The following is a 129,694-nucleotide window of genomic DNA, read 5'->3' as shown; positions in this document are numbered from 1 at the left end:
TCTATATGCATCCGAAGAAGTGGGCTGTAGTCCACGAAAGCTTATGCTCTAATAAATTTGTTAGTCTCTAAGGTGCCACAAGTACTCCTGTTCTTCTTTTTGCGGATACAGACTAACACGGCTGCTACTCTGAAACCTGTTATTACTGTTTAGTTTATCAATTTGTTGCAAAACCTCCTCTAATGACACCTCAATTTGGGACAGTTCCTCAGCTCTGTCAACCAAAAAGAATAGCTAAGGTTTGGGAATCAAACTGGCAACAAAAGTCAAACAGAAGAGTGTGGCAGATCGGAAATCAGCAAGACCTAAATAACAGAGGCTGTCAGACTAGGGGTGGAACCATTCTAACGTGTCCCGGAAACTCTCATCTATGTACCTCTCTGTCTCCCTTAGCTTCTCCAGCTCAGCAACCCTGGTCTCCAAAGTCCGTATATGGTTTCTGAGGAATGCATACATACACCACCAGCTCATAGGTCAGGTAATTATACATGCTGCATTGGGTGCAATAAACTGAGTAGCTCCCACTCTGTTGCTGGACTTCTGCCTGCATTCTCTTTTTACTCCCGAAGCTTGTTCCCTTGATGGTGTTTTATTTATCAAGCGGTGTTTTGACTTTTAAGTGCAAAGAATGTTACGTGTATCTTGTCCCTGCTCACACTCCCCCCAGTTAACTCCCTCGCCATACTCCCCCGTTAGCCGTTGTCTATGACGGGATGGTGCTGAGGGCACAGGACTGAGACAGCACAGCCACTGCAGACACACAGGCCCATGGGTGCTCTTGCTTCCTCCCTTGAGTGATATTGACAGCCATGGAAGGGGTACAGTGCAAGCTTCCTGGATGCAGTGCTAGCTCCTGCATGGAACAGGGTAATTCAGCCTCTGGGTTACCAGATGTAACTACACTCTGCAAACCAGCGCTACTATCCCTACATCAATCACACACCGCTAGAAACGGGATCTTACTCTTACCAAACACAGGCCTTCTCCCACTAGCTAAAAGGAAACTCCCTTAGCTAGCTATGGTAGCAGCCACTAGAGATCAACATTCAGAAACAAAAGGCCAATACACTACTCTGAAACCACAAATAAAGGGGACAATTAGTGATTAGAGCTGCGAGAAATTCAGAATTTACATCCTGCAGGAAATTCCAACAGTTGTTTTCATCCCATATCAGGATACAAAGTTGAAATTTTGAATTTTATTGCAAAATAGAAATTAATTTTGACATTTTTGATCCAAACAAAAATGTCAACATTCCCAAACTGAAGTGTTTTATTTCAATATGTTGAACTGTCCTGAAATACTTCAATATCCAATATTCAACTGCATTTTCCCATGTGCCTTGCCTTATGATAGCTTCCATTTTATCAGATTAGCCAGGCTCCCTCGATGGACTCTATCTCCCATTATACATCCATAATCATCTGACTCCTATGATGCACCACATAGCTCAACTGAGGAAAATCCATGTTGCACTATGGGAGATGTAGTCCTCCAGGAAGCTCAGCCCATAAAAGAGAACAGAGCTTGCACTACAATTCCCATAAGGCAATGTGATCTAAGGGAAAACCAGTTTAATGTTCTGTTGAAGTGATTCAAAATAAAATGTTCCATGTCCATTTTTTTTAAATGAACTATTCCGATTTTGGCCAAACCCAACATAAATTAAATATTTCATTTGTATTTTCCTGACAGAAAATGTAAAATTTGCAGCAAAAATTTTTATTATGCAGAAACTGCATTTTCAGTTGGAAAAATCATTGTAATGGAAAATTCCTGGCCAGCTGTATCAGTGATGGCCTCAAGGAAGTGGGCGCAAACCCATTCCCCTGTAACTCCACAAATTATGCTTGCAGCCAGTAATGACGTGGCTGGATTGGAGCCATTGAGCTGGGAGTTAAAGGATCCTTTCCCCATCACTGAACTGCAGAGACCCACATCTTGCCCCTTGTACTTATCTGCTTTCAGAGGCCCCAGAACGTGCAGTGAGTCACTGGTGCAAAGAAGAATGTCCTGATTCAGGAGTTGTTTTCAGGCCACCACTCAAACCCGATCTTCTGGCTGAAGGGCCATTTCAGTGACTGCAGCCCTCCCCAGCACCTGAACGGTCTCATTATCAAGCGATGAGCAAGAGCAGCTAGTGAGCAGAGGGCATGTGATGGAGGGTCTCTCGGACAGCCTGGACTGGCCCTTTGGCTAATGTAATGAGCACCAAGCACAGACACTTGGATAAAAGCCTCAGCAGAGATACTGTTCCAGCTCCTCAGTGATGACCCATTCAGTGGCTAAGTCGGGTGGTTTATGCAGGCAGCAGTCACCTTGGCTGGTGAGCACCAGGAGGGGCCCTGAGTGGCCACAGAGCTCCTGCTGGACCAGCACGCAGTGGTTTGCTCTTTGTGGGTCAAACAAATAAGATGGGGGCAGTGCCCGTAAACAGGACAGCAAGAGGAAAGGCCACTGGTTGCAATGCCAGCAGGAGCAACAGCAGCAGTCGAACCCAGGCAGGAGACAGAATCACAGCTGCTGCAGAGACAGGGGCCTTACACCATAGGCAGGACAGCAGTAGCAGAGCAGGGGGACAGAGCTGCAGTCAGGGCCTGAGCAGAGGATGCATTCATAGCCGGAGCAGCAGGAAACACTTAACCACTTGGGTAGCACTGACATAACCTAGAACAGAACCCATCCACAGCCCATCCCATGACAGAAAAACACTTCACCTGTACCCAGACCATCGCTTCTCTTTGAGCAAGAGCACAGCTTTTGGAAAGAGAGCTCCCAGACGTTAAGGATCACCGCAGTAAGTTTTCCCAATGGTTGAAGATGCTGAGGTCCAGCATGTTCCCTCCCATGGCAAACAAGCACAGATCACACATTCTGTCATTCACGGGTCACGCCAAGAAGCTCATGTTGGGCTGTATCACGCTGCCGCAGGGGAAGAGGGCCAAGGGCAGACCTTAGCCAGCTGGGCAACCCAGAGGGAGAGAGTCTATTTGGAGCAATAGGGGCTCTCTTGGCTCGGGGGAGGATGGCAGGGTGGGGCAGTGTCAGGGGCAGGGTCAATGATTGATAATCAAAGCCCGGGCAGAAGAGCTAGATTGACCAATAGGCGGTGAGATGCCATCCCCAGGAGTGCTGGGAAAGGGGAAAAGCCATTTTGGGGGTCTAGTGCCAGTCACAGAAAGAGCAGGGCTGGCTGTGAGGAGCTGAGGAGTCCCAGGCCTGCATACAGGCAGGGTCCCTGAGAACTGGCCTCAGGATGCCTGTCAGCAGCTTGGCCCTGTCTCTGGGTATGTCTACACTACAGGATTACTCCGAATTTACAGAACTCGATTTTTGGCTACCGATTGTATAAAGTCGAGTGCATGAGGCCACACTAAGTACATTAATTTGGCGGGGTGCATCCATGTACCGAGGCTAGATTAGACTTTCGGAGCGTTGCACTGTGGGTACCTATCCCGTAGTTCCCACAGTCTCCCCCGCCCACTGGAATTCTGGGTTGAGATCCCAATGCCTGATTGGTCAAAAAATATTGTCGCTGGTGGTTCTGGGTACAGCCTTACCCCTCCCTCCGTGAAAGCAACGGCAGACAACCGTTTCACGCCTTTTCTTCCTGAGTGAACTGTGCAGACGCCCTACCACAGCAAGCATGGAGCCCACTCAACTCAAGACAGCAGTCATGATCATTGTAAACACCTCGCGCATTATCGTGCAGTTTATGCTGAACCAGGACCTGAAAAACCAGGCTACGGCAGCGCGGCGACGAGAGTGATGAGGACATGGACACAGAATTCTCTCAAACCGTGGGCCCCAGCGCTTTGGAGATCATGCTCTTAATGGGGCAGGTTCTAGTCGTGGAACACCGATTCTGGGCCCGGGAAACAAGCACAGACTGGTGGGACCGCATAGTGTTGCAGGTCTGGGATGATTCCCAGTGGCTGCGTAACTTTCACATGTGTAAGGTCACTTTCATGGAACTTTGTGACTTGCTTTTCTCTGCCCTGAAGTGCCAGAATACCAAGATGAGAGCAGCCCTCACAGTTGGGAAGCGAGTGGCGATAGCCCTGTGGAAGTTGCAACACCAGACAGCTACCGGTCAGTCGGGAATCAATTTGGAGTGGGCAAATCTACTGTGGGGGCTGCTGTGATGCAAGTAGCCAAAGCAATTGCTGAGGTGCTGCTACGAAAGGTAGTGACTCTGGGAAATGTGCAGGTCATAGTGGATGGCTTTGCTGCAATGGGGTTCCCTAACTGTTGTGGGGTGATAGATGGAACCCATATCCTTATCTTGGCACCGGAGCACCAGGGTACCCAGTACGTAAACTGCAAGGGGTACTTTTCAATAGTGCTGCAAGCACTGGTGGATCACAAGGGACGTTTCACCAACATCAATGTGGGCTGGCCGGGAAGTGTTCATGACGCTCGCGTCTTCAGGAACACTACTCTGTTTAAACCGCTGCAGCAAGGGATTTACTTCCCAGACCAGCGCGGAGAGTTTGTTGGGAAAACTTCTCTGCAGCCGGGAGGCGTTAGCCCTGCAGCTCCTAGGAAAACCAGTCACCACGGGGCGGGTGCTTCTCTGATGTTAGGAGCGTGTCTTGGCGCTGGGGTAGGTGATTAGAGTTGGGGGGTTTAGTAGAGTTATTGCAGTCTTCACCCAGAGCCCTGCACCCCTTTGGGGGTGAGGGGAAATCCTGGGTCCAGCAGCAGCCTGACTCCTGCATGGAGAGGATGGCTCTCGGCAGTGATCATCAGTCCCCTGCAGTGCTGAGGGGTCCAGAGCCATCTCTGAACCTGAGGGTCACTCACAGCGTGGTGAGTCACCATCCGTCAGTTAGACGGTCGGGAGACCCCCCCCGACTCCCTTCACTGTGTTCTCAGGCCAGGCTTTGGGGATTTTATTCCCTGCTTCCTATTAAACCTGTTGAAGGACTGACTACCCATCCTGCATGTGAGTTCTGGGGGCTGTGCTGAACCCCATCAGCCAAGCTGCCTTGCTGCTATGTAACCATCGGGCAGGCTACAGTTCACTTCATTGCCCTTCTCCAGGGTCTAAACAAACCCCAACTCCTGTAGAAAGCAGCTGGAGACCCAGAGTTCAGTCTCTCAGGATTTTAAGCAAGGATGCACAGGATCAACCTTTGCACATTGAAGTCCCAAAAGAAATGGATTTAATTAAACAACTTTATAAAAATTTTGTGATAAATCGAATTTTACAGCATAACATGGCTATTTTATAATCCAGACATTATATTCACTTATACATAAACATAAATAAAGAAAACACATTCAAATCTGAACGGTTCAGTCCCCACAGAAACACAGCGAGAGGAAATGGAGAATTCCCAAAAGCTTAGGTTTTGTTCACCTAGGTCTCACTTAGAGTCTTTGATCACCAAATCTAGACAGTTTGCTGAGTCTAAAACAAAATCTTCCCTCCACTTGCTTGTAGGACTCTTCAGCTGGAATCCAGTCTGACTCTTCGTCTGTTGAAATCACTGCTAGCCAGCCAGCGAACTGATTAACCAACCACGCTGTTACGTGTCTAAATGTAAAGAAAACCCTGTTACAAGAAAATACAAAACTGAGAATAGCAAAACAGAAATGGCTGTTTCCCCATTACTGCATTTAAAGAACAGTTGGTGACAGACTAGTTCTGACAATGTAACTAGAGCAATTTGGCTAAAATCAAACAACATTCAAAGCTTACAATTAAAATAGACGTGATTTTCCCCTCCCAAGTGCCCTGGCTGTGATCAGCATTGCCCAGGCTTCCCTGGTAGCGGGTTACCAATAGCACTAACCTGCTGCAAAATGCTTCAGACAACCTGCTTTCTGCTGCTGGGCTCAGCTTTCCAATTCACCGAGGGCACATGGCCCCCTGCAAAGCAGCTGCCCTGACTACTCGCCCTCAGGGCGTCTGACCCCCAGCAACAGGGAACCTACTGGAGCAGACCCCAAACTGCCACACCCAATTTCAAAAACTTTGGGATGTGCAGTGCTTAATCTGCCTAGCAACAATGACCCAGACACAACTCATTCTTATCTCCCGCCATGGGCGGTGGTGCAAGTAGAAATTATTTCTTGCTGATACTGCACTTATGGGAGGGACACAAAGGGGGCACGTGACCTGCCATGTGACTTCTCCCCACCCCAACCCCAGCCCCCACGCTCTACGCATCCCTTGCGACACCCCCCTTTGTATATACAAACATGAACATGCTCAACAACTCACTTCCCCCAAAATATATACTATTCAGTCTGTTTACATGGAATATGGGAGTTGGATGAGGAGCTATTTCAGCATACGTATGACTTATTAAAAGACAAATTTTAAGTAGAACTGTATCCTAAACTGCTTTATGGTATTGTACCCAAACATTGCATTTCAATGGGGTATTCAACTTCCTTTATAAGAACAGAACAGACTCCTGAAACTCTTTCCAGTCCACAAAAGTGGTACATTCTCATGCAACTAGCCCCATTGTCATCAATGGGATTGATCAAATGATTGCAGGTTTACAGGTTTAGGTACCAAGTTTGTAAATTGTTCTGGATAAAACTGATAATGCCTGAGCTGTCAGATCAGAAGGAGCATCATTCAAGTAAAGGCGGGCAGATGTGTGATAAGTCTTAGCTCCATTGCTAAGATGAGGGACATATTTTCAGCAAAGTTCGTGGCAGATTCCTGAGGCAGCTGGTTTAAGGCCGTCAGTGTCTGGCATTATAATCTTCACTTCTAGTTCTCTCTCCCACAAAGCTGGAAAATGAGGCATTTGTTTTCATTGTTTTGCTGCTCCAGTTTGCTAATTCCAGTTAACAAAATGCATGTTAGACTAGTTTGGCTGCAACTTTATATTGGGGAATATATGTGATTCCTGTCAGGCTGCAGAACTGGGCTGACATCAGAATCCAAACATCCTCTGGTCCGTGCAAGCAGAGGCATTCCTCTAATGATTTGGACTTGATGTGATGCAGTATGGATGTCATGGATAATTCAAACAAATGGGGGGAAACAGAATCAAAAACACTGTTTCAACACCTTCCATCCCCACCCCCACCCCCACCCCCACCCCTCCCCTCTTGAGGACGCTCGACCAAACAGCATAATATATGTGCTAGCAAACTTAAACAAAGCCCCAAGTCTTTCCTGTAATCTGTACCCACTAAAATTCTCTTGCCGGTACTGTGTACTGGTGGGTACTGCCTTACTTGTACCCCTGTCCATGGGTCTCTTAAAAAGCTAGCTCCCTATTAGGCACATGGGTTACAGCTAGAGAAGCGATCATTGTCACAGGTCATCAAGGGCATAGGCACCATAGGTGCTCCAGGGCTAGAGCGTTCACGGTGACCATGCTAGGGGAAGGACTGAGAGGGGTGAAGGCACCGCCAAATCAATTCCTATCAGAAGAAAATCAGGAAGTTACACCCTGTGATGCTGCAGGCGGGATCCAGAGGAACCCGACCTGTCTATCAAAGTCCATCAGGAGATTGGCGTTAAAGAAGGTCATCAGGTGGAAAGGGGCGCTACACAGATGAGGTGCATGGATGATCTGAGACAGCTGGTGCTCTGTGGAAGCTATGCCATGATGACATTGCTCAATCACATTTCTATAGCACACGTCACCATAGAGTCTAGGCACTGGGTGTTGATGAGTCTTGAACTGTCTCATCTTCTCATTTCAAGCATCATGTTCGTATCAAGTCTCAACTGCTGCCCACTCTCACCCCTGGGCTACAATGGATGCTCCCCAGTTCTACTGACAGCGTGTTTCCAAGATCATTCGCAGGTGGCGCCTCTGTTATTTCTCTGGGTTTGTGTTTGTGACTCGCCGGTTGCAGGTTAGAGCTGGGTTCATTAGTGGGTTTCATTAGCGTGGTCGTCTCACCCTACTGGAGCATGCTGCCCAGATAGCGCAGTCATGCACACAACGTAAGAGCCTGTTAAATAAGAACAGCTCTCAACCCATCCCCTGCGGCACCCACTCGACACCTCCCACACCTGTCTGCTCTGTTTATCATCATCACCTTTTCTTCATGTCCTTCACCAAGTGGCGAATCTGCAATGTTCCCATTTGAATTCATTTCTCAGTTAGGTGTTAGGTGTTTGGGAGATTAAGTATCGAATGCATTACTCAAATCTAAATATATCACATCTGCTGCATCCGCCTCAGCCACAGATTTTTTAAAGCTATTCTTAAAAAAGCCATCAATCCTTCTGGCAAGATGTGTCCCTATAAACCTGCATTGCTTTCTGCTTAGACTTCCATTACCCGCTAGATAGGCAGCAATTTTGCTAGGAATAAACGGTAGACGTAGGCACATGGACTTGCAGAAATCAATTTTGTTTGAAAACGGATACTACATTTCCTTTCTTCCAGTCTCCCTGGCCTTCCATTGCTGTCCATGATCTTACCAACCCAACTGTTAGTGGTTCAGTATGGTGGTTTGCTAATTCCTTGAATAGCCTAACTTCAGTAACTCAGCCAGAGGTTGGGTCTATTATAGGAGTGAGAGGGTGAGCTTCTGTGGCTTGTAAGGTGCAGGAGGTCAGACTAGATGATCACAATGGTCCCGTCTGACAAAGTCTATGAGTCTAATGTAACAAAGTGGCCCATAAAGGACCGGGAGGCCAGGGGTTAGCCAGCCCTGTTGAATCAGTCCTGCCTGTGCCATAATCAGCTGCCTCCATGGTTGGCTTGGACTTTTGTTGACCATTCAGAGTGACCCAGCCAGGGGACTGAGCCACAGGAATCCCCAGGAGAGACAGAAAATCCTAATGAGGGGGAATGGAGGCAGGGAGTGCCTGCAGTACCACACTCAGGCAACAGGGCATGCTATGGGGCAGGCAGCCCTGTGACACATCGGAAGCAGGGCATCTCAGCTGGATGATTCATATGTTTAGATCTGATTTTCCAAGTATTCCCTTACCCACGCTTTATCACTAAGGGTACATCTCAAATTTATTAGGGTCTCCATGGATGCACAAATCTTTTGTTGGTAAGAGTTCATACAATCAGGGCCACGTATAATAATCTGCTGTCTGTTCCAGGCTAATTAATTAAACAGCTTTGTCGAACTGAATGTCACGAAATAGAGGCATGCTATAGGATCGTCCTTCACTGCTAACGATGCAAACTCCCAGCTCTTTAGGAGGAGGGTCTGAGCCTGCAGACCTAGAATGGGTCAGTGGGTCCAATAATGCAACAACCTATGCAATTTGAAGCACTTGGAGTAGAGGAAGGTGATCAGGAACAGTCGACCTGGATTCAGCAAGGGCAAGTAATGCCTGACTCACCTGATTGCCTTCTATGATGAGGCTCTGTGGATATGGGGAAAGTGGTGCATGTGATATATCTTGACTTTAGCAAAGCTTTTGATATAGTCTCCAACTTGCCAGCAAGTTAAAAAAGTATGGATTGGATAAATGGACTATAAGGTGGATAGAAAGCTGGCTAGATTGTCGGACTCAAAGGGTAGTGATCAACGGCTCGATATCTAGTTGGCAGTCGATATCAACTAGTCTCCTGGGGCCGGTTTTGTTCAATATCTTCATTAATGATCTGGATGATAGGATGGATTTACACCCTCAGCAAATACGCAGGGGGGAAAGGTAGACACTAAGCTGGGGGGAAAGGAGAGTAGGGATAGGGTCCAGAGTGACCTAGACAAATTAGAGGATTGGGGATTTGATAGTAGCCTTCAACTACCTGAAGGGGGGTTCCAAAGAGGATGGAACTTGGCTGTTCTCAGTGGTACCAGATGACAGAACAAAGAGCAATGGTCCCAAATTGCAGTGGGGGAGGTCCAGGTTGGATATTATGAAAAACTATTTCACTAGGAGGGTGCTGAAGCCCTGGAATGGGTTACCTAGGGAGGTGGTGGAATCTCCATCATTGGAGGTTTTTGAGGCCCGGCTTGACAAAGCCCTGGCTGGGATGATTTAGTGGGTGTTGGTCTTGCTTTGAGCAGGGTGTTGGGCCAGATGACCTCCTGAGGTCTCTCCCAAATCTAATTTTCTATGATTCTATTAACTTGCCTCTTAATGGTGAAAAATTTCCATCAAAACGTTTTTATATATAATAGAAACTTTAATGCAAAATTTTCCATTTTCATTGAACACTTTTGGGTTTCCTGCTCCCCACCTTCCTCCCAGACTTTGTACCTCCCTCCTCTCTTCATCTCCTGCTTCCACTCCTAGCCATGTATCTCCCACGCTTCACCTACACCCCACTGCCCATCCCAGAGGCACCCTCTTCCAAGCCCCTCTCTCTCTCTGTCTGTTGGAAATGGTGTTGATTTAACGTTGCTTCCATAGCCTATAGGCTCCTTGGGGCCGAAGCGGCGGTTGGAAGTGCTGGGTAAATGCATGTGACGCGATAATTGTTCTTGAATTATAACAATCTATCCAGCTCTGTGAGTCACTCCTGCAGGGACATCGGGCAGCCAGTATGCAGGCATCTGTCGGAGAAAAACACAGTTCTCACTCTCTGTTTGGGTGCAGCAAAGTCAGATACTTTATTCTCAAGCAATTGCATAGAGAGAGAGTGCACTAGGACACAGGGTTCCCCCTCCTAGGCAGGTCTCTCTACAGGTAAACAATTAAAGCAAGTATTTATATCTTTTGTTACATACAATAATGAGCAACAGTTGCATTTTGTTTATACATAGGTCATCCTATCTTATTTTTCATATCTATTTACACTCTAGTCTACATTCCATATTTATCTACACAAGGTCGCAACAACTTCTCACACAAGTCTTTCCCATTCGCCTCATACAATCCTTCTTCTACAACTCTCGCATTATTAGGTTTACAGTTAGCCTGACTCTTGGATGTTCACACTGAAATCCCTTTCAAATCCCTCTCAGTGCTTTCTCTACTTCCACACCTACCCCTTTTGTACTTCTAGTACAACAAAGCTTCTCAAACTTCTATTTGCATTAAGCCTTGGATTTCAGATTCTACATCAGATGCGTCACCCTTAGGGGTTTTGATTGTATGCAGTGACAATGCATCATTAGCATGGACATGAAAGGTATTACTATTATCACGTCCTTTACAACAACAATAACATAATCCTAAACCAAATAACAATAAAAACAGTAACATTCTCACAGTAATAGTATGATGGGGTTGTACAGTTTTAGTCACAAAGCACAATACATCATACTTAGTACATAAAGTAGACACTCTATAAGCTGTACGAAAGGCATTCTTTTCAACTTGATATATATTTTGAAGCATGTGAATTTGCCCTTGTACTTCAGAGATTCTTTGAACCTCTGGTAACAGTGAAAGCAAATTTTGAAACCGATCAGGTACTAAACTAATCCAATTAAAGGGTATCTGGAAACTAAGGGCTACTTGTAAAACTCTATCCGCAGGCCAGTAAATAATATGATTGCCTGAAGCAGTAGTGAGATTAAAATGTATATCTCACAATGTGGCTTTAACATACACACAGCTAGCATTAGCTTGAAAAGGTAGGTGTCCTGTCAGGGTAGTTCCTTTTCCCTTACCCTCCCAGCAAACATTGTCATGAACAATGACAACTTCCCCTGGCTTCAGTTTACGTATACACTGAAGCTGTGGAGGTTCTAATGGCCAAAATGTCCATTAACTCCCTATTCCCCATCCAAATGTTGGGTGTTATTCCAGGAGCACTAACAACAAATCGGCTAGGCATACCAGGTGGTCTAATCTCCCAGATACCACGGTGAATAATCCAGCCCCACATGCATCCTCCCCATGGACCCGGCAGGGTTCGGTATGTGGGAGCCCATACCCCTCCTACCGGCCCATATGCTTGGGAGGAGCACTGTGAGTATATACAACTCCATCCTGAAAAATCTCCATAGCCACAAATCAGATGGCATTTTGGAGGTATCTGTAAGGGCAGTAGGCTATGCCTCATGCTCGAGATCACTCAGAATGGCCATCAGCTGGTCATTCAGGAACTCTGTAATTCTGAACATGCCTAATCCCACTGCACTACCTTCCCAGCCTCAGTGATCTTCAATACCATCTCTGTCAACAGCTCCTGGTTATTAACTAAGGGTAGAAATAACATGTAATTCACCAACTCCAGCTTGCACCTGAGTCAGCTGTGCTCCAGAAATAAGACCAGTGGCCTTTTCTAGTTGCCCCAATTTTTCATCATGTTCTTGGCTCTTAACAATATTCCAAATAGCTGCTACACTATTGGCCCCATCCCATAGGGATCCAGTCAAGTCCCTCTTCTTTCTAGAGGAAATAACCCAGGCTCTCTGTTGTGCTAATCTAATGGCAGCTCCCTGTGAACAATTTGGGTATGTAGAGGTGATCTGGAAACTGGAAACTGTAAATCTGACAGTCCCTAGGGTTATATTAATCACAGTCCATCAACAACGTAACACATCGCTCTTTGGTGTAGTACTATACCACATCTTTTGGTTGTACACCTTTATATACTTCCGGGAGGCATTAATATTAATGGCATAAGAGGGGAGGTATATTGCAATACAGTACAGGTTACATTATCAGTCACTGGAATCATTTCAATACAGGTAAAATTTCTGGTGGCAGAACAAACTCTTTGGGTATTTGTTTAATTAAGGCACAAGCTATATTGGCTTTCCCAGGTTTTCATACACAGGCTAAAAATCCCTCTAGCCTGGGACCATCATTTCCCACAGTTCAGTCCTCGCCTCTCACATGTTTCCAGGTGTGTTGTTGTAGGAAGAGTGAGGTACCAGCATGATGTCATTGGCCCCCTTTTATATCTTCTTCACACTCACTGGAAAGCTCTTTTGCTGTGACCTGGATCAAACAGTTCCCATTGTGTAGTGCTATCTCTGAGAGGTTTCTCTTGTACACAGTTCCTGGGATAATCCTTGTGCTTGTGTGCCTTTCCTCAATAAGCCATTAACATTGTTTGGCCTTTTTACTGTTGTACTTGAAAGTCTGCTTGTGGGTGTTTTCAACCTCCCAACGTTTCAGTAACACATACCTAGCACATACCCAAGGGTATGTCCAGACTACCCGCCGTATCAGCGGGTAGCGATAAATTTATCGGGGATTGATACCGAACACGCTGCCGTCGACTCTGGAACTCCACCGGAGGGAGCGGCGGTAGCGGAGTCGACGGGGGAGCCGCGACCGTCGACCCCGCGCCATGAGGACGGGAGGTAAGTCCGAATAAGATATGTCGACTTCAGCCATGGTATTCCCCCCCAGTGTAGACCAGGCCCAGGACTGCACTGGTGGCAGGATTGTCGGAGGCGCTGAAACATAGTGAAATTGAGCAGAGCCTAGATTCGGTGGGAATACTGAGGAGGCTGAAGGTCCACACTTGAATTTACAGCTGCGTAGTGGGGGGCATGGGAGCGCTATGTGCAGTCTCCAAGGAAGCTGGTGCCCAAAGAAGTGAAAGTGGGAGATACTCCTGGAAAATCCTGGGGCCAGAACAGCCCTCTGCCAGGGCATCCATGTCACTCAAGGAGGAGCCATCAGAGCAGATACTGCAGACTCTGCTGGTGGATGAGAAGCGCCACAAAAGGAGTTAATCTCAGCATTGAGAGGTGCTCCAACACCTGCAGCAACAGCCTGGTTGAGTGGAGCAGAGTGCTCAGGAACACCTTGAAAGTTGCACTGAGGCCTGTGTCTGAAAGTGCCCCCTACGAGCGATTCTGCTGTTTCGGCCCATCGGCAGCAGCACAGAAAGATGGGACTAGAGACCTACAGAGGGGTTGGATGCTTTGTGACCTATCCACTACTGTGTAGTGAGTTTCCCTCCGTGGTTGCAGCTGCATGTCCCATGTGCGTGAGCCCCCAGCGTGGGTCGCCAGACTGAGGCTTGCGGAGCTCACACTAGTGCACTAAAATAGCTGTGTAAATGGTGCAGCTCGTGCTCTGAGGCCTAGGAGCAGGTGGGTGTGATGGGTTGGATCATAGAAACCCCTTTGTGACGCCACCTGATGTGCCTGTACTACCTCTGAGCTCGTTTTCCCTGCCAGCTTGGGACTTCAGTACCTTGCCTTGTTTGAGACAGACACACTTGCCTGCTGCAAACACAGAGCCAAGTCTGAACCAGGTCTCCCACAAGCTTCAGGCTAAACTGAAAACAACTTAAGTACTCAATGGGGTCCAACCCCCCCAAAAAAATCCATCTTACCCTGTATAAAGTTTATATATGCATAGCTGTTTGCCCCTTCCTCCCCTCCCCCCAGGTATTAATACTTACTCTGGGTTAATTAATAAGTAAAAAGAGATTTTATTAAATATAAAAAGTGGTTCCAAGTAATAATAGACAGAACAAAGTAAATTACCAAACAAAATAACATAAAACACGCAAGTCTAAGCCTAATACAGTAGGAAACTAAATGCAGGTAAATCTTACCCTTAGAGATGTTCCAATAAGCTTCTTTGACAGATTAGCCTCCTTCTAGTCTGGGTCCAGCAATCACTCACATCCCTGTAGTTACTGTCCTTTGTTCCAGTTTCTTTCAGGCATCTCTTTGAGGTGGAGAGGCTATCTCTTGAGCCAGCTGAAAACAAAATGGAGGGGGTCTTCCAGGGGCTTTTTTGCCTCCCTCTTGTGGGTGGAAATCCCTCTCTCCCACTGTGTAGAATTACGGCTACAAGATGGAGTTTCGGAGTCACATGGGCAAGTCACATGTCCATGCATGACTCGGTTCTTTACAGGCCATCACCATGTTAGTTCAAATGTTCACAGGAAACATTCCTCAGCTGTGGATTGGCGTCTATCAAGGTCCATTGATGGCCAAGTACTCCAAATTACTTGAATAATCCCTTCACACTATGTTGACCAAATCTGCCTTAGGTACTTTCTACAGCAAACACTTTAAATACAAGCATAGAGCCAATGATTATAACTTCAGATCTAAAAATGATACATGCAAAGGATGAATACATTCAGTAGAACATAACCTTTGCAGAGATATGTTACATGGCCTATGTAACATAGAACATATTCCAGTTATGTCTTATTTACATTCATAAACATATTTCCCTAAAGTGTCATAGGGTGCAATATCACAGTGGGCTTCTAGGCCAAAGCGCTCCAGCCCAAGACGCAACTTCAATGCGCTGTTGGCATAGCTGTTAGCATAGTACTGTGAGCAGTAGTCTGTCGACGTGGGCTGGGAGGCTTGCTGCCACAGGCTGGGTAGACATACATTGCCAGATTAACTGGGAAAAGGCAAGGAGCACAGTTAACCTCTCTCCCCATCTCCACTTCATCCAGAATGAGAATGGCCTTTCCTTTGGTTAGCTTATATCACTTGGGAAGGGGCTGGATAGAGCTCCTCTTACACCAGAACCAGAGTGTCCACACACGGTTATAACTCAATGACTGTTCTGGTTTCTCTACACTAGTCTAACTGTGGGGAAGCAACTTGCCCAAGATCAGAGGGAGAGCCAAGAACAGAGCCCAGACAATCCTTCCACTGAGATCAAGAGTTGCTAGCGAGGCAAGGTTACAGGGCTGCTCTCTGCTCTGAGGAGCTCAGACAGGATCTCTCTCTTTCTTGGCCTTTGGTTCCCTGAGCTGTTGGGCCCTGCCTGTCCCCCAGGAGCCTGGAGGACTTTCAGCAGCAGTCTGAGGCCTGACCCCTTCCAACACTCATTTTGACTGCACTCCTCAAAGGCCCCCATTGTGCTAGCCTCAAGCACCCCTTGCTAGCTTCACCTTTGGAGTCTGCTGTTTCCCTGAGGCCTCTAGGGCAGGTCTCAGGGGTAGTTCTTTATGGCTAGTAGCCACATTTCTAGCCATGCTGCTCTCTTAGATTCAGCCACAGTCGAGTGCAAATCCCCATGTCAGTGTGTAACACCCTCCTTCCACCACCATGGCTTGTCAGTGCTAACCAAACCCTCGGTCCTTCCACATCATAACACAGGCCTCAACCTCTGAGCTGAGGGAGCTCTTCTCTGATAGGTAGCTCCCCCCTATGGGGAGGCAGAAAGCTATTTAGCCAGTGTGCCAAACTTCTCCAGTCAGGGGATGCTCACCCAGGGTCTGACAGCCAAAGGAGCCCACATCCCTGCCCGGGTCACCACTCTGCTAGCGCAGCTGGTAGACATGGCTGTTGGGGCTAAAGGTCCTGGGTTCTGTCCACAATGGAGGTGTTACCAGAGTCCTAGGGGGTTGTGCTGAGGTCACTTAGGGTGACTTGCAAAGAACGGGGCAGAGAATCCCCAAAGCTGGTGGATATTCCAATACTTAGGTTTACCAAACCAGCACAAAACAGCTTCTATTTACTGGTTGCCCAGAAGCCAACAACACAGTTCCCTTAAAGCAATCCAGCCTTGGGCTTCCACCGAGAAACCCAAGTCAAATATGATGAGGATTCCAGAAAATCTTATTTACCATATAAGAAAGTTCTGCCAATCCCAAAGGATCGGGCACATTACCTCCCAGGCTAATGAATTTTCTAGATCTTACCCAAATACACGCTTACAGCCAATTCTTATTAACTAAACAAAAATTTATTAGAAAAGAAAAGAGAGAGAATATTGGTTAAAAGATCAGTATACATACAGACATGAGTACAGTTCTGAGATCAGATTCATAGTAGGGCTTTGTAGTTGCAAAGCGCTTTTTCAGAATTGGTCCATAGGTTCCAATGCCCCTATTCAGGGTTATCCAGATTAAAACTGGAGCTCTCAGCCTTATGGCTTAGGCTTCCCCTGCATGAAGCAGCCAGCAGATTTGAGATAAAAGGATCCAGAACCAAGGGGGTTTTAGACAGTTCCAGGCCGTCTCTTGACAGGTCAGAGGCCTTAGGTGAACGATAGACAATCATGGAGACTTTGAAGTAGACCCATTTCCTACACATCACCGGTAATGAGCTACACAGGTTACCATAAGGCAATTGCCCGTTTTCCACCATTCTCAGGTGACTTGCTAAACATTTCAAAGAGAGATGAATACAGTGATATCACTACATTTACAGTTCATTTAAAGGTTATTTCCTTTTGATCTCTGAATTAACAGAATATAGCATAGACAGGGACTGTTAACCTCTAACAATATATATATGTAACCACCAAAACCACAAACATTATCTACCAATATGTTCCTAAAGGTTGAATCTGGGTCAAGTAGCCTGCAAGCTGCTTAACCCGTTCTAGCCATGCGTCACACTTTGTATAAGATTTGTTGCAATTATATAACAGTGGTAGCAACAATGATTTGTATGGTGATATTTTAATCAAATAATGTCACAGGAGGCCATTCCAAGTATGCCCTAAGGTTATAGTGAACTGTTGAAAATCACTAGTACTTACACAGAGCAGCTGCCAAGCACTTATCCATCACATCTGGATTATGGTCCTGTGGGCTTGCAGTCTGGGACCCCGAAAGTCCAGGGGATGGCATAACTGTTTGATTTTACCAATTTGCTACTTTCTCTTCAGTTGCAAACTTGGCCAGCCATGGGACTCTGTTCCCTCTGCTGCTGTCTTGGCCCCTGGAGCACCATAAAAGGTGCAGCATCACATAACTAATGAGGTTAAGCGCCCTCCCCCCATCCCCCGGCCTTCTTTCCAACCTCCTACGTCTATAGTTAAATGTGACATGCTGGTACCAAGGAACCAGTGCAGCACACCCATGGTCCTAGCTCCTAATAACATCTCTCCTTTCTCTCACTCATTTATTCCTTAGCATGGCCCTGACCTGATAAGGGATGATGTCAGAAATTCAAAGCTAGCTAAATAATGTGATGGAGATGGTCTCACAGTACCACCTAGCGAAGGGTCTCTTACACAGGGACACGCTTGAATATACAGGGCTGCATATCCTGCAGCTCAAGCGCACTGATCGGGATATCGAGGTTAGGGGGGCAAGCAGATCCCCAGCTCACCCGATAACTAGCCTTGCTGGCACCCTAAAGACCCTAACTGTAAGCTGGGTCTACTCCCTGCATTTCCTTGGCTCTGCTCTCACATCAAGGCTCTCTGCAGCCCAGGGAGACAGATTTCTCAGCTTGACCTGGGGACACAGCAATCACCTATTTTTAAACAGTGCCATTTCCCCTGACAAGCAACCTCTCGCATTTAGGTTCTTTCAATACTCTCCCTCACTTAGCAGGCCAGTCTGTAAATATGTCACAATCCTGCTGAAGCTGACCAATAAGGGCTGAGTTATTTGCTCTTTCATCTCGTTTTCTGCCGTCAGCAAATCTAGACACACTCGTACTTTAATTCAATTGTCTGAGTAATATACAAGGATAAAACATGCCCGGCTAGCTGCTGCTGGCAGCTGACTTGGAGTGCGAGGGTTACTCCAGGAACTGTAAATCTCCCTGTCTTCTGGCTGCTCCTGCATTTCCTTAGAATGTGTGTTTTCTGTACGGCTCTGTCTGCTTGCCACTGCCACTCTGTCTTTAAATATCTCTGGGAAGTTTTGATACCTACAGATAAACGGAGCAGATACAGCAGCTAGGAAGAGGAAAGAACGAAAGAACGGATCACTAGCTCTGTAATGGAAAGCTACACTATATTATATGGTCAGCCACTAGCTGACACTGTGTGTAATACGTTACTTAAACTAATCTCAGCCATACCTGGTAGAGTATTAAAGGATCTTAGATTAACATACGTGGTGTATATAAGCAAAACACAACAGGTGAAGCCAGTAAGTATGTATATAACCAGTCCATATCTGGTACAGGGACATGAAGTGGTGTCAAGAGGAACAAAGCAACAAAGATTGGAGGATCTCATCAGCATACCACTCTTCAATGCCCCATAGAACTTCAGTTCTGACAACCCTTACAGTGGACAAACTTCCCAACTACAGCTATTTAGGTATCTTCCATAAGTTATGCTATGGGGAAGCAAGCAGAGCATATCTTTAAATCCTTTGACTTCACTGAAGACAATCACAAATCTGACTATGAAAGGGGTTCTGGCAATGTCTGATGCATACTTTATACCTCAGCTTATGAAAAAGCAGATTTCCACAGGCTGACTATCCCCTTACTTCATAATGTGGAAACTGAGTTACAAAAATCAAAGCAGATTGGCATAATCGAGAAAAGCCAACAACACGGTGTTCCCCATCGGTACCAGGTATACAGAAATATGAATCTGTGTGGATCTTAAAAGACTTAATGAAGCAGTTGTGAGCAAAAAAGCTAAACTCCCAACACTGGACGACTTCCTCCCCAAAGTGAAAGGAATTACAGTATTGTCCAAACTGGCTGCCTCGAGCAGATACGGGCAAATTCCTTTAGCCAAATAAAGTGCTAAACTGAGTACAGTTATCACGCCCTTTAGGAGATTTTGCTTTCGTAGATTACCGTTTGAATTATCAGTGCACCTGAAATTTTCCAAAGAAAGATGACAGAACCGTTAATGAACACAAGTGGAGTACAACTTTTCATGGACGATATTCTGATATATGGTTCCTCAATGGAAGACACACCGAAACCCTCAGCAAAGTCCTAAGCCTAATAAATCAACCTGCACTGAATCTAAACAAGGAAAAATGTGTTTCCCCCTTTCCCAAATCGAGTGTTTGGGACAGACAATAAACAAAGATGGAATCAGTCCTAGCCCTGATAAAGTAAAAGCAATTCAAGAACTGAATGCACCAGCTAATGTACCAGAATTCAGGTGTATACTGGGGATGGTAAATTACCTTGGTCGATACCTACAAGACCTTTCTACAGTGACAATACCACAGAATGAACTGTTGGCTATGCGGGGAGGGCAAACCAAGAAATTGCCTTCAAAAAAGTAAAAGAAATTTATCACATCAGCTCCAATTCTCAAGTATTACGATATGAACAAAGCCCCAGTGGTCAGTGTGAACGCAAGTGGCTCTGGCCTAGGTGGTGTACTGTTACAACAACATGGCTCGGAATAGAACCCAGCAGAAAAACGATATGCACAGATTGAAAAGGAGTGCCTGGCAAGCACTTTTATTAAGCCCTGGGTGTACGGACTTTGTTTATGTTATTGCTTCATTCGAAGAAAGAATGGGGACTGACAAACAGCTGTGTCACAGAAGGCAGTAGAGCAGAAACTTTCTGGGTTATGGTATTGAACTTTATTTTGCGATTTGAGGTATCCCTATTCAGAAATGACCCTGTGACTTGGGTGTTGTTATCCTAAGAGAGTGTTGGAGAAGCATCTCTGAGGAGTCCTAAAAGGGGGAAACTGAGGGGAGAGGGCTGTCTTCAGGGCCACCTCACACCATGGGGGGGCATGAGGTGGCGCTGTCACCCATAGATAACATCGTCAAAGCAGCTGAAGTGGCTGCTGAGAGGAGTTATAGTAAAACACTTTCTCCTTAACTGACCCTGTGGCTGGCTGTAAAGTTGCAAGTTGGAAGCTTTTGACAGTTTCTACATCTACAACTACTTGTGTGGGGAACAAATATTTGATCAACGGTTCTTCATGCTAGCAGACAATCATAGAACAAGATCCAATGGCTGGAAGTTGAAGCTAGACGAATCCAGACGGGAAATAAGGCATACATTTTTAACAGGAAAGGTAACGTTAAACTCTGGAACAATTTACTAAGGGTCACGGTGGATTCTCCATCACTGGAAATATTTAAATCAAACCAAGAGCACCAGAAATGATTGATTTTGACAAAGAATTTACACACCCAGAACGTGACATCGAAAAATCTTGAATGACAAGCAAATAAGAAAAAAACGCAGTAAAAAGGGTAAAACTTGGGAAAGCTGCCTGTGAAGATCAAGGTCCGCGGGGAAATGTTGAAAGCTTGTGATGATGAGACCACTGATAAAACCAGTGAACTTTTCAACATAGTAGTGCAGCAGGAAAGGCCTCCAGAACAATGGAAAACAGCATGATAGTCAAAATGCCAAAGAAAAATGAGCTAAGTGACTACAATAACTGGTGAGGTGTTACCCTCCTCTCAGAGATATACAAGGTCTTCTGCAGTATCATTTTAAGCAGAATAAATCAAGCAGTTGAAGCAAAAGAAAGGAAAGAGAAGGCTGTATATCAACCCAGAAGATCATGTCTCAACCAGATTTTTCACCCTAAGAACAATCATAGAAGAGAGAATCGAATAGCAAAAAAACACCCTTCATAAATGTCATAAACTTCCAGAAAGCACAAATACAGCTTTCAGCAGATGAGGCATTTATTTATATCAACATTAGTTACACAGTGTTATGATGGTGGGTGGAATGGGATGCCGGCAGAATGAATATTCATGGCATTGTTTCATAGCCCACAGCCAGGAAGCAAAACTCTATTGGGAATGGCTTGTAAGTAACCAATTGGTTTTTGCTTTTTTCCTGAATACAATAAAATGTTATCCCAATTCCCCAATATGTTCCCTGCCCGTCTCTGCCCCATGCATATTATTTGGTCCATGGGAACATATGCCAAGACTCTCCAGCGTGGGAGTTCTGTCACCCCACAACTCCAGGGGCAATCGGGGTGTTGGGGTTACTAGGCCTGCCTAAGCCAGAGTTCTTCCATGTTTAACTCTGATCGACCTTAACAGCCAAGGGCAGGAATTGGAATGTGTAAACAGCTAGTTAGCAATTACGACCTTGTTCATTTCAGGCACCAAACAATAATGATGAGGTTGGCATGTTTCTAGCTGGGGAAGGGGTAATAAACTAAGGGTAAACAGGACCAAATAACTGTTTAGAGAGAAGTTACTAACAAGCTAGATTTATAGCCCTAGAATGATTTAGTTGCTTAAATGTATAAACATGCCTTCGGTAGAGAGGGGAGGGGGAGTAGAGGAGGGGTGGTAGAGAGGGGGAGAGAGGGGGGGGCTTAGTTGTAAAATGCATAAAGAAGAGAGAAACTGTTTTTGCTGGTGTGCTCGATTTGAGACTTGCCTGTCTCCTTGCACCACTTTGAGATCTCAAATAAACTTTGATTGTTTCTCCACCCCGGTATGTTTATTGGCGTGAAGCACTCCGGGCAACGAACCTCACTGTTACTGATCTCGGGCCCCTGTGCCGGCAACAGGGGGCAGCTGTGGGGCCTCAGAACCTCTGCGGATCAAGACACTTTCATTAAAAGGCCTAAAGGTGGATGCTGGTGCCGCATTTTAAATCTCCATGCTCAGAACATTGGCCCTAGTTGCTCCCGCAGAAGCACCTTGCTAAGAGAGGAAACAGATGCTGATATTTCTTTGCCCACAGTTAGTCTGATTTCACAGTCTTCTTCTTTTTGTGTGGCTGACTCCAGCCCTTGCACTGGGCTGGCAGCAGGAAGCCACCATGATGTGTGTTGTTTATCTGGCTGCAAGATCCAGGTAATTCATGGGCACAGAGTTCACAGGCCACACAGGGTCATTTATCACCAAAGGCAACTCACACCCGGGCAGGTGCCCAAGAAAGCCTTGAGGTGCCATAAACCGTGTTCTCATCCATCACACTCTGCGCCTCGGCAGCTTTGCCTCATGCCCAAGTCAGTGGGGCCAGTTTGGTCAGAGGCATGTAAGGCACCTACTGTATTGATCTTGTTGACACCCGAAATGTTTCCATTCGTCTTTGGGAAGCTGGACTCTGAGGCTCCCACCAGACAGATGCACTCCTGCCCCTCCCAGCTTGCCTACGGGGGAGGAGAGCGGGTGGACACGGAAACAAGCTGTGCCAGTGTGATGCAAATGTAAGGGGACTGTTGCCCCCTTACTAACATTTAGTGGGGGGGGGGTTGGTTGCTAGCTCCCAGCACTGAAAGGGGAAGGGTCGATGGGAAATCAGGAGCCTGAGACTGACAGTCCCCAGGAACAATGGGGAGAGGCCAATGCTCCAGATCAGCCTGATTGACAGGGTGGGCAGCTAATCAGGGAGTCAGGAGGCCAGGGGGGTCCCGTCCTCTGTGTGAACTGGAATGGCCTGGGTCAGACAGAGTGGGGCCGAGCTAAGGAAAGAGCAGGGGCCCGAGCTGAGCTGCTGGGAGCAGAGCTGCAGCCCCAAAGCCAGAGAGGCCAGAAAAGCAGCCCAGGGGGCTGGAGGCAGAGCAGCATCAGGGATGAGGCCGAGTGGGGCTGGGGCTGGAGCTGGGGCTGGAGCAGTCCGGGGCTGGAGCAGTCTGGGGCTGAGTGCGGTGAGCAGCTGGGGAGAGCGAGGGGGACCCTGGGCAGTGGGCCCAGCGCAGGGAGACACCTCAGCCAAGAGGCTCTGCAGGCCAGACTTGGAGGGGGATCGTAACCCTGTCAGGGTGGGGGCAACGCTGGGAAAAAGGGTCCTGCCACCTAGAGCCTGAGAGCGTGTGGCCACCGCCCGAGCAAGTGTCCAACCCGCAGCGTCTGTGCAGCACAGCCAGGGCCTGAGAAGGAGCCTGGGATCTACAAGGAACAGACTGTGACCTGCCCTGACATTCCAGAGACACTGTTTGTGATGTTCCCAGCCACAGAGCAGGGTGATGTGTTTTCCTTTAACCTTTCCCATTTTTCCTTATTCTTTTTTTAAATTAATTGTTAATTAAACAACTTGTATTTGCTTTAAATTGTATGAAATGATCAGTGAGTCAGGGAGATGTCCAGTGCAATGAGAGTACCCCGGAGTGGGGACACCCTAGCCCCTGTCCTGGGTGACCACAGCAGGGTTGGGGGTCGAGCCCCCCAGGAATCCTGGGCCCAGCCTTGTCGGGGTTTACGAGGACTCTGCCAGACAGGAGAGTGGAAGGGGAGTCCTCAAGGGCAAGGAGGACTCTGGGTAAAGGAAGTGGGAGTGAGGACTCGGATCCTTTCGCTAGCCCACTTCACTGGGGTAGTGCAGAAGCCAAGAAAGTTCCCCACAATAGCAGGACCATTCCCCTGCTTACACAAAGAGAGGTCTGCCATGCTGGGAGTGACCCCAGCCGGGCAGGGTCCCACCACTCTCATCCTCTTGCCAGCGGCTGGCACAGATAATTGGGCACACAGAGGCTGCAGGGCCCTGTCTGAATGCCCCATCCGTCCCAGCTCTTTGCAAGTGGCTGTCTCTAAATTGCAGGTGCCACCATGATAATGAACAGGGCATTAGCCAATAGGAGTCAACAGCTGCAGAGCTCAACCTTCCAGGGCCAGATTATTTAGCACTTCATAAATATGACAGCAATGCCCTGGCTATGAATGAGTGTTTCTTTGGAGCAGGGGCCTGCCAACCTCATGTTACAGCTGCAGAGCAGGAGAAATCACACTCGCTGGCTGCAGCACCAGGAGACAACCCGGGAGTGGGGGTGGGGGGGCGCTCTGTCTGGAGCGCGATGTGGTGCGGGACTCAGGAGGGTGGCTAAATGCAAAGCAGCGGGAAAATTAAATTGTGCAGCCCTCTGACCTCCCATCTAATGGGGCTGGGAAAGCTCTAGGAATCCCAAGCTTCAGGTAACAAATTCCTTCCCTCTCCCCGCCCACCCTCACATCTGTTTGGCAGCTGCATTAATAAGAGGTTCATAGTCTGCTTTCTTTTGCTGTGCCCTTGATCTAGTTTAGACAAAGCTCTGGGGGCAGGAGCCTTCTCTATGCATGTGTTTTTAAAGTGCTGTATAAACCATTAATGATCATCTCCTTCCCCTCGAGCGTCAGGATGGCATTTCCACTCTGTATTTTCCTGCAAGCTGAGACCTTCTCCACTTTTTCCTTCTCTGTGGATATGATGCCTCCGGCCACAAAGCCAACCACTCGCTGCTCCATCCCTCGAAGTCTGTCTACAGAACAAGGTCACCAGGGGGTTTCTGGGAAGGGAGAGACCTGGCCTAGCCTCCTTGGAGGGCTTTTGGTTTAAAATAATCCCACCGCTCTGCCACCATGTCAAGGCTCCTTCCCCACTCTGAACTTTAGGGTACAGATGTGGGAGCCTGCATGAAAACTTCTAAACTTAACTACCAGCTTAGATCTGGTCCGCTGCCACCACTCCCAATGTGCTAATTCCCTTCCCTGGGTAGCCTTGAGAGACTCTTCACCAATTCCCTGGTGAATACAGATCCAAACCCCTTGGATCTTAAACCAAGGAGAAATTAACCATCCCTCCTCCTTTCTCCCACCAACTCCTGGTGGATCAAGATCCAACCCCCTTGGATCTAAAAACAAGGAAAATCAATCAGGTTCTTAAAAAGAAGGCTTTTAATTAAAGAAAAAGGTAAAAATCATCTCTGTAAAATCAGGATGGAAAATAACTTTACAGGGTAATCAAACTTAAAGAGCCCAGAGGACCCCCCTCTAGCCTTAGGTTCAAAGTTACAGCAAACAGAGGTAAACACCCTAGTAAAAGGTACATTGAGAAAACAAAGATAAAACTAACACGCCTTGTCTGGCTGTTTACTTACAAGTTTGAAATATGAGAGACTTGTTCAGAAAGATTTGGAGAGCCTGGATTGATGTCTGGTCCCTCTTAGTCCCAAGAGCGAACTCCACCAAAACAATGAGCACAAACAAAAGCCTTCCCCCACCAAGATTTGAAAGTATCTTGTCCCCTTATTGGTCCTTTGGGTCAGGTGTCAGCCAGGTTACCTGAGCTTCTTAACCCTTTACAGGTAAAAGGATTTTGGAGTCTCTGGCCAGGAGGGATTTTATAGTATTGTACACAGGAGGGCTGTTACCCTTCCCTTTATAGTTATGACACCTTCCCCTCGAGCGTTAGGATGGCATTTCCACTCTGTATTTTCCTGCAAGCTGAGACCTTCTCCACTTTTTCCTTCTCTGTGGATATGATGCCTCCGGCCACAAAGCCAAACACTCGCTGCTCCATCCCTCGAAGTCTGTCTACAGAACAAGGTCACCAGGGGGTTTCTGGGAAGGGAGAGGCCTGGCCTAGCCTCCTTGGCGGCCCCTTCGGATGGGAGTGCTGCTGAACCACTCCAGTCAGACTTCTTTCCTGGCTTGCTCAACCCAAGAATGCGGGGAAAAGCGAGCGCCGAGTTGGAAGCACTAATGGGTATTGGGCCCATTACTCATCTCCAGATCAATGCACTGCACAAGGCCTCTTTACACCACATCCCGTGTGAAGCCGGGGTCAGGGCCCCTCACACACTCCTAGCTCCCACCGGAGCCCTCAACTCCAAGTGTAGCAGGAGGGGAAGCAGGCCCATAGCTGTGCTCAGGTCTCTGAATCTGCAGCGCCTCCTGAAGGGGTCAGGGCTGCGGCTGACTGGCAGCGCTGGGGAAGAGGACTGGGGGCAGGAAGAAACGGGGAGGGGATGGAGTAGGAGCAAGAAGAGGCGGAGCAGAGTGGGGGTTTGAGGGATGGGGGCGGGGCCTGGGGCGGAGCAGGGGGTGGAGCACCTCCTGGGAACTTAGGAAGTTGGCACCTCTGCAGGCATCTAGCTTGCCTCAGAGCACTGGCCACGCTGTCTGATGTCACCTCCAGCTGTGGCCAGTCTCTCGGGGGACTGTCATATATATCGACCATGCCTAACAGCAGCAATAACTAGGACTCAGGAAACGCTGATGTCAGTGTGTGACCTGGGCCCCGTTTGTCAAGTGTTGCTGCTCCCATTGGCTCAGTGGGGATTGGCACACGCTGTCACACAGTGACTCTAGGGGTATGTCTACACTACGAAATTAGGTCGAATTTATAGAAGCTGGTTTTATAGAAATCGGTTGTATACAGCCGATTGTGTGTGTCCCCACATAAAATGCTCTAAGTGCATGAAGTCAGCAGACCGCGTCCACAGTACCGAGGCTAGCGTCGACTTCCGGAGCATTGCACTATGGGTAGCTTTCCCGCAGTCTCCGCCGCCCATTGTAATTCTGGGTTGAGATCCCAATGCCTGAATGATGCAAAATAGTGTCGCGGGGGGGTTCTGGGTACATGTCATCAGGCCCCTCCCCCTCCATCAGAGCAACGGCAGACAATCGATTCGCGCCTTTTTACCTGGATTACCTGTGCAGACAACATACCACGGCAAGCATGGAGCCCGCTCTGCTCAGCTCAGCTCACCGTCACCATATGTCCTCTGGGTGCCGGCAGACGTGGTACTGCATTACTACACAGCAGCAGCTAATTGCCTTTTGGCAGTAGACGGTGCAGTATGACTGGTAGCCTTCATCAGCGATCTGGGTGCTGGCAGGCGTGGGGCTGGCAGACGTGGGGCTGCATTGCACACAGCAGCAGCCCCTTGCCTTTTGGTAGAAGATGGTATATTACGACTGGTATCCGTCATCGTCGTACTGCAGTGGCTATCAATCATGGGCACCTGGGCAGTCTCGACGATGATGGCTATCAGTCGTAGTATGCTATTTTCTGCCAAGCACCCAGAAGATGCCGAGGGCTATCAGTCATGCTGCACCATCGTCTGCCAGCTTAAGATGTAAAAAATAGATTTGTTCTGTATTCATTTGCTTCCCCCTCCCTCCGTGAAATCAACGGCCTGCTAAACCCAGGGTTTTGAGTTCAATCTTTGGGGGGGCCATTCTGTGTGACACTTGTTTGTGTTTCTCCCTGATGCACAGCCACCTTTGTTGATTTTAATTCCCTGTACCTGTACGCCATGTCGTCACTCGCCCCTCCCTCCCTCCCTCCGTCAGATACTAGTTTCGCGCCTTTTTTCAGACCAGATGCCATAGCACTGGGATCATGGAGCCCGCTCAGATCACCGCGGCAATTATGAGCACTATGAACACCACGCGCATTGTCCTGGAGTATATGCAGAGCCAGGACATGCCAAAGCAAAACCAGGACCAGCCGATGAGGTGATTGCAGCGGGGCAACGAGAGTGATGAGGAAATTGACATGGACATAGACCTCTCACAAAGTACAGGCCCCAGCAATGTGCAAATCATGATGTTACTGGGGCAGGTTCATGCCGTGGAACGCTGATTCTGGGCCCGGGAAACAAGCACAGACTGGTGGGACCGCATCGTGCTGCAGGTGTGGGACGATTCCCAGTGGCTGCGAAACTTTCGCATGCGTAAGGGCACTTTCATGGAACTTTGTGACTTGCTTTCCCCTGCCCTGAAGCGCCAGAATACCAGGATGAGAGCAGCCCTCACAGTTGAGAAGCGAGTGGCGATAGCCCTGTGGAAGCTTGCAACGCCAGACAGCTATCGGTCAGTCGGGAATCAATTTGGAGTGGGCAAATCTAGTGTGGGGGCTGCTGTGATCCAAGTTGCCAGGGCAATGAAAGACCTGGTGATATCAAGGGTAGTGACTCTAGGAAACGTGCAGGTCATAGTGGATGGCTTTGGTGCAATGGGATTCCCAAACTGTGGTGGGGCAATAGATGGAACCCATATCCCTATCTTGGCACCGGAGCACCAAGCCACCGAGTACATAAACCGCAAGGAGTACTTTTCAATGTTGCTGCAAGCCCTGGTGGATCACAAGGGCTGTTTCACCAACATCAACGTGGGATGGCCAGGAAAGGTACATGATGCTCGTGTCTTCAGGAACTCTGGTCTGTTTTGAAAGCTGGAGGAAGGGACTTTCTTCCCGGACCAGAAAATAACCTTTGGGGATGTTGAAATGCCTATAGTTATCTTTGGGGACCCAGCCTACCCCTTAATGCCATGGCTCATGAAGCCGTACACAGGCAGCCTGGACAGTAGTCAGGACCTGTTCAACTACAGGCTGAGCAAGTGCCGAATGGTGGTGGAATGTGCATTTGGACGTTTAAAAGCACGCTGGTGCAGCTTACTGACTCGCTCAGACCTCAGCGAAAAGAATATCCCCATTGTTATTGCTGCTTGCTGTGAGCTCCACATTATCTGTGAGAGTAAGGGGGAGACATTTATGGCGGGGTGGGAGGTTGAGGCAACTCGCCTGGCTGCTGATTACGCGCAGCCAGACACCAGGGCGGTTAGAAGAGCACAGCAGGGCGTGGTGCGCATCAGAGAAGCTTTGAAAACGAGTTTTGTGACTGGCCAGGCTACGGTGTGAAACTTCTGTTTGTTTCTCCTTGATGAACCCTCCGCCCCAACCCCCCATCCAGTTCACTCTACTTCCCTGTAAACCAACCACCCCACCCTCCCCTCCCCCTTCGAGCACCGCTTGCAGAGGCAATAAAGTCATTGTTACTTCACATTCATGCATTCTTAATTAATTCATCACACAAGTAGGGGGATAATTGCCAAGGTAGCCCGGGATGGGTGGGGGAGGAGGGAAGGAAAAGGACACACTGCAGTTTAAAACTTTAACTCTTATTGAAGGCCAGCCTTCTGATGCTCGGGCAATCATCTGGGGTGGAGTGACTGGGTGGCCAGAGGCCCCCCCCACCGCGTTCTTGGGCATCTGGGTGAGGAGGTTATGGAACTTGGGGAGGAGGGCTGTTGGTTACACAGGGGCTGTAGCGGCGGTCTCTGCTCCTGTTGCCTTTCCTGCAGCTCAACCATACGCTGGAGCATATCAGTTTGATGCTCCAGCAGCTGGAGCATTGACTCTTGCCGTCTGTCTGCAAGCTGACGCCACCTATCATCTTCAGCCCGCCACTTGCTCTGTTCATCCCGCGATTCAGCTTGCCACCTCTCCTCTCGTTCATACTGTGCTTTTCTGCACTCTGACATTGACTGCCTCCACGCATTCTGCTGTGCTCTTTCAGCGTGGGAGGACATCTGGAGCTCCGTGAACATGTCATCCTGAGTCCGCCGTTTTCTCCTTCTAATCTTCACTAGCCTCAGTGAAGGAGAAACATTTGCAGCTGGTGGAGGAGAAGGGAGAGGTGGTTAAAAAAGACACATTTTAGAGAACAACGGGTACACTTTTTCACGTTAAATTTTGTGGTTTACATTACACAGCACATGTGCTTTCGTTACAAGGTCGCATTTTTCCTCTTATATTGAGAGCCTGCCGGTTTGGTGTGAGAGATCACTCACGCAGTGCCAGGCAACAGAATTCGGCTTGCAGGCAGCCATGGTAAGCCACAGTCTTTAGGCTTTTTTAACCTTCTTAACATGTGGGGATGGTTTCAAACAGCAGCGCCCTCATTTCCCATACCAAGCACCCATTGGGTTGGCCATTTAAAACGGGTTTGCAATGTAAAAGGAGGGGCTGCAGTTCCTGGGTTAACATGCAGCACAAACCCAACTAACCCCTCCCACCCCCACCCAATTATCAGGGATGATCACTTCACCCCTCCCCCCCACTGCGTGGCTAACAGCGGGGAACATTTCTGTTCAGCCGAGCAGGAACGGGCACCTCTGAATGTCCCCTTAATAAAATCACCCCATTTCAACCAGGTGACCGTGAATGATATCACTCTCCTGAGGATAACAAAGAGCGATAAGGAATGGATGTTGTCTGCATGCCAGCAAACACCGGGACCATACGCTGCCATGCTTTGTTATGCAATGATTCCAGACTATGTGCTACTGGCCTGGCGTGGTAAAGTGTCCTACCATGGCGGACGGGGTAAGGCAGCCCTCCCCAGAAACCTTTTTCAAAGGCTTTGGGAGTACATGAAGGAGAGCTTTCTGGAGATGTCCCTGGAGGATTTCCGCTCCATCCCCATACACGTTAACAGACGTTTCCAGTAGCTGTACTGGCCGCAATTACCAGGGCAAATTAATCATTAATCATTAAACACACTTGCTTTTAAACCATGTGTAATATTTACAAAGGTACACTCACCAGAGGTACCTTGTGCGCCCTCAGGGTCTGGAAGCATGCCTTGGGTGAGTTCGGGGGTTACTGGTTCCAGGTCCAGGGTGATAAACATATCCTGGCTGTTGGGGAAACCGGTTTCTCCGCTTCCTTGCTGCTGTGAGCTATCTACATTATCTTCATCCTCCTCTTCCTCGTATCCCGACTCCTCTTCCCTGTGTGTTTCTCCAGTGACGGAGTCATAGCACATGGTTGGGGTAGTGTGGCTGCACCCCCTAGCATGGCATGCAGCTCCGCGTAGAAGCGGCATGTTTGCGGCTCTGTCCCGGACCTTCTGTTTGCCTCTCTGGCTTTGTGGTAGGCTTGCCTTAGCTCCTTAATTTTCACGCGGCACTGCTGTGCGTCCCTGTTATGGCCTCTGTCCTTCATGGCCTTGGAGACCTTTTCTAATATTTTGCCATTTCGTTTACTGCTGCGGAGTTCAGCTAGCACTGATTCGTCACCCCATATGGCGAGCAGACTCCGTACCTCCCGTTCGGTCCATGCTGGAGCTCTTTTGCGATCCTGGGACTCCATCATGGTTACCTGTGCTGATGAGCTCTGCGTGGTCACCTGTGCTCTCCACGCTGGGCAAACAGGAAATGAAATTCAAACGTTCGCGGGGCTTTTCCTGTCTACCTGGTCAGTGCATCTGAGTTGAGATTGCTGTCCAGAGCGGTCACAATGAAGCACTGCGGGATAGTTTCCAGAGGCCAATAACATCGAATTCCGTCCACACTACCCGAATTCCGACCAGCTAAGGCCAATTTTATCGCTAATCCCCTCGTCGGAGGTGGAGTAAAGAAACCGGTAGAAAGTAGCACAGTGCCTAGCGAGAACGTCCTGTAATGAAAGTGAAACATGGGCAGCGAACATGAGAGCCTCCTCCTCCAGGCAGCGTGCCCCCATGCTCCCCACTCTGGCCACTGGCTCTAGGAAACTTGATGAAGTTTGGAATATGACAACATTGCAGCAGCTGAACCATTTCCTGATCCCAACGTACTTGGTGGGAAGAACACACTCACTCCTAGAGAAGGCTTATTACATCCTGGCAGCTCATTAAGCGATGGGAGAAGCATCTGAAACGTCCACTTCCAGATCTGTGCTCCTCAGCTGGCACCAAAGCCCGGCGCCTTGTCCCGACTGGAATCAGCAGACAGAAAGCTGGGTTCTAGGAAAGTTAGACAGCAACCCTGCAAGTTAGTGCTTCCTCCCAACACCCAGCTCCATGGGACTCCTCTCCCTCCCAACTCGGCTTCCCTTTGGGAAATCAGCTACACCAGCAAGGGAAGAAGCTAACACTCAAACCTGGCCCAATGCCTGAGAGTTAGAATCCCAATCCAAAGGGATTCATGCACCCACATTACATGTTCTTTAAAGCTGTGAATTTGCCATAATTCTGAAGGCACTCAGCAGCACCCCTGCGGGACAGAGAAGTTGAGCCTTCATTAAACTTCACCCACCTGATCCAAATTGTACCCTTCTGACTACCAGGTGACAACTTCAGTAGTTCCTAACTGATTGCCAGTGTGAGCTTGGCCCCAGAGAAAGCCATAGACAGCATCTGACGAGGATTCCCACCTCCCTGCACCTAGCCTGAGGGAGCGCTTCCCCCAGCATTTCACTGGGGATGTAGCCAGGATCTGAAGGGAGCATCATTCTAGCCAGAATTCTTCTAAGACCAGCACTCCAGGCTGTTTGGCTGCACTGTTCACGAATGAAGCTGATCAATAGGTTTTTGTTGTTGTCTGGACATTTCATTAAGCTGAAAGACAGTAACGTGTTCTCGGTTATTTAAATGCGCCATGTTTACAGATACCACCCCCGTGTACACAGACTGCACAGGGGTTAGAATAAATATTGTAAGTGGCCATTAATATCTCCTACAGTGATATGGTCCTGGTTCACTGTACGCATCGGGTTAATGGGAGAAACAATGTATGTCATGGGATCAATTATGTAATTGATCAGTTATTACAAAAAAATTAAAAGCCACAATAATTAAGGACCTACATAGTTGTTAATGCTAAGGCTATAGCAGTGTGTTAAATTAACACTGACAGATTACAGGTACCGTATCAGATGATTGTAGTGGAAGTTGCTTTGATAGAAACTGACTTTTAATGTCAATAAATGCTTGATTCCTATTAGTCCTCAGATGACACAAGGACTGGTAAATAGCTGTGAGGACAGGTCACTGATACAGAGAGATCTGGATCACTTGGTAAGATGGGCATGTGGAAGTAGAGAAAGAACTGACAGGGATTTGAAAGGGATTTCAATGCGACAGGCACAAGCAACGTGTTTTAATACAGCCAGTTCAAGGTCATACATGTAGGAGCAAAGAACACAGCTCACATGTACAGGCTGGAGAGTGGACCCAGGGAAGCAGTAATACTGAAAAGGCCTTGGAAACCAACTCAGTGTGACACTGTGGCCACAAGGGCTAATGCAATCCTCAGGGTGTATAAACAAGCAATACTTAGTAGGGGCAGGATCCAGAAGGGTGGGACCATTGCTGGATACTGGTCCAGTTTTCATACTCTTTAAAGAGAATGTTGAAAAACTCAAGATGGTTCAGAGACGAGCTTCAAAACTGATTAAAGATCTGGAACAGCTGCCTGACAAAGCCAGATTGGAAGAGCCCAGTCCATCCAGTTTATCAGAATGAGAAATTTAGGAGGTGACTTGATCCTGGGGGCAGCTTTCTGATGCTGCCGGGCTCATCAGCCTAGCAGACCAAGATCCAGGGACTGGAATCTGAAGCTAGACAAACCCAACTGGAAATTGGGGGTTGCCCCCATTAGCAAGGGGATGGTGCCCCAAGAGAGGAGACCTCCTCTTGGACCCTGTGGGGTCAGTGAGAGAGAGTCCTGACTTCCCAGACATCCTGGCAACCCTTTTCCCTCAATCAGTGGGAGTGGGGGAGGCAGCAGTAGTTCCCAGCAGCCAATTAGAGGGCGGAAGACAGCTGAGCTGACACAAGCAATCTCTGAGCCTGGCCAGCTGCTGGGAGGGCAGAAGGGAGACTGGGGACAAGCCTGGCTTCCCCCCTCCCCCTGCAGAGACCAGCCAGGGCAGAGGGGAAAGTCTCCCTATAGCCAGCCACCTCAGCCCTTCCACAACTGGCCCTGGCCTGGCTGAAACCCAGCCTGTAAACAGGCTTCAGGAAGGGCCAAGCCGCTCTCCTGTCACCCACAGGGCACAGCCCAGTTGCCTGCTGGCCACAGGACACAGCCGAGCTCTCCTGTCCCCAACCCTGCCAGCCACAGGACACAGCCCAGGGTGTGGGCTGGCATTTCCAGTCGCTATCAGTCTCAGGGGTGGTGGTTGTTGTAGGAACCAGACTCATTTACATGTGCTACTAGGCAGCCGTAGGACAATCGCTGCTTTCTGGCTTTCCTGACTGCCATTGGATTTGAACTTGTGCCACATCCCATTTTTCAATCCCCGAGGCCCTCCAGCATGAGGCACTGGGGAAGCAGGGTCTGAGTGGTGACAGACTGGAGCCATGGCCACACGGGAACACTGGGCTGACATAACCTAAGCGTTAATTTAAACGGAGATCGTTAACGGATGCTGTAGCTGGAATACGCTTTCCTTTTCAGCATGCTCCCAGAGCAGCAGTGGTGTTGGGAACAAGCACGGCTCCTCCAAGGTGCTGCTCACACTGCAATTTATTTACATCTGATCTTCCCAGGTCTAACTCGATTGCTGTGCAATGTCAGAGATCATTAGGGTGTCTGCACAAGATTTAGATTCTGCTTGACCAGATAGAACTCTTAGACGTCAATAGCCTCTTCCAGCCACATCACAAATCAGAAATGTGCTTATAATTTCCAGTGGAAATGCACGTATTGCAAATATCCCACCCTCCCCACTAGAATTCAGCAGAAACTTTCCAAGGACAGAAAAACAGGAGGAATTTTACTTTTTGCAGCAGATGGTCACGTTATAGCAGGTGGTGTTTGGATTCAACAGTGAAGCCTTTTCCTTAGAGGGAAGGAAATTCGTGCTGCACCTTGCTGGGGAAAGGAGCTAGGAGCAAAAATAATAAAGCTGCTTCTTGAGATTTGGGATTCTGAGCTGGAGCGCCGCCCTTCCATACCATGGAGACATGTGCACCTGATCCCAGTCCCCAGCCACTGTTCATGTGCAGGCCCTATGCTCTTAGCTACAGCCTATTTGCTTCTGCTCAGGGAGCAGCTCCCTATAGGTGTCCCTAGCCTCTGTTTGTCAGATGGTGGAGATGGATGGCATCATCACTTGATCACTACCTGTTAAGTTCATTCCTGCTGGGGCACCTGGCATTGGCCACTGTCGGTAGACAGGATACTGGGCTGGATGAATCTTTGCTCTCACCCAGTGTGGCCATTATGTTCTTATGTAGACTCAAGAAACCCACTTGCTTCCTTTCTTCCTTAAGGTCGCTCTGCCTCATCCCCCTTCTGAGCAGGGGCACCTCACACTCTGGGCTGGGAGCTGCCTCAGTTGCTTTGCATCTGATTCAGCTAGTGAAACTGTGCCGGGTTTGATCACAGAAACCCCCTTGGGAGCTGCCACCCAATGTACCAAGACTACCCCTGCTTCTGTTTTCCCTGCCAGCTCAGGACTCCAGCACCCTGTCTTGCTGAGCCAGACACTCCCGTCTGCTCCAACACAGACCCAGGGTCTGAATCTCCTGTCCCAAAGCTGCAGGTTTACCTGAAAACAGCTCACAGTAGTGTGCTTGTCTTTAGCACTCAGATGCCCAACTCCCAATGGGGTCTAAACCCAGATAAATCCGTTTTACCCTGTATAAAGCATATTCAGGGCAAACTCATAAATTGTTCGCCCTCTATAACACTGATAGAGAGATATGCACAGTTGTTTGCTCCCCCAGGTATTAATACATACTCTGAGTTAATTACTAAATAAAAAGTGATTTTATTAAATACAGACAGTAGGATTTAAGTGGTTCCAAGTAGTAACCGACAGAACAAAGTAAGTCACCAAGCAAAATAAAATAAAATGCGCAAATCTATGTCTAATCAAACTGAACACAGATAATTTCCTCACCAGTTCCAGAGTGCTCCCTTTTAAAGGCTAATCTCTTTTTAGCCTGGGTCCAGCAATCACTCACACCCCCTGTAGTTACTATCCTTTGTTTCAGTCTCCTTCAAGTATCCTGGGGGCGGGTGGAGAGGCTCCTTCTTTAGCCAGCCGAAGACAAAATGGAGGGGTCTCCCACGGGTTTAAATAGACTCTTGTGGGTGGGGACCCCCCTCCTCCCTCCTATGCGAAGTCCAGCTCCAAGATGGAGTTTTGGAGTCACCTCCGCAAGTCACATGCCCCTGCATGACTCAGTCTTTACAGGCCGACGCCATTGTCCACATGGTATCTTGCATGTCTCCAGGAAGACTTCTTATGTGGATTGGAGCTTTCCAAGATGCATTGTTCCCCAAGTGTTTCCTGATCAGGCACTTAACCTGGCGAATTCCTTCCTAAAGAAGCTGACCAAATGCCTCCCAAAGCTTACTTAGAAACCAAGCCAGCATACAGCCCATATTCTTAACCTCAAGTAGAAAATGATCTATATGTACAAATAGGATGAATAGATATAGTAGACCAGAACCTTTACGGAGATATGTCACCTGGCACAGGCAGTACAAAACATATTCCAGTTATGTCAGACATACATTCATAAGCACCCTCCCCAAAGCCTTATGGGGTGCACTGTCACAGAAACACTGAGTACAAATGCACACATACACACAAAGCTGCCTGTTCAGCAGTAGCTGAGGCGAGGAATCGAGGGGAAGGGAGGGTGCTCTGGGGAATGGAACTTTTTTTAACATTATTTTTTAGGATGCTTGGAAAAGGGACAGTAACAGCAATAGTGTGGGCAGCAGGGAACTATCTGCACACATTTCCTACTCTAAAACAAGCTGTGACTATAGAAGCATTTCCCTGTGTCAGAGCTGGAGCTGGAGAAATGAAATGCACCTTCCGCACTGAACCTGCCAGTACAGACTTAGGCCAGGGACTAGCAGTGGGCACACAGCAGAGAGGGGGTGCCCAAAGGACAGGGGCAGTTCTAGCGTTTTTGCAGCCCCAAGCAGAAAAAAAAAAAAAAGCTGTGATCACAAGCGGCGGCAGCTCTACCGCCGCTTCATTCTACGGCGGCAATTCGGTAGCAGGTCCTTCGCTGGGAGAGGGGGTGACGGCCCCGCCGCCGAACGTGCTGCCCTCCCCCCAATTGGCCACCCCAGGCTCCTGCTTGCTAGGCTGGTGCCTGGAGCCGGCCCTGCCCCCAGCCAATGAGCCGTCCAGGGGCATGGGGTTACAGCGGCACTTTCCTTCTGTCCTCAGCTACTGCACACTCGTGTCAGTGTCGCAGTGACAGGCAATGCTGGGTGCGCCTCTCCTGGGGTCAGGGACAGGCGCTGGCGCCAGTGCACTCACATGAAACGGCCACGTCACTTGGATGAGAGCAGCTGCGGGACGGGACAGGACTCTGGAAAGTTTGGCCAGAGGTCGCAGGGGCAGAGGGAGTCTAGAGGGCTCTGACTTCTTGTGTCTGTGAACCTGGGGCTGCTGCTATTTTGTGGGACCGTGGGCCTGGCTGGGGCTGAGACGAGGCCCTTAAAGTTTGTGGCCAGGATCACGCTGTGTCTGTCGCAGGGAGCCTGAAACCAGGACAAAGCCTAGAAAACAGGGATGCACCTGTGCTGCTCTGGGGACCCGGGCTCAAGGGCAGGTCACACCCCCTCCCCCAGTGACAATCAGACCTCAGTGGTTCAGGAGCCTAATTAGTGATCAGCGCGTTACCCAGAAAAGCCGCTGTCCTCTGACTTCATTGTTCCATTTACTATTTATATCTATTGTTCTCCCAGCAAAGTGACTGACCAAGTATTAGTATTTTAGCAACTACATTTGGTTAATAATAGAGGAGAAGCATCCTGGTTGGCTAATAGCTTAGTTAATCATTGGTTAATCATTAAATCACACAGGGTTTTACTCTCATGTGCTGCAAAGAGCCTCAGGAGACACAGGAAAGCGGCTCCCGAGCCTCAGGGCTGGTCTACGCTGCGGGGGGGAAATCGATCTAAGATACGCACTTCAGCTATGTGAATAGCGTAGCTGAAGTCGAAGTATCTTAGATTGAATTACCTGGGGTCCACATGGCGCGGGATCGACGGCTGCAGCTCCCCCGTCTACTGCGCTACCGCCACTCGCTCTGGTGGAGTTCCGGAGTCGACAGTGAGCGCGTTCGGGGATCGATATATCGCGTCTTAACAAGATAAATCGATTGCTACCCGCCGATACGGCAGGTAGTGAAGACGTACCCTCAGTCTGAGTATCCCTGCTCTAAGCGCTGCCTCATGGGGCTGAGAGGAGCTGATTCCACTCTCCCCGCCCGCCCGATCGCCTGGCACGGGAAAAATGGTCAATGTAACGCTCAGGTTGTAACTGCTCCAAAGTCAGGAGCTGCCACAGGTACCAGTGTTTGTGCAATCTGAACTCGTGCAGGAAGAGGGGTTCTGGATCAGTGGGGCTGCCTCGGGGAGCCCACTTTCTGGGGCAGGCTGTAGTTTGCCCCCAGTTACAGCAGTTAATGCAACAAACAAAGAAAGAGTTCTGGACAAGATAAGCCCTTGAGCTTCAGTGACTAGACTAGATCTCTAACTATTCGGCATTAGGATGAGACCTGCCTGGGGGCAGATTATCCCACATCTGCTTCTGCAGTGCTCCTGAATCGTCTCTGAAGCCTCTGCCACCAGCCACAGGCAGAGATGGGCTATTGGGCTGGCTGGGCCTCTGGTCTGATCCAGGCTAGTGATTCCCCGATATACTGGTTCTCATGGGAGGCAGTAAAACACACATTCCTTTCCAAAACCCCAGAGATGCCTGTAGCCTCTTCTAATATTTTTATCATTCTGCTGTACTTAGACAATTTATATGGTACCTTTTCTTCTCTATGAAGATATACTGCAGTGTTATGCCAATGAAATACATCTGTAAGTCAATAAAAATGTTACGTACGTTAATAATGTCATCATGTTTGTTCTACATATTGAAAGAGGAGATTTATTTCCTTTCGTGTGTGATCCACCTGTGAACAGTCATTTATTACTGCAGGACCTCAGAAGTTGTTGCTCCGAAAAATGACCTTTTCGGGTTCTATCATCAGTGCAGTGTTTTATGATTTCATGTTGTACTATGATTCTTGTGTAGAGTTCAGGCAGTGTTTTTTTTTTTTTTTTCATGAAACCAATCCTCAAACATACTTAATAAAGCCAAATACTATTTTCACCAAGTTCTGGATGCATTTTTATAAAGCTTGGTTAATTTCACGATGCTATTTTTCCTGTATAGAACTGATGCTTTTACTACACTAATTTGAAAGTTTGCAATTTACTGTTGTTGTTCTTGTCAAGTTAGAAATATGTATATAACTGATTGAAATTGTATGTGTGTTTTCAGCTGCTAAGTATGCACATATAGTTACTGGTATATATTTGCAGGGAAGCACGAATGACTATGATGTAGTCACTGAAAGAGGTGATTTGATTGTAAATCACCCCCGTGTGTAATGCTATTGCTTCACATCATTCTGCCTCTCATCTACGGCAGTGATATTCAGACCTCAGGAGCAAAATTAGCGATTAGCAGTAGCCACACTCGTGTGAATTCCTTGTTTTGTTGTTTAAAATTGCTATTTGTAGCTATTATTCTCACAGCAAAATGACTGACCAAGTATTTTATAATTGGTTAACATCGTAGAAGCATACTGATTGGTTAATAACTTAGGTTGGTTAATCATTAAATCACGTTTTAATATGTGCTGCAGCAGGAGACACATGAAAGAGCCACTTGTGGCTTTTGAGCCTCGGTCTGAGTATGAGCGCTCTCTGGTGGGGTGTGTCCCCAAAGTTTACTGGGTACTTTTTGGTGGGTTCTCTTTGTCCGGCCTACACTGAGCAAAGCAGAGGATCATAAGAGGAGGCTCTGGGGTTGCTGAAAAAATGCTCTGAGATGGCAGTGCCCATTTGAGCAACACTCTATGATAAGAGCATGTCATGTAAAGGTCGTGGGCCAGACCTCGGCCCCTGAAAGGATCCTCAGTGCTGCCAGCACAGCATAAAGGGGACAGGGGATTCCCCCAGCAAATCCTTCCTTGGTGCACAGCAATATGGGTCTCCGCCTCCTCGGCCCCCAACCCTAGCCCGACCCAGCTCCCCGGCAGGAGCTCAAGGGCCGGATTAAAACGTCTGCAGGGCCAGATGCGGCCCCCAAGGCCGTAGTTTGCCCACCCCTGGGGTAGACCATGGACAGAGATTCAGCGCCTGTTCCAGGCAGGGAGCTGACAGCCCTGCTCCTGAAGCAATAGCAGCTCACACTCCTGGAGGCTCCTCAGCATTCACACTGATGAAGCAATTGGAAACCCCCCCTTTGGAAGGGCCCCAGGGTCACTAGGCTGGGGGAGGTTGCCGGGCTCGCTCTTTCTGCAGTCTGCCAGCTCTGGAAAGGAAAAGCTCGTACTTTTCATGGAGTTCGGAGGCCTGATGGGCCTTGCAGGCCTGATGGTCCTGAGTTGGGCTTCCCAGAACCGTGGACTCTCCTGTGACCATTCGCATCCCCAGAGGGCCTATTTCTGAGCTGCCACTAAGGGTGACCCCTGCTCAGTACCTGCTAAGCACCAGAGCTCAAAGCTGCATCGACATGCACAGAGCTGGTTCACAAAGGTACTGGTGCCCTATCCCTAGTGGAATCCGCAGCCCCGAGGCTCCTGGGGAGAGTCAGGGCATAAGAACGGGATGCTGCATGGGGAGCTGCCTAAGCCAGCCAGTGGGCAATGCCGAGCAAAGGGGTGAGGTTTGGGGCCCAGATCCTCCAAGAGACCTAGACACCAAACTCCCCTTGATTGATGGCCCATCAGAGCCTCAGTGACAGCCTGGAGGGAGGTGCCTCCCTCTGCTCGGGGGTCTCAGCCATGACCCATCTCCTGGGGTTTGGTGCCTCAGTGGGTCGGCACTTTCCAGGGAGACCTGGGGTGGATCCCTCTTGAACGCTTCTGCAAAAGCTGATCCATTTTGTATCACTCATTAAATAGTTGCTGGCAGTGCTTAATTTGTGTCAGGGCTGAGCCCCGGCATCTCTGGTCCTGGCAGTTCATGGCCCCGGCACCTCTGGGCCTGGGAGCTCAGCGCCCCGGCCCCTCTGAGCTTGCCAAATCAGTTAGGAATGTAAAAAAAATTGCTTGGGCCACAGCCCCTCTTTCCTTACAATTAAGTCCTAATCACTGGGTGAGAAAGAACTAGTCAGGTATTGGCGCTGAAGGCCAGTGGCTGGGGCATTCACTGTAGGACATGGGAGATCACGGGCAAGTCCCTACTCCTATAAGTGTTGAATTAATTATAAGAAATGGAGCAATTCCAACAGGAGAGACTGAAAGAGGTCTGCCGCTCCCACTGCCAGTGGCCTGGGGCTTGGGGTCCTCACTGGGATGCAGGATTCACGGCTGGTGTCCCTGTCCCAGGTGAGTGCTGGGCCACCGACCATTAGCCGTTCTGGGCACACACACGATCTTCTGCCTCTGGGCTAGGCCCATCCATAGGCACTCCCAGAGCATGCCTAGAGGATCGGGCTGTGCTGGTGAGCTAGGCAGGGGAACGCCTCGCTGGAGAATCCTGCTGCAGCTTTGGCTTGCACTTGCTCAACGGCCTTGAGCTGCTCATTAGCTGCGGGGCAGTGTCAGGGCTTTGCACACGCCCACCGGTGGAAACGTAGGTGCCTGGGGGGGGGTAGGCAGCAGCTGGGCAGCGTTTCCGAGGATCTCAGTGGTGTCTAAATGCCAGACTGGAGCACCGAAAGAGGAAGTTAGGCCCCTAAGTCTCTTTATGGATATAGCCCTTAGTCCCCCGGCATTTTTAACTGTTCACCCAAACAATGCAAGGCGCTAGTCCTCACTGAGGCTCAGCCAAATGGAAGCTGTCCAGTGCTTTAGCTCTGTGAGTATATAAGAGCAGCCATACTGGGTCAGACCAGTGCTCCATCTAGCCCAGTATCCTGTCTTCCGACAGTGGCCAGTGCCAGGTGTCCCAGAGGGAAAGAACACAACAGGGCAATAACAATGGATCTCAGATTTCATCAAAATGGAAAAGATGTTCCCCTCCCCCCTTTATACCCCCTGCTCTTCCTGGATTGCAGAATGACAGAAGAAGGAGGGTTTGGTTTAAACCTCCCTAAGGACTTTCACCTCCACACGCTGACAAAAGCCAGGACAGTCTTAGCACCTCTTGCTTCATAAAAAAAAAAAAAAAAAAAAAAAAAGAGTGGGAGTTCGGCACCTATACCTTTGAGGATGGGGCCTTACTCTTTCTTTCGCCTCCTATTTCCTGCCCCTCCCTTTCCACACAGCAGATAAAAGGGTTTCCCTGGGTTTCAGCAATGAGGTCCCGGCTGCATATTTACTGGGAACTGATGTGACATCAGTTTAAAAACCCAGTGGCCAATGAGCACCGTCGGGACTAACAGCCTGATACACAGCGGAGCTGGGGAGCTGGGGAAAGACTGGGGCAATGTGACTGGGTAATAAATGGAAGCGGCCAGCCCTGCAGACACAGGAGCTGGCGTCTCCTTCCCCCCTGCTCAGGTTGCTGCTCCGACCCTTACCAGGTGCTTTTCAGCTGGAGATCGCCAAGCATGTTGAAAGGCAGGCATGTCCCTCCCTCTGCGTACAGGCAGGGAAGTTGAGACATGACAGAGAAATGAACTTGCCCGAAATCACAGCATGTCACTAGCAAGGGCAGGAACAGAAGCCAGTTCTAAGGCCCTAGCCACAACTCCCTCTGTCCTGTCCTGTTAGCCCATTTCACACAGACCTTCCTGGGGTGTCGCTGGCCCACTGGCTGCACAAAATCCTTTACTGATCAGCATACGTGACAATGAGAGCCCTGCATTGCAAAGTGCTGTACGGAGACTGACCAGCTCACCCCCCCACGATGCGCGAGGGGTTAGCAGTGTCGTCCCGATATTACCAATGGGGGAAATGAGGCAGCAAGCAGAGTCACAGAGAGAATCAGTGGCAGAAGGAGGATTCTCTCTTCGGAATTGCTGGCTCAGTCCTGGCCTTGTGCTCTGCTCACTAGTGCTCACTGTGTGTAACATACCTTATTTAAACTATCCTCAGCCATACATGGCAGAACATTAAAGGATCTTTTGATGAATATATCTGGTGTGTATCTTGCTCAGAAGCAAGCTCTGTAGCCTGTCGCTATCTGGTACAGGAGCATGACATGGTGTCAGAAATAAATTAGTGCCAGAGGAGAACAGAAACAGAAGGAAAACAGCAGAGAGGTTACAGACAGCAGGAACAAAGCAACAAAAGTTGGAGGATCTCATCAACATGTCACTCTTCAGTGCCCCCGATACCTTCAGCTTTGACAACCCTTCACAATGGACAAACTGGAAGTGTATTCTGCAAGATTTCGAATTGCAAACACCACAAAGAAACAGCAGATATTCAGGTATCTTCCTATGCTATAGGGAAGCAAGCTGAACATATCTTTAAATCCTTTGACTTTACTGAAGACAGTCACAAAGCTGACTATGAAAGAGTTCTGACTATGTCTGATGCATATATTAAACCTCTGAGAAAGGTGGTTTATGAAAGAGCAGGTTTCCACCAAAGAAGTCAACAACCAGGGGCAAATGTTGAATGTTTTTATAAGAGCTCTGCATGCACTGGCTGAAAACTATGATTTTGGAATGCAAAACATGAAAATATCAGAGACAGTCTGGTTATTGAGTTCACGGATAAAAACCTTTCACAGCAGTTACAACTGAAGATAGCTATCGAGCTAGCAAAGCAGTCTGAACTAGTCAAACAACAGAAGAAAAGGCAGAAATGCCTTGAAAAACCTGAAACTAGCTTGGAAGCTGTAAACAGACACTTGAGTATTAAAAGTCATTATCATAAAACCCCTGAGGCAAGGAGAGAGAACGCCCAGGCTAAGAGGGACAAATTCCCGCCTACATGCACAGGGTGTGGAAAAAGTCATATCCCAAGACATGATGCACGTCCAGCCAGAGGCACATGGTGTAATAAATACATGAAATATGGACATTTTTCAGCTGTTTGTCTCACCGTCAGGGAGTTGACTCATATTACAGACAATCAAGAGCCATTGTTTCTGGGATCCATCACCTGTGATGATGCAGAGCTTGCCTGGAGAGTGAATCTGAATATGCATGGAAAGGCTATTGACTCCAAAATTGACTCAGGAGCTAACATCACAGTCCTCACAGAAGGGATTTAAAATCACCTTCAATCCCTCACACAGCTGAAGTCACCTGACACAGACTAGCCCTGGAGGTATCCTGAACTGCATAGGCCCGTTCACCACAGAGACAAGTTACAATGACAAAAGCTTTGCATTCAGAGTGTGTGTGATCAACGGATCAGCTGCAGCGTGGCAGCCATGATGGGCCTAGTGAGAAAGGTGGAAGAACTCGACGGGAGAGTTGATGACATTGGACTTTTGAAAGGCGGTGCAAGGAGTTCTGGGGGCAGGCTGCGGGGGAGAGTTCAGGGAATGTAGAGGGCAAAAAGCAGTCTGGGGGTGCCAGGTATGGACCTTGGAACAGAAAGAGAATGTGATGGGTAAGAGGCTGTGAGGGGAATGGGAGAGAAATGTGGAGGCAAATGCTGGTGTTGGAGGGAGCACAGAGAGCATGGGTGGGGCAGCTGCCTGCCCGGCCTAAGCAGGGAGAGGGGTAGAAGGACCTCCCCTAGAGCAGGATAGGGATGAAGAGAGTCCCCTCCGAGCAGTGAACGGAGGCTGGGTGCGTCTCTGAGGCTGGACTCCATCCAGCACAAACTGGAGGTGGATGGTACCCCCCAGAGGTGAAAGGCTATGTGGTCCAGCATTGTGTTAAATTTCACTGCCACACTGCCCCCTGCGCCAGGTAGGTGCCCAGCAGGCAGAGTACGCTCTGCCTATGCTCAGCGCTGCTCCCCAGGGCAGGGTACGCCTGCCTTGCTTCCCCATCAGCCTGGCTGTGCCCTTAACGTGAGGCATGCGCCTGTCTCTGTGTACCCACCCCAGCACCACTGCTGTGCCCGAGGCATGGTCCTCACTGCCTTTCCTTTTGACTTTCTCCTTTCCACCCCCTACCCCCACTAAAAGTCACCACAGTATAAGCAGGAGGGAGCCTATTTATAATGAATGAGGAATTGGCGAGCGCATCATAACTCTGGATAATCGATGTTCTGCTCAGGGCGACCTCTGCGCTGACATGTGCCCTTCATCAGGAGTCCTCCTGGTGCTCACTACACAGAACACAGCAATTCATTTTGCACAATAGCCCATCCACAGCGCGTGGCGATTTCTAACTGGCTGCAGTGCCTAAAGCTTCTGCTTTTGGAGAGCTCAGGCCTTAATTATGGCAAATTAACATTCATTAAGCATTAACGAAATGCCAATTCTCACAAGCAAAAATATTCCATGGGCTGGAAGGTGCAGGCCTGCAGCATTTTAAATGCTTCCTGGAGGCACAGGTGCTGGAACTAGGGGTGCTGGGGGTGCTCCGCACCCCTTGGCTGGAAGCAGTAATAGCCGAAATACATCCCTCCTTCAGCACCCCCGCTATAAAAATTGTTCCAGCACCACTGTCTGCAGGGGAGGCTCCAAGTGACTGCTTGCTGTGGCACTGGGTTTGTTGGTGTCCTGACTGCCTTGTTACTTGGACCTACAAATGTAACACCAACAGACCCTGGTCATCGGCAGGTGGGATTGAATCTGGGACTTTTGTAGTTTAGTGCATGAGCCTCTACCGCATGAGCTAAAAGCCAACTGGCTGTTAAGCAGACTCATTAATCTCTCTCTCTCAGTGCCACCAGGTGGGACAGACACCATACCCAGGAGTGTGTGGGTTACACAACGACCCAGGCAGCGTGGCACAGCAGTTAGAGCAAGGCTCTTCCTTAGGCGAATACACCATAAAGAGTTGGCGGGTGAGATTGCAGAGCCATTAGCCATTATTTTTGAAAACTCATGGCGATCGGGGGAGGTCCCAGATGACTGGAAAAAGGCTAATGTAGTGCCCATCTTTAAAAAAGGGAAGAAGGAGGATCCGGGGAACTACAGGCCAGTCAGCCTCACCTCAGTCCCTGGAAAAATCATGGAGCAGGTCCTCAAGGAATCAATTATGAAACATTTAGAGGAGAGGAAAGTGATCAGGAACAGTCAGCATGGATTCACGAAGGGGAAGTCATGCCTGACTAACCTAATTGCCTTCTATGATGAGATAACTGGCTCTGTGGATGAGGGGAAAGNCTAGATGACCTCTTGAGGTCCCTTCCAACTCTGATATTCTATGATTCTATGATTCTATGTGCAGGCAGGGCGCAGCATTTACACAATTGCTCCTCCAAGATGCTGGTTAATCTCTGAGCATTAATCAAGAGTGACGGACGCTAACCTTCCCGCAGCGCTCCGACTCCAATGGCGCCCCCGGAGCAGTAATGATGATGGAGCTCCTTTTAAAGTACCTCTGCACTCACCGGCACTCCTCCGCTACTGGCCCAAAGGAGCTTGTTGCGTCATAGCCCAGGAAATGATTATTCATCAGCAAATGAACTTCCAGCAAGTCTCTCCCCTAGGGATGGAGGCAAAGAGTGAAAGGAAATTAACCCCCACTGTGCCACGGCAGGAGGGCATCCTCATTTATCTCTGACCAGCCGTCCTTAGAGAAACTGTCCTCTGGGTCTGGCTTCAATCCCCTTTCCCCAGCCCTTAGCCCCCTCCTGCACCCAAACTCCCGCCCAGATCCCGCACCCCTCCCACACGCCGAATCCTTCCGCCCCACCCTGGAGCCAGCACCCCGAGCCCAGAGCCTGTACCCCCTTCCACACCCCAACTCCCTGCCCAGCCCAGTGAAAATGAGGGGGTGAGCGAGAGTGGGGGAGAGCAAGTGACAGAGGGAGGGGGGATGTAGTGAGTGGGGGGGGCTCGGAGAAGGGGCAAGGCAGGGGCGAGGAAAGGGTGTTAGGTTTTCTGCAATCCAAAAGTTGGCAACCCTAGGGGCATCAGGCATGTGAGATCACGCTGCAGGGTGGGAGGGGCAGACAAAGCCATGTCCAGTTTTGTCCCAGTCCCGGATGGGGAACAAAGCTCTCAAAAAGAGGCCCACCCAGTTTAAGTCAGGACGCATGGCCTCTCTACCCCAGGGGGGCGGGGAGAGAGCTGCCCCCAACTAACCTCAGACCATCAAGGGGAGGAGGAAGCACAGATCCCGGCGGTACAGATGTAGACTCTGGCCTGGTCTACATTACACAGGTCAATGTTAAGGCAGCCCAAGTATGTCGGTGTCTGCACTACAGCCTTGTCCCATCGCTGTAAGTGCTCAACTACACCGACATAATAACGCCACCCACAGGCGCCGACTTTCCAAAGTGCCGGGAGGCCCCAGGCCCCACCCGCACTCCACCCCTTTCCCCACACCCCCAGCCCCACCCCAGTTCCACCCCCTCCCCCAAACATGCACTGTCCTCGCTCCTCCGCCCTCCCTCCCAGCCTTCAGCACGCCGCGAAACAGTTGATTGCGGCAGGTGGGAGGCACAGGGAGGGAGGGGGAGGCGCTGATCGGCGGGGCCACCGGTGGACTGTGCAGACCAGGCCCACCCAGGGAGGTTGACTGTCTACACTGAATAATCTGGAGTAGCTGAGCTCCAGGCTCCAACCTCAGATAATGGCTCTTCCCTGCTCTAGGACACACAGGGCGAGACTCAGGGTAATCAGTGGGGCTGGGCTGCCTTCAATGGCAGATGGACATTCCTGCCCCCCCACCCCACCCCCCAGCCTGAGCTTCAGCCAGCACTTGCTCTCCTTTGCACGCTCCTAGAGAAGGAAACGTCTGGGGCTGGTTCTCCCCTGCCCTGCACCTGGGGTCCCCACTGACTCCTGGGTCAAGGGAAGGCAAAGGCCTGGTGGAAACGTTCATCCTGCTGGCTGGGGTGTGGCTTCCATGGGGCCGTGAGCCGTGGAGACACCCAGAGCTGGGAGGGGGCGAGAGCTCAACTGAGAGCAGCTGGGGCCGGTTCCAAATGTCCCCTCTCCTTTCCTCCCCCCCCCCCCCCGCTTCCTTCTTTGTGCTGCCTTGGGGCTGCAGCGGAGCTGGGGCCAGGTGACAGGCTCCCGTTTGGTGGTTGATACAATTGATGCAGTTTCTGCTGAGTGTGTGGGGGGGGGCACGCCAGGATCCCCGATGCAGCAGCAGCCGCAGGGAGAGCCAGCACAGCGACCAGGGCAGCATCTGGCGGCTCGAAGGACCCGGCGCTGCAAGGGATGCGTGAGGTGAGGGAGCCACACTGGGCAGGCGGCTGGTCCCGGCCCTTGCTCTGGAGGGAGTGAGGGCTTCTGCGGCTGCCTTATGCCCAGCTCGAGGCAGTTCTTTTCTAGCCCCGCTTTGGGGGGAGGAGGGACCCCCCCCTGTGGTGGTGTCTGGGGTCCTCGGAGCTCCCCAGGTGTTGGGGATCTCCTTGGTGGCCCCAGTATTGGTGGGAAATCTCCTTGGGGGGCTGAGACAGCAGGGCCCTTTCTAGGGGGCTTCCCGAGGGCGTCCCCGTGACGGGCAGTAAGAGCACAAGGCTGGTGGGGGGTGAGCAGCCTCCAGGGGACTCCCCAGCCCCTCCCTTATCACTGGGGCAGCCGGGGTGTCTCCCGTCAGTCAGGGAACTCAGCTCAGGTTAGCTGAGGAGCAGTCCAGTAGTCCTGGACCCTCTGTTAGAGCCAGCAGGGTGACAGGGACAGGCCAGGGGCCTGATGGGAGGAGAGGGCAGGCCGGGCGCCCTTGTGCTGCTGAGGCCCCTCCCCTATGGCTCTTGGCTTTGGTCCTCAGAACCACTGTTCCTCCCCAGCTCCACGCCCCCCTCGCTGCGCGCAGGCAGCCCAGGTGTTATTGAAGATATGAGGCGGGTGGGAGGGTGCCAGCCCCACAGCCTCCAGCATGTGGCCAACCCATGGGGTGTCGTCTCAAACCCAGCGAGAGCTGGAGCCCCAGTGACCCTCCTGGCAGCAGCGGAGCCATCAGCTGCTGTTCACCTGACCCCAGGCCTAGTGATGGTCCCAGCTCAGCAGGACTGTCCCAGGCCTGGGGCGCCGCTTGCAGAGGTTCCCAGGGCCCAGCCAACCCACACTGCCACACGCTGAATCAGGTGTGTTCAGGTAGCTCTTGCCATTACAAACTCACCCCTTCCTGGGGCCTGACCCCAAGAAGCCATCGTTTGGCTTTGCTGTAGGAGCACCAGTGATCTGTATGCTCTGTATAACCTGTATGCTCAAAAGGTCTGTTACAGTTCCCGCCCCCCCCACTTGTCTCCTCTCCCTCTCTGAATACCTGCGAAGTGGCTTTCTCCCTCCTGGAATGCTTGTGAGATGAATGGGCTGCTTGAACAGCTGGAAGATCAGAAGAGCTCCCAGGTAGACAAGGTGTCTGGAACTCTGATTAGGCAGCGCTCACACACCCAATGCATGGACACTGTCCGAGGTGGAGTGTGACCAACCAGATGCGGCCAAGTCATCTCTTGTCGCAGGCCATGAGGAGCAGGTCCTTAAAAGGGGAAGGGGCCATGTGCTCAGCAGTGCACTCACAAGCTTGTACCTCCCGTGAAGGCCCTTCGCCCGGACCGCCTGGCCAGTGGTTCGCCGCGTTGCATTCCATCGTGCCTCGGCAAGATATACCTTCATCACACCGTCCATCGCTGCACTGGGGGACACTTACCTGGAAGCAGCCTGACATCTCCAGTGCCGTGCCTGGCCTGGGAGCGTGAGTATGAGAGTGTGAGTGTGACACCCCCCGGCCCTCCCACTTCTTTTGAGCTTAGCTCTCAGTATAATAAACGTGCTGCTTTCTGCCAAACTCTGGTGGGTCATTAGTCCTCCCTAAGCTCACTAGGGGCCCAGTTTCGGGAACAGGTTCGGCACTGAGCGAGTGGCTTTACGAATTGGCACAAGCAAGTTGCCAGCAGTCTCCCTGTGTCATGTTTGCTGCATGCCCAGCCTGGCCGGCTTAGGGCCCATGTAGAGCAGCTGAGTCCTACCAGGCCACCATGTGGCCTCCAGCTCCCAGACGAACGGCCAGAAGACAGGCGGATTGCACCCAGTCGAGACGGGAAGCCCTGAAATGAATCATGCACTAACCCAGCCCAGCCTGGCTGCAGAGGCCATGGGCACGCACAGGGCTCTGCGCCTCCGCCGAGAGCCTGGGAGCCACTTGGGGGGCTGCTGGGAGCTGGGTGTGAATGACGGCCAGTGAAATGGGGCAGGGCCATGGACAGGCTGCTGGGGAAGGTGCTCTGTGCAACAGCCCTCCCGTTCATGGCCTGGATGAACCAGCCTAGGAGTCTGTCTCCAGTTTCCTGCGGGGCCTCAGCTGGCTTGGCAATGCCCTGGGGACGTTCGCACCAACCCGAGCCAGGAGGAGCTGGAGGAGTCTTTGCTCTGACTGGCCTTTAAACAAGTGCGGGGGGGTAGGGGGTACAGCCCCTTGGGAATTTTCTTCCCTTCCCAGCCCCCAAAGTGCCTGGATTTAAATGCTCAAGGGGCAGGAAGGGGGAGCCTCCCCCTTGTACCAGGCTGCTAGGCCTCAGGCTAGAGTGAGAGTATGGGTGCTGCTCCCGAGGCCCTGAGATTGGAGCCACAGGCCAGGCCCCCTGCTCCTGCGACGTTCTCAGCCTGGATCCAGAGTGGGACAGGTGCAGCAGGAGAGATGGCAGGAGCCCGACTCAGCACAACCTGGAGCTCAGTGGTTCTAGCCCCCTCCTGAGCACCAGGAGCCCCCTCTCGCCCCCACCAGGTAGGGGAAACTGAGTGGAGGTTTCCCACATCTGGGGTGAGGGCTCTGACCACTGGGCTGGAAGCAATAAGGTGGTGGCACCCCACCTCTGTCAGGCTGCAGGGAAATCAGCACCTTGCTTATCGCCACGGAGCGCCGAGCCCGGCAACCTCCACGCATGGGTCCCTGGCTGTGTCTCGCCAGCAGAGCCATGCAACCTGATGCTGGGAGGGGATGGGGCTCAGCACACCCCCATCGGCATCGCCCAGGGTGCTCCCTGCCTGGCACACTGGGTTATGAGGCATCCATCTCCCCCTTCACTCCCGGGAGCCTGGCCTAGTGGGTTGCAGGGCATCCCTGTGTTTTCTGAGGCACATGCAAGCTAGGCCCTGCAGCGGCACCGTCCCTTTGTGGCTGGGGCCTTAGAAGTTGTGGGCAGAGAAGGAACCAGGGAGCGTTTGGGGGCAGGGCTGTCTGCTTGCAGAGGCAGATTAAGGTCTCCTCCTGGGGCCCTAGGCCAGAGCAAGTGGGGGGGGCCCACCCCATCCCTTCCACCTACAGCCTCACCCCCGTTCCGCCCCTTCCACCTGCAGCCCCACCCCGTTTCCCCCACACACACTGTGGCCCCAAGACCAGAGAAGCTCTGTGTCCCGTCCCCCCGCACGGCCCCTGGACTGCAGTGGGGAGTGAGAGCTCCTCCAGTTCTGGAACGGCAGCCGGGATATGGACGGTGGGCTTCTTCCACCCACCACTCGGCACTTCTGCCGGGGACCGGGGTTGGGGCGCTGGGGCTTTCCCTGCCCATCCTGTGTCTTGTGCCAGGGCTCCGGACTTCTGCCACCCCACAGTGGATTGGCTGGGGCCCCTGGGCCCATTGGATAATCTGCCACTGTCTGCATGTGTGCACACAGCACTGCAGGGGCTGCTCCTGACGGGTCTCGGGCTGCTGCTGCCATATGTAGGCAGTGCAGGGCCCAGGGTGCTGCCCGGCTCTTTTCCCCGCTACCCAGAATATCTGGGGTCACAGACTCTGGCACTGATGAATATGTCATTTATTTGCTGCTTGAGTGAGTGATCAGGCCACCAAAACGGGGCACCGCATAGGGTTAAATGCAAGTGCACACCCACAATCAGGTGATCACTTTAAATACATTGTTACAAATGTTCACCTACACATCTACCAATGGGATCTATGCCATCATGTGCCAGCAATGCCCCTCTCTCATGTACATTGGCCAAACCGGACAGTCTCTACGCAAAAGAATTAATGGACACAAATCTGACATCAGGAATCATAATACTCAAAAACCAGTGGGAGAACACTTTAACCTGTCTGGCCATTCAATGACAGACCTGCGAGTGGCTATCTTACAACAGAAAAACTTCAAAAACAGACTCCAACGAGAGACTGCTGAGCTGGAATTGATATGCAAACTAGACACAATCAACTCAGGATTGAATAAGGACTGGGAATGGTTGAGCCATTACAAACATTGAATCTATCTCCCCTTGTAAGTATTCTCACACTTCTTATCAAACTGTCTGTACTGGGCTAGCTTGATTATCACTTCAAAAGTTTTTTTTCTCTTACTTAATTGGCCTCTCAGAGTTGGTAAGACAACTCCCACCTGTTCATGCTCTCTGTATGTGTGTATATATATCTCCTCAATATTTATTCCACTCTATATGCATCCGAAGAAGTGAGCTGTAGCCCACGAAAGCTTATGCTCTAATAAATTTGTTAGTCTCTAAGGTGCCAGAAGTACTCCTGTTCTTTTTATTGTTACAAAGTTATTGATCCAGGGCCCAGAAGTGGGTCAGACCTTCCCCAGGAAATCTAGCTATTGGAGGGGTGGGGCAGGTACTCCAACTAGGGGCTCCTACTGTGTACCGAGCTCCAGCTGCTATAGTCCCAGCCGGGCTGGAGAGGGACAGGACTTCCTCTTCTCCTGGGAGGGAGGGGAGACCTCTCCCGGCTGCAAGAAACTCTGGGGCTGCTGCCTTCAGAGTCCAACTCTGAAGGCAGCGCAGAAGTGAGGGTGGCAATCCCACAACCCCCCTACCACAGCTTTTCAAAAAAAACACCCCAGCCCCTTTTTGGGCAGTGCCAGTGGTGCCATGGAGCTGGGCCCATGCTCAGAAGGGGCCCCGGCCTGTTCTGCTTGCACTGCGCCCTGAGACCCCGCCAGCCGCTGGCTCCCCCTGCCCATCACTTGCTCCTCTTGGCTGGCCAGCCTGGTCCCACATGCCAGCTCCTCTCCTCCCCCTGACCCCACCCGCCGGCTCCTCTCTGCCCCTTGGCCAGACCCCAGTGTACCTCCGGCTCCTGGCAGTCTCTGCTTCCCACCATCTGTGGGGCCCCGCCTGTCTCCCCAGAGCTGAGCCCTCTGGGACTGGTGAAGAACCCTGGCCAGTCTCAGGCAGTCGGGGGGTGGGGCAGTGTGGGGGGCTTGGCTGGGCCTCTCCAGGCAAATGGGTCCTGAGTCCTGATTGTGCCACTCCCGAGGGGCCAGAGCAATTCCCTGCCCCGGGACCAGCCCTGGCTGTGCTGCCGGCTCAGCCCAGCAGACACAGTCCCCTCCCAGCAGGGCCGGTGGGGCATGGGGGAGTGGGTCTCTGGGGGGGTCGGGGCAGGGTGTTGGGCTGTGAGGGGGCAGGGAAGTTCTCTGTGTGTGCTGGGACAATAGGGAGTGGGTGTTCCGTGTGGGGTGTTGTGGGGCTGTGGGCAGGGGGGCGCTGGACAGGGGTGGTGTTGTGCAGGGTGCTGTGTATTGGGGGGGACTTGGAAGGGTGCCCTGGGGGGGCTCTGGCCATAAGCAGTCGGGGGGGGGGGTGTTGCAGAGGTGCCCACTCTCTGATTTCTCCAGGGGCCCCAGGCCCTGCGTCCACTCTACCCTTTCCCCCAAGACCCCACCCTGGCCCCGCCTCTTCCCGCCCCCCACCCCACCTCTTCCTGCCCTGCTCCACACCTCCTCCGAGTGCCGCCTACCCTCGCTCTGCCTCTTCCTGCCCCTGCTGCTCCCCCAGCGCCTCAGCAGGGCCACCGGTGGGTGCTCAGCACACACTATTTTTTTCCTGTGGGTGCTCCAGCCCTGGAGTTGGTGCCCATAGGTGTTGGCCGGGGGAAGGAGGGGAGGGCTGAGTGGCACGGCATGGGCCCGCCCCCGAGGGGAAGAGGCATGCTGGCAGCACAGGGCTGGGCAGGTCACTGTGCGTCTGGCAACTGCTGGTTTGTAAATAGTGCCCTCGCACTGGACTGGGTGGCGTGGGGCCGCCCCCTCCATGCCATGCCCCTGGCTGGCCCCTCAATCTGGGGACCGACCTCCCCATGCCATGCTCCATTGCCCCCATGGCAGCCCACAAATATGTTTGGCGCTGGGCCCACAAAAGGTTAATGCAGCCCTGCTTTTGGGTCGGGACCCCCACAGTTACATGTGAAATTGACTAATTTTAGAACCCTCTGGCTGTGAAATTGACCAAAATGGACAGTGAATTTGGTAGGGCCCAAATGATAAATTGTATAAACACTTTTCTGCCTAACACTAAGATCAGTTTGCTAACTCAGTTGTTTACCTGATTGAACTGCTGACCCTGGTGTTTACCTGATCAGGTTGCTGGCTCAGCTTTTCACTTTCCTTGCCAGACAAGCAGGCAAATCTTCACATGTCCCAACACCTACAATATACATTTTACACATCACATCCTACCCATGGGGAAAGAAGGTGAGCACTCGAGGTGCCAGCCACAAGTTCTGTCCTGCACTGCAGTCAAAGGAAGCAGCAGTTCCCAGCCAGTGACCAGCTCAGGGGTGCAGCCCAGCCAGCAAAAGGCTCGAGCATAAGGGAAGGGTAATGTGACAGATTTCTGTTACCAATCTGCCTGAGGTGTCAGGTGATCAGGCTGAGGCCGCAGGATCGTTAGAGGAGGAGATGAAGGAGCACACCAAGTGACTAAATTTTAAAGCTTTAACAGCAGTGAATGCTGGGTGCTTCCCACATTACTCAGAGGAAGAAAGAAAGCATTAGTGCCTGCACCTTAACCCACTTTCACACTAATACACGCACAACCCCCGGCTGGCCAAGCCTGGGTGTAACATAAGAACAAGGGGGGAAGGGTGGACGAGAGTTTTGTCCTGTTCACAGGCCGTCGAGGGTCCGCTGTTGATTTTCAACTTGCTTCAGCTTTCGGGAGGGTTTTAAGTTTTGGGGGGGGATTTTGTTTAGGGACCTTTGTTCCTCGTGCTTTTTGTACCAGTTTAAACCAGCCTTTCATGGCTTTCTCAGCTTTCCCAAAACACACCGGCTTCAGGGATGCAAAGCTGTTGTTTTACCCCTCGCGGGCCTTCACTGTCTCACTAGTTTTCACAGCCTCTGCAGTTTTGTTGAGCTAAATTCTTCTTTCTCATGGCTGGTCGGGGTTGGAATCCAGGCCCCCATCTTTTTTGGCAGGCAGCCGAGAGTCGGTTGTGTGCCGTGGCCTTGGGCTGGAGTTAGCGTTTTATCTTTGGACCTAGCTGGAGCATCGAGTTAAGCTGTTTCCTTCTCCCTTTCTCCCCCTTTGGCCTCTTGCAACCTCCAAAGGAACCTTTCGCTCCACACTCACACCGTTAACCCATCTCAAAATACCTTGCAATGCCTGCACCAGAGTTAACAACATATAATGCTGATCTGCCTCCCCAGGGAACCCACTGAGGGAGGGGGCCATTGGGTTGTGACAGTCCCCTCCTTGGTCCCGAATCAACATTTTGTTGTGAGGGGTCACAACTTAGGTTTTTACCCTTCCTCTGGGTTACTGTTGGCTTGCTACATAAACAGCAATATAGCACAAACAAAATTGTTAGGGCGGCAACAATTGCATACACTAGCCAGTCGTGGCTTTTGGCTTTATTAGTAACATAGCATAACACATTTGTTTGTTGGCATCGATGCGCCATCCGGATGGCTGTGACAAAGGCAGCTTTTTGTAGATTAAATGTGTGCTGCAACATTGTAAAGGACGAGACATTTGTTTGGAACATGGTTAGTTGGTTTTGGGTGTGCATTAATGGTAGGAAAACATTGGGTGTGATTTATTTAAAATTAAATACAACATAGTTAGAAACATTAACAATGCTTTGAATAACAGCGGGCCAGTGCACTGAAAACTGTTGTGGTTTAGATTATAACAGCAAGTTGAGAGGCACTTTGAGGTTGGTGGTTTTTTAAATACATGCTGAGGTATTGGTAAACAGATGCGCCTAAGGCCTGGTCTACACTACGGGTTTAGGTCGACTTTAGCAGCGTTAAACCGAATTAAGCCTGGACACGTCCACACAACGAGGCCCTTTCTTTCGACTTAAAGGGCCCTTTAAACCGGTTTCTTTACACCACCTCCGACGAGGGGATTAGCGATAAAACCGGCCTTTGCGGGTCGGAATTGGGGTAGTGTGGACGGAATTCGATGTTATTGGCCTCCGGGAGCTATCCCACAGTGCTTCATTGTGACCGCTCTGGACAGCGCTCTCAACTCAGATGCACTGACCAGGTAGACAGGAAAAGACCCGCGAAGGTTTGAATTTCATTTCCTGTTTGCCCAGCGTGGAGAGCACAGGTGACCACGCAGAGCTCATCAGCACAGGTAACCGTCATGGAGTCCTCCCAGGATCGCAAAAGAGCTCCAGCATGGACCGAACGGGAGGTACGAGATCTGCTCGCCATATGGGGAGATGAAGCAGTGATAGCTGAACTCCGTAGCAGTAAAAGAAATGGAAAAGTATTAGAAAAGATCTCCAAGGCCATGAAGGACCGAGGCCATAACAGGGACACACAGCAGTGCCGCGTGAAAATTAAGGAGCTAAGGCAAGCCTACCACAAAGCCAGAGAAGCAAACGGAAGGTCCGGGGCAGAGCCGCAAACTTGCCGCTACTACGCGGAGCTGCATGCGATCCTAGGGGGTGCAGCCACCACTACCCCAACCGTGTGCTATGACTCTCTCACTGGAGAAACACACAGGGAAGACGGTTCGGGGAACGAGGAAGATGACGATGGAGGTACTGTAGGTAGCTCACAGCAGCAAGGAAGCGGAGAAACCGGTTTCCCCAACAGCCAGGATATGTTTGTGACACTGGACCTGGAACCAGTAACCCCCGAACTCACCCAAGACCCTCAGGGCACACAGGAGACCTCTGGTGAGTGTAACTTTGTAAATATTTGTAAACATTACAAAAAAAAGCAAGCAAGTCTGTTAACGTGTATGGGGATGGAGCGGAAATCCTCCAGGGACATCTCCAGAAAGCTCTCCTGGTTGAAATGGGGTGATTTTATTAAGGGGGACATTCAGAGGCGCCCGTTCCTGCTATTCGGACCAGAAATGTTCCCCGCTGTTAACCACGCGGTGGGGGGGAGGGGTGAAGTGATCATCCCAGAGAATCGTGTGTGTGTGTGTGGGGGGGGTGGTTTACTTGTGTTTGTGCCGCATGTTAACCGGGAAACCGCAGCCCCCTCCTTTTACATTGAAACCCCATTTTAAATGGACAACCCAATTCATCCTTGAGATGGGAAATGCGCTGCTGTTTGCAACCTTTCCCGCATGTTAAGAAGGTTAAATAAGCCAAAACACTGTGGCCTACGATGGCTGCCTGCAAGCCGAAATATGCGACCTTGTAATGAAAGAGTGTACCCATTGTTCCCTAAAATGTGTCTTTTTTAACCACCTCTCCCTTCTCCTCCACCAGCTGCAAATGTTTCTCCTTCGCAGAGGCTCGTGAACATTAGAAAGAGAAAACGTAAGACGAGGGACGAGATGTTCACGGAGCTGCAGATGTCCTCCCACGCTGATAGAGCACAGCAGAATGCGTGGAGGCAGTCAATGTCGGAGATGAGAAAAGTCCAACATGAACGAGAGGAGAGGTGGCGGGCTGAAGACGATAGGTGGCGTCAGCTTGCAGACAGACGGCAAGAGGCAATGCTCCGTCTGCTGGAGCATCAAAGTGATATGCTCGAGCGTATGGTTGAGTTGCAGGAAAGGCAGCAGGAGCAGAGACCGCCGCTACAGCCCCTGTGTAACCAACAGCCCTCCTCCCCAAGTTCCATAGCCTCGTCACCCAGACGCCCAAGAACACGGTGGGGGGGCCTCCGTCCACCCAGTCACTCCACCCCAGATGATCGCCCAAGCATCAGAAGGCTGGGCTTCAATAAGAGTTAAAGTTTTAAAATGCAGTGTGTCCTTTTCCATCCCTCCTCCCCCACCCATCCCTGCTACCTTGGCAATTATCCCCCTACCTCTGTAAGGAACTAATAAAGAATGCATGAATGTGAAAAAACAATGACTTTATTGCCTCTGCAAGCGGGAGGGGAGGGGAGGGTGGGGTGGGGTGGTTGGTTTACAGGGAAGTAGAGTGAACCGGGTCGGGGGGGGGGTTGGAGGGTTCATCAAGGAGAAACAAACAGAAGTTTCACACAGTAGCCTGGCCAGTCACAAAACTCGTTTTCAAAGCTTCTCTGATGCGCACCGCGCCCTGCTGTGCTCCTCTAACCGCCCTGGTGTCTGGCTGCGCGTAATCAGCGGCCAGGCGAGTTGCCTCAACCTCCCACCCCGCCATAAATGTCTCCCCCTTACTCTCACAGATATTGTGGAGCGCACAGCAAGCAGCAATAACAATGGGGATATTCTTTTCGCTGAGGTCTGAGCGAGTCAGTAAGCTGCGCCAGCGCGCTTTTAAACGGCCAAATGCGCATTCCACCACCATTCGGCACTTGCTCAGCCTGTAGTTGAACAGGTCCTGACTCCTGTCCAGGCTGCCTGTGTATGGCTTCATGAGCCATGGCATTAAGGGGTAGGCTGGGTCCCCAAGGATCACGATAGGCATTTCAACATCCCCAATGGTCACTTTCTGGTCCGGGAAGAAAGTCCCTTCCTCCAGCTTTCGAAACAGAGCAGAGTTCCTGAAGACGCGAGCATCATGTACCTTTCCCGGCCATCCCACGTTGATGTTGGTGAAACGTCCCTTGTGATCCACCAGGGCTTGCAGCAGCATTGAAAAGTACCCCTTGCGGTTTATGTAGTCGGTGGCTTGGTGCTCCGGTGACAAGATAGGGATATGGGTTCCGTCTATGGCCCCGCCACAGTTTGGGAATCCCATTTCAGCAAAACCATCCACTATTGACTGCACGTTGCCCAGAGTCACTACCCTTGCTATCACCAGGTCTTTCATTGCCCTGGCAAATTGGATCACAGCAGCCCCCACAGTAGATTTGCCCACTCCAAATTGATTCCCGACTGACCGGTAGCTGTCTGGCGTTGCAAGCTTCCACAGGGCTATTGCCACTCGCTTCTCAACTGTGAGGGCTGCTCTCATCTTGGTATCCTGGCGTTTCAGGGCAGGGGAAAGCAAGTCACAAAGTTCCATGAAAGTGCCCTTACGCATGCGAAAGTTTCGCAGCCACTGGGAATCGTCCCATACCTGCAGCACGATGCGGTCCCACCAGTCTGTGCTTGTTTCCCGGGCCCAGAATCGGCGTTCCACGGTATCAACCTGCCCCAGTAACACCATGATTTCCACATTGCTGGGGCCTGTGCCTTGTGAGAGGTCTATGGCCATGTCAATTTCCTCATCACTCTCGTCGCCGCGCTGCAATCGCCTCCTCGCCTGGTCCGGGTTTCGCCTTGGCATGTTCTGGCTCTGCATGTACTCCAGGACAATGCGCGTGGTGTTCATAGTGCTCATAATTGCCGCGGTGATCTGAGCGGGCTCCATGATCCCAGTGCTAGCTATGGCGCCTGGTCAGAAAAAAGGCGCGAAAGTAGTATCTGATGGACCAGGAGAAGGAGGGCGGGAGGGAGGGAGGGCCGAGTGACGACATGGCGTACAGGTACAGGAACAGGGAGAAACACAAACAACTGTCACACAGAATGGTCCCCCCAAAGATTAAACTGGAAACCCTGGGCTTAGCAGGCCGTTGATTTCACGGAGGAAGGGGAAGCAAATGAACACAGAACAAATCTATTTTTTACATCTTAAGGTGGCAGCCGACGCTGCAGCATGAGTGACAGCCATACCAGTATGACGATGACGGATACCAATCATAATATGCCATCATCTGCCAAAAGGCAAGGGGCTGCTGCTGTGTAGCAATGCAGCCCCACGTCTGCCAGCCCCACGTCCGCCAGCACCCAGCATCGCCCTCGGCCTCTTCTGGGTGCTTAGCAGACAATATTGGGCAATTGGCAGAAAATAGTATATTATGACTGGTAACCGTCATCATCGAAACAGTAGCATGTCTGCCCAGGTGGCCATGATTGACAGCCATACCAGTACGACGACGACGGGTACCAGTCATAATATACCATCGCCTGCAAGGGGCTGGTGCAATGCAGCACTACGGCTGCCAGCCCCACGGCTATCACTCATGCTACACCGTCTACCGCCAAAAGGCAGTTAGCAGCTGCTGCTGTGTAGCAATGCAGTCCCACGTCTGCCGGCACCCAGAGGACATATGGTGACGGTGAGCTCAGCTGAGCTGAGCGGGCTCCATGCTTGCCATGGTATGTTGTCTGCACAGGTAACCCAGGTAAAAAGGCGCGAATCTATTGTCTGCCGTTGCTGTGACGAGGGGGGAGGGGCCTGACGACATGTACCCAGAACCGCCCGCGACACTGTTTTGCATCATCCGGGCATTGGGATCTCAACCCAGAATTCAAAGAAAAGGCGCGAACCGCTTCTCGGCTCGAGCTGTGGCGCAAACGTAGTATCTGACGGCCTAGGGGAAGGAGGGAGGGGGGCCGAGTGACGACATGGCGTACAGGCACAGGGAATTAAAATAAAGAACGGTGGCTGTGCATCAGGGAGAGACACAAACAACTGTCACAGACTGGTCCCCCCCAAAGATTAAACTGAAAACCCTGTTGACGGAGGGAGGGGGAAGCAAATGAATACAGAGAAAATCTATTTTTTACATCTTAAGACGACGGTGCAGCGTGACTGATAGCCCTCGGCATCTTTCTGGGTGCTTGGCAGCAAATACTGGGCGGTGTATGACGATGGTCTTCAGGCCTATTGCACGAGCTGCTGCTCAGGGAAGACTCTGCTAACGTGCGATGACCCGACTTGTAATAGGCCGGCTAACAGTCATAATACACCATTTACTGCCAAAAGGCAAGCCCCACGGCTGCCAGCACCCAGATCGCCGATGAAGGCTACCAGTCTACTGCACCGTCTACCGCCAAAAGGCAGTTAGCAGCTGCTGCTGTGTAGCAATGCAGTCCCACGTCTGCCGGCACCCAGAGGACATATGGTGATGGTGAGCTCAGCTGTGCTGAGCGGGCTCCATGTTGTCTGCACAGGTAACCCAGGTAACCCAGATAAAAAGGCGCGAATCTATTGTCTGCCGTTGCTGTGACGGGGGAGGGAGGGGCCTGACGACATGTACCCAGAACCGCCCGCGACACTGTTTTGCATCATCCGGGCATTGGGATCTCAACCCAGAATTCCAAGGGGCGGCAGAGACTGCGGGAACTGTGGGATAGCTGTGGGATAGCTACCCATAGTGCAATGCTCCGGAAGTCGACGCTAGCCTCGTACTGTGGACGCGGTCTGCCGACTAGAGCACCTAGAGCATTTTATTGTGTGGACATACACAATCGGCTGTATACAACCGATTTCAATAAAACCGGCTTCTATAAATTCGAACTAATTTCGTAGTGTAGACATACCCTTAGTGGGGGCGTATTTTGATGCCTTTTCTTTTTAGCAGCTGTGTTGACCCACCTTGTAAAAGCGGCCTGGCATTGCCCTTTTTTTACACATTATTTGAGGGGGTTTCTAGAACACAGTTGCCAGGTGTTGTCCTTTGCAAGTTACATGTGCTGATAGTTAGGAGAGGCAGTTAGCATACACCGCTTAACCGTGGTTGGGGGGAGCCTTTTTAAAGGCCTCGTTGGAGCATTATAGGGGGCTTATACTTTTTTTATAGGGCCAAAGGCCATGAACAAGCAGGCTATGCCTGTGCACTTTTCGTTGGTGAGCCTTTAGGAGTAGAGAAACGGCCACTGCTTTTGTGGCATTTTGGAGTGAGAGTGGATTTTTTTGGGCCAGGCTTTGTGGAGCACATTTTTTTGGAAGTTACAGACCTGCTGGGTTAAATATTGTTAAAGCTGGGCATACACCGAGTTTTAAACTAGCTGGTTTTTGGCCTTAATTAGTTTTTGTAAGGTGTTTTGTGTGTGGAGGGCTAATTTGGCAGTGTGATTAAGGGCAGAGGTGGCCACTGTAAGGTGGGTGAGATTTGCACTTATAACCAGCCTATACCTAGGGGTGCCTCTTAAAAAGACAACACAGAACCGGTTCAAGTCTGGGAAACCCTAACACCACCCCGGACACAGCTAAGAGGCAAAACTTCCCCACACTGAGCGTGTGCGTAAACATTATTAAAAGGAGAAGAGAACCCAGCATTAATTTGGGAAAAATCCATGACCAGTTCAAAACCATGTGACCATAAGCAAACCCCGCCCTGCAGCGCACTGGGCAGTGTCCCTTGTTTCGAATGAATGTCCCTTAACACATCACTCCCCTCTCTGCCAGCTGCACCCCATTCCCAGGGGCTGTCCTTGCTTAGTGCAGACCCAGCATTCAGAGGGGAGTTCACGAGGCTCACCTCCCACCCCAGGGTCGGGGGGGGCACCGAGCAGTGCCTCTGCCACTGGCTCACAGCCGCCGCTGCGCACTGCTCCTGCGACCTCCCGCTCTGCGCTTCTGACACTTTACCCCTGCCCACAGTGATTGCAGCAGGTAGTGGGGTACCCCACAGCCAGAGCAGTCTCTGTGGTCGCTGACCCCACACACTCTATGACTGAGCCCCTAGACCGGCCCAGCAATGAGACCAGCTCCAGGAATCACCAACCAGAAACAAGGAATCTCAGTTGAGTCTAATCAGCTCTGTCCTTACACGCTGGAGAGAGGCAGCTCAAACTGCATCTAGGACTCTAGGCCCGGGCTACCCCCTGAGGTACAAACACCCACCCCCCTCTAGGATTTGGCATCCCGACTCCCTGCTTTGCAAGTGAACTCAGGTTAGGGTGACCCCCCCCAAAATCAGGTCAGGCTGAGCACCGTGCTGCTGCCCTTAGCTCAGCCAGTCAGGATCACCTCGCATTCAGTACCAGAGCAACCTGACACCCAGAACCAGCTAGGGGGAGGGGATACGTGGGTATGGGGTGCAGTGGGTGTGTACAGATATGCAGTGGGGGTGCAGTGGACCCAATCCCCCCAATCCAGCCAGCAATCCAAGGAGCTCAGCAGAGCTGAAACCTGCCCGCTGGGGACCAAGCTGGAGGAGGCGAGGGAATTGCATGCTCACACTCTGAACAGCTGCATCATTATGGTGAGTGGGGCTGATGGGCGGAGCCAGGCAACACAATGCTGAGTGGTTCATTCCCCAGCCTGCCCCTGCGGTTGGTCGGTGTCTCTAACTTGTCTGGGAGAGGAAGTGTCTTCTAGGGCAGTGATCTCCAAAGTGAGGTGTGCAGACCCCAGGGGGTGTGCAAGAGGATCTATTGGGGGACGCGGCTGGAGGAGTGCCGCCGGGGCAAAAGGGCAGCAAGGCAGGAGGAGCGCCGCTGGGGGAGGAGGGGGGAGAAGGGTGGCCGGGGGAGCGCCGCCCTAAGATTGGCCAGAATGCCGCCCCTTACAGTGTGCCGCCCCAGGCACGTGCTTCCTACGCTGGTGCCTGGAGCTGGCCCTTCAAGGGGTCCTGAGGGAAGAGTGGGAGTTCTACAACGCAGAGGGGTTGACAGTGGCACCCTCACTCATTCGTTCACTTTCAGCGTATTGTGATGTATTGCAGTTTACTTGTACCCGTTTAAGTGGATTTACGGATCATATTATCTAGTTTTAACTAAACTAACCCTCACAAAATGGACAAGTGGCTTAAAAAGATTCCTGCAAAAGAAACCGCGGATTGAAGATAATACTAATAACTCGCGCACAAGCGAACAACAAGAAAATGACAGAGCTGACAGTTCTCCTACTCCTAGTATGAGCTCTTCATCAGCCACATTACGAGGTAAAAACAATGCCAATCTAATCAGATCTGACAAGAAGTTGGCCAAAAAAATTCGAAATGATCAAGAAGACTATTTGAAATATGGATTTACATCCACTATCGTTAACGATGAACCTCTCCCTAAGTGTATATTGTGCCTTGAGATATTAGCTAATGATAGAATGAAGCCATCACGATTAGCAAGACATTTAAAAACTAAGCATCCAGAACATGAAGACCTCTACAATTTTTTCAGCGATGTTTAAAGTCATGCGATACTCAATCCAGTACTTTACAAAATTTCAACAGTAAATGACTTCTTTAATAAAAACAATGTTTTATGGAAAAACTGTGTAAGTGTAACCACTGATGGAGCGGCTGCTTTGACTGGAATAAAGAAAGGATTCCAGGGTAAGGTTACAGAGAGAGCACCACACGTGAAATTAATTCACAGCATTATTCATAGGCAAGCTATTGCAGCAAAGAAGTTGGATCCAGAAGTGCACAAGTGCTACAGGATGTCATCGATGTGGTTAATTTTATAAAAACAAGACCTTTAAATAGTAGAATCTTTACAATACTTTGTAATGAGATGGGGAGAGACCATGAAAATGTTTTGTACCACACAGAGGTTCGCTGATGATTTAGTAAGTGAAGCCAACAATGCACTTCTTCCATTTGGATCTACATATCTTTGTGAGGCATCTTTTTCAGTTATGACAGCCATTAAAACCAAGGTGCGAAACCAGAACTAAGAACCAGACCTTAGAATCGCTGTATCACAAAGTGTTAAACTAAGATTTTCAAAAATAATGAAGCATATTCAATCACATTGCTCTCACTTATTATTAATAATAATATTTTTAGTGAGATCAAAAAGGTTTTTTGTACCGTTAATAATAAAATAAAAAAATATTTTTAAAATATTGTTTATTTCATCTTTATCTCATCCTTTTTTAATTTCTATTTTTTTGTGTATGTTTTATAATGTACATAATATATTAGTACAGTAGTATATGTATATAATTTATACATAAATAAATATACATATATTGAGGGTGCGTGCTCAAAATTTTTTACTGATGGGGTGCGCGGTCAAAAACGTGTGGAGACCACGGCCCTAGAGCCCCATTGCAATGTATCTGCAGCACCATGTACGGACAAATTCATGGCATCTCTACACTGCTGCTCTAGTTAGGCTGGGATCACTGCCCCAGAATTCTCTCCATTGGTACCATTGTTCATTGCCACTGGAGGGTGCTGTTGCACAGATTGGGGTTAGCCACTTGTGCGTTTCCTGCCATTTGCCATGTTGCACGGGAACCCGCCCTTGGGCAGCAGCACGTGGCTGCATAATGGCCAAAACACGGCGCTCACGCGCAACCAGGGAGTGGCTGGTGGAAGGCGCCTTTCAGCTGCTTGCTTGGACTGGACAGAACCAAAGCTACTTAGACAAGGCTCCTGGACTGGGGCAGGTCCTGAGGAGATCTGTCCTGTCCTGTCCAGCCAGGCAGGAGGGACCCCAGGAGAGTCTAGAAGGCGCTCTGAAGGAAGCAGAGCAGCACTGGGGCTAACAGGGTTTCCTTAGCTTAATGAAGCTCCTTGTTCAGTGTTGGAAGAAAGCTTCACTGCAGCCAGGCATAGACTTGTAATCTTGATAATACCAAGGGCCTGGCAAACAATAACAGCGGCAGGAGCTAGAGACAGGTGAAAAAGGGAATTTCCCACAAAAACATTAAGAAGGAAACAAAACTTGTTTTTTTCTGAAATTTTCACTGAATTTTTAAATTTTCAGCAAACCCTCCCCGCCCCCCCAGTAACAGCTTGTGACACCCAAACGTTTTAGAGTTTCCATCAGTAAGTGGGAACATTTTAAAAAAATGAAAATATTTTGCAAAAGTTTTGGAAAACCTACCAAGAAGCTGCAGCAGTCCCAGAGCCCCAGAGCCCTTAATGTGGCCAGACCGAGCTTCACGCTGCCAGGGACGTGCCCAGCTAGAGGAGCACGGGACATTGCTACTACTGGCTATTCAGAACAAAAGCATGGGGCTCTCTGGCTGCCTGCCGCAGACAGGCAGTGCCAAGAGACCAGCCCATGGGAAGGGCAGAGGCTGTAAACAAGGCAACATTAATTCGTTTTGCAGGTTTTAGTCAAAATGTTGTAAAATGCAGGAAATCGCAGCTGGCATTTCAAATATTATTTTCATTGTTTTTATGGCAGAAGCATTCAAGGGCCCCAGCAGTACTTAGGTGGACGCATGGCCTGAGCCACTCAGTCAGGCCTATGTACTCTAGGGCCAGTGACTTCCTTCCGCCCTTTTAGAAAACACCCTTTTCTGAAGCTGGGTGTCCCTATACTATGGAGTGGAGCATTTCCTTCCACAACAATGTTCTCTTTAATTATAACCCGCAGCTCGACTCTGTGTCCAACTGATTCCTGCAGAACTTGGCAGCAGCGAGAGCAGCCCCTGCTGGGCACCAGGGCTAGCTGTTGCAGAAAAGCTGGGCAAGGCTACCCAGGACCAGCCCACCAGAGTTTTAAGGTACATATTTAATTCAGAATTTCCCAGCTGGTTAATTGCCTAAGAACTCGCAATTCATGAAGAAAAGGCTCAGAATGCTCCTCAGAGAAACTCTCAGCAAGACAAAGTGGCTTGATCATTGGCTTAGGTAGATGATTGCCTCCACCTCTTGTATTGTCTCAGTCCCATCCCTCATTGCTTCCCAAAGCTAGCTCCTCTGGTCCCTCTCCGCTACCCTGAAGACAAGATCCATGCACAGAGGGCTCCGTTGTCTTCAGCAGACAGTGGCTGTTGGGACATATTACACGGAGCTGTATTCTGCAGAGCCTCTCCCCCTCTGTCCTCTCTCTAACTCTAGTAACTCAGCTAAGGGCTCCTATTGGCTTTTATCATTTCACTTCGAACTGTTCAGTGCCTCTTTCCAGGTTCCAAACTTAAGCTCTGCCTCCGCTTCTTGGCGTTTACATTCTAATCTTCCATTTTCTCTTCCTACTCTGTGGCAGACCAGCTCTGTAAATGCTCTAGCCCAGCTTAGAGGGATTTTTACTGCTATTTAACATTACCAGGCTGCACTTCGCCGTTAATGCAGAGTCCTGGGCCTACACTTAGGAAATTAGGTTGATATAACTAGATCTAAGGGGTCTGAAAAATCCACACCCCTGAGTGACAGAGTTAAACTGACTGAACTGCCAGCGTCAATGGGAGAATTCTCCTGTCAGTCTAGCTACTGCCTCTCGGGGAGATGGAGCACCTACAGTGACAGGAGAACCCCTCCCATCCGTGCAGGTAATGTCTTCACTAAAGCACTACAGTCACACTGCTGCAACGTTTCAAGTGTAGACAAGTCCTTTGTCACTTATCGGGAGAGTAGCTAGTGAGCCCCAACAGCAATCAGGACCGCAGGGTGCTAGGCGCTGTACACACCCATACCCACGGCAGTCCCTGCCCTCAGAGACTTCCCATCGAAGATGAGACACAGCAGATGTCTATAAGACAGAGGCGGGAAACACAAGCTAACAGTGAAATGACTCTGATTTACATGATATGCCCTGGTCACAGCACCCCAGCCATTGGCGTGGTCCACAAGTACCATGGCAGAGTGGAGCTTTAAGGAGAGAGCTGAATGTAGTGTAATTGGGGGAAAAGTTAATAGTCTGGGGGTGTGTTAACAGGAATGTCATATGTAAGACGCAGGAGGTAATTGTACCGCTGTACTCGGCACTGGTCAGGCTTCAGCTGGAGAACTGTGTCCAGTTCTGGGTGCCCCACATTAGGCGAGACGTGGACAAATTGAAGAGAGTCCAGAGGAGAGCAAAAGAATTATTAAAGGTTTAGCAAACCCGAGCTATGAGAAAAGGTTAAAAACCTGGGCACGTTTAGTCTTGAGAAAAGACTACTGAAGGACAACTTGGTAACAGTTTTCAAATACGTTAAGGGCTGTTTTGATGGCAGGCAGCCATTCTTCACGTCCTCTGAATCACAGAATATCAGGGTTGGAAGGGACCTCAGGAGGTCATCTAGTCCAACCCCCTGCTCAAAGCAGGACCAACACCAACTAAATCATCCCAGCCAGGGCTTTGTCAAGCCTGACCTTAAAAACCTCTAAGGAAGGAGATTCCACCACCTCCCTAGGTAACCCATTCCAGTGCTAGTAACACCACCCTCCTAGTGAAAAAGTTTTTCCTAATATCCAACCTAAACCTCCCCCACTGCAACTTGAGACCATTACTCCTTGTTCTGTCATCTGCTACCACTGAGAACAGTCTAGATTCATCCTCTTTGGAACCCCCTTTCAGGTAGTTGAAAGCAGCTATCAAATCCCCCCTCATTCTACTCTTCTGCAGACTAAACAATCCCAGTTTCCTCAGCCTCTCCTCATAAGTCATGTGCTCCAGCCCCCTAATCATTTTTGTTGCCCTCCGATGGACTCTTTCCAATTTTTCCACATCCTTCTTGCAGTGTGGGGCCCAAAACTGGACACAGTACTCCAGATGAGGCCTCACCAATGTTGAATAGATGGGAATGATCATGTCCCTCCATCTGCTGGCAATGCCCTTACTTATACAGCCCAAAATGCTGCTAGCCTTCTTGGCAACAATGGCACACTGTTGACTCATTTCCAGCTTCTCATCCACTATAACCCCTAAGTCCTTTTCTGCAGAACTGCTGCCTAGTTCGGTCCCTAGTCTGTAGCAGCGTATGGGATTCTTCCGTCCCAAGTGCAGGACTCTGCACTTGTCCTTGTTGAACCTCATCAGGTTTCTTTTGGCCCAATCCTCTAATTTGTCTAGGTCACTCTGGACTCTATCCCTACCCTCCAGCGTATCTACCACTCCTCCCAGTTTAGTGTCCTCTGCAAACTTGCTGAGAGTGCAGTCCACGCCATCCTCCAGATCATTAATGAACATATTGAACAAAACCAGGAGGTAGGACAAGTAATGGGCTTAATCTGCAGCAAGGGAGATTTCAGTGTGATATTAGGAAAAACTCTCAGGGTAGTTAAGCTCTGGAATATGCTTCCCAGGGAGGTTGTGGAATCCCTGTTACGGGAGATTTTTGAAAGCAGGTTGGACAAACAGCTGTCAGGGATGGTCTAGGGTTACTTGGTCCTGCCTCGGGGCTGGATTTGATGACCTCTCGCGCTCCTTTCCAGCATGACATTTCTCTGATTCGAAGAAGGCAGATAGCTCATGGCTGTAGGGATTTTTACACCCGTAAAAGGGTAGCACAGAAAAAAAGCACAAAGGTGGTTGTAGGGAAACAAAGCATAGAATGACTGCCTGTGTGAAGCCCCTATCTCCCCCAGACAGATCAGAACAAAATGCAGCAGGGAATTGCTTCAACATCTGGTTCAACTTGAGAATTGTAAGATGTTTTGCTGACATTTTCTTCCCAGTAAGAAAAAGCACCGTCATCTCCTAGCTGCCAGAACAGACCCCCTTGTCCTGCACAGGACCTAGGACACCATGGGCATGTTTACATAGCAAATAGATACCTGCAGTTGGCCTGTGCCAGCTGGCTCGGGCTGCAGGACTCTCACTCTGTGTTGACTGCCCAGCTCGGGCTGTAGCCCAGGCTCTAGGACCCTGTGGGGTCAGAGGATCCCAGAGCTTGAGCCAGGCAGTCTACACAGTGATGAAACAGCCCTGCAGCCCTAGCTCTGTGAGCCTTTGTCAGCTCGTATGTGAAGTTGCTGTATGGACATACCCACTGTGAACAATCATTGACCAGGACCTGCTGGTGATTCAAGGAAGAGTGTAGAGCAGCCTGCTGGGGGCAGCTCAAGGCTTTGACCTTGATCTTCAAAGACCAAGATGGTTTCGGTCCCAAAGTGCTGAGAGCACCCAGGCTCCTGAGAACTGATAATGGCCCTGGCAAACATGCAGAGCCGCTGCCCCCCAGCAGCCTAGCTAAGCCTGCATTTAGGGCAAAGCCGGACCAACCCACAGTGTTTTTGATGTTAGAGGCTTATTTGGGGGTTGTCTGATTTTATTTTGGGAACTACTTGCATAGAGACAAGCACACTGCAAGACATGAGAGAGCAAGAACTCATGGACAGCTGCTCAACACGGGAGAAGGGGGAGCCCCACTCCCATGGGAAGGTGCTTCTCCGAGTGGGTATAAACAACACTGACAGACTGCAGAACAGTAGCTTCGGAGCCGACAAGGGCAGCAGCCAGTGTGCGCCAGCGGTGGCCTGTGGGTTTCCCTCAATTAACATAGAAACCTGGTAGTCAGGACAAATGGGTTCCCTTCGCAGCCTCCCTGTGTTATGGTGGCTAAGGCACTGCGCTTCCTCTTCCCTCCGAGTAGCGGTGATGGAGTTAGGGCCCAGCCTTCTGTGCAAGCCCCTGCCGTGCAGCCATAGGCTTACTCTCCAGCCATGCTGGTTACGCCAAGGGAGAGGGCTCATGGGTCAAGCCAAGCAAGGAATGTGCAACATTTCTCAAGGGAATTCAGTCTTTTTCCAACAGCCAAATCCCCAGGCAGACAGCGCTCACATCAGGCAGCTGTCTAATCCATGGCTGGGTAGTTTTAATTCTCTGGATTGGTTACAGCCTGTGCCAGGTCCTCAGGTTTGTTGTTATACATTCAAGGTGTGATTGGCTGACTAAAGCATGTGCTATGTCTGTGTTATTGGAGGAGCAGAGCAGCATGTCCAGTGCAAACTCTCATGTTGTCACATGGCAACAAAGGCAAATCCTCTGCTTCTCACCTGACAGGTGCAGTGTGTCAGAGTCCAGCAGAGGGCCTTTGCTTTTATTTCGTCGTACAAGTGCTAGGACGAGAGAGGCTATTAAACCCCAGGCACAGTGCAGAGCTGATGGCTAGGGGCTCCTTGCAGATTACTGATCACCCTCCAACAAGGAAGTGCGGGAAGTTCTGATTGGGGGGGCGGGGGAGACCTCAGGCCCAGAATTTGTGCATGCACCAGGCAATCAGATTTCTCTGGCTATGCCAGTGCTAACAGACACAACGTCCGCCTCACCTTTGCTCTCCCAGCAGCGTCTGCACACAGGGCCCAGCCCCATGGCCGAGATGTAAGTGAATTCCAATCAGCTTGCTGATGAAGGTGAGCAATGCTCAAACATTGAACAAGACCCAAGCCCACCATCTGTCCTCTCACTGCTGGAGCTGGTCACACAGAGGGACTCACCCAATCCATCACTGGGTGCTGCAGTGTGGAATTTATTTTGTTCAGATATTAGGAACCAATACATAAATTCAAGACATTAAATTTAAAAAACTAAAATGACTCCACTAGTAAGAGCACCGGGGTGGAACTGGCTGAACAGTTGGGAACTGTCCTGAGAGCGGGAAACCCCAGCATAGCAGAGTTGTGCATCATGTGTGGGGGCTTAAGATAATGGGTGCTGTTGAACTTGCCGCATACATCAGACTGTCTGCAACCGCTGCTACAGGAATGATAATGATGTCTGGGCTAGACTTTGATTTCATTTAGATTCATCAAAAGAACTGCTCTGGACGCTCGCAGGGGGAGGAGGAGGAGGGACAGACAGAATGGTTTTCTTTAATTACAAAGCAAAAAACAGCTCTTCTGCTTTGTGCATGTGGAGAATTGGAAAAAGCCAGGGCTCAACGTTCCTTTGAATCCCCTATTGGGTAAGTTATCCTCTGCCCCAACAAGTCACACCGTTAAAAGAATCTTCACTCTTTATTGAAGGAGGCAGCAGAATAATCTATGAACATGAGAACATTTCAGCTGAACCTCTGTTTACCCAGCACCAGTTTGGATTCTGTGTCAGTTAACCTCCTCCAAGCTCTGCAACCAGCACACAGGTTCCACTGAGAAGCCAGGTGTGCACCTCCACCTGCAGCAGGAGACTGTATCCTTCAATTCATATACAGTAGGTAAGTGAATCATACCCTTTGCACTCAGTCTTAACAATAAATAAGTGGGGATGCGTGGGGGGTGGTGGCGGCTATGTTCCAAGTTGGTTTTGCACCTTATTTGCTCTGTTTGTTGCACCTATAGCAGATAATGCCAACTGCTTGTGTCTATCGCTCTTGGCCCTGGTCAGTATTCTACAGCTCCGCCCCTTTCTCTGTCACAACTGGCACTCTGCCCAGGTAAGTACAGCTCATGTGACCACCCGTGGAACTGGGGAGATTCAAACACAGACTCTCAAAGCAGTGGGTCCCACCTGCATCAAAAGAGAACTGTACGTAACACAACTGGGAGCACTCCTCACTGCTACAGCCAGGTCTGCAAACCTGCTTGGCCTGTGTTGATAAGGCCCCGCAGGACTCTGCGGAAGGTGCATGTGTGGAGGCATGGGTGCATTTGGTTTAGTAAAGTGCATGACACTGCATCAACAGAAGGCTTATTGGTGCAACCTAGTAAGAGAGGAGCTGAGACCTGCATGTCCTGAAAGAACTTTGAGAGCCTTTCAGGGAGCTGGGGAGGCTGCCTCTGGATTACTATAGATGCTGACATTGCAAACGATACATGTCACTTTGCTACTGCCCAGTACCCACCTGGGTCCATGTCAGGAAGCACTAGGGAATATGGGGAGGAAAGAGGCCAGCCTCCTCCAACCAAGATTTAAAAAGGAACCAACAGCAGCTGCTAGTGTCTTAAATCAGTTACACTTAAATCTACTGCACATTCTTACAGCGTAAAGCTAGCGCTGTGCCCAGGGTAGTCGTGGGGGTCCCAGGCAGGTCACATCAGGGACTGGTAAAGTGATGGCACACCCAATAGCTACCTCTTCTGAAACAGAACCAACACGGACTGTTCCCCACAGCTCCCTCCTTACACTGTAGGTTGCTGCAAGTTCAGACATGGCACTGGTGCAAGTGAGAGGTATAGGAAGCTCTTGGATGGCATTCTTAGAGGGCTTGCTCTGTGCTTGAAAGAGACATGTCCAATAACCTCCAAGCAGCATATGGGTTGAGCTCATCCTGGTCTCTGCAGAGCGCCCACATATACACAGACCGGAGAACTTTGTTCTGAAACAAAAAATCACTTGTTAGAACTGAAACTACACACTGCAGAGAACACAGCATTTCTGTGGGCTACAAGTCACTCCCCTCCTCCTCTCACAGAGAACATAGCACCGCTATCGGGCTAGGAGTCACTCCCCCCTCCCCCCGCATACAGAGAGAACATAGCCCAGTAGCGGTGCTCAGAGTCAACACCCAGCACCACCACAGACAGAGAACAACATTGCTGTTATGTAAGGCTTACACTGATGTTGTTTTTATCTTTTTTGTTTTTTATCTGCTTTAGTTAAGGTTACCAAAATGCTGGATATCATAAGCTCACTTTCTCTTGTGCAGCCTTTCAAAAACGTAACCTTTTGGGCTGAATATTCCCTGATTAGCTTTTGCTCCATAGCTTGAAAATTTGAACCACGCAGCCATTTGAGTTATATGGCAACAAGCACACACCCCCATTTTCCTGTTCTGACAACCAGTTTAACCCAGATAGCCCAGGAGCAGCTGAACTCTACAGGGAATCTCCTGCAGTTAGCACCTCAGATTTCATAAAGCTGAGAGTATTTGGCTATGGACTTGTGTGCATGCAAACACCTAAGTACACAATCTCCAACAGCCTTGGGCTGACTCGTGCCCATTAGGAAGCATGTTTGCCCTGCTCTTCTGTCATTTTTAGCCTTTTAACTTTTCCCCATGTCTCCCCACCCCCTGCCCTTCCTTCTCTCTTTAGTAACTGAGGAAATTCAATACAAAAACCTCTTAATACAAGTTTAACCTGCACTATGAAAAGTCACAAAACCATTACGTTTCCATCCAAGTCAAAGCCCTGCACACATGTAGTACTCACTTGAGTCCTGTTATCCTGGGTCAATATGTATACAGCAGAACCGCAGAGTTGTTTGTAACTCTGAAACACTCATAATTCTGAACAAACCCAATGGTGATTCTTTCAAAAGTTTACGATCGAACATTGACTTAATACGGCTTTGAAACTTTACTGTGAAGAAGAAAAATGCTGCTTCCCTTTTATTTTGTTAGTAGTTTACATTAACTCAGTACTATACTGTATTATTTTTTAAATCTCTGCTGCTGCCTGATTGTGCACTTCCGGTTCCAAATGAGGTGTGTGGTTGACTGGTCAGTTCGTAACTCTGGGGCCCTACTGTAGTATTTTCTTGAAGAGGTCTGTGCAGTTAAGTGTATAAACATATAAGATGGGTAATGGGGCTGAGTTAATTGCCACTGAAACCTTAATTTGCATTTTCTAGCTATCTGTGACATTCAAACTCCATTTTATTACATTCTGTAATGAAAGAGGCAAACTAAGAAAGGAGAAAATTGGCACCAAAGCTGTGATCTAGCTGGAAAGATTTAGACTCCTGAAAAATAGAGTGTTTTATTGGAAGTGTGGCAGACAACTACAGGGATCTTAAAAAACAAAAACAATAAAAACCAGGGCTTGGTCTACACTACCCGCCCCAATTCGAACTAAGGTACGCAACTTCAGCTACGTGAATAACGTAGCTGAAGTCGAAGTACCTTAGTTCGAACTTACCTTGGTCCACACGCGGCAGGCAGGCTCCCCCGTCGACTCCGCGGTACTCCTCTCGCCGAGCTGGAGTACCGCAGTCGACGGCAAGCACTTCCGGGTTCGACTTATCGCGTCCAGACTAGACGCGATAAGTCGAACCCAGAACTTCGATTTCCAGCCGTCGAACTAGCTGGTAAGTGTAGCCAAGGCCCAGGAGTCCTTGTGGCACCTTAGAGACTAATACATTTATTTAGGCATAAGCTTTCATGGGCTAGAACCCACTTCATCAGACGCATGGAGTGAAAAATACAGGAGCAGGTATAAATACATGAAAAGATGGGGGTTGCTTTACCAAGCGCGAGTTCAGTCTTACGAGATAAATCAATTAACAGCAGGATACCAAGAGAGGAAAAATAACTTTGGAAGTGGTAAGAATGGCCCATTACAGACAGTTTGTGACATCAAAACACAGGGAAGATGGCTTTCTTACTGGGTAATGAGACATCACAGAACAAAAAAACAACAACCACCCGTTACCTGCACTGTGGGAGTTCTGGGTGACTGATTTTGCATGTTTATTAATAGAGCTACATCCTAATCTTGGATGTGCAGTGCATGTTGCTGCATATATTCAAAGAAACTGGGACTGCAACCATCTGTGGACTCCCAGAAGTGGATTTCTAAACTGTAGTTATGCATTTAAGATTAAAATTTGTCCCTTATTCCCATGGGATGCTGTGACAGGCCCAGCATCCTGCACCACAATCTCTCAGGATTAATTTTAAAGAGGATTCCTTGAACCTTTTGAAAGTGCTTTGCTGGATGGTTAAAGGCCTATTTCCCCAGATCAACTGTGCAAAACTCCATAGGCATCTGTCCCCTGCTCTCTTTTTAAAGTGGCGTATTTGCTAGAACACCTGGCATAATCATTTCAGATGCTCCCAAACCTCCTATGTATCCCATTGAGGGTGAGTTTGCAGCACTGTAGTGGGTGAGTGCAAACAGGGCAATACTGCAGCAGGAACAAGCACATGATTTCTATTTAGCGAGTTTACAACTTGAAGCTCCATTTTACCTAGAAGGTTATTTGCTCATGACTCCAAGGCACTGCAGAAGTGCAACAGTAAAACAATCATGGCTGCCAGTCGGCCTGCAGCTGACACTGGATTAAAACTAAAGTTTCATTTCCTTTACAGCATTTTAATGCATCTCCTGGATTTATTGCTGTTCTCAAGGAACCAGACAGAAAACGGGCTTTGATATCCCCTTTAATAAATCAGCCCATCAATACCCATCTTTTACCAATGGGCTAATTCAATACGAGAAATCACAAAATAGACCTCTCTTCCCCCTGAGGTCAATATGACAGGCTGCAAATCAGTCCAGATGGGCCCCATCATTAAAATTAGTCCTTTTTCTGTAAACCTACAGTCTGGGCTCAGGAGAATGGCTGAGAAAAGCCAATATTTATTAAACACATGTATTAATTTTAATGGAAGACTCCTGGAAACTGCCAGCTCCAGGCTCCTCACAGTGTCACCTATTATACATCATTAAACTACTTAAACATTGCCCAGCACACCGAGAGCCTGCCATTCAGCCACAAAGAGATTTCCAGAAGATTTCACAAGCTCTTAAACCCATGTGTCATTAACTCCCAAAACGAGCTTGACAGAACTTATCCGCAGATGGTGCTTAGGTGAATGACAGCGATGCTTTCTACAGCTTACATGGACAAATAAAACCACTGCAAGAAGTGATTCACACACAGATTCCAGGACAGGGCATGGTCAGTCAGGCATCCCCAGATTAGCTTTCAGAGGTCCCAACACAGGACTGTGCCATGTGCAGTGTCTAGCACAGGGGTCTCAAACACACAGCCCGTGGGGCTATTTCCTGCAGCCCGCCAAGCGGCCTGCACCCACTCCCCCGGCCTACCTCCAGGCCAGGGGTGGGCAAACTACACCCGCGGGATTGCTCCCTCAAGCCCCGCGCCGCTCCCTGAAGCGGCTGGCATCACATCCCTGCGGCAGGGAAGAAAAGTCCGTGTGTTGCCCTGGTTTTCAGGCACTGCCCCCTCTCCCCCACAGCTCCCATTGGCCGGGAACGGGGAACTGAGGCCAATGGGAGCTTTGGGGGAGGTACCTGGAGGCGCGGCAAGCAGCATGCGGAGCCCTGCGTCCCCCTCCCCCAGGGGCTGTAGGGACATGGTTCTAGCTACTTCCCAGAGTGGGGCCAGGGCCGGCAGCCGGCCCTGGCCCCGGTATGCGCCGCTGCCACCCCGCCCAATTCCCTGCCCTGAACCCCCTGCCTGCACCCCACATCCCAACCCTGTGCCCTGAGCCCCATGCCTGCACCCCAACTCTCTGCCCTGAACTCCCTGCCTGCACCCCAACCCCCTGCTGCATCCCACACCCCTTCTGCACCCCAATCCCCTGCCCTGAGCCCCCTGCCTGCTCCCCAACTCCCTGCCCTGAGCCCCCTGCCTGAACCTCAACCCCCTGCTGCACCCCAACCTTCTGCCCTGAGCCCCCACCGCATCCCACACCCTTCCTGCACCCCAACTCCCTGCCCTGAGACCCCTGCTGCACCCCACACCCCAACCCCCTCCCCTGAGACCCCTATTGCATCCCACATCCTTTCTGCACCCTGAGCCCCCTGCCTGCACCCCAACCCCCTGCTGCACCTCAACTCCCTTCCCTGAGCCCCTGCCATGCCCCTCCCTCATGCACCCTCTGGGGGCAGGGAGGGGGCAGAGTTGGGGTGGAGACTTCAGGGAAGGGGTTGGAATGGGGTAGGGCCTCATGGAAGGGGTGGAGTGGGGGCAGGGCCGGGGGCAGCGAGGCGGGTGTGTGTGTCAGTGATGCGGCCCTTGCGCCAATGAACTAGCCCTCATGTGGCCCTCGTGGTCATTTGAGTTTGAAACCCCTGGTCTAGCACAAGGCGAGGAGAACAGTTTACCTGATTTGAGCCAGAACCTTAGTACAATTACAGTGGATCCAGAACCTAAACTCACTGGGCTTGAGATTAGTCTCCACCACTCTTGCAATTTATTAATTTTAATTTCTCCCGCTTCAATTCCATTTTGCTAATTTCTGCCCAAGTGCCCAGTGTGACAGTGTACCCCATAAGGCTTTATGGGGAGGGGGTGCTTATAAATGTATGTATGACATAACTGGAATATGTTTTGTGCTGCCTGTGCCATGTAACATATCTCCGTAAGGGTTATGGTCTACTATATCTATTCATCCTATTTGTACATATATATCATTTTCTACTCAAGGTTAAGAATATGGGCTGTATGCTTGCCTGATTTCTAAGTAAGCTTTGTGAGGCATTTGGTCAGCTTCTTTAGGAAGGAATTTGCCAGGTTAAGTACCTGATCAGGAGACACTTAGGGAACAATGCATCTTGGAATGCTCCAATCCACATGAGAAGTCTTCCTGGAGACATGCAAGATGCCATGTGGACAATGGCGTTGGCCTGCAAAGACTGAGTCACGCAGGGGCATGTGACTTGCCCAGGTGACTCCAAAACTCCATCTTGGAGCTGGGCTTTGCATAGGAGGGAGGTCTCCACCCACAAGAGAGAGTCTACTTAAACCTGTGGGAGACCCCTCCATTTTGTCTTCAGCTGGCTAAAGAAGGAGCCTCTCAAACCCCCCCCCCCTCTGAGGATACTTGAAGGAGACTGAAACAAAGGACAGTAACTACAGGGGGTGTGAGTGATTGCTGGACCCAGGCTAAAAGGAGCTTAGCCTGTAAAAGGGAGCACTCTGGAACTGGTGAGGAAATTATCTGTATTCAGTTTGATTAGGCATAGATCTGCGCATTTTATTTTATTTTGCTTGGTGACTTACTTTGTTCTGTCTGTTACTACTTTGAACCACTTAAATCCTACTGTCTGTATTTAATAAAATCACTTTTTATTTAGTAATTTACTCAGAGTATGTATTAATACCTGGGGGAGCAAACAACTGTGCATATCTCTCTATCAGTGTTATAGAGGGCGAACAATTTATGAGTTTGCCCTGCATAAGCTTTATGCAGGGTAAAACGGATTTATCTGGGTTTAGACCCCATTGGGAGTTGGGCATCTGAGTGCTAAAGACAAGCACGCTACTGCGAGCTGTTTTCAGGTAAACTTGCAGCTTTGGGACAAGTGATTCAGACCCTGGATCTGTGTCTGGAGCCAAACAGGAGTGTCTGGCTCAGCAAGACAGGGTGCTGGAGTCCTGAGCTGGCAGGGAAAACAGAAGCAGGGGTAGTCTTTGCACATCGGGTGGCAGCTCCCAAGGGGGTTTCTGTGATCCAACCCGTCACACCCAGAACCTCTGGGCTCCTCACACCCAGAGGTCCTGCTCATCAAGGACGGAGAAAGGCAAGAAAGCATGCATCCAAAACATATAAACAAACAAATTAAATAAAAAAAACAGGAAACAGCCCCACTGGGAAATGAAGGTCCTAATGTTCCGATTTGTTGTTCCCCCTTTGTGCCTCAGTTTCCCCCATCTTTAAAATGGGGATAATGATACTGACGTCCTTTGCAAAGCGCTTCAAGACCTAATGGTGAGAGCTAGATATTACTTACAGCTGCAGTATAGAGCTACCACCACAGGTAGCTGAGAGCATGTGTGTGGAGCAGCCGTCAGAACAGTTACCACAATATTGCCACTCCCTTTTCATCTCTCCTTCCTCCCAGGTGCTCACAGCAGCTCCTAGCTCGGCACCATTCTCCTACTTAACGAATGGGCTTTCACTGCTCCTTTCAGATGGCCCTACAGGGCCCCAACCAGATGCCGTTATTCTTCATAATTATTCTTTCATGATGGTTTCTCTCTCATGAAGAGTCACATGAGACTCTCCTATCAGACACTTCCATGCAGTCCAGAAACATCAGAAACAACTGATCCAGGACAACCAGGTACACACAAAAGCCAAGTGCATGAAGAACAGACCAAGCATATGAAATTCTGGTATCTATGGGTATGTCTACACTATGAAATTAGGTTGATTTTATAGAAGTCGATTTTTAGGACGTGATTTTATACAGTCGATTGCGCATGTCCACACTAAGCGCATTAAGTCAGTAGAGTGCGTCCTCACTACCGTGGCTAGCATCGACTGTGGGTAGCTATCCTACAGTTCCTGCAGTCTCCGCCGCCCAGCGGGTTAAGCTCCCAATGCCTGATGGTGCAAAAACATTGTCGCGGCTGGTTTTGGGTACATGTCGTCAGTCGCCCCTCCCTCTGTGAAAACAACGGCAGACAATCGTTTTGCGTCTTTTTCCTGGGCTACCCGTGCAGACGCAATACCACGGCAAGCATGGAGCCAGCTCAGCTCACCGTCACCGCAGCTGTTGTGGGCAAGTCTACTGTGGGGGCTGCTGTGATCCAAGTAGCCAATGCAATCACTGACATTCTGTTATCAAAGGTAGTGACTCTGGGAAATGCGCGGACCTTTTTAGATTTTAGGTGCATCATATTCTTGTCCTTTGTCACTGGTGAAGAAGTCTTGCAGCCGTACATTCCAGTCCAGTCAGCGCTGTAACACCCCATAGCACTTCTGTGGTTGACACATGTAACCGCTCCAGGGCTCTTGCTCTTTTGCCCTGGCACCTTGCCCTACCTGGACCTCCAAGCATTCGACACAGAAGCACCTGTAGCAGCTGGCATTGCTACACAGCAGCAGCTCCTTGCCTTCGCAGCAGACGATGCAGTAGGACTGCTAACCGTCGTCCTCCACCGCTTCCACTGCAACTCTCCTCTCCAGCAACGAGCTCGGGGGATCTGTTCTGGTCCTCCTGGGTGCTGCTGGCAGCAGACGGTGCAGTAGGACTGGTAATCGTAGCTTGGCCGGGGGTTCTGGGAATGTCTTCCCTGCCCGGCTCCTAGCAACCTCCTGGGCATGGTGTACAGCTCTATCACTTCCCCTGCAACTCTGCTCTCCTGCTCCCCAGCAACGAGCTCGGGGGATCCGTTCATGAAACCTGGACAATAGTAAGGAGCAGTTCAACTACAGGCTGAGCAAGTGCAGAATGGTGGTTGAATGGGCCTTTGGACATTTAAAAGCTTGCTGGCGCTGTTGGTCAGACCTCAGCGCAAGCAACATTCCCATTGTTATTGCTGCTTGCTGTGTGCTCCGTAATATCTGAGAGTGTAAGGGGGATACATTTATGGCGGGGTGGGAGCTTGAGGCAAATCGCCTGACTTCCTATTTTGAGCAGCCAGACACCAGGGCGATTAGAAGAGCACAGCAAGGCGTGCTGCGCATCAGAGAGGCTTTGAAAACCAGTTTAATGACTGGCCAGGCTTCGGTGTGACACTTGCGTGTGTTTCTCCTTGATGCACACCCGCCCCCTTTGTTGATTTTAAATTCCCTGTAAGCCAACCACCCTCCCCACTTCGAAATAAAATAACTATTGTTTTGAAACCAACAGACAAGGTATTGTAGCCACACTAAAAATCAAACTGTTTGAATGACAGCCTTTGGGCCATCCTCTAGAGTGGAGTGGCTGGATTCCCAGAGCCTTCCCCCCCAGCATTCTTGGGCATCTGGGTGAGGAGGCTATGGAACATGGGGAGGAGGGTAGGCAGTTATACAGTGGATGCGGCGGGGATCTGTGCTCTTGTTGGCTTTCCTGCAGCTCCAACAGACACTTCATCGTGTCAGTTTGCTCCCCCATTAGCCTCAGTATCGCGTCCTGCCTCTGCTCTTCGCGCTCACTTAATTCTTTCCTGGCCTCTGCCACTGAATGCCTCCATGCATTAAGCTGTGCCCTATGAATGCAGGAGGACTGCATGAGCTCAGAAAACATGTCATCGTGAGTGCATTTTTTTCGCCGTTTAAACTGCGGTAACCTCAGGGACAGAGATGATAGGGGGAGCATAGAAACATTCTACCCTCTATGATTTTGGGGGAACTGCATGGTCACCTGTGCTACTGAGTTCGCCACTCTGACCAAAGAGGAAATGAAATTCAAAAGTTCCCAGGGTTTTTCCTGTGTACCTGGCTAATGCATCGGACTTTAAAGTGCTGTCCAGAGTGGTCACAATGGAGCCCTCTGGGATAGCTCCTGGAGGCCAATCCCATCAATTTGCATCCACACTACACCAAATTCGACCCAGCAAAGTCGATTTTAGCGCTACTCCCCTTGCTGGGGAGGAGTACAGAAGTCGATTTTAAGAGCCCTTTAGGTCGACGGAACAGGGTTGGTTGTGTGGATGCATTCATTTTTAAATCGACCTAACGCGGCTAAATTCGACCTAACCCCGTAGTGTAGACCAGGCCTATGTAAAGCAGCCACATTAAGAAGTGATTAGCTGATTAACTGAGGCATGTTGAGTAAGGCTGACCCTCTAACTTGGGATGGGGGTGTTGTCTTTCCCAAAAGGTTTTTAATATGCTTTTTTTTTTTTTTTTGCTCAGAAAGGTCCTACAACATTTCAGCCATGACGTGACAGGATGTATGTGATGGAAGTGAGATTGTTTGTTCAAAATCTACACCACGATGACAGTCCCCAGCAGGGAGATCCATAAAGGTAGCAGCCCCTGCTCCTCTCTGCACTCAATCCTGGAAAGATAGTAACAGCCCTGCTTATTTCCAATTTGGCTTGAGCCACTGCTGGGACTTTCCACCCACTAAATTCCCGTTGTCTAGCAGCTGTCATTAGACTTTAAAGCAATGCAATCAAGCAGCATGCTGTGAGTGATTCTGTGTAATCCTCCAGGTGCCTTGCTGCCCATGGCACTCATCTCCTCGGAGATGAGAATTTCACAACCTTCTCTAAACCATAATCCCGTCCTTTGCTACTCCCCACTGCTGCCCAGGATCCCTGGGCCTTTCAAATGCACCAGCACAACGATCTCAGGCAGTGTACCTGCCACCCCCTGCATCTGACCAGGACAGAGCGCTGAGTGGCTGAGCCAGGCCAGGCACAGGAAGGGAGCAGGTGTACCAAGGGGCAGGGACCCACTGTGCTAGATGCAACTGGATGCTCTGCCCTTTCATTATTTGGTTCCATGATTTCACCTGGGATTGAAGTGCAATTTATTGAACCCAATCACCATTTCCCACTATAAAGACCCAAATCCCATTAGCTCTACACCAGCTCATTACACCTTCCTCATTCTGAGCACTTTTTAAGATGGCTGCTAAGGGTCCTACCATCAGATATCTTGTTTTTCCAAGTACTCCCCTCCAGTTTTTTCTGTTGGTGGATTTTTTTAAAATCAATTGCTCCATTTTCTAGACCTCCGTTAACAGCAATGAAAGCATCTGAGTTCTGGGACATACAAGAAGTCTGGACATGCTTACAGGGCAAAGGTTTCATGTGTGCTTTGAGTGCAGGACTTGTTACTTCACACTGGTGATACGGAGACCCATTGTGAAGCACTGAACTTCATCTATTAGTAAGTGATCACCCTAAAGAAAGCCCAGTTCTCCATCACAAAATGAACTTGTTCATTTATTTGACAAGCTTCGTTTTAATTAGTGATGTTCTAGCAAACATACTGAAGTAATGAGAGCTCAGTAATGCCAGACCTGTTGCTAGAGCACTATTTCATCTCTGCTCAGAAGCGGAGAGGGCATGTGTTTGTGGGGGTGAATTATGGATTAGTTAAATGCGCATTAGCCAGGCTCCATGGCAGATGTGTGTGTTACACAGTGATGACTGGATTAAAAGTGAATGCACACAATCTCACTAGAACTGACTGCAAAGCACTTCATTTTTCACACACAGTACAGGGCATCTGTGATAAATGAAAGGGGAGGAGGGCCTAGCTCCCTTTTATGGACCCAGACAGCCAGTTAACTATAAAATCCCTCTTAGTAGCTGTTCTCTACTTGCTTTACCTGTAAAGGGCTAAAAAGTATCACTGCTATGCATAGGTAAAAGGAAGTAAGTGGGGCACCTGGCCAAAAGAACCAATGGGAAGGTTAGAACTTTTTGCAATTGAAACAAGACTCCCCTTTTGTCTGTCTCTGGTTGTTCTCAGAGAGCAGAGACAGGGCTGAAACTATGCTGTAAAAAGCTTGGGGCCAGGTATGAAAAATCATCAGTATCATACCTAGAAACTACTCATTTGAAATCCCAGATATGTAAGCAGATCAGGAAATGTTTAGGAAGACGCGATCAGGTTTATCTCCTTTTATTTCTTTATGGCTTGTGGACACCTCTGTGCTAACCCCAGGTGCTTTTGTTTTGCTTGTAACCTTTAAGATGGACCTCAAGAACTATTCTTGATGCTTAATCATTGTATTTGCTCTTTTTAAATCTAGTAATAGCCTGAGTTTCCAGATGTATTTTCTTTCTTTTTGTTTTAATAAAATTTATCTTTTTTAAGAACAGGACTGGATTTTTGTGTCCTAAGAGGTTTGTGCACATGTTGTTTAATTAGCTGATAGCAACAGCTGATTTCCTTTGTTTTTCTTTCTCGGCTCTTCTCCGGCTGGGGGGGGTGTCCTTGAGGGTACACCACAGGAAGGAATTCCCAAGTGTACCTTCCTGGGTTCTCAAAGCGGTTCTGCACTTGGGTGGTGGCAGCATCTACCCATCCAAGGTCAGAGAAAAGCTGTAACTTTAGGAGCTTAATACAAGCCTGGAGTGGCCAGTATTTATTGCTAGAATCATTGCGGGCCCCCACCTTCTGCACTCAAAGTGCTAGAGTGGGGAATCAGCCTTGACAGCATCACTTACCGGATCTCCTTCTACCACCTCTCCTTTCTGATTTTTAATCACCCAAACAAGTTGAGCCTGGAAAGTGATAATTAATACGGGTCCCTGCTCCATCATCTTCCCCAGAAGAAGCTGTAACGAGAAAAATTTTCTATTAGAAAGTGGAGATGTCTTTCTGCATGTTAACATCAGGAGAATTTAAAATGACTACTATGACTTGCACAGTAAATCATTAGCCTGTAATCCCTTTCAAGGCTGATTCTGTCTACTATACTGAATTATACCAGTTGTGCTAGTACAATTGCTTGAGTCAATTGTACTAGCACACCGTTCCAAAATGTTTCCACATTGTAATCATGTTTTGAAATACTTATACTACACTTTTGGAAAAAATGGTCCCTTTTGGGCAGAAATTTTCTTATGTGCCTGAGGGCTGAATTTTTTGGAAAATGTGAACAAGAGCTATTCAGCTATTGCTGAGTTATGAGAGGATGATTAAAAAAAGTCCTGCTCTTAAAAAACAGCAGTATACTTTTCCCAGGGGAGTAACTCAAATCCAACTCCAACTTTGACACTTCCCACCTAGTAAGTAAATAGCCCGTAACAAGGTAAGTCCTAATGCACTGGGTAAAGGAACTTTTAAATGGAATAGAAGCCATGAAGGCCAATGCCTTTTTCCCCGTTTCCTGTCCTCTTTATTCCACTGACATCTCTTACCTCTCTAAATACCTAGGAAATTAAATGCAAAAGACAATGCAAAATTAAAGTTGCTTTATTAAGAATGCAAAGCTGAGAAACAATCACGATGCTCCCCTCTGGCAGGAATCTATTATGATACAGGGTCAGTTGTTCATATGTGCTTAAGTGACCCATGGTCTTTAAATCCTTGATTGTATTACCTCAGAAATAATGTCTCTCTAAGGTAGTAGTAAAAGTCACAGATTGCTTTTAAGCAGTAGTATTTGATCATTTAATTAAAGACAGCATTATAATGCACACAAAGGGTAGAGCTAAGATTTGCGTTCAAATGAACTATGTCAGCATTTCCTGGATTTGAGAAGTGTGTGTGTGTGTGTGTATATACACACACACACACACACATATATATAAAAGTTAAGGCAAGTTGCTGGAAGCCATTTCCCACCTGCGTGTGGCACAGAGGGCAGGCAAGTGACTCACTGTACATGTCCTTCCCCTTAAAACAGCCACTGGCTGACTTCACCCAGGAAAGAGGGCAGAGAACTCTGTCATGCTCTATGGAGTAACAACGTTAGAAAAGGAGTCTCTCTCAGGCTACATCTTCACTACAGGGGGGAGTCAATTTAAGATACACAAATTCAGCTACGTGAATAGCATAGCTGAATTCGACGTATCGCAGCCGACTTACCCCGCTGTGAGGACGGCGGCAAAATCGACCTCTGCGGCTTCCCGTCGACGGCGCTTACTCCCACCTCCGCTGGTGGAGTAAGAACGTCGATTCGGGGATCAATTGTTGCGTCTAAATCGATCCCCGAGAGGTCGATTTCTACCCGCCGATTCAGGCGGGTAGTGTAGACCCAGCCTTATTCTGCCAAGACCAAGCTCAGCACTTCACCTGCCCAGCAAGTGAAGCTTTCCTAGTTGCACTAGAAAGGTAAGTCAACCTATATTAGGTCAACTTACAGCCACCACATTAATTCTGCCAGTGAGGTAGATCCACACGACCTTCCTTGGGTCAGTGGTGCACGTCCTTACCAAGAACGCTTCCACTGACCTAACAGGGACAGTGTGGGGAGCAGAGAGCCTGGTCTCAGCTATGCTGGCAGCTCCCTCCCAGGAGTCCAGCTGCCCCACAGGCTCCTGGGTTCCCAGAGGCCGCCCAGGGTTTCTCGCCTCTCCATTCCCCGCTGGGAGCGGGGAGGAAGCCATCTGGGGCTTCTTGCCCCTGGAGAGCAGGCCCAGCTTTCTTGTCAATTTCACAGCAAGTGACAAGACACAGAACAGCCGATGTAAGTAACCGACATAAGCCTTACACCTCTCGTGGAGGTGGGGTTATTATGTCGGTGTAGTAGGGCACTTACATCTTCGGGAGGGAGGCTGTGGCGTACACCAGCCCTAAGTTTCTAGCACAGCAATAAATCATATTGCCACCTCTCCACCAGCTCAGCCAGGAAACCAGACTACTCAGTGATAAACATTCAGCTCTGAGCACTTGCATTCCATGTGTCTAAAGCCAGACGTTAGGGCCATGTGCCAGTTCAGGAATTCAATTGGACAGCCGTTTTCTGCTAATGCAGACGGTGAGGTATAACTTTTCTGCCTTAACATAAGCCACAGTGCGTGCACTGAATTTCATTATATGTATATGTAACATCTAAATTTTAATCATAATTCTGTACTAGTATGGCTTTTTACATTTAATTTTTAGTGTTTTTAGCAAAAAAGAAAACTGTCTCCAGTCAGTTTGTTATGTTACATACTTCTAAGTCAACATTTTGAAACGTGAGTTCCTAAAGTTGCACATCTAAATCCATATTAAGGCACTTAAACAAGAGGTCTTCATTTGAGAGGTGCTAAGCACCAAAAAATCCCATTGAAGTCAAAGGAAGTTGTAGGTGCTCAGCATCTTTGAAAATTAGAATGTTTGTCTAGGTACCTCAAATATGTATTTAGATGTCTACGTTTGAAAGTGTTGGTCTTAAGTTTCACTCTTCTCATGTACATGAGAATTGCATATTCAAATACAGATGGAACATTACTTCACTATGCATGTATAAAACGCTATCTGGAGAATCATTTTGCACACACAATCCTGTTTTGGAAGTGACATGCTGCAGTTTGCTATTTTCATTCTAAATGTTCTTTCCCAACCATAGCAAAGATGCCATTCTGATTTAAAACACTGTCTGTACATGCCAACATAGAACTTTTCCAACAAAATAGTCTGTTTTCGAAGAGTAAAAAAGTATCAAAAGAATGTCTGACAATACCTTTCAGTTCAAAGGTCACAGAAGAATTTTATTAAATATCCCCTTGCCTATTCACCTTTGGGCTAAGAACAAACAAAGACGACCCCAGGGTAATATTTCAAGAAAGTTGTGAATGGCTGAAAACAGACACATAAAGTGCCTCTTCAGCCAGAACTCCAGCCCTGCTACCGTGACATTGTTCTATTTAGGGATAGCTCAGTGGTTTGAGCATTGGCCTGCTAAACCCAGAGTTGTGAGTTCAATCCTTGAGGGGGCCACTTAGGGATCTGGGGCAAAAATCAGTACTTGGTCCTGCTAGTGAAGGCAGGGGGCTGGACTTGATGACCCTTCAGGGTCCCTTCCAGTTCTATGAGATAGGTAAATCTCCATAACAGAAGGGGGAGAAAAAAAATCTCAACTTTCCACCCAGGAGTTATTATTCAGCACACCATGAAGTCATGTCTCTTGGACACAGACTTTATACTGGACGTTCCTAAATTAAGTGAGATGTTTAGAATAAAGTGATAGTGTTTATTACTTCAATAAAGTTCATTTGATTAGAATGCATTGTTTATTGCTGGAGATAATCAAGGGAATTGCAGCTGTAATGGGCAGACTCCTGCTTGGTTGGCACTCATTTAATTCCTCATGTTACAGAAAGGGCAGGAAAGGTTTCCTATTTCAGAGGAGTTGGTGTAAGGGAAGGAGACAGTCTGGTATCCCAGGAGGCCCTCAGATTACTATGGCAATACGGGCCTTGGAAGGAGAGGGAGGGGTACAGTTCTTTTATAAGAATTGCCCCACCGACCAATGCAGTTATGGGAGTGATGATGATGATGTTTGGTTCACAGAAAAATATGCTCATTTGAAATCAAGTTAGAAGAACCCGAACATTCTTTCAAAGTACAATCTGCCATGTAGTACTATGGCATCAGTTTCCCACTGCTAGGTTACAACCAATGGCATTATGAGTACTAGAAAAAGGAACACCACGAGCTCCGTTTCTTCCTGTTTTGAAAAGGAATGTGGGGCACTGGCAGTTCGTGTAACATTGAGGTATTATGAGGGCTGATAGTTTCCCACATGCAGCTCTGCCAATGAACTTCAACTGCTCCCCTGCTATTCCAGTCCTAGAATGCCACACAGCTCAAAGCCCAGGAGCCTCAAACCTTAGCTCCCTGTGCCGCTCCCATCATAGTCCGCTCAAGAGGTTATTGGCCATCACAAACTGCGCAGCAGTTCAGTGGTTCAAGAAACAGGAGGAAACTACCAAGTTCCTTCCACCAGCTGGCCTCTGTTGCTAGGGAAACTGACTTGCCTGAGGAGTTTTGGATACATCTGTGGTATTTCTAACTTCACATCTCAAACTGAACTAAAAAGAACTGCAGTTATTACCAGTCCTGTATATTGGCTGAGGCCTGGTTTACACTTAAAAGTTAGATCAACCTAACTACGTTGCTCAGAGCTGTGAAAAAATTTGCACCCTAAGCAACATGGGTAGGTTGCTCTTGCCCCTAGTGTAGACAGTCTCAAAATGGCTTTTCAAATTTTGGTCTTTTCAAATGGCTTTGCCCTGTCAAATATACTGCACGGTCAGTTACCTGCTACTGGGTCTCTGTAGCTTAAGTTGTCTTGTAGTGTGGACAGCCGGAGAGTTACAAGTATTACAGCAGCCGAGCCACAGCTACATGACTACAGAACTTGTAGAGTAGACGCGTCCTCTAGCAACAGACGGGGTTCTCCCTAGCGACGTGCACAATCCACCTCGCTGAGGAGCAGTAGCTAGGGCAACAGAAGAATTTCACCCAGCTCCTCCAGTACTGAGCCCAATAACTTGTGTCTGACCAACGTTTAACTTCCAGAAAGTATCAGGGGGTAGCCGTGTTAGTCTGTATCTACAAAAACAACAAAGAGTCTGGTGGCACCTTAAAGACTAACAGATTTATTAGGGCATAAGCTTTCGTGAGTAAAAACCTCACTTCTTCGGATGCAACAATAAATCTGTTAGTCTTTAAGGTGCCACCAGACTCTTTGTAACTTCCAGAAAGGCATTCTTATTTGAAGACCTCAGGCGATGGAGAAGCCATCATTTCTTTGGTAGTTTGTTCCAAAGGTTAATCATCCTCAGAGTTAAACATTTGTACCCAATTTCTAATGTGAATTTGTCTGGTTTCAGCTCCCAGACATTGGTCCATGTTCTGCTTTTCTCTGTTACATTAAAGAGCCCTTTAGTAGCCAATATTTCCTCCCCATGCAGGTACTTATACAGTAACTCCTCACTTAAAGTCGTCCCAGTTAACGTTGTTTCGTTGCTGATCAATTAGAGAACATGCTCGTTTAAAGTTGTATAATGTTCCCTTCTAACGTCGTTTGGCAGCCGTCTGCTTTGTCCACTGCTTGCAGGAAGAGCAGCCCGCTGGATCTAGCTGGTGGGGGCTTGTAATCAGGGTGGACTGGCAGCCTATCAGCTCCCCGCTCCCCTTAGTTCCCTGTGCTGCAGCTGCCCAGCAGGCTAGCAATTGCCAGCATTGAGCTGTCCCTCCCCCACTGCCATGTGCTGCTCCTGCCCTCTGCCTTGGAGATGCTCCCAGAGACTCCTGCTTGCTGTACGGGGAGAGGGGGGAAGTGGGGGCTAATGTCAGGGTGTCCCCTTCCCTCCAGCTCCTGCACTCCGCTTATGCCATTTCCATAGAGCAAGGGGTACACACAACAGGGTTCAGGATGGAGGGAGCTTCCAGGCAGCAGCTGCAGTCTCAGCAAGCTGATCTAATTAACAAGGCAGTGTACTTAAGACTGGGGTCAGCTACTTAAAGGGGAAATGTGCATCTCTCGCTCTCAGACACACGGTGTGTGTCTCTGTCTGCTATGCTCTCCCCTCCCTCCATGCCTTGTAGAGTGACGTTACATTAACAACCAGTTAACCCTTGAGGACTCAGCCAAATGCTAGTTCATCATTTAGCAGTAAGGCATTCCCTGCGAAATATCCCACCCTCTGACTTCACCACCTCAACCCAGCTTCACAATCATCATCGCTGTGTACCAGTATTAAATTGTTTGTTTAAAACTTATACTGCGTGTGCGTACGTACACAGTAAGGTGTGTGTGTGTGTATATATATATATATATATATAATTACACACATACACATACACATACACACACACACACACACACACACACCCTTTTGTCTGGTGAAAAAAATTTCCCTGGAACCTAACCCCCTCATTTACATTAAATCTTATGGGGAAATTGGATTAGCTTAACATTGCTTTGCTTAAAGTCTCATTTTTCAGGAACATAACTACAACGTTAAGTGAGGAGTTACTGTACACTGTAATCAAGTCACTTCTCAATCTTCTTTTTGGTACGCTAAACAAATTGAGGTCTAAGTTTTCCCAATAAGGTATGTTCGCCAGTCCTCAAATCATTTATGTTTTTTTCCTGTACCCTCTCCAATTTTTAACATCCTTTACGAACATGGACACTAAAACTGGACGCAATATTCCAGCACTGTTCTCATAATGCCGTATACATAGATAAGAAATGGTTACTGACTGTAACTGTGGTCCCTCGAGATCTGATGCGGGCATGTATTCCACTGGGGTGTGTGCACACCCAGTGTACAGGAGCTGGACAATATTGCCTAGTACTACCCATAAGGTGGTGGCGCTTGCGCCTCATGGCTGTAGCCCCTCTCCTGACTATATGAGGCAGCACCAGCCCAACATCCCTCAGTTTCTTCGCACCCAATGCCAGGAGCTCAGACTCCAATGCAGAGTGGGCAGAGGGTGGGTTATGAACACGCGTCTGCATCACATCTCGAAGAACCAGTTACAGTAAGGGACCATTTCTTCCTCTTCGAGGAGATGCAGCTGACTCACAAGCAGCACCTGCAGGAAGCGGGACCCGGAGTCTACTTCAGTGGTTTTCAAACGTTCTGTAGCGGTGACCTTTTTCGCACAGTAAGCCTCCAAGTGTGACCCCCCGCTTATACATTAAAAATAGGGGGAGGGTAATTTAATGGTGGCTGGGAGCTGTCAGCCCCACAGAGGTGATAGTTCAGGACCACCAGGTAACCGCCTTGCGACCCCAAGGGGTCATGATTCCCAGTTTGAGAACCCCATGTCTAACTTAACCAAGGACTGCTCCTCCAAAGTTCGCATCTGCTCTGGATGCCACGGTAATTGCATAATGGTTGGTAAACAGATGTGCAGATGACCAAGTGGCAGCCCTGCAAATATCCAGTACTGAAAGGTCATTTAAAATACCTTTGAGGGAGCATAGCTTGTGCTATTTCATATGCAGTCTTGATGCAGGAAGCTATCTACCAAGAGATCATCTGCGAAGAGACTGCTTGTCCCTTCATCCAGTCTGCAAACGACACGAACAGACGAGGCTAATCACAAAAGGGTTTAGTCCTGTCCAGGAAAAAGACAGACAGCACCTGACATCCAGCAAATGAAGCTGCTGGTCCTCCAGGGCTGAATGCGGCTTAGGATAGAACACACGTAGATACACTGCCTGGTTCATATGAAACTAACACCACTTTAGATAAAAGCTTCAGGAGCAACCTCAAGGTCACCTTGTCTTTAGAGAATCGCGTATAAGGAGGCTCTGCCATCTAAACCAGCAACTCTCATACATTCCTTGCAGATGTTAGGGCCATCAGGAATGCAGTTTTTGACACAGAAGAGGAAAAGATAATGATGCAAAAGACACAAACCGAGGTCCCATCAGAGCCATTAAGACTGTACTGAGGTCCAACAAAGGAACTTGTTCTTTCACCGGCAGGTGGCGATGAAGGATTCCGTTCGAGAACCTTGTTGTCATGGATTTGAAAATATCAGTCTCCCCTGAATGGGCAGATGAAATACCAAAATTGCAGTCAAGTGGCCTCTCAATGAACTGAGTGCAAGAGCTGAAGTCTGAAGATGCAACAAGTACTCCAAGATGTCCTGCCTCCCTGTCAACCTCGGATGAACCCTATCAGCAGACGACCACACCAAAAAACGTTTCCATTTGGCCAAACAGGCCAATCTAGTAGATGTTTCCTACTATTAAGTAACACCTGTTGAACAGCCTCAGAGTATTTTTCCTCCTCCTCATTTAACCATGGAGCAGCCATGCAGTGAGATGTAGAGAGCTGAGTGCAGGATACAAGATCTGACTGTGGTGCTGAGTCAGTAGGTGGAGATGAAGTGGGAGAGACATGGGATGCTGAATTGATAATGCCAGGTCAGAAAACCAACGCTGCTTCGGCCACACTGGAGCAATGAGGATGACCTTGGCATGGTCCAACTTGAGTTTGATGATTACCTGCAGGATGATTGGAATCAGAGGGAAAGCATACAAGATTGCTGATTCCCAACTTAGATGAAGGGCATTGGCCAGAGAGCCCGGACTAAAGCCCCGCTGAAAGCAAAAGAGACATTTCTTCTTGTCTCTCGTAGCGAACAGATTTATCATAGGAATGCTCCAAATTGTAAAGATGGACTGAAGGACACTGGACTTCAGAGACCACTTGTGAGTCAAGGAGAAATTGCTACTGAGGTGATCTGTGAATTGATTCCAGGCTGCAGGTAAGTGATCAGCCACAGTAGTAATGTTCTCGCTGATGCAAAACTGCCAGGTCGGATTGTTACCTGACACAGCACTTTCAAGTGTGTTCCTCCTTGTCTGTTCACATAATACGTCACGGTGGTATTGTCCATAATAATGTGATCCACTGATTCGATATCAAAAGGCAACGTGCGTTGTAAATGGCTCAAAGCTCCAGAATGTTGATATACCTGTTCTGACCACAGACCCTGGACTCTGTGACCACAAATGCACTCCCCAGCCTAGCGAGGAGTCGGTGACAATGGTCCTGGTGAGCGGTGACTGAGCAAAGAGAATGCCCTGGCATACAGTGATGGATAGTCCAGAGCAATGTAAGGAGTCCAGGGATCAGTGGAGGGCGCAGGATCAATCTGTCCACGGAGTGCTGGGTTGGACGAGAAATTGTCCTCAGCCACATTTGGAGAGGCAAAGATCGAACCTGGCAAATTAGGCCACCTGCATGCAAGCAGCCATGTGATCCAACAGCCCCAGGCACATTCAAGCTGCAGGCTCAGAGTGCAGCTCCACACAGAGGACGAACTGCCTGAAAACAGTCTGAAGGCAGAAGCGCTCTCAAACTCTGGTCAGCGTATCTCAGCCGATTGCAAGGATGTCTTGGCCACCAAACAGGCCTTGACTATCAATGCTCAAAATTCCTCCCTGGAGGTTTCAGGTAACTGGTCTACAAATTTAGACATAGCTGTCAAATTAATAACCTTGTACTTGGACAGCAATGCCTGCTGGTTCACAATACACATATGCAGGGAAGAGAAAGTATAGATTTTCCAATGCATTAAATCCACCCTCTTGGACTCCCTGGCCTTGGATGCAGACTTACAGGGCCTATCATTCCCGGCAGTCACAACCAGGGAATCAGGGACTGGGAGAGAATAGAAACCTTCAAAACCCTGCACACGTACAAAATAGCGTTTCTCTGAACACTTTGCATCAGGCAGCACTGAAGCCAGAGTACTCCAAAGAACCTTTGCAAGCTCTAGGAGCGCATCGTTAATACAGAGGCCTACCCTCCCTGGGGCAGATGGCTAGTAGCTATCCAGTAGTTTGCAAGTATTCTTGTGCAGGAACTCTGACTGTACCGGGGAGCAGCTTGAAGGACCTCCTCCATCCTGTGTGTCAGCAATAGCACAGTGTCAGTCCATACTACTTTTAGACAAAGAGCAAGAATCTCCATGAGACCGGGAGAGGTCCTGATTGGCCTTATGAGACCTCTTCCACCAGCGCACTTGAGGAGTCAAACAACTTCTCCATCTCTTCAGAGAGATGCCAGTCCTGGAATGCAGACTGCATCAGTCACTGAGCGAGAGGGCGACCTCCAATCCGATGCGGGCCGTGGAGCCGAACCAGGCCTCATGGCTGCTCGAGGAGGTGCTGCTTCAGCTCGAAGGCCTCTAGCCACCTTTTAGTGAACAATTTACAAACTGAACACCGCTCCTTGGTGTGACCCTCACTCAAATAGAGCAAGCACATTGTTTGGGGGATCATTAATGGGGATCGCCTCCTTTCTTTCTCCGCCCCCGAAGATAGTCAGTGTCTGAACCTTGGTGAGGACATCACCCAGAGCAACTAAGTAGGGTACTAACTATACAACTACATACAGAGAAAAATCTCAGTAACAGAAAAGGAATTGTGAGGAATTGTGTAGTGAAAACCACAGAGCTCTGATTCCAGCCACTGGTGGTAAGAAAGTGAGGGGTGTTTTATTTTAGTATGGTATACTAGTATTTTTTAATCAGAATATTGTGCATACAAATCCTTTAAAAAGTAAGTATATTACATCTACACAGCTATCAAAAAAACTTCCGATTTCATTCTCTGAAGAGATTATAAGACCTATTTTCCATAAAACCATGTTGACTAGTACGAATTATACTGCTATCCTTTAATTCTTGATTCACTGAATCCCGTATCAGTTTCTCTATTTTGTCTGGGATTGATGTCAGGCTAACCAGCCTAAGGTTACTTGAGTCATCCTGCTTGTCCTTTTGAATATTGCCACAGCATTAGCACTCTTCCAGTCTTCTGGAAGTTCCCCAGTATCCCAAGATTTATTAAAAATTAACATCAGCGGGCAACAGATCTCCTCAGTCAGCTCTTTTAGGACTCTTGGTGCTGGTTATCTGGGCCTGCACCCTGGAGAGGTCAATCCATAAATATATTTAACCACTGATTCCATATCTGATACTGCATCTAGTAAGAAAACGGCTTCACTCACAACCATAAACCTCCCTCCCCAACAAAAGTCTCTGGGAATTACAGTAATTTCTCTCAGGCAGGTTTTCCTGTACTGCATGAACCTGATCCACTGAAATGTTCACCAAGAATGATCATTCACAATGAGCACCAACATAGCCATCTGCACACATGCACTGGGTCAGTGATATTTGCCTTTATCTTTAGTCTTTCTAAATTGCCGGGGTATAGATTTATACCAAGGTGCCTTTTCAGGAATGGAACAAGCACTCCTGCAGTCTGTAACCAGGTTTTGATCACAATAGGAAAATATTCTTGCAATTCTGTCTCACTGGGCCAGTGGTTAAGCAGAAAAATGGCAAGTGTCAGAACAGAGCTCCCTCTGGGATGTTTCACACAGTGGAACTGCTAACAGAGCAGGATACTGCTGCTAAGAAGCAAACTCAATGATCCTCTCCCACAGCCTCTGTTGGTTGCTGTATTTCTCCATGGTTCTGCATCTTGATGTTAGCAAGATTAATGGCAAATCCTAGAGCAGCTATGGAAGGGGTGAGTCACACCACCATGTGTGAAATACTTGCTGAAGAGAAGCAGAAAACCCCCTCTACATACACCCAGGGAATCACAAATACCCATGCATCATAAAGCTATATTTTAGCTGTAAATAAAGCTGCAGCAATTTTACTGCATACAGCATTTTCTGAGAGAAATGGAAACCCCAAGGACAATAAGACAGCAGTGGTGAAAAACCTAGCATAATCCAGCAGCCTTAAACCATCCCCAAATCCAACAGAATTGTAAAAAAGGGAGCATGAGGAATGGAGTCTCTTCTAGGCAATTTAATAAACTATAAAGCAGTGATACCGGGCCACATTCTGAGGTCTTTCATATGCAAACTACTAATGAAGTTCATGAGAGGTACAGTGGTGTGGTACTGATTCTCTTCCTTTTTGTCTGTTACGTCAATTTAGATCATAAACTCTTCAGGGAGGAACCGTTTCTTGCTAATGTGTATGTACAGCACCTAGCACAGTGGAGCACTGATTTCAGATGGAGCCTCTACATACTGCCATAATACCAATATTAATAGGAATTTGCCCATGTGAGAAGGCAAGTCTGAGCCGGAGCTCAGGATTTGACCCACCTCTGAGGAGGAACAGAAAATGGGAAACTTACATCAACGTTGTCAATGTCAAGAATTCTGGAGTGGAAGAGATGACCCATTGCTTTGGCTTGTTGGATTGGATGAGCAAGCTGACTGTAAGTCTAAATAAAGCAATATAAACTTTGGTTACATGTTTGAACTTTTCAGATCCTAGGAAATCCGTGACAAAGGAAAGGAAGAGGGAGGATTCTTTACAGTGAAAATTTCAAAAGAAAAACCAAAATGAACAATCTTGGTTCTTTGAAAATATGCTGATTTCCATATTAATGCAAATATCAGGTGGTTTCATTAAATGCTCTGGGAGGTGGGGGGTCCTCAATCCAGCCCTGTCTGGGACTCCCTCTGTCATGCAGCTGGACATAAAATTAATGACATAGAACATATGCATTGAGAGCACCTGCTAGCCAAAGTATTTACAGTTCTGATCTGACAGCAAACATGGAAACAGTCTGGGAAGCAAGTGAACTTTCTAGCCATTTCCCCAGTACACAGAACTTGGAGATTAGCCCAGTTTTTCCTGGCTCCTTTTTAGACGCACATGCTTCATTATTATTTATGCATCAAAAACTGTTGTCCTGGATGCTGAATTGCTATTTGCTTCCAGCAATATACTAGGTGTAGGTCAAACAAAGGAAGGCACAGTCTGTGCCTTGAAAAGCTTCTAATCTTCATCACAAATCCTAAAAGTGCAAATAACCTGCAGAAGCTTACTGGTAAGGAGGTTAGACTAACAGGAGTCAAAGCAGAGGGTTCTGAAGGGAGATTAGACAGGGAAACCTTACTGAACCAAGAACTGCACCCTGAGAGCTAGTGGGTGCTATTTAATTATTCTCAAACCTGATTTGAACATTGGCCAGTTGTTTATTAGAGTTTTTATACACACAGAAGTCTGCACTACATTTATTATACTGGACTTTCATGAAGGATGAATCATTAGCACAACAAATAAGGCAGAGTCAGAAAAGTTTTAGAGGGGGTAATTTGTTCTCTTCCTGTTATACCTCATGAGAGTTTGAGACCAACCCTGGGAATGGCTATTTCCCTAGTTCTCTATAAATTAGCACATGGTGCTGGTTTGCTACAAATAGCGATTTGCACAATTGCATTTGAGACCTCCCCCACCGATGTGCTAGATTCTCCCATCAATGGGACACACTATTCATTTCCTCAGCTGGTTTTGCAGCTGACTCAACTTGGCTAGTTTTATTTTTAAGTTTAAAATAAAACACGTAGGAAACGCTTGCCTCTCAGTATTTCAGGCATGGGGGTAAGCCTGCTGCCTCCTCTACAAACTTTTCAAGAGGGCTGTCCTACAGAGTAAACTAAAGTACTTAAAATCAGTGCTAAAATGCTTGCAGAAGGCTTTAAACATCCCACTCTGTTATACCAAGGTATTGATAGTTTTATTCTGAATAAAGACACAAACAATCAAGAGAGTGAAGCACTATGAAAAGGATCTGCCCAGTTCAAAATTCAGAAGATTCCCTGCACAAGCTTATCTGGTTTATGTGAATTTCCAGCCCTCTTGTGGTGGAAATTGATGCAACTTTAAAACATTAAAAATGATGAGCAATTAAATTTCCTTTTTAACAAAAAGGATACAATTTTCTGTGCATTGTCAACAGCTCAATTATTCTGGAGCAGGACAGGCAGCAGAAACAGACAGCATTTAAAGGACAAGAATAAATGAATCTCCAGACAAAGGTTGCTTCCACAAATTTAAAAAAATGTGATGATGGAGCTATTGCTGAAGTTACAGATCAGATACAGTTTTCATACATTTGTGTTTAGAGAAGTGGACTCAATGCTGAAATTCTATCATACTAGACAGCTGGGAAAACATCTATTTACTATTTTATAGCACACAAGATCAAGGTAGATATTTCTCAGAAGACCAAACAAAGGGGACAAACATGAGGGAGGGGCTGGGGAAAGGAAGGACAAGGCACACAGCAGTATCAAAATGGGGATGGTGACTGTTTGGCCAAGGTTAGGGCGGCCATGCTGAACCTAATCTTGGGACATTTCAGGCCCAAAATTAACACTAGAGGGGAATCCCAGCCTTTAGAGACTCAATATTAATCTTTATACTTACTGCTTCATAGCACCAATCTTTGAGGACATCCAGGTCTCCAGATGTCATAGCCTAAAAAGGAAGTAATAAATAAGCAATACAAACATGGGAACTTTTAAAACATCTGTCAAACTATCAGCTCTTGAAAAGTGACCTTCTTTAAATTCTATATTATGCCATGACACCTTTCTCCTAACCTGCCTCAACATGGAGTGAGATGAAATTTCAGACATTAAGGTGATGAGCAGTACAGAAGTACCTATCAATACATACTGCTTGAGATAAATCACAGATCTTAGGCTTAAGTAAGTAACATGCACCAAACTGTTAATACCTTCCAGCAATTTTCAAGTTTGGGGAGATGTATTTTAGCAGGAACACAGAAGCAGGTGCAAACAGCAGGAACAAATGGTCAATTTTCAACATGGCAAAAGGTCAACAGTAGCACATTCAGTTAAACTGAAAGGCAATAATACATTTCCAAATAATGAAAGGATTTTTTAAAAAAAATATTGCATAATTAACTTGTGACACCTACTCCTATAAGATATTATTGAAACCAAGAAATTAGCTGGATTCAAGAGAGAACTGGACATAGATAGATAGATAGAAGGGGTATATGGGGATAGATAGATAGACAGATAGAGAACATCCACAGTTCCATTAGGCAGGATAACTTTCAATGTAATAGATATAATAAATCTTCAAGCTTCAAGTCATAAGTGAACTTACTGCCTAGGGTTAAAAAGACCCTTCCCCATGGGCAGTCTATTCTATAAGTGTCCATCTAAGGGTTTCTGCACCTTCCTTGAAGCATTTAATATCGGCCACTGTTAGAAGCAGGATAAAAGGTGGTCCAATCCTGTGTCACAATTCCTATATTCCTTAGTTTTAGGCTCTGTCTACACTACAGATACAGCTATGTGTTTAACCAGTTTGAGAGACACTCAACTGATCAGTTATTACACACAGATGTGACCACACACCTGCTTTCAAAATATACCACCTCCTCACTGTGGATGTCCTGCTTACCCATAAACATCAAATCCTTTTTTGATCATCCTAAGCAACTGGCTCAATGAGCTCTTATGGCCGCGAGCTCCAGACAAACTGTGAAATGTGTTAAGGAGTATTTCCTTTTATCAGTTTTAACTACACCTCTTGCACTATAATTGCACATTTCCCTGTTCTTACATCATAAGAAATAAAGAATAGCATTCTTATTTAGTCTAACATCCATGGGTTTATATACCATTCTCATTTTCCTTCTCTAAACAATCCCAATCTTTTCAACTTCTCCTTACAAAGTCATTTCAAGCCAGTAATTCATTTTGCCACCCCGCTTGTCAACACTATATATTGTCTGTCGTACTACCCAGAACGAGGTAATATCTTTTATTGGATAAACTTCTGTTGGTGAAAGACAAGTTTTAGAGCTCACACAAAGCTCTTCTTCAGGTCTGGTCCAGTTCAGATCCAGACTTGCAGAAGAGCTCTGTGTAAGATCGAAAGCTTGTTTCGTTCACCAACAGAAGTTGGTCCAGTAAAAGGTATTATTTCACCCACCTTGTCTCTAATAACCTGGGACCAACACAGCTACAACAACACTGCATACAATACTACCCATTCATCTAACTATATTAGGTCCCTCTGGAGCTCTTAGCATTCGTCACTCAGAGAGAGAGGCAGTTTGTTTTCCAGTCTGGTCAGGGCCTAAAACCTGCTAGACTGGGTGGGGTTGTTCTCCTGACCTGAGATTCATCACTCCTTACACTAAGTCATTTCTTCCAGTTCGTTAAGCTGGGCTGGAACCCTGAGTTCGAGAGGCAAAAAGCCAGTCACCCAGCACTGATTTTTATCTTTAGCAAAATCAAACAGTCTGAGTTGGAAGCCTTCTGTGAGACTTTAAGGATAGAAATAAGTGCATCATGTCCCTGCCCCTCTAACTCACCTCCAGAATATTGGGGATTATGTCCTTCTCACATTGGTTTAGAAACTGATCCTTGTCAAAAGCTGGGTCCACTTTGAGAATCTCTGTCAAAACCTCTGACATTTCTGTCTTCGAGAACAGCCCACCTGACAAGGCAATTCAATTTAATGAGCCTTTGTTGGCACAAGTGTTGCCAAAAGGTAAGGGAGACACACAGCCTTCACATATCTATCACATAAGTCAATTCTGCCAGGACAGAGCTAAACATTGTGTTTGGGGTTTTAATTTTATCATTTGTCATTACTGCCCACTCCTGAGCCAGTGGCTGGTTGCTACAACATTCCACAAGACACATATATGCAAAATATCAGGAAGCCCCAAATTCCTTCCCAAAGGCTAGTAATACCCGGAGGGCAGCAGCACTAATACTCCCCCATTGTTAATCCTGAGTCTCAGCTATGTGTCACGTAACCCTCGAGAGACTCTTCTCAACAAAGATGAAATGTTACCTATTAAACCGGTGACTTTGTCTGTAACAGCTCTAGATGCCCGAATGAAGGCGTTATCACTTTCATCATACTTCATCTTCATTTCAAAAAACCCTGAAAGAAGAGGGGAGATCAGCATCATTGCCTTGCCATTTCACTCTTGTGCATCTTAAATTGGAATTAGCATGTTCTAGTTCAAGACTGGACAGGTCTGACTGAGGGGTTTGGACTTTACCTATGAAGTCCTTTCCGGTCGTATGCTGTAATATATTTCAATACTTCAGTGACAAGAGTTTTTTCCGTCATTGCTTTCCCACAATTAGGGATAAATTATCTTAACCATTAATCTTTTTCCATAGCTTTTACAGATTGGTTTCTCCTCTGCATGAGCGTCAGAGCCCAAAGATCATACAGCTGTCATTCTTCTGGCCTAGGAGAAATAAAGTATCTGCCAACTCAGCAAATAGTGCTCCTGAATCATCCCAGCAGGTTACAGCATTGGTGCAAGGCCTTCCATCCCTCCCCACAGCACACCACTTGCACCCAGAAAGCCAGTGTCCAGGAACATAATCCAAAACCACATCAGTGGCAGTGCAGGATACTAACATTAGGCCAATACCTTTCAGCAGGTTCCTGGTCCAAGAGAAAACCTTGCTGATTTAGGTCTGGGAAAGTACAGTAGAACCTCAGAGTTACAAACACCAGAGTTACGAACTGACCAGTCAACCACACACCTCATTTGGAACTGGAAATGCACAATCAGGCAACAGCAGAGATCAAAAGAGAAAGAGGAAAAAATAAAAAAGCAAACAGTACAGTGCTGTGTTAAATGTAAACTACTAAAAAAGAAAAGGAAAGCAGCATTTTTTTTCTGCACAGTAAGGTTTCAAAGCTGTATTAAGTCAATGTGCAGTTGTAAACTTTTGAAAGAACCACCGTAATGTTTTGTTCAGCGTTACGAACATTTCAGAGTTACGAATATCCTCCATTCCGGAGGTGTTCATAACTCTGAGGTTCTACTTTAGAGCAAGGACAACAAGGTTCTAAGCAGCAATGCACTCCCAAACCTCGAGGACAAAGATAAGGCCTAAGACAGAAATAAATCTCCTGGGATGAAGGGGCAATATCCACCCCTCTGCTACAGCTCTTTGTAGCTGTTCTTAGGAAACCAGAGATCAGAATTATTTTTGGGGCATTAGTGGAAGGAAGGAGATGAGATCCTGCAAAGCAGAGTCTCCAAGATAGATATAGAAGCGGGTGTTAAAGTAGGGAATTGATAGTGTAATCCCATTGCAAAAACCAGATTAAAATTGCCATACCACATATCCCATCTAGTCCAGTATTCTATCGCTGACAGCAGCTAGTTCCAGAAGAAGCTGCATTAGGTAGTTCTGGGAAAGCCTGCCCACAGTGGAGGTTTCTTCCCAAAGCATATTAGTCAATGGTTGGCTTAAGCTCTGAATCTTACTCCTTATAAAAACTAGTTTTACTATCTGATATCTTCACATACACAGTATATAAAGGGAGCAACAACTAGCTCTGCTCTACATAGCCTGGGCACAACCCCACCGCAATACTGTGTGCGGCTCTGGGTCCCACAGTTCAGGAAGGACACAGAAAAACTAGAGAAAAGAACAACAATCCTGCATCTTGGTGGGGGTTAGACACCCTTGCAGTCGCTTCTAACTCTACGATTCTAAAGAAGCAATTCATCTTCAATCACTGCACAATCTGTGTAACATGAGGGGAATCTGAAGGAGCTAAATGTATTGTCTAGCAGAGATTATTCTGGGGGATTGTCAGGGCGACCAATGAATATTTTCAAGAGAATCCTGTCTCACAAGAGAGTGGGACAAGGAGCAAGTGAGCAAAAAGATAAGGAAATATTCAGGCTAAATATTAGGAAAAAATTCTTAACAGTCAGAGCAATGGAAAGGTTAAAGGATTTTGTGATTTATCATGGAAAACACAGGGGCAAGCTGGAAACCAGGCAGCCTTCTTTGAACCAGTTATTTCTGATTATTGAAATATGTCTTCAGCATGCTCTCTTTACTCCTTTCAGCCTTACTAACAAGCCAGACTATTATCATGTATTACCCAATAAGCACAGGATGCAACATGGTCAGCTAATGGTGCTGATGGGAAACTGGGATTACAAACAGTCCAAAAGAGAGATGAAACGCCCACAATCCCACAGATGGGACCAATTCAAAAAAAGAACTTGGCTTGCTGCAGGAAAGACTCTGTGGCATACGCTGTGTGTCAGAAAGAAGCCCACAGTCTGCCCACTATCAGATTACATGAGTCACAGGCTTCATGCCACTCTCAGGTTGCATACAGTGCTCTGGCTGCTCCTCAGTGCCAGAATGCATCTGATTAGAAAGACCATGTTCAGAGTTCAGTATTCTTACGGCTGTCAGTCACAGCCATCTACAAGATGGAAATACACAGTGGGGAATTCCGATTTCAAGAACTGGGAGCAGTGGAAAAATATCTTTCTGTTAAAGACTGCGGGGGTGTGTCCCAACACAAATGGAGCAGCCTGGAATAACTGCAGTGTCAGCAGCTACACCTACTTTCCATCTCACACCGCCTCACAATAACAGCAATGACAAAAGTGGCCAGGATTTGTATTATGTTGAGACTAGTTGCACAGATGGTAAGAGAGCAAAGATAACTGGAAATTAAGTTCTGTCCCTTAAGCTTTGGGAACACTTACTATTGAAGACCACATTGTTGTCTTTGAAATCTTTCCACTGCTGATACCATTTGGAATCCTTGTGCAGCACCACACCCATCGCCTCCCTAGGGAAGAGCAAAAGGCAAGTATTTCATGAATCAACAGCTGAACTCTTAATGAGACTGGAGACAGGGAGAAAGATAGTGATGACCATTCACTGTGCAGACTGCAGCTGACACCTGGGACACACATTGTGTGAACCTCAGTGAATGGGTGGAGCGGAGAGGGGTTGGAAGGAAAGGTCAGGAGTTCAGATTTGATCCCATTAAGCTAATGTTGACAGTGAAACATCCAGGAAATATCATAGAGACCTGCTCAAATATCTGAGGTGAGGAAGACAAAAATACTAGAATACCCATATCAAAATTTCAAGTCAGAACAATATATTCTTTGTTAATGCACAAAGCAACAGAGGGTCCTGTGGCACCTTTAAGACTAACAGAAGTATTGGGAGCATAAGCTTTCGTGGGTAAGAACCTCACTTCTTCAGATGCAAGTAATGGAGATCTCCAGATGCATTACTTGCATCTGAAAAAGTGAGGTTCTTACCCTCGAAAGCTTATGCTCCCAATACTTCTGTTAGTCTTAAAGGTGCCACAGGACCCTCTGTTGCTTTTTACAGATTCAGACTAACACGGCTACCCCTCTGATATTTGTTAATGCACAGTAACTCAAACATCTGACGCATTTTCTNCTTACCCTCGAAAGCTTATGCTCCCAATACTTCTGTTAGTCTTAAAGGTGCCACAGGACCCTCTGTTGCTTTTTACAGATTCAGACTAACACGGCTACCCCTCTGATATTTGTTAATGCACAGTAACTCAAACATCTGACGCATTTTCTTTCAACTTTGCAGAAATATTGTATTTTGCCTTCAGAATAACCTTGCCAATCTTCAGGTCAAACCAAAGTTATAGGAGGAATAAAATATGGCTTTCCAACAGAAGCTGGCTGCAATCTTGATTAGGGAGAATCTACCAATCACAATAACTGCACCACCCCTCTTACCCATAGAAATGGAGTGCCACTGAGCTTCTATCCCTGCCCAGCTTCTACTCAGAGAAGATCACTCCCTCAAACCATCCCTTATCCCTGCAGCCTGACCTCACCTCTAGACTCCACCTCCCAATCTGTGCCCCAAGTTTGGAAACATTCATCAGATAATGTTCAGCAGATCACATATGGCAACAGTCTCTTTTTATTCAATACATACTCATTAGCTTCAAATATTCTCTCTTCGATCTTCTCTCCAGCAAATTCCGTTCTTTTCCTAAGTCGCTCAGGACGTCTGTAAGGACCCGTCTGCCCTATTTCCTTCTTCATTGTTTCTACTCCCTGAAAGGAAAACCATTCCTGTTAGAGTGGACTTGTTGCAGAAATCCATCACCTCAGTTGAAAAGAAGATAGAGTATGTGGGTCACGTTCAGCCCTGTTATAAGCAAATACACCATCACTTAAAACAAGGTTAAATGTGACCCTGCATTTGGGAAGTTAACAGCAGATATACAATAAAACAGCTGTCTGGATCAGGCTGAGAATAAAACGGTGGAAAGGAAACTGGGGAACTGACCAAACTAACAGACGCTTGGTAAAGAAGTCTCTGCAGAGAGGAGGAGTGGAAACCCTGGCAATTCAGGTGAGAATTCTTACTGAAAGATAGTGCTGACTTGCCTGGCTTTAAGGAAGAATAAGTTCCTAAGTCCTGAATGCTATGATTCCAGTTAGGAAGAAAGGAGCTACAGGACAGCAGAAAATGCAAGAGAGCAGGACTGAAATGACAAATATATCTGATATTAAGGACAGGGAGAGGCAGCCAAAATTATAGGAGCGCATATTTTCAAGGTCAGCCAAATCCAATTCTCAGTCCCAGACCCAAGCAAGAGAAAAAGCTCTGAGTCATCTGAAATGTGCATCTGTAAGCCAAAAAAACAGGCAGGTAAATTATTCACAGCAAACTGCATCACCATTGGTGAGAAAACAGGTTCTGGGACTGAATTCAAGTCATGCTGCTGGACCACATGGAGTTGTGTGGAGAAGTCTCAATAGTGCATCTAAGCCAGAGAAAGAAGTGGTGGATATCAACTCTCTTGGTTGAGTTTCTGTTTAGGGAAGGGACTTTCTAGCCTCAGATACAAGTAAACTTTAGGCAGCCTCTGCCAAGGAGAGGCCTTTTGTGATTACTGGACCTTAAAATTTACCCCCGTTTTGTAAGCTCAAATGTAAAAAGTATGTGCAAGTTTGTAAAATGTCACAATAACTTCAGTTTTTGCCTTCTTGAAAATTAACCATAAAAAATAGGTTGAGTTGTTTTCCATAATAAATGCTATAAATAAGTGCAATAAAACAGACAAAAAAATTAAATTAGTCCAAACAAGAAGGGCATGCTAATATGGTTCAAGAACTGTTAAAATCTTGCTTGGTAAAACACAGAAAATGTGGGGTGGATGTTAGGCCTAATTTGTAAAAATAAAAATGAGGGGATAAACTATGCCACCCACTTATTCCTTTTGGGGGGCTTTTAAAGAGACTTTAAAGTGCTCTCCCTCCCAACGCATTCCAGCTCATCTCACCTTCCCTGACCCCAAGACAGAAGAAGAGCAAATGGAAAGACTGTCTTCCTGAGAGGAAGGCCTCTTGTTCAAGGAACTTTGTTTTTCACTTGAGAAAATCATTATATTATTCCGACATCCAGACTTCGGCCCATCAGTGGGAATAGCTAATTGCCAGCACCGTAAAGGCATGCAAGATACTGTTCTGCCTCCCTTTCTTTTGGGTTGCTTTCTGTTCCCCCTTCCTTCCTCCTGTTCTATAACTCACTCTCTCAGCTTTTCATCAAATCCTAAAACCAACTGCACTGCATCGGCACAGCGAGATGACATGACCACAACCCTATCCTGTTTAAGGAGAACTCAACCAGACAACATCCAGATTGTGAACCAGGGTCCAAGCAACAGGTGCTTTGATAGATCTGCCAGCCAAAGCAGCCATTCATAAGTGACCAGCCATGCAGTGTTCCGAAGATATTAACAAAAGCTGTATCTCCCCCACCTTTTCTATCCTCTCTCTCCTCCACCTTGCCACTATTACTCCTGGGGGAATTCTGCATCACTGCGTGTGCACAAAATTCATGTCCCCCAGATTGCTTTGCTTCCCTGCAGAAAAATGACTTCTGATGGGGAAGCCGCAAGACCTGTCACATGCCCCTCCCCAGCAGTATAGGAAGGTTGATTTGGGCGCCCGGAGCAGCCAGTAGAGATATAAATCACCGCCAAGGGAGTGAAGGGGCTCGGCAGTTGTGTGTGTGAGACACACACACTGTTCTTCTCGCTCACTATTGCGGCAAGTTCCGCATGGAGGGGCAAGACTTCGGGGTGTTTCTGAGGAGGTAGGCATGGTTCAGGCTCCGTCCCCTCAGGCAGAGCAGAATGTAGCAGCCTGCCTGCTTAGTGAATTGTTCCCATTGTCTCTGTGAATTCCCCCAGAAGTATAAAACAGATGTAAAATTTTTAAGGCTCCTTCACATTGCCAGAGTGGTATAAAGGAAAGTATGGCCTTAGAAATGCTTATGGTGCTTTAGTGATTAGAACTGGTCTACATTTTTGGACTGAAAAAATTTCCTATCAAACTGTGCTCCATGAACTGTTTGGTACTGACCTTTCTGGAGATGATCAGTAGCCAATATAAATTGTGAGTTTGATTCCTCAGTCCTCACTTGCTCTTCAGCTGCCTATGATGTAACACTGAGCATATGGCTGCATATATTTGTTGAGTAATAACTAGAAAAACAGTCCAACCTAGCTACAATACTATTGGGTAATGGGGTTTGGAAGTTTCCTCCAGTGCTCCCCACTCCCATTCTCCATCCATTGTACTGTAGTTTAAATAAATTACTGAAATAATTGAAACCAGAGTGATTATATTGCGTTATTTTGACAAATAAAATATGCAGAATTTTAAAATAGTGTGTACAGAATTTTTAATTTTTTGGTGCAGAATTCCACCAGGAGTACACTGTCTGTTAGGGCAGGAGAAATGAACACCCTCTGCACATCAGAGCTGACAGTAAAATTAAACCTTTCCTTTTAATCAAAAAAGGTTGTTCCAAAAAAATCAGACTGATACTTTGCTTCCAAAAGAAGAGAGACTTCAAAGGTTTTGATTGATTATACAAAACAATCACTCAATTTCAATATACATGCTTGTTTTAATTTCCCGTTTTCTTATGTTTAATCAATAAACTTTCAACTGTAAAGTAAGTGATTTTGGCTATTTGCCAAGAAATTAAGTAAACCATGGTCTCTGTAAAAAAGATCTTTGTATCATTGTTTTAATATTGAACAGTGAAAGTTTGTCACCTTTAACTTTTTTAATCCTTGAAATTAATACAACATTAAATGTCTCAGATCTCAAACAGTTAATACAAACTGGCAACTGGATTGCTTGGCAAACTGAATGGTTTCATAATTGAATGTGAAAAGTAAGAAAATAAAAATTAGTTCAAAGCATGCAAAACCATTTGTTTCACTCAGTGTTACAGGATTTTATTTTTGTTTCAGACAGGTTATCCGATTGCCTTGTTTTAATTGTGTTTTAATTTATATTCTAGTTTTTCCTTCCACGATCTCTGGTTTTTATTTTTGCATTTTAATTCTGGCCCTGGTTATCTCCTGTTTGGTTGTTTAGGGTCTCTTAGTACTTGTGAGTTAAAATGTTTTCCAAAAAGATCCCTTGAAAGAACAACGTTGGTAATGGAACTTTTCCCATTGCCCCCAGGTGCCACGCCTTTAGATAATTCCAGGAGCTTTAGTTCCAATGAAGCAGTCCCCCATGAATTAACTATCATAAGAGATGATGGAGTGAATAAGGATTTTTTAGAAAAAAAGATGGAGATTCTAGCTTGGATGTATGAGATCATTCCAAGAAATATACATTCTTTTGAGGTATGGCTCAAGCATAAAAGGAAGTTTGCAGCAGGAGATTTAATTGAAAGGAACTACTGTATGCATATTTGGAAAAGTACAGGTTGTGTAAGAAAGAGAAACGTCTAATTTCTGTTTTAACAATATTGTCTGGAAATACCTGTTTTATTAATTTGAAGTAAAGATCAGATACAATCTGTGTCCAGAGTTGAATGGTTTGTTGGGAAAAACATTGCAGGTTCTGAGGAAATGTGGGTACATTGCAAACAGACTTATAAAGGATGTCACAAGCAAGAGATAGAGAAATGAATTCTATGAGAAATATTCTCAAATAGGTACAGAAGGGCCTAGTTTAAAAAAAAAGTACATTAACTTGGAATCTAAAAAGAACATGTTTAAAAGTGAGAGAAAAAAGTATTTTATCTGGAAAAGAATTGGAGTATCAAACTGCAATTCAGGAACATGATGAGTTGCTACAAAACATCGCAGTCAAGGAATCAAACTATTTAAGCTTAATAAAGGAAAGAGATAAACATCAATTAGCGTAACTGCAATTGGAAATAGAAAACAGAGTGCCGAGATTAAATTAATCAGTAAAGAAAATGCAATAATTAAAAGAGTAGAAGCAAGGGAAAAAATTAACTGGTACTAAAAAGAAATTGCAGAATACTTTGCATGCTCAAGTGAGACTAAGAGGACAGCTAAGAAATTTAAGAAGGAAGTTACTTTTAAAAGTACAGTGCTGCAAGAACAAGGTAACATTGTTAAAGTTCAGCAAAAATTTGAATTTATTTCACCCTTTACATCCTCCTAAAATTGTAACCTGGGAGGTTACAGAACGGATGACATCTTTAACAGAGTGTCAGCAGAGTTTTAAATTAATGTTGCTTGCTTGCAGGAGAGAATACTGTATCTTCAAAAACTCCTTAACAGCTCGACAAATGGCTTATAATTAAGGCTATGATTATGTCACAGAAGTCACGAAATCCATGACTTCCAGAGAACTCCATAACATTTTCTGCTTCAGACTCAGGGCCACAGGGCTGAAGCTGTCAGCCAGGAGGCCCTAGAGCTCTCAGCTGCAGGGGCCCCCACAGCTCCCAGCCCTGAAACTCCCAGTCACGGGACTCCTAGTTCCCAGCTGCCACAGGGAGCTCCCAGCTGTGGGGGGTAGCCCCCAGAACTCCCAAATGGCGCCAACAGAGGGGGGACCCCGAAGTTCCAAGTGGCGGCTAGGGCCCTGCAGCTCCCAGCCACCAATCCTGGAGCTCTGGCCTCCGCGGGCAACAGGGTCCCTGCTGCTCCCAACCGCCCTGAGCGGCAGAAGTAGTGGGTGCTGGATCCCCCATTCTGTCACAGCTATTTTTAGTAAAACTCACGGACAGCTCATGGGCGTCCATGAATTTTCGTTTATTGCCTGTGACCTGTCCGTAACTTTTACTAAAAATAACCGCGGCAAAATCTTAGCCTTACTTATAATATTAAATAGGAAGGACAAAATATTTCTAAGTATATAAGAAATTAAGGCAAGCCTATTTTCTGCAGGACAAACATCCTCAGGGTGAGCAGTGTAATTTTTAGGTGCTTTTTATCAGGGGATTAAATTCTCCAATACAGAGTCCTCTGCTTGGATGGGTAAAACCCTACGACAAACTCAACACATGAAATCCTGAAGCAGGCTAGAGAGCTGTGTGAAACCATCTAAGTAAACTAACCAACAGAATAAAGGGAAGGAGACTGCTCAACTCCACTGTAAAATACACCAATCGCTTCCCAATAGCTGGGAAAAGAATAAGCACTAACTAAAATAAGCAAACTGAACAAAAAGATTTCTGTTGTGGAAAACACAGGACCTGGCCTTTTTCCTGCTCTACCCCTCTTTTTTTCCTCCTTTACTTCCATCCAGGATAAAACACAATTCTGCCCAACCAAACTAATTCTGACTCTCACCTCAGGTTCCACAAAAGAAATGCCTATGAGGGAATAGTGGTACACAAAAAGTTAAAGAAAATAACTTGGTAACAGAAAAAAAGAATTATTTAATCTAACAATCCAAGGTAATAGCCTATAAGCACTATTAGACTGTGGAGCTGAAGAATGTTTAATGAGTTCCTTTGTTTTCAATGCCACTGCAAAATCCTTGACTCCTAATACACCACTCCAGAAAAGGAAATGTACATTGTATTAAAATTTTGCGTGACAATCAAGTTTTCAATTAAATTTGTTTGTGATTTAATGTTGTGTTTTCAGGAGTTCAAAGTCTCTCACCCCTTTTATGTCTTTAAAGGTTCTAGAGACAGCATTGTTGTGGGGACAAGTTTCTTTACCCACTTTAAAGCACAAGTGGATTGGGAAGACAGGGTTTTACAATTAAAAGTAAAACCTTCTTCCTATAGAAACAAAAATGGTTTTAAGTCCATTTGATAAGCCAGACATAAAAGTTTAAAAAATGTCTGTCAAGGAAGGAGGAATTTTACCTCCCCAACCAGAGAGGAGAAAGTGTATCCAAAAAGTAAAAGAAATAACTGAATTCTCTCATGTAAACTTGCCTCTCCCCCCACAACTGTTCATCACTCCTCTTTTCCATAACCCCTCCCCTGCTCCACCCTTGACCAACCTCATCTCCCAGCCAACCCTTCTTCTTGCAGTCTGTTCAAGGACAAATTTGTTCAGAGTAAAAACAACGTGTAAACTGCAGTTTTTGTATTTTGACAAGAAGTAATTCAGAAGTTTTTTTCTCTCCTTCCTAAAAATTCTTTAATAAATAAGAAAATGTATAAATAGTTATACAGAAGTGACCCAAATTTCTGCCTGGTTAGGAAAGGGTTTTCTTTCATAATCTATTTGGGAAAGCTCAAAATTTTCAGGTTTTGGGAGTAATTTGCTACCCATTCAAGTAGGGGTCACAAAATTCACCCACTGCTCTGGTCTGAGACCTACCATGTATGTAGGAATAGATACTGGTACAAACAGCTACAGTTTTGGGTTTTAAACACACCCAGATTTTCATCTATTTGGAACACAATCCTGTGTCCTTGAAGCCCAAAGACCTGTTAAAATCTGGTCAAACAATTCCTGAGGCATTGTATGTAATTGATTCCTTTTTTTTTTTTTTTTTATAGAAATTCCACCTTTTGTAGAGAATTTCCCTGTAAACGTGGTAATTCAGAAAGGACAAGTGTGAAATTACCCTATGGATTACTTCCATCCACGCAACATTTCCAGAAAATTGGTCCAATGTTAGCTAAAGTTGTTCATCTCTTGGATTTTAAGGAGGGTAATTCCTACCTTTGTTTTAGTGTATAATCCATTGTCTAAAACTATTAAAATGTAATTTAGGTACTGGAAAGGACAGGACGTAATCCTGCCAGTCACCACAATTGGGAAAGTCCCAAAATTAAACTCTAAAAATCTGAATAAAGAGGGTATGTTGTATACTGTACCTACCACTCTTTAAACTTGGGATTTATTCTAGAAGGTTATAAAATTCGTTCTACACCTGGCTAATTGTATAGCAAGAACTGGTGTTATATAAAGAAATCACTAACAAAATCCTGTTTAATTCTCATAAAATATCAGTTCAACAATCTCACATACAGAGTAAAGTTGAAGAGAAAACAAATTCCTCCCCCAGAACCTGCAAATGACTTTCCAAAATAGGTAAAGAAAATGACATGCAAAAAAATTTTTGGATTCCCTGATGCAGAGGAGAATTACAAAAAAATGACGTTCTCTGCATAATGCACCACTGTGACCAATTCTAAAACAAGTCTCATTGATAGAGGTTAACAATTGATTATAGACAACTAAATAAAAGCTCCTAAACAGGTGGCCCATGCAATGTAGAAATCAAAATTTAGCCATGCTAAGTGGGAAAAAACATTTTACACCCCTTTTGATGTGGTGAAAGGATTTGGACCCTGGACATGGTCCCATGGTCAAACATGTGGACAAGGGGGATCCAGTGGACATAGTGTATTTAGATTTCCAGAAAGCCTTTGACAAGGTCCCTCACCAAAGGCTCTTATGTAAATTAAGTTGTTATAGGATAAGAGGGAAGATCCTTTCATGGACTGAGAACTGGTTAAAAGACAGGGAACAAAGGGTAGGAATAAATGGTAATTCTCAGAATGGAGAGGGGTAACTAATGATGTTCCCCAAGGGTCAGTCCTAGGACCAATCCTATTCAATTTATTCATAAATGATCTGGAGAAAGGGGTAAACAGTGAGGTGGCAAAGTTTGTAGATGATACTAAACTGCTCAAGATAGTTAAGACCAAAGCAGACTGTGAAGAACTTCAAAAAGATCTCACAAAACTAAGTGATTGGGCAAGAAAATGGCAAATTAAATTTAATGTGGATAAATGTAAAGTAATGCACATTGGAAAAAATAACCCCAACTATACATACAATATGATGGAGGCTAATTTAGCTACAACTAATCTGGAAAGAGATCTTGGCGTCATCGTGGATAGTTCTCTGAAGACATCCATGCAGTGTGAAGCAGCAGTCAAAAAAGCAAACAGGATGTTAGGAATCATTAAAAAAGGGATAGAGAATAAGCTGGAGAATATCTTATTGCCCTTATATAAATCCATGGTATGCCCACATCTTGAATACTGCGTACAGATGTGGTCTCATCTCAAAAAAGATATAGTGACATTAGAAAAGGTTCAGAGAAGGGCAACTAAAATGATTAGGGGTTTGGAACGGGTCCCATATGAGGAGAGATTAAGAGGCTAGGACTTTTCAGCTTGGAAAAGAGGAGCGTAAGGGGGGATGTGATAGAGGTATATAAAATCATGAGTGGTGTGAAGAAAGTGAATAAGCAAAAGTTATTTACTTGTTCCCATAATATAAGAACTAGGGGCCACCAAATGAAATTAATGGGCAGCAGGTTTAAAACAAATAAAAGGAAGGTCTTCTTCACATAGTGCACAGTCAACCTGTGGAACTCCTTGCCTGAGGAGGTTGTGAAGGCTAGGACTATAACAGGGTTTAAAAGAGAACTAGATAAATTCATGGAGGTTAAGTCCATTAATGGCTATTAGCCAGGATGGGTAAGGAATGGTATCCTTAGCCTCTGTTTGTCAGGGTACAGATGGATGGCAGGAGAGAGATCACTTGATCTTTACTTGTTACGTGCACTCCCTCTGGGACACCAGGCATTGGTCAATGTTGGTAGGCAGGATACTGGGCTGGATGGACCTTTGGTCTGACCCAGTATGGCTGTTCTTATGTTCTTAATAAGAAAACTAAAATGCTAATAAAGAATTTAAGAAACAAACCAGTACCAGCATTAAAAATTAAAAAAGCAATTGAATTCCAATATACTGAATTCCAACATTTTAAAATGATCAAAAAAACACTAGGTCAAGCTACTACCAAAAAAATCAAGCTCTATACAACAACTGTAACCTATAGGCTAGGAAACGTAACACCAATTTATGAAAAGAAAGAAAAATTGGAAGTTATCTTTATTGTCAATGTACCTCATGTCAAAGTTAAAAATATTTACTCCCTCCAAGTAGTTCACAAAGTGATGGTGTAGCAAAGTTCTGTGGACATTAAGATGGTTACTCCAGACTTGGTTGCCTACTGTAAAAATGTAACCACCATACAGAACTATCTAGTTTCTGATCTAAAAATTATAAATGGATAAATCCAGTAAACTAAATACGTAAAGGTAATCCATTTGTAAAAAAAACCTGTGGTCTCAACACTCAAGAAACCAAAGAAATGTTGGCCGGACAGAAATGTTAGATGGGTCCACCCCTGCAGTTCCAGTGGGAGCTGTGGAGCCGGCACTGGGGGAGTGGGGGCAGCATGCAGCGCATCCCTGATTGCTCTTCCACCCGGGAGCTGGGGCACACCGAGGCTTGGGTCTTCTGGCCCATGGCGCGGAGACTTGCCGTGGGCCAGATTAAATTAAGCAGTGGGCCAGAGGTTCCCAACCCCTGGTCTAACTAATCACTATATTTGGGGTTGGGAAGAAATTTTCCACCAGGACAGACTAGCTGAGACACTGGGTTTTTTTTGCCTTCCTCAGAAGCATGGGGCATGGGCCACTTGCTAGTTTGAAGTAGAGTAAATGGTCGATTCTCTGTAACTTGAAGATGTTAAATCAAGATTTGAGGACTTCAATAACTCAACCAGAGGTTATGGCCTACTCCAGGGGTGGATGGGTGAGGTTCTGTGGTCAACCTCTGCGATGTGCAAGTCAGACTAGATAATTGTGATGGTTCCTCCCTGACCGGAATGTGAACCAGGGTCCAAGGAATAGGTGCTGTGGTCGACCTGCCTGCCAAAGCATCCATTTGTAACTGACCAGCACTCCAGTATTCCAAAATCATCATCAAAAGTCATATTTCCCCCACCTTTTCCAGTCTCTCTATTCCAAACTGTGCGTGTCTTAAAAAATAGAGGTAAAATAAGTTATAATAGAAGCCCCTTTACAAATCAGAACTAAAAGTAAAATTAACCCCTTTCTTTTCATCAAAAATGTTGTTCTAAAAATAAGACTAGTATCTTGACTCCAAGAATTTAAAGGTTTTGTTTGTTTTGCACAATCACATAATTTCCGTTTCAATATAAACGTGTTTTAATTTCTTGTTCTTTCTTATATTTAATCAGTAAACTTTACACTTTAAAATAAGGCCCGGTCTACATTAAGAATTTACACTGATATAGCTATATCTCTCAAAGGTATGAAAAATCCACACCCTGAGAAACATAGCTATATCAACTTAACCCCCAGTGCACACACAGCGTTAGGTCGACAGAAGAATTTTAAGATGCCTCTTGGGGAGGGGGATTACCTACGTGGATGGGAGGGATTCTCCCATTGGCATAGGTAGTGTCTACACTAAAGCACTATAGCGGCACAGCCACAATGGTGCAGCTGCACCACTGTAGTGTTTTAAGTGTAGACAAGCCCTAAATGCTTTTGGGTGTTTGCCAAAAAACCAAAAACCAAGGTCTCAAAAAACAAACAAAAAAAAGACCTCTTTGTATGTATCAATATTTCATGTTGAATAGTAAAAGAGTTTATTTTGGGCCCCACACTACAAGAAGGATGTGGAAAAATTGGAAAGAGTCCAGCGGAGGGCAACAAAAATGATTAGGGGTCTGGAGCACATGACTTATGAGGAGAGGCTGAGAGAACTGGGATTGTTTAGTCTCCAGAAGAGAAGAATGAGGGGGGATTTGATAGCAGCCTTCAACTACCTGAAGGGGGGTTCCAAAGAGGATGGAGCTCGGCTGTTCTCAGTGGTGGCAGATGACAGAACAAGGAGCAATGGTCTCAAGTTGCAGTGGGGGAGGTCCAGGTTGGATATCAGGAAAAACTATTTCACTAGGAGGGTGGTGAAACACTGGAATGCGTTACCTAGGGAGGTGGTGGAGTCTCCTTCCTTGGAGGTTTTTAAGGCCCGGCTTGACAAAGCCTTGGCTGGGATGATTTAGCTGGGAATTGGTCCTGCTTTGAGCAGGGGGTTGGACTAGATGACCTCTTGAGGTCCCTTCCAACTCTGATATTCTATGATTCTATGATTCTATGATTCTATTACATCTTTAATACTATAGACCACACCCTGCTCCCAATGAAGTCAACAGGAATTTTGCCATTGACTTCAATGGAAGCAGGACCAGGTCCTAAGTTTGGCCATTGTAGCCATCACAGAAGAGTGATGGACACGAGCACACATAAAATTCAGTATACAGTAAGACTATCAAATCCTGCAAAATGACTGCTTGCCTGGAAGGGATGGCCTGGTAGCCTGCTCTGGAGAAAAACAGCAGGCAGGTCTGAAAAGGGAGTTTCTTACTGCAGCAGATGTAGCTAACAGGCTTCATTATAGAAATGCCACTGTATAATATCTGCTACTGCAGCTGAAGCTGACCTTTAGCAGATGACGTCTTATTAGGAACACAAACACAAAAATTGGCATGACTGATGAGATCAACGATCCAGCTCGCCTAGTACCCTGTCCAACAGCCGCTAGGATCAGATGCTTCTCTATTTGCAATACACCTGTAATGAGAAATTTCTTCCAACCCAGTCAGTCAGTGGTTAACTTATAGACTCAGACTTTAAGGCCAGAAGGGACCACCATGATCATCTAGTCTGGCCTCCTGCCCATTGCAGGACACAGAACCTCACCTACCCTGAAATAGACCCCTACCTCTGGCTGAGTTACTGAATTCCTCAAATCATGATTTAAAGACTTCAGGTTACAGAGAATCCACCGCTAACGTTTATGCCATGACACAGGAGTATTTACATCCCTTCTAGGAAAAAAAAAAAAAAGAGGGGCCCTGCCTGGTGCTGAAGTAAGGTTCAGTGGTAGGTGGGACAAAGTGAGGCTTTTCTGTAATATTTTTATGGAGCTGGTGTGTGCCTCGGTTGCCCTGTCCTTTGCATTGCTACCCTGTGGGGGGGGAGGGTTTAAGTCTGCTCTCAGAGCAACGCAGGACATGAGGTGTGGGTGTTGCTTTTTTGTCTGAGCTGTAATGAAACTGATCCAGATCAACAGAGGGCCCAGAGGAATAACGAAAAGCCCCAATGACTCAACAATCGACACTCAACACCGGGAAGCTCCAGCAGACGGGGTTGTGAACATAGGATGGCTTTGCCTGGAGACAAAAGATTGGGAGGTAACCAGCAGGTCAGGAAGAGAGAGAGCCTGAGATGGAATCCACTACAGCTTGGCTGGGGTCTGTGCTGGCTTGGCCAGATGGACTATGTTTTAACCTTCATTTCTTTATCCTAACCTAAGGACATCCAATGCTGTGTTCCAGTTGACTAATAAAGCTTACTCTGTTTTTAAAACACAGCTTGGTGTCACTGCAGATACTTGCTGAGGTGCATTAATCCTTGCAGAGCGTACAAGCATCTGACGAGGAGTCTCATGCAGTGTGGACTCCCACCCCACAGCGAGAAGCAGGAGACCTGATGCTTAAGATTGTTCAGGGCTCTCAGATGTACACCATCCAATCCTGGTGATTTACAGCTCTAACTTATCAGTTTATTCCAGCACCTCCTAAGTACGTCCTGTATGTTATAAGAGTTTTGCTCTCAAAACTACATTCACTTGAAGGTGAAAAAAGCAGCATAATGCTGAAGAGTGCAGCAGAATGACTTGACATTTACGGTTTGGGAGGGGGTTTTTTTGTTTTTTTTTTCCAAACAGCTTTCTTGTTAGTGAACGTGGTGCTGCATGGCAGGGCACCAAAGAAGACATGTCACCTGCATGTGTACCTGAGAGATTGCTTTAAATGCTGTGGTCTTGCCCAGTTTCTCCCCTCCTTTGGTCACTGATTCTGCAGACTGCTTTGCTGTTTTGGCAGCTTCTTCCACACCTTCTTTTATCTTCCGACCAATATCACTCTTACTTACTTCGTCCAAACTCTGCAATAATATGGAAGGAAAATGATGTGAGAAACATGGATCATCACCTGGATTTGAAAGAGATTCCTCTTTTTGGCCTTTAGAGACTTCCCAAGTCACCACCAGGGAAAATCAGCAAGTTAGTAGCATGGTCAAGGTCTGTAGGACCAATAATTGATTTGTCTTAAGCAGTTACAGTTTCAACAAGCCGGACTTTTGTGCTGCAGTGTTAGCAGTAATCCCAGAGCTGTGCTGTGATCATTGGTGATGAAAATATTTTTGGCCAGATATAGAACTACATATGTTGGACTGGCAATTATTTATACACAGTGAATGCCACTTAACAGCAACCTCTCGGTTCCAGCAAAAAGTTGCTATTATCCAAAAATTGCCAATAAGTGGAAGGTAGGTTTGCGGGGCTGCAGTCAGGGAAAGAATCTTTGGGACACAGCAAGCCCAGGGCCCCTTGTGCCAGGGCAGGACACCTCCTGGACAGCACAGGGAGAGATTCTGTGCAGCCCTGGAGCCCCTGCTCCCTGTGGAAAACCCCAGTTTCCAGGCTGCAGGTCCTTCCTCCCAGCTGCTGACCTGCCTGCAGCCTCTCCCCACTCCACAGCACCAGGACTCCTGCATTGCCCAGAGGCCGCCACATGCTGCTGACAACATATTGGCTTTTTTTTTTTTGCTGCGCCACCTGGCGGTTAAAATACTCTAGACCTTTCCTTTGAAATACCCACATGCTTGTTAATACTCTAAGAGATAGAAAGAAATGCAGTCCAGGCCAGTGCAACTCTGGCGGAGACAGCTCTGTGCACTAATTTTTGATCCACCAGGAAAGAAGTTCCAAATACTCTTTCACTCCAACAAAATAAGCTTCACATACACCTGCGAGTGCCTGGGGGGTGTGGTGCTACACACAGGCTGTGGCAGGCCAGAGGTTAAAACTTCTCCACAAACAGTTGATCACCATTTCACTCCGAACCAGCACAGCTGGCTTAGCAGGTGCTCTTTGTAGGGATGTCAGAGGCTTCACTGGCAGTGGGCAGCTGATTCTGGGATGGGTGGGAAGACAAACCCACACAGAAGGGGTTGCCAGGTGGACAGTACCACTAGGTGTTTTCCCCATCAGCCAGCCGTGCTCCCCTGCCCCCTCAATCAGCACTCCTTGACTTCCTCTCTGCGCCCTGGTTGCCAGGGAGTTGCCATCGCAGCTGGGAGTGGGTAGGAGTGCACAGACCAGGCACCCCTGGCCCAGCAGCAGTGACAGCACAGACTCCTGCCTCCCCCATCCTTTCTGGGCCAGGCTGCTGGAGGCTCATTTCAGCTCTGCCAGCCCTTGGACGCTGGTGCCAGCGGCAGGGACCACCTTCACCACAGTTAGCGCCATGCGCCCAGGGACTCAACCATGAACAGCATCTCCCCACCTAAATGGCGCCCTCAGCCTTCTTTCCCCACCCTCCCTACCGGCTCGAGGCTTCCACAGCACCAAGAGGAGCTGTCACAGGATCCAGCAGGAGGGCCCAGCAGGTAAAACAGGACCCAGGTGCTAGTCGACCCCCTCCAGAAACCCTGCTTCCTCCACCCACTCTGTACCCTTCCTCCCTGCTGCCTCAAAGCTTCCTGCCGGTCTACGGTGCTGAGAGCAGCTGCCTTCCGTTCCAGTAGGTTGGGGACCCAGGTGCCAGTCACATGAGATGTACAGCCAGTCCTAGACTGCTGCATAGCCACACATGTGCACAGCTCAAGCACAACATTGCCCCTAGCCATGTTTCCCAAATGGGTACTTCCATGTTGGTACTGGTATCTGACTTGCCTATGCCCCAATGAAGACAAAGCCTTGAGGCATTTTCTCTTCTGCAGCTATCAGATAGTCAAACCCCCACGTACACACCCATCTACCCTGCAGCAAGGAAGAAACACGGGGTGCTGATACTGCCTGCACATCTGCTGTCACACTAGTCACACCAAAAAATTCTTCAGCAGTTACCACTGCAGGTCTCTTTAGTGACCCTGGCCTGAAAGGGCAGCAATAGTTACCCTCCTTCAACTAGAATAAAGTGATAAAGGACATTAATTCAATGCAGACAAAGTGCAAATCACAAGTAAACTGACAGATTTTTGCAAGGTTATACTGTACCTCTCTGACTGATCCTGTTATTTCTCCAAGCTTCTTTTTAATCACTTCAGAGGTCTTAACTGTTTCAGATTCAATAGTTTTCTGCAGCACAAGCAAAAATTTTATGTTAACAGGAACCAATGCATCAGTCAGAATTATAACCACATGAGGATTGTATAGCACTGCATCAATACAGTCCAGCATACAGCACTCTTTGGGTGACATACTACTGTAGGACAGAAGAACAGCCCCAGTTAAACTCTGTCCTCAATAGGATCCATGGACTCTTCTAACTATCTGAAGTGAAAGGAACAGAAATGGGGATCAGTCACATGGAAAATAAGAATATAATGTTCTATTTTTAGACGTTTAAAATTTGTGCCCAAATCAATGCCGTGTAAACCAATAGCTGCTTTAAATATGAAAGAGAGATAATGAAGGAGGCAAACAAGGTTAAGTGGTGTAAGGGCTTCAAACGGAATAGGAGAAAGGATCTAACAGCCAACCAGTTACAAGTAACTTGAGAGCCCTGAGGTCCCATAACAACCAGATTCAGGAGAGAGAGGCAATGGCAGACCGTAGTGTGAGGGCTGTGGCGGAGGTTCACAACTATGGCCATCAGCATTGTGAAGCGATCCCCCAGAAGGAAAGCCCACATTGCAACTGAGTCGAGTTGCACCCCAATGAAGTTGATTGTCAGCATAGGTATAAGCAGAGATTTCTCTTCAATGATGCAGACACCCAAAGAGGTCAAGAGAGCATGAAGGGTAAGGATGGCAGAGGAAAGCTCGTCAGGATAGCGCAACAAGAAGCCAGTCACCTAGGTAGGAGTATACCTACTAGCCGAGACGGCTGCCACCACAGCGAAGACCTTCGTGAAGACTCTCACAGCTGTGGCGTCGCCGAAAGTCAGGACTCAGAATTAGTAGTGGTGCTCTCCCACCTGGAATTGGGAGAAATTTCTGGTGGGCTGGGTGGATGTCTACATGTTCATGTCAAGAGCCACGAACTTGACCCCGATGGATACCACTGAGGGAAAAAATGGTTACTAACCTTTCTGTAACTGTGGCTCTTTGAGATGTGTTGTTCATGCCCATCCGACATTAGGTGTGCGTGCGCACCATGGGCACCATAGCTGGAAATTTTTCCATTAGTGGTATCCGTCAGGGGGGTTCCAGCACTCTCTGATGCTGCGCGCTCATGCGCTGGTATTAGGGGCACAACCAGCCCTGCACCCTCTCAGTTCCTTCTTGCTGGCTAACTCCAACAGGGGGCAGGAGAATGGGTCATGGAATGGACACAAGCAACACGTCTCAAAGAACAGTTACAGAAAGTAACTGTTTTTCTTCAAGTGATTGCTCAGGGCCATTCAACATTAGGTGACTCACAAGCGGTACCCAAGGAGGTCGGCTCAGAGTTCATGGACATGAGGATTGCAACACTGCTCATCTGAAATCATTTCTAGCTTGCTGGGTGATGGTGCAGTGGGCAGAGAAGGTATGCACTGACAGCCAGGTAGCAGCCCTGCAGATGTCTTGGATTGGGACCTGGCTAGAAACGCTGTTGACAATGCCTGTGCTTTTGAGGTACAGGTAGACCTGAACACCTCGCCATCTGAGGAAAGACGCTACCACTGCCATGCATTTCGTGAAAACCCTAGGTGCTGATGACAGACCAAAGGGGGGGATGGTGAACTGGTAATGGGTCTGGTTTACGATAAATCTGAGGAACCTCCTGTGGCCTCAAAAGATGGAGATGTGAAAAATAGGAGTCTTTTAAGTCAAGGGTGAGATTCAGGGAGGGAATGATGGAGCCCAGGGAACCCATGCAGAACCTCAGTTTCTTGAGATAGTTGTTGAGGCAACACAGGTCCAGGATGGACCCAAGACCCCCTTTGGCCTTCGAGATTAGGAAATATTGGGTGTAAAACCCCTTCCCTCTTAGGTTCTGAGGCACCTCGTACACTGCCCCTACCTGCAGCAGGGCTAGCACCTGAAGACGGAGGGGGGGTGGGAGGAGGGATGGAAGAAAACTGAAGGGTGTAACCTTCCTCCACCATACTCAGCACCCAGCAATCCAAGGTTATGAGGGACCACACTGGGCTGAAGTGGGAGAGTCGGTCTGAAAACAAAATGTGGGAACTAATAAGGCGCTTGGGTGCATCTTCAAAAGTTCTCTTTGGGCCTCCCAGGTCTGTGAGAGACCCTGGTGGTGCGGTTGAGGTGACAGGGAGCAGTTGTCTAGGCTTGTAACCCCTGCTCCGTTTCTTGAACAGGTCCTGTTGAATCATAGAATATCAGGGTTGGAAGGGACCTCAGGAGATCATCTAGTCCAATCCCCTGCTCAAAGCAGGACTAATCCTCAGACAGATTTTTGTCCCAGATCCCTAAACAGCCCCCTCAAGGATTGAACTCACAACCCTGGGTTTAGCAGGCCAATGCTCAAACCACTGAACTATCCCTCCCCAGGCAGTGTGGCCGAGAAGCAGGCCGGTTGCTGCAGCCTAAAATGCTTCCTCGGACGGTGAGTAGAGGCCCAGGAATTTGGGGTGGCCCTGGAGTCCTTCACATGCAGCTTTGTGTCTGTTTGCTCCGAGAAGAGGGCAGTACCCTTGAATGTGAGATCCTGGATGGTCTGTTAGACCTCAGGTGGAAATCCCGAGGATTGAAGCCAGGAGCATCGCCTCATGACCACTGCAGAAGTCATTGTTCTGGCCGCTACATCAGCTCCATCCAGGGCCGCTTAGAGAGAGGCCCTGGCTACAATTTTCCCTTCCTCTATCAAAGCGGAAAACTCTTGCCTGAAGTCCTGAAGCAGCAAATCTTTAAACTTTGCCATGGAGTCCCAAATATTGTAATCATACCTCCCCAATAAGGCTCGTTGGTTGGAAATACAAAGCCATAACGCCCTTGAGGGACAGAGCAACCTTTGACTGGGCTGCCGCAGCCAAAACATCAATGAGACTACATGAGGACTCCTTAAATACCTCACCTCCAGACCCAGGTAAGGCGCATAGAGCCGGGGGCAGAACTGCTGGAGCTGCTGCTTGCGACACGGGGCTGTGGGCTGAATGGCGTCATTATTGGGGAGTGGCACGCTTGATGGTCCCCAAGGGTGGAGGATGTCCAAAAGCTAGTTTTGCTGGTCCTGAACCTCCTCCAGCGATATGCCATGGTCTGCTGCCACCCTCTGTAACATGTCTTGGTATTGCCTTCGATCATCAGGGGGAGATAGGGATGAGCACCTCATCCGGTGATGAGGAACCAGCTCTACATCTGCATCTTCCTCAGAGCCCAACAGTGAAGGAGCCTGGGCCGAGTGGTATGAGGCTTAGGAGGATGGGTATCGCTGGCGATATGGGTCCCAGAATGCCCAGTGTGGCTAACGGGTCGGGACCTGGGGGTGTGGCAAGCTCAAGAGGTACCGGAGCCCAACTGTTGCTGCCGGGCCATAAGCTGGAGGATAAGGCAGCCAGGGATGCAAGTCCGAGCTGTGCCTGAACAAAGGGGAGAAGGAGGGCTCCAGCTCAGAAAAGTATTCCTAGACTGAAGATGGCTCGGATAGTGATGGAACAAACAGAGTGGGCCAGCCACACTGCAGAGTCAGCAGGGGCGGTCCGGAAGGAGCAGGAGCAGTTGTCCTCCAGAGTAGGAACCTCGCAGGTGAGTGGGGAACCTGAGAGAAGCGGAGAAGGCGGGTAAGGTATCTCCAGTTCCTCTGGCAAGAGAAGGGACTCCACACAACCAGGAATCTGGGGAGTGCCCTTGGAGATGCCGGAAGACCAAGGCAGGGTCCATGAGGCCAGCTGGACCAAAGGACGTGGAGGTGGCAGCAGGACAGATGGTGTATGCTCCAGGGACTGCTCCAACAGGGTCGGTACCAGGGCGACCAGCTGTACCGCTGGATCCTTCTTGTGCTTTGCTTTACTCTCGATGCGAAGAAGCTTGGGTGCTGGTGCCACAGTGTCTGGGCATGACATCTCACCTGACCCGGCTCAGGGAGGAAATGCTGCACTTAGAAGTAGTCCTTAACAGGAACTTGCTCCTATGCCCATGACAGTGCTTCCTACCCTCACATCTGGATTTCTCCTTGACCGCTATATCCAGGGCGTGAGAAGTGCTGGAAGAAGCGCTCACCACCAGTGATAGACACTGCACAGATGGTTACAGATCCGAGTGGGTGCACAGTTTCATGGCTTCCCCCATCCAGTATTTTCGGAAGCAGAGCTTCTGCACTTCCCGAGTTCTAGGATGGGAAAGACTTGCAAATCATGCAACGAGTGACGATGTGAGACTCCACGAGGCAGTAAAGATGCCACTGGTGCTTGTTGCTCATGGAGAATGAGCATGGGAAAGAATCAGTTTTTAAACCCTGGAACACACGGCATAGACCCCAGCGGGGCAGAGGGAGCGAACCCCAGTTGGGGTAGACTAACATTAATTTCTATATACAACTAGCTATCTACAAAAAAAACCAAACAAGAACTATACACAAATGGAGCAGGTCACTCTCTTAGCTAAAAGACTAAGAGCAGGAAGGAACAGAGGTTCTAGCCATGCAGCAGTTAGATCAGTGGTTCCCAAACTTTTAACAACCTGTGAACCCCTTTCACTAAAATGTCAAGTCTTGCGAACCCCCTCATAAAAATGAATATTTCCAGGGATTTTCTCCTTTACCTGAGTATAAATTATAAAAGCAGTGATCTTGGAAATATAAAATTTGTTTTTATGACATGCTTATTACACACTATTTATGATTAATTATTAGTTATTACAGTATTTTTATTACATTATGAAAATTCACTTTTGCAGCTTGTATCACTTTGAATAAGCCTGTTATAAGACAAGGCTCCTACATTTCATCACGAGTATCAGATGTGAAACAGCATGAAGGCATTTAAGAAGCCAACTCAAAGAGTTCCTCCTACACAAGCATTCAGGTCTTGAGCAGTCCAGGCAAACAAGGCACGTTACAACAAAGCTTAAAATTGTTCATAATAATTTTAAAAACAATATTAACTCCCTATTTAATTTTAAAAACAGCACAAAATATCCACCTCCCTTTCCATTTCTTATAAGGAGTCTTGAAGTTTAAATCTCCTCAGTGGGATAGCTATGCTTGCTTTGATCTGCTTAGATCTTGGAAGTCTAGGGGCTTCGGGCTGCTGGCCCCGGGCTGCCCAGGATCCCTAGGGACGGCTCTGACAGCCATTAGAGAATTTTTCCCCCCCGAGAACCCCCCGTAAAATTTCACGAACCCCAGTTTGGGAACCACTGAGTTAGAGGGAACAGGAGGCGTCGACATGCACGGCTCCTAGCTAACCTCGGCTAGGAGCACAAGGGGACGCATGACACACATGCAGGTCAACAGACACTGCTAGGAAAACCATCTGGCTCCAGCACATGACACACATGTACACCCATATTTGGAATACATATAGGGACCATCACTCGAAGAAGAAAAATGTTAAGAGACAATAATATAAATGTGAAGCAATTCAAGATTATTATTAATTCCCACTTCCCTGGTTCCTTCACTGTACTGAATCTGGCCACTGAAAGAATGTTCAATGCTGTCATAACAGACTTCAGTTCCTCATTAGTGCAATGAAAGCACTTTCTCTCTAGTAAAGTTGTTTTATAATGCATTAAGAATGTGATTATGTCTAATCAATACAATAAAAGTGAAAAAGCCTTAATTGGATCTCCATGTCTATAGATAAGTGACTTTTTACCTGCTTATTATTTATAATTTCTATTAAAATGTCTGTTGGAAAGAAATTCCACCAAACCTGTAGAAATACTTAACTCTCTACACTAGTTCATTGCACCTACTAGTGTTTCCATCAGTCAGTCCAGACCTTTCCTGAATACAGCAAACACAACAGCTCATTTGCACAGAAGCTTAGGTTACAATACTCTAAATTGTAATAGACTACTGACTGGCCAATGAAGGTGTGGACAACGAAATAATTCATGATGAAGACTTACATATTTCCTCCTTGCTTCCTGGAGCGCATCAGATTCTTCTAGCTTTTTAGCTTCATCCCGGAATTTTTTAATATTTTCTTTCATCTCTTTATTTTTTGCTAATTCCTGTTTGAGGTTGTCCACAAAACCTGATATAAAGCCTTTTCTGCCTGGTGAAGAATAGTATCTAGACTAAAACAAATAATTATTAGCATCTGTACAATCTAAAGAGACATTAAGTATCATAGCCAGGTAGATTTACACTTCATGTCTGCCATGCAAAAGGATGTGCAAATTAGTCATCTTGAGGATGGCCAAAATACCATGGCCAAGGAACACTGTGCCTTCAGAATAGCAATGAAATCTCACATGCACTGCACAGAGCACTAGAGGTAAATGTACACTCAAGTAAAAAAATTACTCCCTCAAGTGGTAAAGGAGTCACACTGTTCTGACTGAGCTGCTAGGTTTCAATAACCAGCCAATTTCTTCTGTTGAGGACCTCTGCTTTTGGTGGCTGCACACACGACTGGAGCCTCACTACTGGATTTTATCAACTGGGCTCATTGCTGGCAATCAAATATATGGAGGGAAAGCTGGTATCTTACAAATCAAAAAAAAAAAAAACTGTCACATCTTTGAAAGCCACACTGAAGTCAACAACCTGGGGTGGCCACTTGTCAGAAGCATATCAATTTCTAGTAGACCCCAATACTCTTATCATTACTAAAACATACTTTCAGTCTAATGCATGCATAAAACCCTGCCCATCAACATACCTGCTGTAGCTCTAAAACTGGCATGCCCAATCTATAAACAATGCCACTAGGGAGTACTGGAGCTGGGCATCTTCCATATATAAGCCTTGTGCCACTGACAAGGCATTTCTGCAAACAGAAACAAAGAACAAACACATTTTAGCAAAGAATAAAGAAATAATTAAACCTGCTTGGGTCACTCTCAGTGACCAAAAAGCCAGTGGAAAAAGGGAAGTAAAGAACACAGCAAAAAGGGGCATTTCTGGCTAACCTTTGTGGAACAGAAGCTGGGAGCTATACCGGAACTTCTCACTCACCAGAGCTTGGATACATAGAACAAACCAGCGCATTGCAACTTTATTATGAATGAAAGCACTGCCGCATCCCTATCACTCACTTGTAGAAAACATGAGGGTCAGACTGTAAGCTATACCCAATATGGGTGGGCCTATTTGTCATTATTTTGGGAATTGGGTGGATACAGTACTGCTCTAAGTGCCACCCACCATCCCAGAGTAGCTAGATGTTTCTGCTATTATTAGCAGTTAAAAGCTCATGTGCAATTTAGTTTGCCATCTGTAATCTTCAGAGCTAACATCCATATGGGATGAACAGGGAAGTTCACACCTCAGAATAACTTTTTCTATTTGCAAACTCAGTCACTACTTGTTTAAGTGATATTTGGAACATTTCTTTGCAATTTATAGGGCTAGAAACATTTTTTTAAAAGAAAAACGAATTGTTTCTGCTGAAATGCAGTGGGACAGCCTATTACTGCTTGCAGCTTCAGTCCTACACCCACCACTCCTGGAGAAATTCTGTGCCACTGCGCAAATGCAGAATAAATGGCCTCTGCAAATTTTTTTTTCCCTACAGTATAACTGATTCTGATGGGAAGGTGTAGGGAAGCAACCAGAGGGGTCACATTGCAACAACACCTTTTGCCCACCATGGCCTGATGTGGCACCAGAAGAGAGAGCAGCTGGCTCATGGGCCCGAGCATCCAGCCGTGGAGAGGGAGGGGGCAGAGGATGCCTTCCTCACAGCGCACTGCCTGCGGGGCCAGATGAGGAGGAATGGGGGATGGACATAGTAGGGCACATGAGGCTGCTGGGGGATATCACAGAATGGGGTTCAGAAGGCTAGTGGGGGGACAGACTGGGGTGAGGGCCACATGGGAGTGGGGGTGCAGGGCCACATGGGGACAGAAGGGTGGGGGTGTAGGGCCACATGGAGACGGGGGCAGCTATGCCTGGCTCAGTGTGGGTGCAGGGCCACATGGAGATGGGGGGACAGAGGTACGCGGACACACGAGGAGAGGGGCAGATGTGCCTAACTGAATGGGAAAAGCTAGGGGTCAGCCAGGGTCTGTATGGTGGAGGCTCCCCATCTCCCTAACAATACCTCTCCCAAAAACTTGTTCCATATATTTCTCCTACCCACACCCAACAGCCCTGCAAGTTAACTCCCAGGCCACTGCCCGGCAATAACTTCCCTCTCCCTCAGCTCCTCCGTTACCCTGACTCCCCGAAGCCTTTGCACTGCTTCTGAAGGGTGTGGGAAATAAGTTTCTGTATTGTAGTTTAAATGAATTATTACTCAAAGATCTGTATTAATATTTCCAGTAAGGAATCTATTTGTCGAAAAACATTTCCTGAATCTTTTTTGTTGTCTGTATTGTTACAGACATACTTGCTGACAGGTATTTTGAAATAAATTGCCAAAATAATTGAAACTGGCATGGTTATATCGTGTTATTTTAACAAATAAAATATGCACAATTTTAAAATCTTGTATACAGAATTTTTAATATTTTGGTGCAAAATTCCGCCAGGAGTAATTCCCTTCTTAGACAGACACATGCCAAATTCCTGATTTCAGAAACCAGCCTGTCCACCTGCTGACATGTGAGAAGGAGCCTTCTACAGCTTTATGTTAGTGGCAGGGAGACAAGGCAGCCTGACCACACGGAACAAAACATTTTGAGCAGCAATGAACTTGGGGTGGAGGAAACAACAACATGCTTTCTATTCGGAGATTTCACAGCAGTTAAACAAGCCACATTATCTCTACTTCATTCAAATACAGAATAGTGAGAGTCTGTCAGAGCCTGGAACGGAACCCATGTCTCCTGACTCCCAGCATCAGAGTCTCAATACAATAAGCCCGGGGGAAGACAGGGTCAAGCACTGTCTCCTACCCAAAAGGAAGGATGAGGCCCCCATGAGATAAGTAGTGAGGCCAGGAACAACATCCCACCTCTGTGAGCTCTCTGTTGGTGGAGGCCAGGAACAAACACCTCTTGCTTCCTGAGTTACAGGGAATGGAAGAGAAGCACTTGAAGTATAAATACAGCACATCCCTAGCCCACATAATTAACCCTTTAATTCCGTCATTCCATTTAAGCTGCACACCGGAATCAGCTCAGAGATCAGCATATTGCAAAGCTCTCTCCATGCTATGATTCCCATCCCTGAGCCAACCTTCTTTCCCAAACACCAAGGCATGCTCCTTCACACTCAGCCAGCACAAAGCTGTAGCTTCTCCCCAGACCAGCCAGAAGCTCTTAAGGAGCCCCTACCTGCTCAATTTTCACAGCCAATACTGCTTCTCCACATGACTGCCTCTCTAGAACCAAGTATCAGAGGGGTAGCCGTGTTAGTCTGAATCTGTAAAAAGCAACAGAGGGTCCTGTGGCACCTTTAAGACTAACAGAAGTATTGGGAGCATAAGCTTTCGTGGGTAAGAACCTCACTTCTTCAGATGCAAGTAATGGAAATCTCCAGAGGCAGGTATAAATCAGTATGGAGATAACGAGGTTAGTTCAATCAGGGAGGGTGAGGTGTTCTGCTAGCAGTTGAGGTGTGAACACCAAGGAGTCCTCCTGAGGGTCGAAATGACAGTCTGGACCTATACATAGAATGCTTCCGCCGACATGCAAAGGCAGAAATTTTGGAAAAACAACATTGCTTGCCTCATAACCTAAGTCATGCAGAACGCAATGCCATCCACAGCCTCAGAAACCACCCTGACATTATCATCAAACAGGCTGATAAAGGAGGTGCTGTTGTCATCATGAACAGGTCTGACTACCAGAAGGAGGCTGCCAAACAACTCTCCAATACCAAATTCTACAGGCCACTTTCCTCAGATCCCACTGAGGAATACACTAAGAAACTGCACCATCTACTCAGAACACTCCTTATACTAACACAGGAACAAATCAACATACCCTTAGAGCCCCAATGGGGGTTATTCTATCTACTACCTAAGATCCACAAACCTGGAAATCCTGGACACCCCATCATCTCGGGCATTGGCACTCTCACTGAAGGACTGTCTGGATATGTGGACTCCCTACTCAGACCCTATGCCACCAGCACTCCCAGCTATCTCCGTGATACCACAGATTTCCTGAGAAAACTACAATGCATTGGTGACCTCCCAGAAAATACCATCCTAGCCACCATGGATGTAGAGGCTCTCTACACAAACATCCCACACACAGATGGAATACAAGCTGTCAGGAACAGTATCCCTGATGATGACACAGCACAACTTATTGCTGAGCTCTGTGACTTTATCCTCACGCACAATTACTTCAAATTTGGTGACAATATATACCTCCAGACCAGTGGCACCCGCATGGCCCCACAATATGCAACATTTTTATGGCTGACCTGGAACAACGCTTCCTCAGCTCTCGTCCACTCATGCCCCTTCTCTACCTACGCTATATTGATGACATCTTCATCATCTGGACCCATGGAAAGGAGACCCTGGAAGAATTCCACCATGATTTCAACAGCTTCCACCCCACCATCAACCTCAGCCTGGACCAATCTACA

General features: G+C 47.7%; 1 protein-coding gene across 1 annotated transcript; it reads right to left on the bottom strand.

Annotated features, from left to right (window-relative positions):
- Positions 1-71,027: 71,027 nt before the first annotated feature.
- On the bottom strand, positions 71,028-125,975 carry TIMM44 (translocase of inner mitochondrial membrane 44; the record flags this gene model as incomplete). The annotated part of the gene is given in 12 exon segments (XM_034755225.1): positions 71,028-72,344; positions 83,564-83,674; positions 95,476-95,565; positions 97,560-97,610; positions 99,490-99,614; positions 99,978-100,070; positions 102,676-102,761; positions 103,910-104,031; positions 116,875-117,024; positions 119,141-119,221; positions 125,110-125,280; positions 125,868-125,975. Coding segments are annotated over 12 exon segments (1,308 nt in total), but the record flags the coding sequence as incomplete, so codon positions are not given.
- Positions 125,976-129,694: the final 3,719 nt, after the last annotated feature.

This window comes from Trachemys scripta, chromosome 22 (genome assembly GCF_013100865.1).
Source record: "Trachemys scripta elegans isolate TJP31775 chromosome 22, CAS_Tse_1.0, whole genome shotgun sequence".
Taxonomy (NCBI): domain Eukaryota; kingdom Metazoa; phylum Chordata; order Testudines; family Emydidae; genus Trachemys; species Trachemys scripta.
This window is presented reverse-complemented; position numbering and strand designations above follow the sequence as displayed.